Source organism: Hemiscyllium ocellatum, chromosome 45 (assembly GCF_020745735.1).
Source record: "Hemiscyllium ocellatum isolate sHemOce1 chromosome 45, sHemOce1.pat.X.cur, whole genome shotgun sequence".
Taxonomy (NCBI): domain Eukaryota; kingdom Metazoa; phylum Chordata; class Chondrichthyes; order Orectolobiformes; family Hemiscylliidae; genus Hemiscyllium; species Hemiscyllium ocellatum.
In genome coordinates, this window is record NC_083445.1 from 15,125,718 (window position 1) to 15,269,896 (window position 144,179).

General features: G+C 42.8%; 2 protein-coding genes across 2 annotated transcripts; both read left to right on the forward strand.

Annotated features, from left to right (window-relative positions):
• The first annotated feature begins 46,373 nt into the window (after positions 1–46,373).
• LOC132835871 (adhesion G protein-coupled receptor E2-like) lies at positions 46,374–74,986 on the forward strand. The gene is made up of 9 exons (XM_060854969.1): positions 46,374–46,444; positions 49,076–49,156; positions 54,815–54,949; positions 59,134–59,265; positions 60,223–60,278; positions 62,318–62,416; positions 68,125–68,302; positions 70,958–71,074; positions 74,640–74,986. The coding sequence occupies exons 1-9, from the start codon at positions 46,414–46,416 to the stop codon at positions 74,984–74,986; spliced, it is 1,176 nt and encodes a 391-aa protein (XP_060710952.1). The 5' UTR covers positions 46,374–46,413.
• Positions 74,987–75,480: 494 nt separating this feature from the next.
• LOC132836025 (adhesion G protein-coupled receptor E1-like) lies at positions 75,481–99,335 on the forward strand. Its single transcript, XM_060855223.1, has 8 exons — positions 75,481–75,519; positions 84,291–84,482; positions 88,735–88,970; positions 91,160–91,226; positions 92,618–92,709; positions 94,336–94,504; positions 96,087–96,173; positions 98,741–99,335. Exons 1-8 carry the CDS (start codon positions 75,499–75,501, stop codon positions 98,753–98,755), a joined length of 879 nt encoding a protein of 292 aa, XP_060711206.1. The 5' UTR covers positions 75,481–75,498; the 3' UTR covers positions 98,756–99,335.
• The last annotated feature ends 44,844 nt before the right edge of the window (positions 99,336–144,179 follow it).

Genomic DNA, 144,179 nt, shown 5'->3' on the forward strand with positions numbered 1-144,179 from the left:
CTGAGAAGTGTGAGGTGATGCATTAGGGAGGGTAAACAAAGCAAGGGAATAGGTAATAACTGGGAGGGAGAGCACTGAGAGGAGTAAAGGAAGTGAGAGACCCTGAGTTTATGTCTCCAGGTTCCTCAGGGAAGCAGGATGGAGATAAGGTGGTAGAAAAGGGGAGGTTTTCCTTCTTTGAGCAAGATATTGACACAAGAGCAGGGATATAATGTTGGAACTGATTCAGTTACAGCTAAATGACACTGGTTAGATCACAGCTGGGGTTTGTGTACACTTCAGGCCACTGCTTTACAGGGAGGATGCGGTTGCTCGATAGAATATAGTTACAAGATTGTTACCAGGATTTGAAAATTGTAACTGTGAAGAAAGATTGAATAGGCTAAAGTTGCTTTCCTTTTTGAGCAAACTCGACACAGACACAATTACCCAAGACTGGAATCAAACCTGGGTCCCTGGTGCTGTGAGTCAGCAGTGCTAACCAGTTGACTCTTAATTGACCTCTGAAAGGGACCTATCAATCCACTTAGTTCAAGGGTAATCAGGGATGTATAATATATGCTGGGCTGAGCCAGTGACACCCACATCCATAAAAGAACAAAAAAAATGCTGTGCTCCAGTTAGAATCTGACCAGAATCTTCTTAGATCCGTATTTCCATCCTATGATTTACTTGCAAAAGCAGGAGTGTCAGTTAATTACTTTTATGAAAACATGGCATTGCTTTGACCAATTTCATTGAATCACAGGTTAACCTTCTCACACCTGGGATGGATTTCTATGCAATCTATCCACAAAACCTGAAGTCCCTCACCCTTTGCGCCACCCTACAAAATCTCTGCACCCTTTCAAAGGCATTCTTCTCAAAGAATGGTGCCCAGGGTGATATACTGTATTAAACAGTGTCGAGGCATAAATTTCTTGCTTCTCTCTGTAAAGCCTATTTTCGAAAAGGAAGGCCTAATTTTAACTCTTGACTTCGACAGCACATCCTTTATGCATATCATCAGATGTCTCTGTTCCTGCTTCCCTCTAAAGTATAACCATTTCATTCAAATCGTCTCCCTTCATTCTTAATTAATCATTTCCCACTTCTGAGAACGAAATTGCACAATGCACTTCACAAGTCTGTCTCTGACCTTCTGAAGTCTTTTTTGAGGTCAGCCACATAGATGGCATAGAATTTGAATTCACTGATTGCAGTCTAAGGGGTTCTGTTTATTCACGGAGCCGTCTGTGAGCTAGCTCTGTCAGTGTCATGTATTATGCACATGCAAATAAAGGGTGACTTGGTGATGAGATACCTGCCTTGTGGAGTTATTTCAGTGGCAGTGAGAGAAAAACACACCCCTGAAGAGATTTCCTTGCAACAGTTGTCTTTGAGTTGCAGTCAGTATTTCTGGCATCATGCCACTATTTGGAAAGCTTGACACAGCCATTCCTACAGATGAAAACAGTGCCCAGTATGTGGAATTAATGCGTTATTTATTCTGGACAAATGACATAGGGATAGATGAAAAACAATGAGTAATTCTTCTGGCAGCTTGTGGACCTGCAGGTTTTTCGGTTATTCGAAGCCTAACTTTCCCTGAGACACCAGATGCTAAAACCTTTCAAAAGTTGATGGATTTAATTAAGAAATATCACAAGCCCAAGTCTCCTCTAATTCTGAGATGCTACCAGGTTTAGGAAGATAAGAGCGTTACTGGCTGGGCCAACATTTATTGCCCATCCCCAACTGCCCAGAAAACAGTTAAGAGTCAACCAAATTGCACTGAGTCTCGAGTCGCATGTGGGCCAGAACAGATAAGGATGGCAGTTTCCTCCCCTAAAGGACATCAGTGAATCAAATAGATTCTTCTTGACAGTCAGCAAAAGTTTCATTGGTCATTAGAACTCTTAATTAGAGACTTTTTATTGATTTCCAATTCCATGATCTGCACTATTATCCCAAGCGTGATCTGTTGCTGACATATCTGTCCTCAGCATGTTGCAGTGCTCCAGTGAATCACAGTGCATACTGGAGGGACAACATCTGATCTTCAGATCCAGCATATTACAGCCTTCTGGGCTGAATATTGAGTTAAATATCTTCAGATTGTGAACCAACTCCCATTCCTTGCCTTTCTTTTAGCTTTACCTGTTATATTCTCACGTTTCTTCTTTAGAAGGTGCACAAAGAAAGCTCCGTACTCAGCAGCTTGAAGGAAGAAGATGGCTCGGTAACGTCATCTCAGGCTGACGTCATGAGGATCAGCAAATCCTTCAATGCTAATCTGTATGACTCAAAGCCAACCGACAGCATGGCTTCCCAATCGTTCCTGTCCTCTATCACGGAGGTCTTAGATGACAGAACACGGGAGAGGCTGGACCAGCTGTTATCTCTGGATGAGCTGACCAAGGCCCTCAAGTCCTTCAAAAAGAATAAAACTCCCAGAAGTGACGGCTTACCGGTCGAGCTCTATTCTGCTCTTTGGGACTTGATTGGCCAGGACCTGCTGGAGATGTATGTCAGTATGCTTCTGGCAGGTACCATGAGGAAAGGCATCATCAGCCTCATCTACAAGCAGAAGGGGGAGAGGGAGGAAATTAGAAATTGGAGACCAATTTCACTATTAAAGACAGATTACAAAATCTCATCAAAGGTCATCGCCAACCGGATCAGATCTGCTCTGGGTGATTCAACCTGACCAAACCTGTGCTGTACCAGGCAGTAAGGTCACTGAGAGTCTCGCACTCCTCAGGGATACGATTGCCTATGTGCAGTACAGGGGGGTGGACACCTGCCTCATCAGCCTGGACCAGGAGAAAGACTTTGACAGGATATCGCATACATATATGAGGGATGTTCTCTCCAAAATGGGCTTTGTGGAGGGAATCTGTTCAAAGTTTGTGAGAAGATTTGTAGCTCGGGTGCTCATTGTTGTGGTTCTGTTCGCTGAGCTGGGAGTTTTTGTTGCAAACGTTTCGTCCCCTTTCTAGGTGACATCTTCAGTGCTTGGGAGCCTCCTGTGAAGCGCTTCTGTGCTGATTCCTCCGGCATTTATACTGGTTTGAATCTGCCGCTTCTGGTTGTCAGTTGCTGTCCGCTGCACCTATACAAGGTATTCACCAAGAATGGATACCCGCGCAATTTCATCAACAGATGCCTTAAGGAAAGACAACGAAATGAGGACATGCCACAACCCAAAGGACTGGCCACACTCCCATACATCAGGAGAATTTCTGAACTGACAGCCAGACTGCTGCGACCACTAGGACTCATAACAGCACATAAACCAACAGCCACCCTCAGACAACAACTCACCAGGACAAAGGACCCGATACCCAGCATGAGCAAAACTAACGTCGTGTACAAAATCCCATGCAAGGACTGCACAAAACACTACATAGGACAAACAGGAAGACAGCTAACAACCCACATCCATGAACACCAACTAGCCACGAAACGACACGACCAGCTATCCCTAGTAGCCATACACTCAGATGACAAACAACACGAATTCGATTAGGACAACACCACTATTATAGGGCAGGCCGAACAGAGAACAGCCAGGAAATTCCGAGAGGCATGGCACTCATCCACAAATTCTATCAACAGACACATCGACCTAGACCCAATATACCGGCCACTGCAGCGGACAGCAACTGACAACCGGAAGCGGCAGATTCAAACCACTATAAATGTCGGAGGAATCAGCACAGAAGCGCTTCACAGGAGGCTCCCAAGCACTGAAGATGTCACCTGGAAAGGGGATGAAATGTTTGCAACAAAAACTCCCAGCTCGGCGAACAGAACCACAACAGGGAATCTGTAATTGGATCATCACCAACATTGTCAGTGCAGTCTCAATCAATGGGTGGGATCAGATAGCTCCCCAGTCAGACCTGGAGTCAGGCAGGGCTGTCCTCTCTCTCCTGCCTTGTTTGTGTGCTGCATACAGCCATTTGCCAAGTCCATAAGAAGGATGTGAGCCTGAGAGGGGTGACTATTCCTAGCAGTTTGAATTCCAGCCTTGGGCGACTGTCTGTGTGGAGTTTGCATGTTCTTCCGTGTCTGTGTGTGTTTTCGCCGGGTGCACCAGTTTCCTCCCGCAGTCCAAAGATGCGCAGGTTAGGTGAATTGGCCATGCTAATTTGCTCATAGTGTGGGTCTATGAGTCAGGGGTAAATGTAGGGGAATGAGTCTGGGTGGGTTACTCTTCAGAGGGTTCAGTGTGGACCTGTTGGGCCGAAGGGCCTGTTTCCACACTGTAGGGATTCTAATAAGTCTAATAAAATAACGGCACTTTAAAAAGGAAGACAGACAAAGGGCAGTGATTCAAACTGAGAAAGAAAACTACACTGCTGTCTGATCCAACAGTGAATCTGCACAAGTGCAGCCGTTGCTGTTTGTTTTCAAGCATTTGTGGACATCAGAGTTCATTCAAGGAAAAATGAACAAACAGCGAAATTCACAGCTGACCTTGGAGAAACCTGTGTGTAGGAACTCATAGCAGAAGACCAGCTAAGTGGCTTTTTAAAGTGTAACCTTAGTGGTTTTCTTTTGTAAATCTACAATAATGAGTATAGTGGGTTTTTTATTGTAGTTGTTATTGAAATCTGTCTCTTAAGTAAACTTTAAAATATAAAAACAAAGGTACTAAATTAGTCCAGAGCAATGATTTAGAGCAGTAAGTCTATGCTATTTTCTGGGTCTATAGATTGTTAAAGTGCAAAGACGACTTTTAGTAGACTGTCGTGCTGTTCCTGTTGGATGTGGAAGATTAGGGAGAGTTTCCATGTTATTGATGATTATGTCTGCAGGAAGTGTGTTTGGTTGCAAATCCTATTGGATCACATGGATCTGTTAGAGCCACAGTTAGTGGCAATGAGGAATTTACAGGAACAAGAGGGTGTGATGGATAGCAGTTGCAGCGAGAGAGATAAACCAAAGATGTAGTCTGGTAAATAGGTGACCTGAAGGAGAAGGGGGCAGGTCATACCGGAGTCTCGTGTGGCTATCCCCATCTGAAACAAGTATGCTGTTTTGGAAAATGTAGGAGGTGATGGACTTTCAGGGATATGTAGAACTGACAGCCAGGTTTTTAATGTAATGAAAGGTATGCCAGGTTGCAAATGATCGATTGTGATAGGGGACCCTCTAATTACAGGCACAGATATACTATTCTGCAGCTAACAGTGATTCATCAGAATGGTGTGTTGCCTCCCTGGAGCCAGAACCAAAGGTATCTTAGAGAGGGAGCAGAATGTTGTCCAAGGGGAGTGGGATCAGCAGGAGGTCGTTGTACACATTGGAACTAATGATATCTGATGTGAAAAGGGCGAGTTTCTGAGGAGAGAATATTGGAAGTTAGGCAGGAATTTAAAAAGTAGGTCCTTGAGGGCAGTAACATCTGAATTACTCCCAGTGCCACAAGCTAATGAGAGAAGGAATAAGAAAATAGAGCAAATGAATGTGTGGCTGAGGAGTTTGTACGGGGAGAAGGATTCAAATTTTTGGATCATTGGAATGTCTTCTGGATTAGAAGTGACCTGTATAAGACCTATATAAGGATGGATTGCACCTGAGTTAGAAGGAGACTAATGTACTAGTGGAGAGATTTGCTGAAACTAGTAAGGGGAGGCTGGGACCCAGGGAGATAGAGAAGAAATTGATCAGTCTGAGTCAGGAAAAGAGTAAGTCAAACAGGGCAGAAAGAATCAAGTAGAAAACAGGGTAGGACTCATAAATTAAATTGCATTTATTTCAATGCAAGAGGCCTAACAGATAAGGCTGGTAAATAGGAACTGAAATTAGGCCATTCAGCCCATTAAGCTGCTCCGCCATTCAATCAAGGCTGATAAGTTTCTCAATCTCATTCTCCCGCTTTCTCCCTGTAACCCTTTATCTTCTTGATACTCAAGAGCATGCTTATCTCAGTTATAAATATGCCCAATGACCTGGCCTCCACAGCCTTCTGTGACAAGGAATTCCATAGATGCACCACTGTCTGGCTGAAGATGTTTCTCCTTATCTCCAATCTAAAAGGTTGTCCCTTTACTGTAAGACTGTGCCCTTAAGTCCCAATCTCTCCAACCAATGAAAACATCTTCCTAACATCTACTCTGTCCAGGCCATTCAGTATTCTGTATGTTTCAATTAGGTCCCCCCTCATCCTCCTATACTCCATTGAGTATAGATCCAGAGTCCTCAAATGTACCTCATATGTTAAGCTTTTCATTCTTGGGACCATTCCTGTGAATCTCTTCTGAACTTGCTCTAGGGCCAGTACACCCTTCCTGAGAAATGAAGCTCAAACCTGTGCACAGTATACCAAATGTGGTCTGACCAATGCCTTATGGAGCCTCAAAAGTATATCTCCACTTTTATATTCAAGTCATCTCAAAATAAATGCCATCAATGTATTTGCCTTCCTAACTACTGACTCTACCTGCAAGGTTACCTTGAGAGGATCCTGGACTAAAACTCCCAAGTCTCTTTGCACTTCAGACTTCAGAATTTTCTCCCCATTTAGAAATAGTCCATGCGTCTATTCTTGCTAACAAAGTGTATGATGTTGCACTTTCCCACATTGTGCTCCATCTGACACTTCTTTGCCTACTCTCCTAATCTGTCCAAATCTTTCTACAGTCTCCCTATAAAAGAGACCTAAGGGACAACTTTTTCACGCAGAGAGTGGTGCGTGTATGGAATGAGCTGCCAAAGGAAGTGGCATTTAAAACATTTGCAACATTTATAAGGCATTTGGATGGGTATATGAATAAGAAGGGTTTGGAGGGAAATGGGCTGGGTACTGGCAGGTGGGACTACATTGGGTTGGAATATCTGGTCGGCATGAACGAGCTGGACCGAAGGGTCTGCTTCTGTGCTGTACATCTCTATGACTCCTCTTCAATGCTATCTGCCCCTCTACCTATCCTTGTATCATCTGGAAACAGTCAGAATGCCCTCGAATCATTCATCTAGATCATTAATAAATAAAGTGAAAAGTTGTGGCCCCGACACTGAGCCTTGCAGAACACCACTTGTCACCTGCTGCCTTCCTGAGAAGGACACTTTTATTGTTGAAAATGTGTTGCTGGTTAAAGCACAGCGGGTTAGGCAGCATCCAAGGAATAGGAAATTCGACGTTTCGGGCACAAGCCCTTCATCAGGAATGAGGAGAGGGTGCCAGGCAGGCTAAGATAAAAGGTTGGGAGGAGGGACTGGGGGGAGGGGCGATGGAGATGTGATAGGTGGATAACCGACTGAGACATCCCTTAGATGAACTCAGATTTCTCCAGTTTCCTCATTTCCCCTCCCCCCACCTTGTCTCAGTTGGTTCCCTCAACTCAGCACCACCCTCCTAACCTGCAATCTTCTTCCTAACCTCTCCGCCCCCACCCCACTCTGGCCTATCACCCTCACCTTGACCTCCTTCCACCTATCACATCTCCATCGCCCCTCCCCCAAGTCCCTCCTCCCTACCTTTTATCTTAGCCTCATTCTCCTCATTCCTGATGAAGGGCTTGTGCTCGAAACGTCGAATTTCCTATTCCTTGGATGCTGCCTAACCCGCTGTGCTTTAACCAGCAACACATTTTCAACTGTGATCTCCAGCATCTGCAAACCTCATTTTTTACCCGAAGGACACTTTTACCCCCACTCTCTGCTTTCTGCCATGCTAGCACCTTGCCTCTAACACCATGGGCCCTTACCTTACTCAGTAGTCTTCTGTGCAACACCTTGTCAAAGGCCTTCTTGAAGTCCAGGTAGATAACATCCGTTGGCTCTCCGTGGTCTAACCTCAGAGAATTGTAGCTGATTTGTCAGGCACGACCTCCCCTTGGTGAAACCATGCTGACTCTGCCCAATTTTACCATACGCTTCCACATATTGAGAAATCTCATCCTTCACAATGAATTCCAGGATCTTACCCACAATCGAGGTGAAGCTAATCGGTCTGTAATTTTCCATCTTTTGCCTTGTATGCAGGAGTGTCATGTTAGTGATTTTCCAGTCCTCTGAGACCCTCACTGATTCTAGCAATTCCTGAAAGTTCACCCAAAGCCTCCACTATCTCTTCAGTTATATCTCTTCGAACTCTGGGGTGTAGTCCACCTGGTCCAGGTGATTTATCCAACTTCAGGCCATTCAGTTTTACTAGCACCTTCTCCTTGGTGATGGCCACCATATTCAGCTCTGCCCCTTCACGTTCTTGAATATTTGAGATATTACTCGTGTCTTCCACTGTGAAGACTCTCGTGAAGTAAATATTCAGTTCCTTCACCATTTCCTTGTTCCCCACTACTATCTCTCCAGCATCATTTTCCAGTGGTCCAATGTCCACTTTTGCCTCTCTTTTGTCATTTTATATATAAAGAAACTTTTACAGTCTTCCTTTATATTACTGGCTAGCTTACGCTCATATCTAATCTTTACCCTCTTTATTTCTTTTCTTTGTTGCCCTCTGTTGGTCTTTTTAAGCTTCCTAATCTACTGGTTTATCACTACCCTTCGCCACATTATATGCTTTCTCTTTTGCTTTTGTGCTATCCCTGACTTTCCTTGTCAGCCATGGTTGCCTCATCCTCCCTGTACCATGTTTCATTTTGCTTGGGATGAATTTCTGCTGTGTCTCCTGAGTTGACTCCCAGAAACTCCTGCCATTGCTGTTCCACTGTCTTTTCTGCTAGGTTCCTCTCCCAGTCAATTCTACCTAGCTCCTCCCTCATGCCTCTGTAGTTGCCTTTATTCAGCTGTAATACCATTACCTCTGATTCTATCTTCCCCCTATTAAATTGCAGATTAAATTCAATCATATTATGATCATTGCCTCCTTAGGGTCCTTCACCTTAAGCTTCCTTATCAAGTCTGCCTCATTGCACAACACTAAATCCAGTATTGTTCCCTAGTGGGCTCCACCATAAGCTGCTCCAAAAAGCCATCTTGTAGAAATTCCACAAATTCCTTTTCTTGTAATCCACTGCCAATCTCACTTTCCCAGTCCACCTGCATATTGAAATTCCCTATATCACTTTAACATTGCCTTTCCTACACATCTTTTCTATGTTCTGGTGTATTTTGTGCCCCAGCTCCTGCCTACTGTTTGGAGTCCTGTACATAACTATAACAATGTTTATTTCCCTCGGCAGTTCCTCAATTCTACCCACAAATTCTACTCTATCTGACCCGTCTTTGTTTCTTACTTCTGATTTAATTTCATTTCTTATTAAGAAGGCAACCCACCACCTTTGCCCGCCTACCTTTCTTTTCAATCGGATGCATATCCTTGAATATACAGCTCCGAGCCCTGAGCCCTTTGCAGCCATGTCTCTAAAATGCCCACCATGTCATATTTGCCAATTTCGTTCTGCGCCACAAGCTCATTTACCTTATTCCTATATTGTGTGTATTTAGATATAACACCTTCAGTCCTGTATTAACCATCCCTCTTCTCATTGTCATTTGTTCGTCCAGTGGGCTTGAAGTTTGATTGCTAAACCTTTTCATACACTGTGTCTTATTTATGCTGGAGATTTTAATAATCTCTCCTGAGTTCTGTACTCTTTCCTGTGCCTTTAATTCAGGGTGTTTTCTAATTTCCCCTATAACTAAATCCCCCCCCTCCCACCACATTAAGTTTAAAGCCCTGTCTATAGCCCCAGTTATGCAATTCGCCAGCATGATCCAGATGAAAACTGGCCAATCGGACTCCTTCTTACCCAGTCCTGGTGTCAATGCCCCATGAATTCAAACCCATTTCTCCCACACCAATCTTTGAGCCACAATTTACCTGCTTAATCTTATTGACCCTCTGCCAATTACCTAGTGGATCAGGTTGTAATCCAGAGATCATTACCATTTTTGGTTCTGCTTTTTAATTTAGCTCCTAGCTGTTCATACTCCCTTAGCGGAACCTCTGCCCTAGTTTTATCAGTGTCATCGGTACCTAGCTGGACCATGGCCACTGGATCTTTACCTTCCCACTCCAAGTTCCTCTGCAGCCCAGGAGAGATATCCTGAACCCGAGCACCAGGCAGGGAACACAACCTTCGGAACTTTCAATCCCAGTCACAAAGAACAGTGTCTATGCCTCTAACTATTCTATCCCCACTTACAACAACATTTCTCTTCTCTCCCCCACTTGAATGGCTCCCTGCACCACAGTTGTGCGGTCAGTCGGCTCATCCTCCCTGCTCCCTAAAAGGAGCAAAACTCTTGGACCTGTTGGACAAGGACAGGACCTGAGGCTCCTGCAACTCTACCTCCTGGATCCCTCTACCTGCCCCGCTTTCACTCACATTCTCCCTGAAGAAGGGCTTATGTCCAAAACATTGATTCTCCTGCTCCTCGGATGCTGCCTGGCCTGCTGCGCTTTTCCAGCACCACACTTTCCAACCACTTTCATTCACAGCCACACCCTCCTGTTTCTGACCACTGCCTGAATTTGAGTTAGTTAGTCTGAGGGGTATGACTGTCACCTGCACAGCATCCAGGTAACTTTCCATGACCCTCATGGGCAATGTTTGAAGCACTGCTTGAAGCTCAGACTCTAGCTCATCGACTCTGAGTGGAGTTTTTCCAGCAACCAAAATTTACTACAGACATGGTCACTGGGAACCACAATGGGGTCCACCAGCTCCCACATCATGCAGGAACATCACATCACCTGAACCTCCAGCCTTATTTAATTAGTTTTGAATTTGTTATTTAACTGTTTTTGTATCTGTGCTTATGCAAGTTGTAACAAATAAATTAACAAGATTCAATTTAACACAGATTCAAGTTTAGCAGACCCCCTTGTTAGCCAATCAAATCGCAGCCCTCCTCTGACGTCAGTTTTCAGTTTCCCCCTCAGAATCAGAAACTCCTAGCTTCCCAGGCAGCTTTCTGTTTGCTGTCATTCAATTCTGGTCTCAAAGTGAAGGCCCCAAATCCCCCGAGGTAAGTATTCATATCTCTTATCTTCCTAGACTGCTCTCTGTTTGCTCCCAATCAGCTCCAGTCCCAAACCTAGGGTATGGTTGGCAACATAGGATTGGGATAGCATAGCAATTACAGAAGGTGTGGATCAGGGATGGTCAGGACTGGCAGCTTTATGTTCTAAGGTATAGATGCTGCAGGAAGAATCGAACGGGGAGCAAGAGAAGAGAGGGGCTGAAGCTTTTGATTAAGGATAACATTATGTCTGTATTTAGGGAGAATATTTCTAGGAATACATCCAGGGAAGTTATTTGGATGGCACTGAGAAATAAGAAAGGGATGATCACCTTGACCTACTGTTGAGAAATAAGACAGGGCAGGTGACTGAGGTGTCAGTGGGGAAGCACGTTGGGGCCAGTGATCATAATTCAATTAGTTTTCGAATAGTGATGGAAAAGGAGAGACCGGACATAAAAGTTAAAGCTCTACACTGGATAAAGGCTAAATTTGACAGCATGAGTTAGAACTTTCAAAAGTTGACTGGGGACAGATATTTGCAGGTAAAGGGATGGCTGGAAAATAGGAGGCCTTCGAAAATGAGAGAATGAGAGTCCACAGGCAGTATGTACCTGTGAGGGTGAAGGGTAAGGCTGGTAGGTGTAGAGAATGCTGGATGACCAGAGAATTTGAGATTTTGGTCAAGAATAAGGAGGATGCATATGGCAAGTATGAACAGCAGAGATCGAATGAATCCCAAGAAGAGTATAAAAACAGCAGGAGTATACTTAAGAGGAAAATCAGGAGGGCATGGAGGGGACATGAAATAACCTGGGCAAATAGGATTAAGGAGATTCCAAAGGAATTCTACAAATAAATTAAGGAGGAAAGGGTAACTCGGGAGAGAATGGGGCCCTTATAAATCAGCAAGGCCACCTATGTTTGGAACTGTAGAAGATAGGAGGTATTTTGTACCAGTGTTTGCTGTGGAGAAGGACGTGGAAGATATAGAATGTGTGGAAATAGATGGTAACGTTTTGAAAAATGTCCATATTACAGAGCAGGAGATGTTGGATGTCTTGAAATGCATGAAAGTGGATAAATCCCAGGACCTGATCAGGTATACCTCAGAACTCTGCTCATAGGTAGGGAAGATTTCGCTGGGCCCCTTGCTAAGATATTTATATCATCGATAGCCAAGGGCAAGGTGCTGGAGCATTGGGATTGGCTAACATGGTGCCACCATTTAAGAAAGGTGGTAAGAAAAAAACCAGGGAACTATTGACCGTACAAATTAGTCTGACATCTGTGGTAGATACGTTGTTGGAGGGAATCCTGAGGGACAGGATTTCCATGTATTTGGAAAGATAAGGACTGATTAAGAACAATCAACATGGCTTTGCGTTTGGGAAATTGCCTCTCATAAACTTGATTTGAGTTGTTTGAAGAAGTAACAAAGAGGATTGATGAGGGCAGAGCGGTGGACGTGATCTATATGGACTTCAGTAAGGTATTCAACAAGGTTCCTCAAGAAAGACTGGTTAGCAAGGTTAGCTCACACAGAATAGAGGGAGAACTGGCCATTTGGATACAGAAATAGCTTGAAGATAGAAGACAGAGGATAGCTTTTCAGACTGGAGGCCTGTGACCTGCAGCGTGCCACATAAATCTGTGTTGGGTTCACACTTTTCATCATTCTTATAAATGATTTGGATATGAACAGAGGAGGTATGGTTAGTAAGTTTGTAGATAACACTAAAATTGGAGATGTAGTGAATAGCAAAGAAATTTACCTCGGAGTACAATAGGATCTTGAACAAATGGGCCAAGGAATGATCGATGAAGTTTGATTTAGATAAGTGTGAGATGCTGCATTTTGGCAAGGGCAATCAGGGCAGAACTTATATATTTAATGGTAAGGTCCTGGGACTGTTGCTAAACAAAGAGACCTTGGAGTGAATGTTCATAGTTCTTGAATGTGGAATCACAGGTAGATAAGATAGTGAAGAAAGCGTTTGGTTTGCTTGCCTTTATTGGTCCCTGAGGCCCCTGAGGCTCCCAGTCTCATTCCTGAAGAAGGGCTTATGCCCGAAACATCGATTCTCCTGCTCCTTGGATGCTGCCTGACTTGCTGCGCTTTTCCAGCAACACATTTTTCAGCTTTATTGGTCAATACATTGAATATTGGAGCTGGGAAGTCATGTTGTGGCTATACAGGATATTGGTGAGGCCACTATTTGAATACTGCATGTAATTCTCATCTCCCTGCTATAGGTAGGATGTTATGAAACTTGAAAGGGTTCAGAAAAGAGTTACAAGGATGTTATCAGGGTTGGAGGGTTTGAGGTATATGGAGAGGCTGAACAGGCTAGGACTATTTTCCCTGGAGCGTCAGAACTGAGGAGTGACCTTATAGAGGTTTATAAAATCATGAGGGGCATGTATAGGATGAATAGACAAGGTAGGCAGAAGTGGGTACTGCAGATGCTGGAGATTAGAGTCAAGATTAGAGTGGTGCTGGAAAAGCATCCGAGGAACAAGAAAATCGACATTTCGGGCAAAAGCCCTTCATCAGGAATGAGACTGGGAGCCTCAGGGGTGGAGAGATAAATGGGAGGGTGGTGGGGCTATGGAAAAGGTAGCTGAGAGTGCAGTAGGTGGATGGAGGTGGGAGTAAAGGTCATAGGTCAGAGTGGAGAGTGGAGCAGATAGACGGGAAGGAAGATTAACAGGTGGGACAGGTCATGAGGACGGTGCTGAGCTGGAAGGTTGGAACTGGGGTAAGGTGGGGGGAGGAGAAATGTGGAAACTGGTGAAGTCCACATTGATGCCTGGGATTGAAGGGTCCTGAGGCAGAAGATGAGGCATTCTTCCTCCAGTTGTCAGGTGATAAGGGAATGGTGGTGGAGGAGGCTGAGGACCCGCATATCCTTGGCAGAGTGGGAGGGGGAGTTGAAATGTTTGGCCACGGGGCAGTGGGGTGATTAATGCAGGTGTCCCGGAGAACGTCTTTTTCTCAGGATGGGGGAGTTCAAAACCAGAGGGCATAGGTTTAAGATGAGAGAGGAAAGATTTAAAAGGAATCTACATGAGATGGACTGCAAGAATTCAAGGAAAAAGTTCAGGGCAATTAGGTATGGGCAATGAATAATAAACACTGGCCTAATCAGTGACACCCATTCCCCATTAACAGATAAATCTTTTAAAAATTAGTTGTAAAGCATTTTTAAATGTCCAAAGGGAATGAAAGGTGCGATATAATTTTCAGTCTTTATTTCTTTCTTCAGGAGGTAATTGTCTACACATCCCATACCAACAAGGTGCCATGAAACTGATGCCGTGAACTCCAGAGAAATAGAACCAGATGTCACTGTCGTAGAAATTAAATCAACCCGACTCAAATGCTAGCACGAGCAAAGAAAAATTTTACTACAGGCTTTTGCATAGGGACTCTCTGCACTTGGCAAAATGCTTTATGCAAGAGGTACTTGAGCATAATTCAGATACTTGTCTTATACTGTTTCTTATCACACTCTCAAGGGCAAAGACTGGGAAAATTCAAGTTGTTATTCTCTCATCCCCTGGTCTTGGACATAACAGTTCTTCAGCTTTCGCTGAATTCGACTGTCGCAAAGTCAAGTTGAATATTTACAAAGTTCAAACAGAAATTAACTGTCTGCAAACCCTCATCAAAGTATTGTTTACAAAGCTCAGCATAGCATTACATTTTAGAAAAGCATTCTCTTTCAAATTTCACAGTAACTGTAAAATTTGATAATTTTCCATTACATTTTCCTCCTTTTTGTCATGACAACAAAGACAACAACCAAAAAAAAAGCCAGATTTTAAAAAAATACAGAGCCAGATAAGTAAAATTCAGCGATCTTAACAGCTGTCTGTGTTGTGAGGTGCACTTGAAATGGTCCTAGCCACCCCTTCGCCTTCCAGTTTTTCCTCCTGAAGTCTTTCACCACTATCCAGTCTCCAGGTTCTAGATCGTGCAGCTTCCCTCCTGCTGGTTGGGGTAGTGCTGCTTTCACATGATTCTGCATTTGAGATAAAGGTGTAGAGAGTTTTATACAACATCTCATCCTCACAGCGGACTGTTATTTTTCTTACCTTAGGTCTTGGGCCAATTCCTGTGTTGGGCGGCCTACCAAACAAAATCTGAAACGGGCTAAGATTAGCTCTTCCTCTCCTCCTAGATCTCATATACATCAGCACAATTGGAAGTGCCTTTGTCCATGCCACCCCTAGTTCCTCCCAACATGTTGTCAATTTAAATTTTTTTTAGGGTAGCAATTTTCTCTTTCCACTGCCCCACCGCTCGCTGGATTGTAGGCATGTTTATTCCCAAATAATCACTGATCTGCTGTAGGACATTATTGACAAATGGTGTCCCGTTGTCGCTACTGAGCCTTTCAGGGATGCCCCATCTCGGGATTATTTCAGTTAGCAGAGCCTTGGCTACTGCACTGGCACCCTGTTTAGATGTGGGGAACACTTCAATCTATTTGGAAAACATATCAACTATTACCAGACAATACCTTTTCCCTTCGCTGTGTGTTAGTTCAAGAAAATACATCTGTAAATGTTCAAAGGGCTTTGGGGTTGGGAGTGTGGTGCCTGACTCATCTGTATTCCCCACATTATTAGTGGCACAGATAACACATCGTTCACAACACTTCTGGGAGTAACAAGTAAATCCCTTAGTGTACCTCCTTTTGATACATGGTCCTTACCATGTGTCAGTTTGGCATAGAATGGAAATAATAAATGGAAATAAACCCTGTAGTATACAGGGTTTACCATTGGGGCCACACCGTACTCCTTCCCTCACACTGGATCCTGCTTTTGTCCATTCACGCATATCTTCCGGTGTGGCATGTGACTGTAATTCCCGTACATCTGCTGATGGGGTACAAATGTTTGTCATACACGTCAATCTGATCACTTGACGGCTGCTGGGCTGCCGTTCTTGCTGCTGAGTCTGCCCTTGCATTAGAATCATTTTTTGTGTGGGCTTCACATTTACACACAGAAATTGATTTGGGCAATAGGACCGCTTCCAGGAGATCAGAAATCAGGCCACGGTGTGTGATGGGCTTTCCGGAGGAGGTCAAGAAGCCCCTGTGTTTCCACAGAGTTCCAAAATCACGTACAACCCTGAATGCATATCTGCTACAGGTGTAAGTATTCACTGTCTTTCCCTTAGCCAATGTACATGCTTCAGTCAAGGCAACCAGCTCCTCTGCTTGCGCTGACAGATGAGAAGGGAGTGATCTCATTTTGACTACCTCATAGGTAGTCACTACAGCTTATTCAACACAGTTCTGGCCTGTCTCCTTGCTCCTGAATGCTGACCCATCCACAAAAAACTCCATATCCGGATTCTGAAGTGGTGAATCCTGCAAATCTGGTCTGGGGCTGCAAATTTCATTAGTTACTGCGACACAATCATGTGAGTGTCCGTCTCCTTCTGTGAGGAGAAGGCTAGCAGGGTTAAGGATGTTATATCGCTGTATTATAATGTTAGACATCTCCAAAAACACGGTATTGTATCTCAGCCAACATGCTGCTGTGTTGTCTTTTGCTCGGGAAGCAGTAAGAATACTGCAGAAGCGCTGATCCCGAGGTTAAAACAAGAGTCTCCAGACTCCTGGGTAAAGCCTCATTATATATGGTGGGGGACTCACTGTAACCTTGACAAAGTCGCGTGAAGGCATATGATTTCCCTTTGAATGAAAAAGTGATCCAGAATTGAATATCTGGGTGTACCAGTACACTAAAGAAGGCATTTGCTAAATCCACAACAGTGAACCATTTACTGTCTGATGGAATTTGAGCTAATATAATATAGGGGTTCAGAACATTTGGGGCTTGCGGGACAACAGTGCTACTGACTGCCTGCAGATCTTGAACAAACCTCCATTCCTCCGGTTCACCTGGAATGCTTGTTTTTTTGACTGGAAAAATGGGGGTTCTCACAGGGGATTATCACTCCAGCCTTTAGAAGGAATTCAAAGACTAGAGTAATTCCTTTTATAGCCTCGGGTTTTAACAGGTATTGTGCTCTACAAGGACACAGTAAATCTCTCTCGTAGGATGACTCCTGATGCACCCATTGAGTTCAGGAACATTCCACTCATCTTGATTGACATTGACTCTCTGAACTGGCCTAATTTAAGGACTGAATATGTTGCCCCTGTATCTACCATAAAGGTAACAGGTGAACCTTCCACATATAACATAGAGGTAGGCATCGACTTATACGCATCGTTGTTATATTGGACATATTGTCCACACTTCGCAATCTCAGCGCTCAAAATAGAGGTGGGACATGTCTCAGTGCCTGTAAGGTTAGTAGAAGAGATTAGCATAAGTGAGTCTTAGTTGCCAAGCATAAAGGAAAGAGGCTTTCCTGTACCTCGTGGGCTGCCCACTTCCACCTCAGCCTTCCCCTGTCAGTCACCCTGCTGTACAGCCTCCAGGGTCAGTTCAGGCTCTCTGTGTGGGCACTGTCTCGCCCAGTGGTTCATTGCTCCACAAACAAAGCACCCGCCAGATCTACCTCTGCCAACGCCTCTTCCTCTCTCTTTCTCCGCAGCACCTCCCTCCAACTGCTGGGTGACCATCTGCATGCGAGTAAGCTGAGCTTATGTGCTTGCTGTTCCATCTTTAGTTTCCACTTTTCCTTCTTTTGGGTAAGCAATTTTTCAGCATGTTTCAGATGCTGTTGTATCAAATTCAGCTTCCCCCTGTCCCAGATGACACATGTATCTTTTACCTTTTTCGCTATTTCATCCTTCATTCCATTGATGAAGCTGTTCCTCAGGTGTGCTTCATATGGCGTGATTTCTGCTGCCGTTTTGTCGTCAGGTGGTCTCAGTCCACTCTGGGCGTTATGGGCTTCAGTGAGGCATGTAAGGTACTGGGACACTGTCTCACCTTGTTGTTTACACATTGTGATTTTGGTTGTACAGGCCGTCGCCAGCGCTGCAATAAAAGCATTAAAGTCTCCGTTCCCTTCCACTTGTGGACTGGCTGCTCTGGCATGGACGTTTGCGGCTGCCCATTTATACTTGATTTTGTTGACATTGGCACCCAGTTTTCGTCACAGGACTCGTCTCATCTCATGTGACGTGGGACGATCTCTATACAGAACTTTGTCACTTCTTCAGCGGTGCTGGGTCCTCTACTTTTTGCTATTTACATAAATTATTTGGATGCGAGCATAAAAGGTACAGTTAGTAGGTTTGTAGATGATTGGAGATGTAATGGACAGCGAAGAGGGTTACCTCAGATTGCAACAGGATTTTGATCAGATGGGCCAATGGGCTGAGAAGTGGCAGATGGAATTTAATTCAAATAAATGCGAGGAGCTGAATTTTGGGAAAGCAAATCTTAGCAGGACTTGTACACTTAATGGTAAGGTCCTAGGGAGTGTTGCTGAACAAAGAGACCTTGGAGTACAGGTTCATAGCTCCTTGAAAGTGGAGTGGCAGGTAGATAGGATAGTGAAGAAAGCTTTTGGTATGCTCTCTTTTATTGGTCAGAGTATTGAGTACAGAAGTTGAGAGGTAAGGTTGCGGCTGTACAGGACGTTGGTTAGGCCTCTGTTAGAATATTGTGTGCAATTCTGGTCTCCTTCCTATCGGAAAGATGTTGTGAAACTTGAAAGGGTTCAGAAAAGATTTACAAGGATGTTGCCAGGGTTGGAGGATTTGAGCTGTAGGGAGAGGCTGAAAACAGTCTGGGGCTGTTTTCCCTGGAGCGTCGGAGGCTGAGGGGTGTCCTTACAGAGGTTTACAAAATTATAAGTGGCATGGATAGGGTAAATAGGCAAAGTCTTTTCCCTGGGGTCAGGGAGTCCAGAACTAGAGAGCATAGATTTAGGGTGAGAGGGGAAAGAAATAAAAAAGTCCTAAGGGGCAATGTTTTCATACCAAGGGTGGTAAGGGTATGGAATGAGCTGCTAGAGGAAGTGGTGGAAGCTGGTACAATTACAACATTTAAGAGGCATTTGGATGGGTATATGAATAAGAAGGGTTTGGAGGGATATGGGCCGGGTATTGGCAGATGGGACTAGATTGGTTGGGATATCTGGTCGGCATGGACGGGTTGGACCGAAGGGTTTGTTTCCATGCTGTATATCTCAATGACTCTATGACTCAACATGTGAAGCTGGTGTAAAGGCGACCATTTGTAAAGGTAGGAGCATTCAAAAAGAGACTGTAGATTGGGCAGGATCTGAGTGATGTGAGCCAGTGGTAAAACAGTATGGGCTACATGTGACTGCGGACCCACAGCAATGGGACTGATGCTGAGCTGCATTCTGGAAAGGGCTTGGGTAGCCACTCAGTTCAAAGGCAAGAAATGCTGGTAATTTGCAATGAGGACAAGGCAAGAGATTGGCACCAGGAAACAGAACTTGTATGGGCAGAATGGGCTGAATGTTCTCTTTGGCACTGTCAAAATTCTGTGATTCTGTGAAAATGCTTATTTTGCTTTTTTTTAAATTTCAAAGTTTATTTTTGTGAATTGCAGTTCACTGCCATTGTAATATGCTTCACCAAATAGTAAGAGAGGGCTATTAACCTGATTTGTTGGAGTAGATAATTCGCATCACAGGCAGGGGAGTGGGGATGGGGGTGGAGGGTGAAAATAGGGAAGGGGGAATAAGGGAGAGGAAAAAAAGATTCTAAGACAATCTCAATGACGGGGGTGTCGGAAAAGGAGGTTAGAAAACAAAGAATTCGAGGCGGAAAGAGGTGGTTCAGAGAGAAAAAAAATGAGAGAAAATGAATATAAGAAGGGAAAGAAAATAGACCCGTTAGTTCAAGAAGCCATTTCTTTTCCTATCACTAGAACATCACAAACTTTACAAATGGTCTCCTCAATAGGAATTCACGACGACAAAACAAGACCAACAGTCAGTAGTTAAATGTAGCAGTGACCATCTTGAATCTCTTGGAGAATACGGCAATGGCTGTTGCTTTGAGTTTGCCCAGTGGAGGAACAAAGTCAATCTCAGAAGACTCTTTCGGTAAAGTATTACTCAGTACAAATGCTAACCCTTTCAATGTCAAGTTGACACAGAGGGAGTCTTTTAATCAAAGGTAAGGTTTATTTCCAGATTTATGGTCTCTAGTTTCTGAGCCAATTGGTTCTTTAATTAAAGCAGTGTATCAGTTAAAATGGTGACATCTGATTAAAAATTTCAAAACAATATTTCCTAGAATTGTTCTAACGAATATGCAGAAACATTATTGTCAATAATACTGTGTCATAGAGCTGAGGAAGTTCTGAGATCACATTTGATTATCACATTTCTACAGAAACAGGGCTAAGGAATTTGATATCATTCTGGCTTCCTGCCTCTGTACAAAAGGCCAGAATATAAAGGAACAGAATTAAGCCATTTCTGCCTTCTCCCTGTAACCTTTGAACTCCTGACTATTTAAGAATCTACCTGTCTCTGACTTAAAAACACTCAATGACTCACGTTCCATTCTGTGGCAATGAGTTCCACAATCAGCAGCTTCTGGCTGAAGAAATGTTTCCACATTTCAGTTCTAAAACATCTTTTCACTGCAAGGCTGTGCCCTTGGGTCCCAGTCTACCTACTAGTGTAAATGTCATCTCCATATCCACTCTCAGTATTCTGTAAGTTTCAATGAGTTCCTCCCTCATCCTTCCAAATTCAAAAGTATCTGCTGTTGGAAAGTGATTGTGTGTGAATATTGATTGAGAACAAGTTTCTACTTCCTATTCTGTGACTCAACATTTGCACTGTCTCCTTTCAGCCTCAGTAAGTTATTTTAATGCCTGTCAGGCAAAAGATTGGGGCTCATGTCTCACTGCAGAGGCTTCAAGCACAAGATCAAGGCAGACAATCCCACTGCAGTCCTGAGGAAGCATACACTGCCAGAGAGTTTGTCTTTCACATCAGACATGAAGTTAAGATTCCTCAGTACTGTTAAGCAACTGCTGCCCAATTGCAGAATAACCTAGATCAGCAGGTGTTCTGGTCAGCTTTTGCATATGAAGGTTGGATGGATGGGGTCTATATTTGGCCTGTTATAATCAATGGAAGGAAGATGCTAAAGAAGTTGCTGGAATAACTCAGCAGGTCTGGCAGTATCTGTGAAGAGAAATCAGTTAGCATTTCAGGTTTGGTGATCCTTCCTCAGAACAACATGCTGAGCTTTTTCAGCAACTTCTGTTTTGTTTCTGATTTAGAGCATCCTCAGTTCTTTCAGTTTATATTTAGGAAGGAACATCCTGTTTGATTCAATCAGATACTTGCTGGGATTTGTTGGCCAAATACCAGGTTCTGCACTCACACTGAAATTCATACATAACATTGTTTAATTGTCTGCTGTATGGACTGCCTGGGTGTGCTAGTAGGTATGCTAACAACCATTGTAAGATAATCAGTTGTGCTTGCAACATGACTGATTTACTCTCACAGGAAGCAACAGTTATGGACCAGGTCAGACCCCCCTCAAAACATTTCAAAAAGGTAGCCCAGGCCCTAACATTTTGAGTTGCGTTAAATAGGTATAAGTGGATATTCTCAGAGTTACGCAGCTGACTCAACCACTCGGTTTTAAACAAAACAGAGTTTATTTACAGACTACAGAATGAAAGACGAATAAGAAAAGAACCAAATTTACAAAAGCAAGCTATCTGAAAACCCAGTTGACTCTATCACAACTTGATGGTGCTGTTCCAAATACCTGCAAAATACCATAAACGCCCCCTTGGCAGAAAGAAGTGAAATCAAACACAAGTTCTTAAAGGAGAGATGTCAGAGAGAGAGCAAGGATCAGCATGGAATGACTTCTTTGGATCCCCAACAGCTGCTCTGGGTTCCAAGCTAAAACTTGACCAGGAGCTGCAAACAAAACAGCTTGCTAAAACCAAACCAAACCAAACCCTGAACTGAGAGAACTGGCCACACCCCTTTTCATTGGACAAGTGTTTAAAAAAACACCTAAAAGCTTTTTCAGGTTGATATTTCCAGACATATCAGAACCTCTGCCTTAACAATCCCTCTGAATAAAGAACCAAAGACAACATAACCTTGTTGAAGGAGCAGCATCATCACACCTCCCCATTAAACAAAGTGAACCATCAATATCCAAAGATGGCTTCATTTTAAAACCTCTTACTCTTACACTACAAGACATATATATATTTTGTTGACTATAAACATTCAAACATTTTGTTTCAGTCCATTTACTCCTGCCACAAAATGCCTCCCTTTCTCACTCAAGTCTCGACAATGCATCAGAAAACACATTTTCTCGTCCTGCCACATGGACAATTTTCAAATTGAATATCTGTAACAAGCTCCAGTTAAAGAGTCTGTCATTTTTGTTCTTAAATTTCTCCACAAATTTCAATGGTTATGATCAGTGTATATGATTGTCTCAGAGACATTATTGGCAACATAAGCTTTGAAATGTGTAACGCCAACACCAAGCTCAAAGTCTCCTTCTCAGCTGTCGAATATTTCTGCCAATGAATGTTTGATTTCCTGGAGAAATACCGATAGGTCTTTCTATCTTCTCATCATCTTCCTTTAAGAGCACAGCACCGATACCTACATCACTCACATCAATAGCTACCTTGAATGACTTGAGTAATTAGGTGTGGCTAATACTGGGACAGTGGTTAACACAGCTTTCAGGCTGTCAAATGCCTTCTGACAGTTCACTATCCACTGAAACTTCTCGCCTTTGTTTCGCAGTTCAGTGAGTGGAACAACCATACTGCTAAAATTTGGTATGAATTTCTGATAGAATCCACTCATTCTAAGGAATTGTAATACTGCTCTTTTTGTCGATTGGTGTGGGAAACTCCCCAGTTACCTTTGTTTTGACATCCTGTGGGGCCATTTGTCCATGTCCTATAACATGGCCCAGGAAGGTGACTTGGGCTTTGGTAAAATCACTTTTCACCAGGTTTATCACTGAGCCTGCCTCCCGACGTCGATGGAACAATCTTGATAAACGTTCCTTCCATGTGTGACTAAAAATCATCAGGTCATCAATATATCATCATCCAGCAATTACCTTATTGGTTAGTCTTTGAAATGTGGCTGATGCATTTTTCATACCAAACGGCATGTCTTTAAATTGATACAGTCCATTCGGCATTACGAAAGCCAAAATTGACTTCCTTCTTTCGGTCAAAGATACCTGCCCAGTATTGTCTGAATAAGTCCAGTTTAGAAATATAAGTTGCTTGTCCCATCTGAATAGAATAGACTAGAATCCATACTTGTGCAAATAGGCCATTTGGCCCAACAAGTCCACACTGACTGTCTGAAGAGTATCCCACCCAGACCCATGTCCCTACTCTATTACTCTTACATTTCCCCTAACTAACACATCCTTGAACACTACAGGCAATTTGGCATGGCCAGTTCACCTAACCTGCACATCTTTGGACTGTAGGAGAAAACCCAGGAAGGCACAGGGAGAATGTGCAAACTCTACGCAAGCAGTCACCGAAGGCTGGAATTGAACCTGGGTCCCTGGCGCTGTGAGGGCATAGTGCTAATCACTGAGCCACTATGCCACCCTCTGTTCTATACAGTTTTCCAAACATGGAATTGGATATGCATCAGTCTTTGTAACTGTATTTATTTTGCAATAGTCCACACATAACCATTAGTTACTATCTAGTTTTGGCACTGTTATTATGTGTGAGCTCTAGTCACTGTAATTCACTTCGATTATGTCGTCTTGGAGCATGCGTTCAATTTCCTTTTGAACCTGTGCCACCTTTAGAGGGTTGTGCCCATAAGGGTGTTGCTTATCTACATTATGCATTATTAGGTTAATACTTCTCAGCTTATTTCCACATATTTCCCCATGCGATATCGATAACTCTTTCAGGTCATTTCGATTTTCCTCTGGAAGGTAACTTAATAATTTATCCCAATTTTTGACAACTTCTTCATTGTCCAGTTTAATTTGATCAATGTCTAATTCAGAATACTCGGGGGTGTTGTAACCTGTAATACAGTCTCCTTTGGCTTTCCTTCCCTATCAAAATATCTTGTGAGCATATTCACATGACACACTCTTGAGATTTCTTGCTGTCTTGAGTCCTTATCAAATAGTTCACCTCACTCAATCTCCTTTCAACTTGATAAGGTCCACTAAACCTTGCTTTTAAAGGTTCACCTATCACTGGAAGTAACGCTGACTCCTCATTTCCGATAGCAAAATTGCGAAGTTTTGATTTCCTGTCTGCTTCCTATTTCATTGTATGCTCTGATACGTTTAAATGCTTTTGAGCCTGCTCCCTCACTCTATTTAACCATTCCCTAAAATTTGACACATATATCAAATATGTAATCTCTGAATTCTGACTCGCCAACTTCCCCTTAAACACTTCGAGTGGTCCTCTCACTTCATGCCCAAAAACTAATTCAAATGGACTGAATTTGGTTGATTCATTTGGTGCATCTCTGATTGCAAAAGTATGAACAGAATTCCTTTATCACAATCATCATGATAGTCTTGAGTATAAGCTCTCAGCATGGTCTTCAATGTCTAATGTCATGTTTGTAGCACTCCCTGTGACTCTGGATGGTACACAGTAGATTTGAATTGTTTTATTCCTAAGCTGTCCATAAGTTCCTTGAATACTTTTGACGTGAAGTCTGACCCTTGATCTGCTTGTACCTCTGTGGATAGTCCATATCTAGTGAAAAATTTGAGTATCTTCTCTACAATCCTGCTATCTGTGATATTGTGTAATGGAATGGCCTCTGGAAATCTAGTGGACACATCCATTTATTGTTAACAAATACTGATTCCCACTTCTTGTTTTACATAGGGGTCCTATGCAATCAATACAACTCTTGTAAAAAGTTTTTAAAAATCACAGAACACCAGGTTATAGACCTACAGGTTTATTTGGAAGCACTAGCTTTCAGACTGCTGCTCATTCATCAGGTGAAATATTAGACCGTAAAACACAGAATTTGTAGCAAAAGTTTACAGTGTGGTGTAACTGAAATTACATATTAAAAAAGACCTGGATTTTTTGTTTAGTCTCTCGTCTTTTAGAATGAACATATTGGTTTCAGTTGCCTAAGCAACCCTTAACCGCTGGATGACAGCAGATCAAGAAGACATATCACCACCACTTTCTCAGGGCAAGAAGGGATGGGCAACAAGTGCAGGCCTTACTGGCTGTGCCCACCTCCCAGTAATGAACAACCATTAAGTACAAGGAGAAGGATTGGAAGACAAATAATTGGGATTGCTAGACAGACAGCATTCTGTGCAGAGACTTTCGGAAAATATCATTCTACAAGGTTTGTGAAGATTTGTAGCTCAGGTTGAGGTTTAGGGTGTAGGTTTGCTCACTGAGCTGTAGGTTTGATATCCAGACGTTTCATGACCTGGCTAGGTAACATCATCAGTAGCTACCTCCAAGTGAAGCGAAGCTGTTGTCTCCTGCTTTCTATTTATATGACTTTGCTTAGCCTGTCCCAGGATAGATGTGTTGTCCCACCTAACCACCTTACCATACATCAAAGAAGTTTCAGAAATGACAGCCAGACTACTAAGACCCCTCGGAATCCTAGTAGCATACAAACCCACCAACACTCTCAAACAAAAACTAACAAACTTAAAAGACCCAGTACAACCCATGGACAAAACCAACGTCATCTACAAAATTCCATGCAAGGACTGCCACAAACACTACATAGCACAAACAGGAAGAAAGTTAGCCACCAGGATACACGAACACCAGCTAGCCATAAAAAGACACGACCTTCTCTCCCTCGTAGCCCTGCATGGATGAAAAAAAAACACCATTTCGACTGGGACAACACATCTATCCTGGGACAGGCTAAGCAAAGACATGCCAGAGAATTCCTAGAGGCCTGGCATTCCAACCACAATGCCATAAACAAACACATAGATCTATGTGTTTCCAACATGTTTCCAACATCACATGTTTCCAACATCACAAAAGTGCCAACATTGCAAATGCTTTTCACTGGCTGCTATGCTCTTGCGGCATCCTGACGTAGTGACAGACCATGTACAAATGGGTGCCTTTTTCTTCATTATGATGAGATGGATTGACATGAATATACTTTTGTTTTGCGCCTATTGGACAGGAGCCTGACCCTTAAGGCAACTGCATGGTTGTTTGTCCAGGGATGCACTTGGATCTTTGGGATATTTAATATCAACAAGAGCACTGTCTTCCTTTCCTACCTATTCACTGTCATCAGCACTCTCTATAGCCTCTTTATTTTTGTGATCTACTGTGTTTCCAGTTGCCAGGTAAGACTGTCTCCATTACAGCTGGAGGTACCAGAGGTTCTCCAACTCATGCTATATTTGTGAAACAGGAAAGGATAAGTTTGGGTGTGAGTCAGATATTAGCTGTGTGACAAAGTGACTGTCCTATAATTCCCACTGCCAACAGTCTGATGAATATTTAAACAAAGCTTGCAACCTGAACCCATTTAATTTCAGTAAAAGACACAAAGATCCATCATGTCACGTAAAATTAAATATAAAGTTCTGTGCAGATACAGACCATTTCACCCAGCTAGTCTCGACTGATATTTATGCTCCAACTATCTCTGTTCATCATAGGTCATCGTCTCATACACATATAGCACAGAAGGAGCCTTCCAACCCATTGTGTCCACCCAGTCAACACAGTTCTGACTACGTTAATCCCATTTTCCAGTGCTTGGCCCAATGCCCTTGTGGTAACAACGATGCAAGTGAATATTAAATACTACTTCAATGTTACAGGAGTTTTAACTTAACCACCCTTTCAGGCAGTAAGTTCTGGATGCCCAACAACCTCTGAGTAAAAAACATTGCTCCTCAACTCTTCTCTTAGCCTTCTAAATCTATGCCCACTGGTAACTGACCTCTCTACTAATGGGAAAAAAGCACCTTTCTATCCACCTTACCTATGCCTCACATAATCTGATGCACCTCTATCAGGTCATCTCTCAACCTTTGCTGCTCCAAGGAAAACAAGCCCAGCCTCTCCAGTCCTCCCTCAAAGTTCAGACCCTCCAGATGAGGTCACATCGTTGAGAGTCTCCTTCCCACTGTCTCCCAAGTAATTACATCCTTCCTGCAATGTGAAAACCAGAACCACATGTAGTACTGTATTTGTGGCCTAACCAGCATGGTATACAGTCACAATTTGACCTCTTTGGTCTTGTGTGCTGTCGTGGGTAATAAAGGGATATGACCCACATGCCTTCTTAGCCACCTTATCTACTTGCCCTGCTATCTTCAGAGACCTGTGATACTCAAAACAAGGTCTGCTGTGCTTTTTCCTTTCAAACTTCAGCACCTTCCAGGATCTGACTGTTTATAATCGCGTGCCTTGTTAGTCTCTCCCAATTGTATTGCCTTACAACTTTCTGGATTAAAGTCCTTTTGCCACAGGTCTGCCCCGCTGTCCAGTTCATTGATATACTCCTGCAATTTATAGCTAGCCTCCTCATTACTTACCATAATCACCAATTTTTATGTCATCTTCAAATTTAATCATGCCTTTTCTGTTTAAGTCCAAATCAATAATGCATACTAAAATAGTAAGAGCCTTGTGGAATCTCACTGGAGACAGATTTTCAGCCACAGAAATAAATCTCTTGTATCTCCATCTGCTTTCTATGTCTATGTTCCATGTCGTGATTGCCAATTGTTACAACGTGGGGTAGACCCTTCTGCTAATTTAAACCCGACACACAGAGAAGTTCACCCCACGCTGTAATCTGTTAAATTTCAGAGGCAAAGAACTATCCCCAGAAGTCACTATTTAAAGTAAAAATTAACAATTTTATTCATTAAGTCCAAAAAAATTAAACAAGTATATAAAACTTCTTTCTCTTCAACCTTTTACTCCCCACTCTACAATACTGGTCTGAGAAAAACCCCGATTAAGATGTACAAAAAATATTCAAATTCTAAAACCAGCAAGCTGTTCAATCTTCTCTTTGTATCTTCCTCTGTATATTTTCCTCTGTCATCTTTTCTTCAGTATTATGCTTCATAGGTCTTTCATATGAACAAGTACCTTTCAGAGAGCTATTCAGCTAGCAGTCTATACTTGATTAGATTAGATTTCCTACAGTGTGGAAACAGGCCCTATAGCCCAACCAGTTCACATCGACCCTCCGAAGAGTAACCCACCCAGAACCATTTCTCTCTGACCAATGCACCTAACACTATGGGCAATTTAGCATGACCAATTCACCTGACCTGCACATCTTTGGACTGTGGGAGGAAACCAGAGCACCCGGAGGAAACCCACGCAGACATGGGGAGAGTCTGCAAACTCCCACAGTTGCCTGAGGCTGGAATCGAACCTGGACCCTGGCACTGTAAGGCAGCAGTGCTAACTACTGAGTCACCCTACTTGTTGGTTTTCTTGGCAATTCTCCCCCTAACTGTTCAAAATGTTTGGTTTTATACCCCAAAACAACAGATCATTTCATTGGTTTGATGTTGTCAAAATAGTAAATTCAAATTTGATTGGATTTTGGTATCTGGGGCATAATTTAAACTGATTGGCCAAATTTGAATTTGATTGGTGCTGTGAGGCAGCAGTGCTAACCACTGAGCTACTGTGCTACCCTACTTGTTGGTTTTCTTGGCAATTCTCCCCCTAACAGTTCAAAATGTTTGGTTTTATACCCCAAAATAACAGATCATTTCACTGGTTTGATGTTCTCAAAATACTAAATTCAAATTTGATTGGATTTTGGTATCTGGGGCTTAATTTAAACTGATTGGCCAAATCTGATTGGATTTTGGTATCTGGGCTTAATTTAAACTGATTAGCCAAATTTTAATTTGTTTTTTTTGTATCATGGCATCTCATCTGCACTATTGGTTTCACAGTCAAATGTTACATTTTAAATTATTTCAGCACACTCTCTGCCTCTCTAAGTTAGTGCCAACTTCTTGTCTTTCTTAAAGATAACGCCTACACCTTCAATAACACCGAAGCTTGAATGAGAAACAGGTATTCGGCGGCAGGAGCAAAACAGACTGAAACAGAATGTGGTTGTGTTGTGCATGTTTGCATGTTTGTAGTCAATGTAATGTATATGTATGTTGTAGAATACTAACAATTTCGGATGAAGAGTTTTTTAAATGAAGCCATCTTTGGATATTGGTTTTTTTGTAAGCGGGGAGGTATGACAATGCTGCTCCTTTAACAATGTTATGTTGTCCTCGGCTTTTTTTCAGAGAGGTTGTAACAGACCTCTGGGTTTGGATTGGTTTTACGGCCAACTTGATAGTAGCTAACAGATACTGCCTCAGGCAAAAGGCTTTTAAGTTTAAAAAAACACTTGTACAATGAAAGGGGAGTGACCGGTTGTCCCAGCTCACCTTTACTCTGGTTTGGTTTGCTTTGGTTTTAGTTGAAAAAACAGTAGAGTTGAAAAAAGCTGCTGGACTCCAAAGACACAGGTCCAGGCTGATCTTCCTCTCTCCCTGGCTTCTCTCCTGGGTTTGATGTTACCTTTTGTGCCAGGGGGTATTGATGGGGATTTTGCAAGTATTGGGAACAGCATCATTAGATTGGGATAAACTGTGGGTTTTTGGATAGGTTAAGTCATCCAGTATCCTGTTCTCTTTTGTTTGTGTTTCATTCAGCAATCTTGTAAATAAATTCTGTTTTGTTTACAACTGAGTGGTTTGACCAGCTGCATCTCTCCTGGAATATCCACTGTACATCTGCTTAAAACAACTCACAAAATTAGGGTCTGGGATACTTCGTTGAAATGCTTTGAAGGAGTCTGGCCTGGTCCATAACAGCTCCCTTTTAAATCTTTACCCCCTCACCTTAAACCTATGCCATCCAGTTTTGGAATCCCCTACCCTGCAGAAAAGACCTTGAATGTTCACAATATCCATGCTTTTCCTGATTTTGTAAACCTCTATAATGTCGCCCCTTAGCCTCTTATGCTCCAGAGAAAATAGCCCCAACCTATTCAACCTCTCCCTATAGCTCAAACCCTCCAAACCTGGTGATATCCTTGTCAGTCTTTTCTGAATCTTGACCAGAATTGAACACAGTATTCCAAAAGTGTCTACAACCACAGCAGAACCTCCCAACTCCTATACTCAATGTTCTGACCAATATCCTTCCATATTGTTCTCAACAGTAAATACTGATGAAAAATACTCATTTAGTATCTCACCCATTTCCTGCGGTTCCACACATAGATGGTATTGATGACCTTTAATGGCCCCATTCTTTCCCTAGTTACCCTTAATATATTTATTCAAATCCTTTGGATTCTCCTTCACTCTATTTCTCCAACCTATCTGATGTCCCCTTTATTCCCTCCTGATTTCCCTCTTACATATACTTCTAATGCCCTTCTACTCCTCTATGGATTCACTCAATCCCAGCTGTCTGTACATGACATATGCTTCTTCTTGACCACAACCTCAATTTGTCTAGTCATCCAGCATTCCTACGTCTTCCAGCCTTGTCCTTCAGCCTAATGGGCACATACTTCCGTTGAACTCTTGTTATCTCATTTATGAAGGCTTCCCTCTTTCCAACCATCCCAGGGTTTCTGGATAATCCAAGATGGAGGATGGGAGAAACTTGTGTTTGTAAAAGCTGCTCCAGTTTTGAGATTTTTTTCACTGTTGGAGCTGATTTCCTCAAATTCTTGGAGCAGTGATTACTGTTTTATAAGCTGTTACATTCATCAAATCATAAAGTCAGGAAGATGTACAGCACAGAAACAGACCCTTTGGTCCAATTCGTCCATGCTGACCAGATATCCCAATTAAATCTAATCTCATTTGCCAACATTTGACTCAAATCCCTCTAAATCCTTCCTATTCACAGACCCACCCAGAGGCCTTTTAAATGTTGTAATTGTACCATCCTCCAACATTTTCTCTGGCAGCTCCTTTCATATAGGCACCGCCTTCTGCGTGAAAATGTTGCCCCTTAGATCTCTTTAAAATCTTTCCCCTCTCACCTTAAAGTTATGCCCTCTAGTTATGGACTCCCCCACTCTGAGGAAAAGACCTTGTCACTTTACCGTATCCATGCCCTTTATGGTTTTATAAACCTCTATAAGGTCACCCCTCAGCCTCTGACACTCCAAGGAATAGGCCCCAACATATTCAACCTCTCCCTATAGCTCAAACCCTCCAATCCTGGCAACATCCATGTAAATCCTTTCTAAACCCTTTCAAGTTTCACAACATTCTTCCTATTGCAGGGAGTACAGAATTTCACGCATTATTCCAAAAGTGGCCTAACCAATGTCCTGTACAGCCGTAACATGACCTTCCAACTCCTGTACTGAATGTATTGACAAATAAAGGCAAGCATACTTATCTTAGCAGGACTTATACACTTAATGGTAAGCTCCTAGGGACGTTACGATTAAGTATATAAGTCCTGCCCTGATTTGGTTTTCCAAAACGCAGCACCTCACATTTATCTAAATTAAACTCTGCCACTCCTCAGCCCATTGGCCCATCTGATCACGATCCTCATTGTATTCTGAGGTAACCTTCTTCGCTGTCCACTGCATTTCTAATTTTGGTGTTAGCTGCAAATGTACTAACCATACCTCCTGTGTTCACATCCAAATTATTCTTTTGGAACTTGGGGAAAAAAAAATCAAAACCACGGTACAATAAAACAAGAGAGGGAACAGGGACCACATGGGAGGTAAAAAAGAAAGGAGTAGTGAACCTGCACAGCTGATTGATTAGGCAGGAGCTTTCACAGCTGACTGTCTATGCTGTTTAGTTTCAAGTATCTGTGGACATCAGAGTTCAGTCTGGAAAAAACAATGGACTGTCCAACTTCACTTTACATAATGGAAGAGTGCTCTTTTTACCATGAATTCCACATATTACCATCGTTTCTGGCAATACTCCTTTTGAATTACATCAGCTTTCACTATTAAAAATTGACTTGTTCTCACATTGCTTAGAATGTTAATTTCTTTACTCGCTCCTCCTGGCATACATGTTTAAAGAGATGAGGCACTTTCTTCTCAACCAACCCCTGATCAGGTTGTACATTCTTTTGCAGCTTTTTAGCTTCTTTTAGCACCTTATCAAAACTCACTGGTTTATCTTGTTTAATTGACTGTCTTCCCAGTGCTTTCTCTAAACCACCAACACAGATTTTTTATGGCCAACTTTATTGCAGTGAATACACCTTGGCAGTGAATACGCCTTTGTTTTCCCCCCAAGGGTTTCCTTTTTACCCTGTGCTAGGCTATCTTCACTTTCTTCAATGAGATCTCATTTTCCCTCACACCTGAGGATTCATCTCTTCCTCGATTTCTGTCCCACACAGATTGAAATTGATGTTGGAAACCAAATTTTGATTTATGATTCAAATTCTTAATCACCTGCCATTTCAGCTGCTAATTTTGCATTCTTAACTCTCTGCTCTTCCACATGAGTTCTCACGACGTCAGGAAATGAATTTTTGAACTCTTCCAAAATAATCATCTCCCTGAAAGCATCATATGTTTGATCTATTTTCAATCACTGTATCCACTTATCAAAATTACTTTAATCTTTTCAAACTCAGTGTGTGTTTAACCAGATTCTGTCCTTAGATTCCTGAAATGTTTTCTGTAGGTTTCTGGTATTAGCTATATGCACTTTAGATGGCTTTTGTTAACCCTATCGTACTCCCCAACTACCTCCCCTGCTGGTGATGGAAATACCTCACTAGTTCTACCTGCCAACTTTGTTTGGATCAGCAATACGCATGTCGTCACCGGCCATTTCATTTGTTTAACCACTTTCTCAAAAGGAATTAAAAAGGCTTCTACATAATTTTCGTCAAACTTGGGCAATACTTGGACATATTTAAACAGATCCCCACCAGGACCTTGGCTACAATGGGATTGCTCCCCATCACTTTCCTCATCACTATTCCTACTTTTCATCTCTACCTCCACCATTTTAAGTTGATTTTGAGAGTTCATTTCCAACCTCTGAAGTTCAATACCTCTCTCTTTCTCCCTTTCTTCAGCTAAGGTTTTCCACTCCTTTTCTTTCTCCCCTCCACTTTTAATTGTAAGTCCAACTGTTTCATTTCCTTTCCATGTTCAAGCTGCTTCATTTTAGCCATTTCCAAGGATACGGATGGTATTTCTGGCAATTGTAAATTCTGAACAATTGCCACAATTTTCTCCCATTTCCTCACAGTCACAGGCAACACCAACTTCAGCTTATTTACTAATTTAAAAAGCTTTATCTTACTTACTTTCTGTAAAATTCCTGAAGATACTGCTTCCACTGTCAGGAAGCTCTTAGTGACTGAAGGAGGCAATACTACACTAGGCACACCTTGTTTAAACCAACCAAATTTAATTCAGCACCCAAACTAAAAAAAAATACCATTCACCATCCACTGGCTTTAACACCAACAATCCAAAACCCAAACCTGAATTAGAAATTTTGATCCTGATGAGAGCCCTAAATTTGTTATGGACCAGACCAAATCCCCTCAAAATATATTCAGAAGATAGACTTGACCCTAACTTTTTCTTATTTTCGAGGTCAGTGCAAGGTGTTGCATTCCAGACTGTAATTCGATTAGTCAAACTACTCGACGTTAAGCAAAACACTCTTAATTCATACACTGTAGATAAAATACAACAAAAGACAGAAGAAAATGGAATAACAACTCCACTGGCAATCTTCACAGAATTACAGATTATTTAACTACAGAAGAGTAACTGTTCCAATGTAATAAATTCCATAAACATACCTTTGACAAAGGCAAAGTCAGAAAAAACAGATTGTCTCACATGCAACTCCAACAGCAAGAAGAGAACTCCCAGCTTTTAGCTGTCACTGAAATAGGAATAAAAAAGCTACTACATCTAACTTCAAGACCTCAGTAACTGCTAATACTGAAAATTAAAACCAAAAATCCTGGTCCTGTTGCAAGTTTGTCCCACCCATTCAGGCTGCTTCTGTTCTCATTTTAAAAAAAGACCCCACGACCTCACAAGCTGTTTCCATTATGTGCTTTCAATAGATAGTTCAGTTCCTCTCTTCAAACCAAAAAAGGACAAAATACACCCCTTAAAGCCATAGTATCATCACATAACAAATTAAGATAGTATTGCTGGATTAGGCAACATGTTGTAACTGCATGATGCTGAAGTTGGTGGACCCCTTTGCGATTAATCATGACCACATCTGAAGCAGGTGTTGGTTCCTTGAGGAACTCCAAGCTCAGAGTCACTGATGAGCTACAGTCAGAGTTTTGAATGCTGTGACACATCAGGAAGGGGGAGAATTATCTGCTTGTTGTGTTTCAGGATGTAGTAACACCCTTTAGATTAACTAACTTAAATTTGGTCCTTAGGGACTGGAATGAATGACTATGAGGAAGACAGGTAAAGAAATCCAGGAGGTAGAGCTGAAAAAGCCTCAGCCTAACATGTTTGTCAAATAGGTTTGAAATTCTTACTCTGTGTGAATGAGTGGGGACTGCAGTGAGGATAAGCAAAGAAATGTGGTTGCAATCAAGGGAATAGATCCTGTTCTCTGTGGCCATGATTGAGGGTCCTGAATGTTATGTTGATTGCCTGGTGCCGGGTTCTCTGTGGACAGGATTGAGAGTCCTGAAAGTTGTGTTGACTGCTTGCTGCCTGTGTTCAGGATGTCTTAAATTGTCAGATATGTCCAGAAGGGCTTCTGACTCAATATATCGATAAGACAGCTAGAGGGGAGGCCATATTGGATTTGGTGCTTAGCAACGAACTAGGACATGTGTCAGATCTCTCGGTGGGAGAGCATTTTCGTTATAGTGATCACAACTCCATGACCTTTACTGTGGTCGTGGACATGGATAGGAACAGATGTTTTGGGAAAGTATTTAACTGGGGGCAGGGGGAATTATAATGCTACTTGACAGGAACTGTGGAGCATAAATTGGGAACAGACATTCTCAGGGAAATTGCAGGACAGAAATGTGGAGGTTGTTTCGGAAGCACTTGCTGTGAGTGCTAGATAGGTTAGTCCCACTGAGGCAAGGAAGGCATGGCAGGATGAAGTCATGCAGAACATCTTGTCAAGATGAAGAAGGAAGCTTACCTTAAGAATAAGGAAGCAAGGGTCAGACCGGGTTTGAGAGGGTTATAAGGCAACTAGGAAGAAACTGAAGAATGGACTTCGAAGAGTGAGAAAGGGGCATGAAAAAACCTTGGTGTGTAGGATTAATGAAAACCCCAAGACGTTCTACACTAATGTGAGGAACAAGAGGATATAGGGCCAATCAGTGGAGGGAACTTGTGCCTAGAGTTGGAGGAGGTTGGGGGAGGTCCTTAATGAATACTTTGCTTCAGTATTCAGGACTGAGAGGGACCTTGTTGTTTGTGAGGACAAGAAGGAGGATGTTCTGGCAATTTTGAAAAACATGAAGATAGGTAAGTCCCCTGGGCCAGACGGGATATACCCAAGGTTTGTACGGGAAGCAAGGGAAGAGATTGCTGTGCCTTTGGTGATAATCTTTGCATTCTCACTGTCTGCTGGAGTAATACCAGATGATTGGAAGATGGCAAATATTATTTTCTGTTCAAGCAAGGGAATAGGGATAATTCAGGGAATTACATAAATCAGTCTTACATCGGTGGTAGGCAAATTATTGGAGCGGATTCTGAGAGACAGGAATTATGATTATTTGAAAAAGCACAGTTTGATTTGAGATTGTTAGCATGACTTTGTGAGGGCCAGGTCATGTCTTACAAGCCTGATTGAATTCTTTGAGGATGTGACAAAACACATTGATGCAAGTCGAGCAGTGGATGTGGGGGACATGGATTTTAGCAAGGTGTTTGATAATATTCCTCATGGTAAGTTCATTCAAAAAGTAAGGAAGCATGGGATACAGGGAAATTTGGATGTCCGGAAACTGGATTAACTGCCTCAAAAAAGAAAGGATAATAGTAGGTGGAAAGTATTCAGCCTCGAGCTTGGTGAGCAGTATTGTTCTGCAGGGATCTGTTCTGGGACTGCTTCTCTTTGTGATTTTTATATATGATTTGGATGAGGAAGTGGAAGGATGGGTTTGTTAGTTTGCCGATGATACAACGGTTGGTGGAGTGGTGGATTATGTGGAGGGCAGTTGTAGGTTGCAACAGGACATTAACAGAATGCAGAGCTGGGCTGAGAAGTGGCAGATGAAATTCAACCTTGAAAAATGTGAAGTGATTAATTTTGGAAGGTTGAATTTGAATGCAGATTACAGAGTTTAAAGGGAGGATTCTTGGCAGTGTGAAGGAACAGGGGGATCTTGTCCATAGATCCCTCAAAGTTGCCACCCAAATTGATAGGGTTGTGAAGAAGGTGAATGGTGTATTGGCTTCCTTGAGCAGGGGGATTGAGTTTAAGAGCCGCGAGGTTATACTGCAGCTCTATAAAACCCTGGTTAGACCACACTTGGAATATTGTGTTCAGTTCTGGTCACCTCATAATAGGAAGGATGTGGAAGTTTTAGAGAGGGTGCAGAGTAGATTTACCAGGATGCTGCCTGGACTGAAGGTCATGTCTTTTGAAGAAAGGTTGAAGGAACTAGGGCTTTTCTCATTGGAGCGAAGAAGGATGACAAGTGATTTCATAGAGGTGTATAAGATGATGAGAGGCTGAGATAGAGTGGATAGCCAGAAACTTTTTCCCTGGGTGGAAATGGCTATCACAAGGGGCATAATTTTGAGGTGATTGGAGGATGGTTTAGGGGAGATGTCAGAGGTAGGTTCTTTAGACAGGGAGTGGTGGGTGTATGTAATGCACTGCCAGCAATGGTAGTAGAGTCAGATACATTAGTGACAACTAAACGACTCTTGGATATGCACATGGATGATAGTAAAATAAAGGGTATGAAGGTTAGTTTGATTTTAGATTAAGATAAAAGGTCGGCACAACGTCGAGGGATGAAGCGCCTCTACTGCTCTATGTTCTGTGTTCTAAAACAGATATTGCTGGAGAAATTCAGCAGGGGATTGTGGTGAGTTGGATCCAAAATTGGCTCAGTGTCGGGAAACAAAGAAGAATGGTACATAGAACATTGAACATTACATTACAATGGAAAACAGGCCCTTCAGCACTCGAAGTTGCGCCGACCTGTGAAACCAATCTGAAGCCCACTTAACCTACACTATTCCATTCTCGTCCATATGCCTGTCCAATGACCATTTAAATGCACTTAGATTTGGCGGGTCTACTGCTGTTGCAGGCAGTGTATTCCACACCCCTACTACTTTCTGAGTAAAGAAACTACCTCTGACATCTGTCGTATATCTATCATCCCTTAATTTAAAGCTATGTCCCTCATGCTAGCCATCACCATCCAAGGAAAAAGACTCTCACTGTCCAACCTATCTAACCCTCTGATTATCTTGTATGTCTCAATTAAGTCACCTGTCAGTCTTCTTCTCTCTAACAAAAACAGCCTCAAGTCCCTCAGCCTTTCCTCATACGACCTTCCCTCCATACCAGGCAACATTCCAGTAAATCTCCTCTGAACCTTTTCCAAAGCTTCCACATCCTACCTATAATGTGGTGACCAGAATTGTACACAATATTCCAAGTGCATCTGCACCAGGGTTTTGTGTTGCAGCATGACCTCATGGTTCCAAACTCAATCTCTCTACCAATAAAAGCTGACACACCATATGCTTTCTTAACAACCCTATCAACCTGGGTGGTAACTTGCAAGGATCTATGTATCTGCACACCGAGATCTCTCTGCTCATCTACACTGCCCAAGAAGCTTAGCATTTGCTCAGTACTCTGCATTCCTGTTACTCCTTCCAAAGTGAATCACCTCACACTTCTCCTCATTAAACTCCATTTTCCACCTCTCAGCCCAGTTCTGCGACTTATCTATGTCCCTCTGTAACCTACAACATCCTTCAGCACTATCTACAAGTCTACTGAACTTCGTGTCATCCTCAAATTTTGTAATCCACACGCCCTCATCCAGGTCATTTATAAAAATGACAAACAGCAGTGGACCCAAAACAGATCCTTGTGGTACACCACTGGTAACTGAACTCCAAGATGAATTTTTCCCATCAACCACTATCCTCTGTCTTCTTTCAGCCAGCCAATTTCTGATCCAAACCACTGAATCACCATCAATCTCGTGCCTCTGTATTCTGTGCAATCGCCTATTGTGGAGAACCTTATCAAACGCCTTACTGAAAAAACGCCTTACATATACACCACATCAACCAGGGGACTTACCTATTTTCATTCTTCCCAAAATTGCTAACACCTCCACATTGTGAACCTCAATCCCATCTAGTCTAGTAGCCTGTATTTCAATATTCTCCTCGACAACATTGTCTTTCTCCAGTGTGAATACTGATGAAAAGTATTCATTTAGCGCTTCCCCATCTCCTCTGACTTGCGGAAAGGTTAACTCTTTGTGATCTGGTTTGAATGCATGTTTACTTGTTGGTGATTGAATAGTTTGTGTTTTGTTCCCTGGGGCACAAGATCCAGGACAGTTTTGAATTTGCTTTGCATTTTGGGAATTTAAGGTGATTTCTTTTAAGGTTCAGGAACCATCAGTGATAATGAAATGAAATATTAACCACCGCCCCCCCCCCCCCCCCCTTTGTTCTTCTTACAAACCATGACTGCCCTACTGTCAATTTCTAACTAATCAATTTTTATGCTAACATGAAATTCAGATCAGTTTAATATGGAGGAAGACAGCATTATATTTTTTTAAAAGTCTTCTCCTTAGATTCAGCACTATTTGACATCAGTATAAACATGCTCTCAATTATCCATAATTTCATGCCACTGCCAAAGATCAGTTTCACTCCTTTCACCCCTACGTGTTGGACTAATGAAAGAATGAACGAAAGGCAGTAAAAGCAGGAACACTGAATCCTGGCCTCAGGTGCAGAATCATGCTGTTCCAGAATGAGAGTAGGTCTCTGCTCAATTTTTAATTATAGTCTAAACCTGACATGAGAAAATCATCTCAGACTGTAACATTTGCTCATTGAGTGGAGGAATTGCATGAACTTTATTTAATTTACTTAAATATTGTTAAACTGGAAGTGTAAAGATTGATCCAAAATATCCCAAACCTTTTCAGTAAAAGATACTGGAAGATTTAATTTTTTGTTTCAGACACATTTGCTTCCACTTAATTTTCAGACCGCTGCATCTGATTGGTGATTATGGAGTGACAGTCGTAGTTGTATTCTATGTCAATTTCCCTTCCTCACTGACAATTGAAGTTTCAGTTCAACATTATGTTGTGGAAAAATCCTGTAACAAAAATTAATATCCTATGGTTAATATCTGTGTCTTTGGATCCGGCCATTACTCGTGCATTAGAAATATTTTGTGAGTAGACAAGACCTTTTATGCAGCTGCAGTCATTTCACAGCCTATAGCATTGTAAATGAGCAATGACTGGTCAGGACTACTGAAGGAACCTAATCTGGGATTTTAATTAAGGGACTAGGACCTGGTAATTATAATAGATCTGAGTTGGAAATTGTGTACATTTTACATTTATTTTTAAATTAAAATTAAATTAAAATTCCCCCTCCCACTCTGCCGAGAACATGCAGGTCCTGGGCCTCCTACATCGCACTCCCTCACCACCCGACGCCTGGAGGAAGAACGCCTTATGTTCCACCTCGGGACCCTTCAGCCCCAGGGCATCAACGTGGACTTCACCAGTTTCCTCATTTCTTCTCCCCCAACCTTACTCCAGTTCCAACCTTCCAGCTCAGCTCTGTCCTCATGACGTGTCCCATCTATCAATCTTCCTTCCCACCTCTCTGCTCCACCCTCCTATCTGACCTATCACCTTTACCCCCACCTCCATCCACTTATCGCACTCTTAGTTACCTTCCCCAGCCCTCCCATTTATCTCTGCACCCCAAGGCTCCCACTCTCATTCCTGATGAAGAGTTCTGGCCTGAAACGTCAATTCTCCTGCACCTTGGATGCTGCCTGACCTGCTGTGCTTTTCCAGCAACACATTCTCAACTCTGATCTCCAGCATCTGCAAACCCCACTTTCACCTAGATGGAAAAGCCTGTTCCTCGTCCTGCTGGTCACCTGTTCAGCAGTGTAAGTCAAGGAGTGGCCACGTGGACACACGTGACACAATGCAAGAGACCCAGTAAGAGACACATCTTCAGCCTTCATCCATGAATGACCCAGCCTGATCGTTCTGCTTTTCACTACACTCTTTCTCATCTTTCTTTCACTATATTTGACTGGGACACAATGGATAGCCTAATAGCCTGTAACAAATAGGAAGTACACTTCACCACTTTTCTTTACATGACTTACCTTTATGCACAGAAGATCAACCACTCTAGCTACTGGGTTTGTGCCCATATTCCTATCCACTCCAAGAGAGGGATCTCCTAGAGACCCATACCATTTAATGAATCTGACACTACTGAATGGTGGCTGCATCAGGGTCATTCTGCTGCTGTGACGACTTTTCGCATACCTTTTGGTTTCCTTAAATGGCTGGGCACCGCACAGTCTTACAAGGATAGTACACGCCTCCGCTGGCAATCAGCAACACATACAGTGGATAGATTTAAAAATTGGTTCCAGCCTCAATGCAATCTCTCACACACACACCCCTCCCTGTTCCTTACCAATCTCACAACTACAACTACACCTCTAGGAACTATTTGCATTAAAAGCAAGCATCCCTTGGATGGCAGGCTGGTTTCAGTACGTGCCTTCACTCCATCCTCCTTACTTCAATTGCTTACCAGTTCACTGCAGACAAGAGCATACTTAACCTCAGAGTTTCCGACAATCAAAGTGTCATAGAGATGTACAGCATGGAAACAGACCTTTCGGTCCAACCCATCCATGCTGACCAGGTATCCCAACACAATCTAGCCCCACCTGCCAGCACCCAGCCCATATCCCTCCAAACCCTTCCTATTCATATACCCATCCAAATGCCTCTTAAATGTTGCAATTGTACCAGCCTCCACCACATCCTCTGGCAGCTCATTCCATACACATACCACCCTCTGCATGAAAAAGTTGCCCTTTAGATCTCTTTTATATCTTTCCCCTCTCACCGTAAATCTATGCCCTCTAGTTCTGGACTCCCCCCAGGGAAAAGACTTTGCCTATTTATCCTATCTATGCCCCTCATAATTTTGTAAACCTCTATAAGGTCACCCCTCAGCTTCCGACACTCCAGGGAAAACAGCCCCAGCCTCTCCCTGTAGCTCAGATCCGCCAACCCTGGCAACATCCTTGTAAATCTTTTCTGAACCCTTTCAAGTTTCATAACATCTTTCCGATAGGACATCAATTCCTGATTTTCCACCATTTGGACTGGAACCCAACGCAACCATTTGTTGGCATTCTTCGGCACTTATTTCAATTGAGGCCAGAAGGCCTACCCCTGGCTGCCTACCTCCTGGACTGGGAGCTGTTATTTAGGTTATGTTGTCCTTTTCCTTTACCACTCCCGCACTTTGCCTTTCGAGACCTCTGACTTCTTGCATCAAGAGAACGCTCACAATTTTTCAACGTCTTTTATCATCTTCTCCCCTCCCCATCCATGCAACCCTCCAGCTTGAGGTTGAGGTTAAGATGAATTACTACCACTCTGGAAGAGATTGCCAGTACCACATAGAGTCATAGAGATGTGCAGCACTGAAACAGACCTTTCGGTCCAATTTGTTCATGCTGGCCAGATATCCCACCCCAATCTCATCCCACCTGCCAACACCTGGCCCATATCCCTCCAAACCCTTCCTATTCATATACCAATCCAGATGCCTTTTAAATGTTGCAATTGTACTAGCCTCCACCACTTCCTATGGCAGCTCATTCCACACATGCTTTATCCTCTGTGTGAAAATGTTGCCCCTTAAGTCTCTTTTATATCTTTCCCCTCTCAGACTCCCCCATCCCAGGGAAAAGACCTTGTCTATTCACCCTATCCATGTCCCTCATGATTTTATAAATCTCTATGAGGTCACCCCTCAGCCTCTGACGCTTAAGGGAAATAACTCCAGCCTATTCAACCTTTCCCTATCGCTCAAATCCTCCAACCCTGGCAACATCTTTGTAAATCTTTTCCGAACCCTTTCAAGTTTCACAACATCCTTCCAATAGGAAGGAGACCAGAATTGCACGCAGTATTCCAAAAGTGGCCTAACCAATGTCCTGTAGAGCTGCAACATGACCTCCCAACTCCTGTACTCAACATTCTGACCAATAAAGGAAAGCATACCAAACGCATTCTTCACTATTCTACCTACCTGCGACTCTACTTTCAAGGAGCTATGAACCTGCACTGTAAGGCCTCTTTGTTCAGCAACACTCCCTTGGTCCTTACAATTAAGTGTATAAGTCTTGCTAAAACTTGCTTTCCCAAAATGCAGCACCCTGCATTTATTATCTTTGACTTTTGACCAGCTCAGTGCAGAGATGGTTGCTATCCATACTGTTGCTCTGCAAAATCGAATGTCCCTCGAATACCTGTTAGCTTAGAAAGGAGACACTTGTGCCCTTATCAGCTCTGACTGTTGTACCTACATCCCTGATTCCAGGGAGAACTTTACCAACATTGCAGCCCAAATCTGCAAGATGGCCTCCTTCCTCATGACGCTACTCCATGTTGGGACCTTTGGACCCGGATGCATGGGTGGCTTGACTCTTGGGCTTCCGCTCTCCTCCAGGGCCTTGTGGTTCTTGTTGCTGCTTTTGTTCAGCTTGCACCTATCATCATTTTTTTGAAACAATGTTGTGCCCCTTTCAGCACCCTTATGATGCCAATTATCCCAACCTCTTCCCAACTTGTTCGGAATCCCGTTTCTGACATTCCCCACCATTGAATGATTCCTCTGAATCTTACCCTCTTGAGCGTGGTAACCCTGATTCTGACAGTTATCTGGGCGACTCTAAGCCCCCACCACCCGACAATGCCCCTCAGTCTGGCTATGTTCCTCCTTTTGCTGGTTCCTCTGAACTGCCCTCCTGATTTGGTGAATTGAAAAAAGGAAGAAATTATGGGATAATTGTTAAATTTGGGGCAGCCACTTTGTTACATATTAAACGCCTGGAAAGCATTTTGAATCTCATCTGAGTGTCTGCTCATTAAAAGCCTGTGTTTCCCATGCCCAGCGAAGACAGTTGGCCTTGTAGCTGTACTGATGCCTGATAAACAAATTCTCTCCTTGCAAGGTGCTATTCTTCTTTTTGGAAAGACCTATCGTATACTAGCACCTGCTTATCAGCTTCTAACCGATACTGTCCAGCCATTACATGCCTGCAACTAATGACTGGGCAAGGTGCCTAGCTTGCTCATTATCCTGCAATTAACAGTTTGCTAATTATTAAACGATTGTAACCTATATAATCACACAACTCTCTGTCGCTTGTCAAGAGTGACATGTGACCATTTGGTCGACTTGCCTCTCCCTGTGAGCTCATGAATATTGCCCTGTGAGCTCATGAATAAACCAGTCAATAACTCAAGGTTTTTGTGGCCCGAATACTTACCTAAATTGGACTGCTACAAGCGAGTCACCCACTTCATAATGTATTTCCATCCCCAACAGTATGCTTCCCGGACTTTGGCTGATGCCAAATGAAGGTACATGCAGATAGAGAAGGAAAGTTGAAGAACGAAATGGTAGTTATCTATGGTGTGAGAAAGTTTCACCAATACCTGTACGGATGTAAGCTTGTGATAGACCACAAATCCCTACTCAGGCTACTTAAAAAGAACATGGCTATGCTGCCCACGGCTTCAGGTTGAAATCAGTGCTGAACTCTACCATTACAAGTTGGAATACTGCCTGGGAGGCAAGTGGGAAATGTGGATGCCAAGAGCCGCTTCCCACTGGCAGATACACCACCAGTGGTGCTGCCATTCGGAGAATCAGTTCTGGTTTTAAACGTTTTGAACACCTTCAGATCACCACTGACAATATCAGACTGTGGACACAAAAAGATTCCATCCTGGAAAAACTCAAGGAGCCGGTGGTGATGGGGGAAGCAAAAGGGCCATCACAACCAGAAACTGAAACTTTTCTTGACCCGTGAGAGTAGATCAACATAGAGGATGGCACATTATTATGGGGAGCAAGAGTGCTTGTCCCGAGCAAAGGGACTCCACTAAGGTCATCCAGGGGTTTCCAAGATGAAACTGTTAGCTTCCCAGCTATCTTCCCCCCACCTCCACCCCACTCTCACCCCCACACTCCCATTTATCTCTCAGCTCCCTTCTCTGCTTCACCCCATGCCTCCCATTTTTCCACTGAAGGGCTTATACCCAAAATGTTGATTCACCTTTCCAGCATCAGACTCTCAACTCTGACACTCTAGCATCTGCAGTCCTCACTTTCTCCTGCCAACTTACATGCACATCAGTCCATTAGTTTCACATAGGACTCTGTCAGATAGTCACGGAATTTAAATCTGCAGGTTTTCTGTAGCTGGCATCCTCCGACAAACAATATATTTTGGAATTACAAGTAAGAAATGTTTATAAATGTTCAGGGTTCTGATCATCATTAAAACACCATGTGATGAGCAACTCAACTCATCTCCTCTTGTTGTCGGAGACGGACAAAACTCTATCTCGTAGTATCTGGTATTAGATCCATCTCAGGAATAACTGCAGGCTAGGTACAGAGTAAATCTCCTTGACGCTATCACACTCTGTCATCTCATTCAGTTTGATGTTTAATGTAGGCATTGGTCTCATTATGAAAAAAATATTTTTCTGACTCGGGTGAGATTGATGTTAATTCACCCGATTGTTGTATCTCATCACCAAGTGCTGGGCGAAGCAATTACAGTCTTAATGATTTCCCAATTAGAACTAATTTTCTAACAGCTGGATGACAACATTGAACCTTAATGTTGTTTAATTACAGACTGAAAGACTGAATAGGTTAGAGCTCTTCCCTCCAAGATGGAGGAAGCAGAGCTTGATAGTCACCTATTGTAACATGAGATTTGAATACATGGCCAGTCACAAGATCATTAAACAATGATCCTTTATTCCACTGGCATTAAGTCTTCATAATCATTAAGGGAAAATTAAGGTTAAACAAAGAGATATTTATAATTGGGTTCAGGAAGCTTTTGACTGTCTGCTCCTTTTCCCATTGAGAAATCCTTCTCCCAGAAACATTCTTTTTTCCAGAAAGGGTCCGACCAACTGTTCCAGTGGCTCTGCCTGACCATCATCACACGTTACATACTTCCCTGCTTGAAAGTTGCCAATCCAGCAAGTACAAAGTGCCTGTCTGCAAAGTAGTTGCGTGCTTAGCAGGATCAGTTGTGTGCAATTGCAATTGCTCGAATGTTCAAATCTATTCTGCCTTCTCCTCAGAGACACCCTTTTTTTTGACTGCTCCAGCTGCTCTCCCTCACCATCGCCATCTGCTGCTGGAGGTTTCATTACGCTTTATTTTATCATGATGTGAAGGTGCCAGTGTTGGACTGGAGTGTACAAAGCTAAAAATCACACAGCACCAGGTTATAGTCCAACAGGTTTATTTGGAAGGACTAGCTTTTGGAGCGCTGCGAAAGCTAGTGCTTCCAAATAAACCTGTTGGATATAACCTGGTGTTGTGTGATTTTTAACTTTTTTTTTCATCAAGTGGACTCTGCAAAAATCAACTGAAGGGACATAAATACAAATGACCACAAATAAATGCAGTTGAGATTTCAAGAGAAATGGCTTGTTGAGAAAGTGAAACTTGCAACCATAAGGAATAGTTAAATATAGCTGTATTTAAGAGGAAGCTGGATTAACGTAAAATAGTTCAGTGATTAGTTCAATGGCTTCTCTGGTCAGGGTTATGCCATAATTCCAGGAGCTCTCACCAGAACTACCTCAATACCTTTCATGACAGAATATCAGTTCTGCAATATCAAGGTTAGCGATAAAAATGCTCTATTAAGATTTTCAGGACTTTTATTCAAATCTTATGCTGAAGGTGCATTAACGTCCAATTGGAGCCTGTTGGGGTTCGTGAAAGTAGTGTCCCTCAGTTTGGATGAAATTTAACCATTGATTTATGATGTCTTAGTTGAGGTTGCTAATACCAAGGGAATCGTTATTATGACTAGGGCAGTGCTGCAGTTAATGTGGTCTCTAGAAAATTGTGGCTGCTAATGTAGCTCCTAATCCCGGGGCAGGATATTCATTCCTGAAGCCCCAAACCTTGAGAAAAGGTCCTGTTTTTGTTGGTCCTGATACGGCCTCTGTTGAAATGACTACAGTCAGATTACTTCAATAAAAATGAGTTTTCTTTTTCTGGTCTTGACCAGGGCCACCAGGAAATTATTTAACTTCCTCCTTCTGCTGATTAGATCATCACAAATGAAAAATAATACAGAGACCGTATTTCTCATTCGGTGCCAATACAGTGCAGCAATTACAGCACCTGAGGAAAACAGTACTGTTGACATGAAAATCAGCTCTGGCTTGCCGTTTCTGGGTAAAAAGTTTTATTAATTATTTTTCTGATTGCTCTTCTCCCCTCTTATCATCTTTCATCTTCCATTCTTTCTCATCCCATGTCTGTCTCCTCTTTCTTCTGCCTTCCCTCCTGCTCACCCTTTGCAAACCTATCCTCTCTCGTCCCCTCGAACATTTGTGGGCGGCATGGTGGCACAGTGGTTAGCACTGCTGCCTCACAGCGCTTGAGACCCGGGTTCAATTCCCAACTCAGGCGACAGTCTGTGTGGAGTTTGCACGTTCTCCCCGTGTCTGCGTGAGTTTCCTCCGGGTGCTCCGGTTTCCTCCCACAATCCAAAGGTGTGCGGGTCAGGTGAATTGGCCATGCTAAATTGCCCGTAGTGTTAGGTAAGGGGTAAATGTAGGGGTATGGGTGGGTTGCGCTTCGGCGGGTCAGTGTGGACTTGTTGGGCCGAAGGGCCTGTTTCCACACTGTAAGTAATCTAATCTAAGTAATCTAATCTAATCTCTTCCTGACCCTGACTTCTCTGTCCTCACTATCCTTCCTCTGCATTCTCCCTGTTTCTCTCCTGTTCTCACTCCCAATTCTATCTTCTGACATTACATCTTCCCTCTCTTCACTGTGCTCTCTCTTCACGTCCAATCCAAACCGATATCTTCCTTTGCTCTATCATCTCTAATAACCCGTTCCCCTGCGCCTCTCTCCCATCCTGGTCTCCTTTCTCTGTTGAAAACAGACCAACTGACTGCATTTTCACCGATGCCACCTCCTGCTCTTCCGTTTTCTGTCACGACACTCCCCTACTTGAACCCTCTGTAATCCATGATTACCTGTATTTGCCACAGGAACAAAAGTCTGGATCATTTTTTTTTGTCATTAGCGCAGACAATTCTTTCATTATGCTTTTACAATACTGCTTTCAGATTCTGATCAGCAAGGCAGGAAACATAAGAATTCGCAGAACAAACTTATCTTCCTCATTTTGAGAAATGTTATTGATTCTGCATAGTCACTGTAAACAGGCCGGTAGACAGCGATAAACAGACAAGACGTATGGATGAGCAATGTCACAGTCATAGAGTCATATAGATGTACAGCATGGAATCAGACCCTTCAGTCCAACTTGTCCATGCTGACCAGATTCCCTTCGTCGCCTGGTGCGTTCACTAAAGATAACCTTCAAGGGACATTATCATTTAGATCAAAGGGATAAAACACTGATTAAGCCTCAGCTAGATTATCATGTACAGCTTTAGGAGGTCAGTTAGCTCAGTTGGTGAGACAGCTGATTTGTGCTGCAGAGTGATGTCAGCAGCATGGGTTCAATTTCCACACTGGCTGAGGTTACCACAAAGGATGTTTCCTCTCTCCTTACCTGAGGTGACTCTCAGGTTAAACCACCACCAGTCATCTCTGTCTAATGAGAGAGCAGCTCTCTGGTAAGGTAATGGTAACTTTAACTTTCTAAGGACTCTGCAAGTAGTTCCAAGATGTATCACACTGTGAGAAAAGAAATTGCTCCTCACACCAGTCTTAAATTGGTGCTCCATTATTCTGAGATTCTGCCCTCTGATCCTAGACTCTCCCATCAGGGGAGACATCCTCTCAGTATTTACCCTGTCAAGTCCCTTATGATTCAATGAGATCACCTCTCATTTGTCTAAACTGCAGTAAGGCTAACCTGTTTAACCTTTGCTCATAAGACAATCCAATTAGAATGAAGGTGACCAATAAATCTTTGCAACCACAGGGTGATGAAGATCTGGAGCTCACTGGCTGCAGCAGGAACAGAAACCCTTGTCATATTGTTTAAATAGAAGATATACACACTTCACATGATTAATCACAATTAGAGTTCAGTCCCCAATGCAGGAAAGAGCCAGAGAAGGAGTTAGGTGACTCGAATTTTGAAAATCCATCTCCGGTCCATCATTTAGCGCCTTTTAAAACTTGATCCCACAGGGCAGCAGATCACAAGGTCTCCAGCTACTTTATATTTACGCTGCAACACGGCACCAGTGATGTCAGTACATTGCAACTGTGTCTTAAGCAGCTCCCTCTTTGTTATTGGTGGGAACTTTGTCCACACTCTGAATTGCCACTGTTATTATTACATCGCCCAGCAACACAATGGATAGGAGGTTGATATTTAAAGAATTACTCACCTGACTCTTCCCTACCCAATGGTAGAGGTGGGTTGGAGTGGGTGTTAATTCAAATCGAGGCCAATGGATTTTATCAGTCAGGTCACTTGGAGGAATCAAATCTTGTAAATGGGGAAACTGACCTCATTATGACTCTTAATTTGACATTTAGCTTCAGGTAAGTTGTCCACATGGAAGTATTTGGATTGTTGTAGAGGATCAACTGGTTTCACAGTGGTGTTCAGGGAAAGTGACAGGCCAACTGTACCCAGTCTGGGTCCATATGCACATGTATTAAACTCAGACAATGTAGTGGGACCTCAGTCGTGGGACCTCATCGTTTCAACCAAACCCAGTTCCATCCCAATCACTGCTGGTTGAAAAGTTGATGGGCCTGTGCATGGGGAATGGGTGAAGGATTGGAGAATAAGTAAACTCTTTCAGGGCAGGGAACAAAGACAACTGAGGAACAAAATTTTAAAATACTTCATTTTTTTTCTCCTAGTGGTGTACTGCATTCAGAGACTATGCCAGACTCAGCCTTGTTCGCCAGGTTATTTATATCACAAACAACATCACTGCGTGGGTAAGTGTTAAGCAAAGTCAGAAGACTGTTGCATGATTGAAGACAATTATCAGGTCATTCCCCATTGGTTTCCAAGACTCTCAAACAGACTAACAGGGGGCTGCAGTATTTGTATCTTGCAGCATGGTTGAATATCAAACACCGATGTCCCACATCCATGCCTCACATCCTTTCCCTACATCCATGCCATTCTCACATGGCGCACAGCCATACCTCATATCTATATCCCACACCAATTTCTTACACTTATTCCCCACAGTCTTACCCGCACGAATGCCCTGCAGCAATGAGTGTCACAATCGTGAACAATGATGGGCTGTCTGCACAAGCCTTCATTTTTTATATTTTAAAGTAAAAGAAAGTGGCCTTTATGACAAGTGGAATGGAGTATAAAAGTAAGGCATCCTGCAAGAGATATACAGGGCCTGAGAGAGAGCACATCTAGTTTTCTGTATGCAGGTTATTAGAGGATATATTTAGAATTGGAAGCGATTGGAGGAACATTCATGAGGCTCATTCCTGGGATGAAGGAATTATCTCATGAGGATTCTGTGGGACTATATCCACAGGCAGAACAAAAGGAGAGGAGGGGGAGTTTTATAAAGGTCTGGGCCAGATTGGCTGTAGTGAGCTATGTGGCAGCATTGGACATGGGGTTGGGCGATGTGTATTTTGATGTCAGGACCATGTGTTTGCCACGCTGCGAGACGAGTTTCCCACTCAGGCAGAATGGATTGAGAATGAAGAGGGATTGTAGCTGGTTAACAGCATTACTCACCTCATCAATATTCAGCTTCCTATTAGACCAAATGCACCAAACAAGCTTGATGTCAGGAATGCTCGATACAGAAGTCAGAACAGGGCCTGGTGACTACAGCTCGCCACTGAATGTGAAGGACCCCTCTATCGGCCACCAGGCACCAATATCTTACTAGCTAAATGCACCTCACATTCATGTACAAACCTAAAAATCACACAAGTTTTTTTTTATTTCAAAAATATACTTTATTCATAAAATACTTTGATGATCTATACAAGTGGACATGCTATACATATGTAAACATTCCATTTCTTTGCCTACCGAAACAGAGTAATCATTCCTATTTACAGGTCTGTACAATTACATTTTTTTAGTTGAGGCATCAGCAGAGCCCAAATGACTGCATGGGCCCCCTGTCCTTCTTTAGGCAGGCAGATGTTACACGGTGGTCTTTCCCCACCGTGCCTTGGCGGCAGTTGCCCCAAGCTTCAGCGCATCCCTCAACACGTAGTACTGGACCTTGGAATGTGCCAGTCTGCAACACTCAATCGAGGTCAACTCTTCAGCTGGAAGATCAACATGTTTCGGACCACCCAGAGAGCATCCTTCACCGAGTTGATGATCCTCCAGGCACAGTTGATGTTTGTCTCGGTGTGCGTCCCGGGGAACAGGCCGTAGAGCACGAAGTCCTGCGCCACGGCGCTGCTCGGGACAAACCTCGACAAACACTACTGCATTCCTCTCCAGACTTCCTCTGCATAGGCACATTCCAGAAGGAGATGTGTGACAGTCTCGCCCCCCCCCCAACCCCCGCAGCCACTTCGAGGGCAGCAAGGTGCGGCTGAGAGTCCGGGCGTGCATAAAGGATCTCATAGGCAGAGCCCTTTTCACCACCCGCCAAGCCATGTCTTGGTGCTTGTTGGAAAGTTCTGGCAATGAGGCATTCTGCCAAGTGGCTTTGACAGTCTGCTCAGGGAACCACTCGATAGCATCCGCCCTCTTCTTTTCCCGAAGGGTCTCGAGGACACTACGTGCTGACCACTTCCTGATGGACATGTGGTCAAAGGTGTTTTTCTTCATAAACTTCTCCACGAAGGACAGGTGATACGGAACAGTCCAACTACTCGGAGCGTTCCGCGGCAGCGAGGCCAGGCCCACCCTTCGCAACACCGGGGTCAGGTAGAACCTCAGTACGTAGTGACACTTGGTGTTTGCGTACCGAGGATCCACGCACAGCTTGATGTAGCCACACACAAGGGTGGCCATCAGGGTGAGGGTGGCATTGGGTGTATTTTTTCCCCCGTTGCCCAGATCTTTGTACAGCGAGTCCCTTCGGACCCAGTCTATCTTTGATCTCCATATAAACTGGAAGATGGCCCGGGTGACTGCAGCGGCACAGGTTCTGGGAATAGGCCAGACCTATGCCACGTATAATAGCAATGACAGTGGCTCACACCTGATGACCAGGTTTTATCCCGCAATGGAGAGCGACCGTAGCTTCCATCTGCCCAGTTTCTGCCTCACTTTGCTGATACGCTCCTCCCAAGACTTGGCGCATGCCCCAGCCCCCCCAAACAAAATACCTAGCACCTTCAAGTGGTCGGTCCTGACGGTGAAGGGGATCGAGGATTGGTCGGCCCAGTTCCCGAAGAGCATGGCCTCGCTCTTGCCTCGGTTTACCTTGGCCCCCGAGGCCTTCGAACTGGTCACAGATGCACATGAGTCTGCGCACGGACAGTGGATCCGAGCAGAAAACGGTGACGTCATCCATGTACAGGGAGGCCTTAACCTGCAGCCTCCCGCTGCCAGGAATAGTCAGCCCTCTCAGGCTTGCATCCTTCCTGATGGACTCAGCAAATGGCTCTATGCAGCACACAAATAAGGCAGAAGAGAGAGGGCAGCCCTGCCTGATTCCAGATCTGACTGGGAAGCTATCTGATTCCCACCCATTGATTGAGACTGCACTGACAATGTTGGTGTAGAGCAGTCTGATCCAATTGCAGATTCCCTCCCCAAAGCCTATTTTGGAAAGAACATCTCTCATATACCTGTGTGATATCCTGTCAATGGCTTTCTCCTGATCCAGGCTGATCAGGCAGGCGTCCAACCCTTTGTCCTGCACGAAGGCGATCTTATCCCTGAGGAGTGCGAGACTCTCAGCAATCTTCCTGCCCGGCACAGCACAGGTTTGGTCAGGGTGAATCACCCACCCCAGAGCAGACCTGACCCGGTTGACGATTACCTTTGACAGAATTTTGTAATCCGCATTCAACTGTGAGATTGGTCTTCAATTTTTGAGTTCCTCCCTCTTCTCCCTTCCGCTTGTAGGTGAGGGTGATGATGCCTTTCCTCTTGGATTCACTCATGGTACCTGCCCGAAGCATACTGACATACACCTCCAGCAGGTCCTGGCCAATCAAGTCCCACAGAGTGGAATAGAGCTCGACCGGTAAGCTGTGGCTTCCGAGAGTTTTATTCTTTTGGAAGGACTCGAGTGCCTTGGTTAGCTCGTCCAGAGACAGCGGTTGGTCCAGCCTCTCACGCGTTCTGCCATCTAAGACCTCCGTGATAGAGGACAGGAATGACTGGGAGGCCGCGCTGTTGGTCAGCTTCGCGTCATATAGGCTGGCATAGAAGGATTTACTGATTGTCATGACGTCAGCCTGAGATGACGTTATCAAGCCATCTTCTTCCTTCAGGCTGCTGAGCACAGAGCTCTCTTTGTCCATCTTCTGGAAGAAGAAACGTGAGCACATTTCATCCTGCTCCACCAAGCAGACCCTGGACACAACACCAGGTTATTCCAACAGATTTATTTGGAAGTACTAGTTTTTAGAATGCTGCTCCTTCACAGGTTTAGCTTACAGGTGTGCTCTTTGGTCGGATTGGCTGGTAGTTGCTTGTGGTGTTCCTTGTTGTCCAGTTGTCGGTACACTTCCTTGCAGCTATCTGTTCTGTTCTGAATGACGATGGCTCCTCCTTTGTCTGCTGGTTTGATGACAATGTTGTGATTGGCTTTGAGAGCATGGATGGCATTGCGTTGTGATTGGGTGATGTTTTGCTCTACCTTGTGGGTGCGGCTGATGGTAAAGGATGAAATTGTCACCAAGGGATTCCCTTTTTTAGAAGTAGAATCAGTCTGAACATTGGGACACAGACAGCCTCACACAGGGCACCTCAGACCTTCAGTGCATTATCTGGGCTGACATGGCACCTATTGTTAAAGTTCACTTGAGAATGTAACTTTAAAAAAGTTCTGGGATATACATATGGAAGAACTGAAACCAACATGATCATTCTAAAACACAAGAAGACTTAACAAACAATCCAGGTCTCTTTCAAAATATAATTTCAGATACATCATATTGTAAACTTTTGCTATAAATTCTGTGTCTTAGGATCTTATACACCATAACCACCTGATGGAGGAGCAGCGCTCCCAAAGCTAATGCTTCCAAATAAATTTGTTGGACTAAAACCTATTGTTGTGTGATTTTTAATTTTTTACACCCCAGTCCAACACCGGCACCACCAAATCATTACATCCATGTACATTGACAGCCAACATGCACAAACCTCGAAGAACTCCTTTGAACCTCTCTGATCCACTTACTTCTGCATTTCAGAAATGTTCCAGCACACATCAATGTAATGCCACAGCAAGGACACTCAAGGGTGTTCAGGGACACATGGACTGCACCAGGATGTTTGCTCACTGTTATACTGCACATTTACTGCGAGCTTTATCGAGATGCCCACAGTATCCCTGCGTTACAGTACCTTGGCTTTTTGTACTTTTTCCTATCAGTCCCACACACCAGCCTCATGATTCATCTGAGGAAGAGGCATGTTAGACTTGAAATGTTAATTTGCTTTCTCTCTTCACAGATGCTGACAGAATTTCTCCAGCACTTTCTGACTTCCTTTCAAATTTCCAGCATCAACAGTATTTTGCTCATGTTACTTCTGCTGGGTTTGCTATTCAGCATAGACTGAAAGAAATGAACCTTGTCATGGTTGTCAGCAGGCCACAGTCATCATTGAAGCATGGAGCAGGAATAGGCCATTTGGCCCTTCAAGCCTGTGTCTAGATTTACTAAGATCATGGCTGATCATCCGACTTAGTAGCATATTCCTGCTTTTCCTCCATATCCCTTGTTCTGGATGTAGGTTTGCTCACTGAGCTGGAAGGTTCATTTCCAGATGTTTCGTCACCCTACTAGGTAACATCTTCACCTGGAGGCCGACTGAAGATGATACCTAGTATAGTGGTGAAACGTCTGGAAGTGAACCTTCCAGCTCAGCGAGCAAACCTACATCCAGAACCTCAACCTGAGCTACAAATCTTCTCAAACCTCACTAATATCCTTTGTTCTCTTTCGTCCCACATGCTATATCCAGCTCCTTTCTGAAATCCTACATTGTTTTGGCCTTGACTGGTTTCTGTGGTGGCAAATTCCACAGACTCCCCACTCTCTGGGTGAAGAGAATTCTCCTCATCTCAGTCCTAAATAGCTTACCCCATATCCTGCATGGCATGCCCTCTAAGTTTCTTAATGGCTGCATGGCTCTGCATGCCCTGTGTAGAGAAGCCAGTTGGATGATTAGCCATGATTATATGGAATGATACAGCATGCTTGAATGGCTGAATGGCCTACTCCTGCTTCAATTCTGTGTTTCTCATTTCAAGGTGCATGCGGTAGATTTTTGATCAGCAAAATAATTGACAAGGATTATGAGGACCTGTCAGGAAAGTGGAGTCAAGGCCACAATTGGGTCACCTATTGAATGGTGGAGCGGGATTGATGGGCCGAGTGCCCTGCTCATGTTCCTGTATCTTAGGTTGTAATTTGAGAAAATGGTGATCCAGCCATTAATGAACATCACTGTTTACACAGATATTAATGAGTGTACATGGCCACAATGTGATCCATCTGCAATATGTCGCAACACAATTGGGAGCTATGAGTGTTACTGTGGTAAAGGGTTTATCCGCAATCCTGGGACCTCCAGCATTGCAACAACTTGTAAAGGTAAGGAGAATAATCTTACGAGTGTCATAGAGTCATAGAGATGTACAGCAGGGAAACAGACCCTTCGGTCCAACCTGTCCATGCTGACCCAATATCCCAACCCAATCTAGTCCCACCTGCCAGCACCTGGCCCATATTCCTCCAAACCCTTCCTATTCATATACCCATCCAAATGCCTCTTAAATGTTGTAATTGTACCAGCCTCCACCACTTCCTCTGGCAGCTCATTCCATACAAGTACCACCCTCTGTGAGAAAGTTGCTCCTTAGGTCTCTTTTATAGCTTTCCCCTCTCACCCTATACCTATGCCCTCTAGTTCTGGACTCCCCGATCAGGGAAAAAGCTTTGTCTATTTATCCTATCCATGTCTCTCATAAATTTGTAAACCTCTATAAGGTCACCCCTCAGCCTCTGACGCTCCAGGGAAAACAGCCCCAGCCTGTTTAGCCTCTCCCAATAGCTCAAATCCTCCAACCCTAGCAACATCCTTGTAAATCTTTTCTGAACCCTTTCAAGTTTCACAACATCTTTCCGATAGGAAGGAGACCAGAATTGCATGCAATATTCCAACAGTGGCCTAACCAATGTCCTGTACAGCTACAACATGACCTCCCAATTCCTGTACACAACACTCTGACCAATAAAGGAAAGCATACCAAACACCTTCTTCACTATCCTATCTACCTGCGACTCCACTTTCAAGGAGCTATGGACCTGCACTCCAAGGCCTTTTTGTTTAGCAACACTCCCTAAGACCTTACAATTAAGTGTATAAGTCCTTCTAAGATTTGCTTTCCCAAAATGCAGCACCTTGCATTTATCTGAATTAAACTCCATCTGCCATTTCTCAGCCCATTGGCCCATCTAGTCAAGATCCTGTTGTAATCTGAGGTATCCCTCTTCACTGTCCACGACACCTCCAATTTTGGTGTCATCTACAAACCTACTAACTGTACCTTTTATGCTCGCATCCAAATCATTTATGTAAATAGCAAAAAGTAGAGGACCCAGCACCAATCCTTGTGGCACTCCACTGGTCACAGGTCTCCACTCTGATAAACAACCCTCCACCACCACCCTCTGTCTTCTACTTTGAGCCAGTTCTGTATCCAAATGGCTTGTATTCCATGAGACCTAACCTTGCTAATCAGTCTCCCATGGGGAACCTTATCGAACGCCTTACTGAAGACCATGTAGACCCACTCTGCCCTCATCAATCCTCTTTTTTACTTCTTCAAAAAACTCTGTCAAGTTTGTGAGACATGGTTGCTCACGCACAAAGCCATGTTGACTATCCCTAATCAGTCTGTGCCTTTCCAAATACATGTACACCCTGTCCCTCAGGGTTCCCTCCAACAACTTGCCCACCACCGATGTCAGGCTCACTGGGGTCTATAGTTCCCTGGCTTATCCTTACCACCCTTCGTAAACGGTGGCACCACGTTAGTCAACCTCCAGTCTTCCGGCATCTCACCTGTGACTATCGATGATACAAATATTTCAGCAAGAGGCCCAGCAATCACTTCTTTAGCTTCCCACAGAGTTCTAGGGTACACCTGATCAGGTCCTGGGAATTTATCCACCTTTATGCGTTTCAAGACTTCCTCCTCTGTAATGTGGACATTTTGCAAGGTGTCACCATCTATTACCCTACAGTCTATATCTTCCATATCCTTTTCCCTACAAATGCTGATGCAAAATACTCATTTAGTATCTCCCCCATTTTCTGATACTCCACACAAAGGCCGCCTTGCTGATCTTTGAGGGGCCCTATTCTCTCTCTAGTTACCCTTTTGTCCTTAATGTATTTGGAAAAACCTTTTGGACTCTCCTTAATTTTATTTGCCAAAGCTATCTCATGTCCTCTTTTTGCCCTCTCTGTTTCCCTCCTAAGTATACTCCTCCTGTCTTTATATTCTTCTAAGGATTCACTCGATTCTCATTATCTCATTTCTGAAGGCTTCCCATTTTTCAGCCATCCCTTTACCAACGAACATCTGGCCCCAATCAGAAAGTTCAAATACCGCCAAAATTGGCCTTTCTCCAATTTAGGACTTCAACTTTTATATCTAGTCTATCCTTTTCCATCACTATTTTAAATCTCATAGAATTATGGTCACTGGCATCAAAGTGCTCCCCCACTGACACCTCAGTCACCTGCCCTGCCTTATTTCCTAAGATTCGGTCCAGTTTTGCACCTTCTCCAGTAGGTACACCCACATATTGAATCAGAAAATGTTCTTGTACACAGTTAACAAGTTCCTCTCCATCTAAACCCTTAATATTATAGCAGTCCCAGTCTATGTTTAGAAAGTTAAAATCCCTTACCATAACGACCTTATTGTTCTTACAGATAGCTGAGATCTCCTTACAAGTTTGTTTTTTAATTTCCCTCTGACTATTAGGAGGTCTATAATACAATCCCAATAAGGCGATCATCCCTATCTTATTTCTCAGTCCCACCCAAATAACTTCCCTGGATGTATTTCCAGGAATATCCTCCCTCAGCACAGCTGCAATGCTATCCCTTATCAAAAACACCACTCCCCCTCTTCTCTTGCCTCCCATTCTATCCTTCCTGTAGCATTTGTATTCTGGAACATTAAGTTGCCAGTCCTGCCCATCCCTGAGCCATGTTTCTGTAATTGCTGTGATATCCTAACCATGTCTTGAACTCATCTGCCTTCCCGGAGCACGCATCTCTTGTTTGTGATAAGGTTGTCAGTTCTCAAGGATGGTCCTGGATTCAAAAGAAATTAGAGACTAATGTCCAAATCATGTCCGAGTGAAAAGTTGGAGGAATACTGAAGAAAATAAAGAATAAAGAATAATACAGTGCAGGAATAGGTGCTATGGCCCACCAAGACTGTGCGATACATGGTGTGTTTCAAAACAAAACGCTTCTTGCTATTCTCTTCATTCAGTGAGATCATGGTTCATCTGCATCTGAACTCCAGCTACCTCTCTTCCGTCTCCTTTAATAGCCATATCTAATGGTTTTGGTGTCCTTTGTAATGTACTTGCCTTAGAGACTCCACTGGAATTTCACTGAGTGCCTACTGAGAGTAGGGGTTGATCTATGATGAGAAGCTCAGTAATTTGTGCCTACATATTGAAGTTGGGAAGCTCATAATCAGCTTGCTACTCCTTTCAAACCTTCCCAGTTATTCCCTAAAGGGGAGGATGTGTGCATGAAACAAAGTGAAAATAAGTCATCAAGACAGAAGGCACTCTTTTACAGCTGATCCAGTGTTCTATTAGAACACCATAGCATAGTGCAGTACCTAATGCTTTGGTTATCAATCGCACAGATAAAATCTTAAGTATTCATGCATCCACCATTGGTCCACCGTCAGTACCATGTGCAGTATCTACAAAGTGCAGCACCACAGCTCAACAAAACATCATGCACACATCTCCAGTACCCAGACGCACAAGAATATGAGACCATTGCACTTACAAATGCAATTTTCCAGAAAGATAAGTGTTTGAATGTAGAACTGAAGCCAATATTTGCACACTTTAAAGGCATTTATTTACAGAGACACACTTTACAAACATGCACCTGTTAACGTAACAAACAGTCCACTCTTCTACACTGTTCTTTTATGAAATGACACAAGGGAATCCCAGATAATGTCCACAATCTGCGTACAAGGAAATACAATGAAACTAAAGTCTACCATCTGGAATGTACCCTCTGAGCTGAACCCCATCCTGATTTAGAAACATATTGGCACTCCTTCAGTGTTGCTGGGTCAGAATCCAGCTTAGGATGGGGGTCAGTTCAAACAAAGAGAATATATATATTTAATAGTTACTAATAAACCCAGTGAAGAGTTGAGGAGAAATTGTGTTTCCCAAAACATTGTTAAAATGTGGAGCTTGCTATGGTATGGAATAGTTGAGCATGAATGCGTGAGGTAGATGAGTACACGGGGGAGAAAGGAATAGAAAGCTGTGTTGATAGTGTGAGACAGTGTTGAAGGAGGCTCTTAGATGGAGCATCAAGACCACCATTCATCTAATGGACCGACGTCCTGTTTTTGTGCTGGAAATTTTATGTAGTGTAGATTATTAACACCAAATTACCAGGTTTTGTTCCAGTGGGAGTCCCTATAGTACAAGTCTGTTCAGTCCAGTTTAGGAGCAGTTGCTGTAACATCTTTTTGTCTTCACTGCAGATGTGGATGAGTGTGAGAATGAAGATGTGTGTGGCAAGAACGCAATCTGCTATAACTCCTTGGGGAGTTACCGCTGTATCTGTCCGGCAGGATTTCAGCCAGTGTCAGAACAAACACAAGGGACCTGTACAGGTGAAGGCAATGATTGACACAGAGAGCTGCATGGAAATGATTATTGATACTGGAGATTAGGGTGGGTGTGCTTATGGAGGGTTAATGCTGCACATTTGTGGGAGAAATTAATTTGGACTCATTACGAGGCCTTGATTCCTGATGCACAGGTTGCTTCCTGATGGACCATAGATGCCTGAAACATGGGAACTTGAGCCAGAGGCCTCACCTTTGGGGCCTTGTCTGAGGAATTTCAGCCAACTGGCAATGACTGTGAGGTCAGTTCTGGGGAGGAGGGGGTCAGAACGGGCAATGGTGGGAGTTTTAGGATATTAGGAAGGTTGTGGAGCTGAAATCAAATTAAATTCATTTCTAGTTGCTGTTTGCCAAGAATCACAAGTCTGACCCTGTAAAGCAAATTTTATTTACAGGGTCTTCCCACATGTACTAAGTCCTGCTTTGACAGAATTACAGGAGTTAATGTATGTCTAAAAACTGATCTTCATTAATCTATAATTCGGACTAATATGTCAGCAGGCTTGTTACTATCGTATATGCCAGTTTGGCTCATTTATTACCACTCAGGGTCAGAAGGGCGTTGGTATGAAATACCATGCCAGGAATTGAGAGTGTAATCCAATCTGATGCTCTTTCCCTGCCAAGCCTCAGTGTTGTGCTGAGAGAGTGCTGTCCTACTGGAGGAGCATCCTTTAGCTGAGATATCAAAACTGGGCTCTATCTGCCCAGTGAGACGGGCATCCAAAATCCATAATAGAAAGATGACAAAGATTTGAACTGTGTTAGAGACAAAAAAAACTGTTGATGCTGGAATCCAAGGGAGACAGGCAGGAGCCTGGAAGAACACAGCAAGCCAGGCAGCATCAGGAGGCGCAGTAGTCGACATTTCAGGTGTAACTATCCTGATGAAAAGTTTTGAACAAATGTTGAAGCATCTCTTAACTACTTTAATTTTTACAGTGCAACCTCTCAACTGTCCCAACCCAGAAAAGCCAAACAATTCCACCCTTGAACAGGTACGTGACCCATATTGTTCCATTCTCAAGCTGACTCACTGAAAAGGTCCATCTGCTTAATGGGGTCCATTTCTTTGTACCCATGATTTTTGATTGAACATGAGCATGTATTTGAAATAGCTACAGGATGATTATAATGGTCACAGATTGTAGATTTAAAAGGTTGAGCGAAAGAAAATAACATTTTCAGCAGGTACTTTTACAGCAAACTAGCACTTCACTGTTACCTCGCGTCAGAATGTTCAAATTAAAAGAGACTTCATTTGGAAGCTTATACCCAGCTCTGATAAGGGCAACTCAACCACTAAATAATTATCAAATTTATGCTCGCCTCCCACCCCCCAACAGCCCCCCAACTTGATCCCCCACTTCATTAGTTGGTAAGCTAATCTTCCCCAGGCTGGTTCAAATTTTCTTGACCATTGGTTCAACTTTCAAATGAGATGTTAAACCCATATCTCATGTGCATCCTCAGGTCGAACCAATATCACAGTGATGTAGAGCTGCCAGTGTTTGGCTAGTAGAACAAAGTTAAAAATCACACAACACCAAGTTATAGTCCAACAGGTTTGTTTGGAAGTACTGGCTTTCGGAGCGCTAAGCTAGTATTCCAAATCAACCTGTTGGGACAATAACTTGCAGTTGTGTGATTTTTAACCAAGATCTCAGCGGTGCTTCTGTGGAGAAAGCATATGGGAGTTCCAGTCATGTCTACATCAAGATGTAGCCCTCAATTGAAACATTAAACAGTTTATCATTATCTGATTATTTGGTGTTGTTGTTTTTGGGAACTTCCTCTGTGAACATTGGCTGCCATATTTCCTAGGAGAAAGTGAGGACTACAGATACTGGAGATCAGAGTCACAAAGTGTGTCACTGGGAAAGCACAGCCAGGCAGACAGCATCCAAAGAGCAGGAGAGTCCATTTTTCAATCATAAGCTCTTCATCAGGAATGTGGGCGGGTGCCGAAAGGGGCTGAGAGATAAAGAAAAGGAGGCTGGGGATAAGACCATTCAGAAGAGAGCAGCCTTTGTTTTGGCTCTCCATCCAGCACCTTCAATATTCTCTTCCTCCACCAGTGATACACAGTGGGAGGATCGTGTACTATTAACAAGGTACACTGCAGAACTCACCAAGGATCCAACAGCAGCACCTTGGAAAATTGTCACCCCTGAGACAGGGGCAGCTGACAGCTGGAAACATCACACACCGTCCTGACATGGAATTACATTGCAGTTCCCTTGCTGTAACTGAGTCCAAATACTGGAACACACTGCACTCCTTCCCCATGAACAGCACTCCAGGTGCCTCCTACATTAGATGGACTGCAAGAATTCAAGAAAGAAGTTCACTATCACCTTCTAGAGGCAATTAGGTATGGGGAATGAATAAGAAATACTACTCTAATCAGTGACACCTACTTCGCACAAACAGATAAATTTTAAACAATTAGTTGTAAAATGTTTTTAAATGTCTGAAGGGAATTAAGGATACGACATATTTTCTGTGTTTGTTTCTTTCTTCAAAAGGTACTTGTTCACACATCCCATATCAACAAGGTACCCCAACACTGATGCCATGGACTCCCTTGGGATAGAGTTGAAGAGTGTGGCACTGGTAAAGCACAGCCAGTCAGGCAGCATCTGACGAGCAGGAGAGGTGATGTTTCAGGCATCAGCCCTTCATCAGCCCTTTCCTGATGAATGGCTTATGCCAGAAACGTCAATTCTCCTGCTCCTTGGATGCTGTCTGACTCGCTGAGCTATTGCAGCACCACACCCTCCACTATGATCTCCAGCATCTACAGTCCTCACTTTCTCCTCTGGGATAGAACCATACGTCACTATCTGGTACAATCCCAACGTTACCACTAGCAACACAAGCAATGCCACATCCCCTATTTCCAGACAATACAAAGTTGATTCTCCAGGCTTTTGCTCTTCGGACTGTTGGTTTATGGATTTCTAGGTTGACTTGTTCAGTGATGGTTATCAATAAGAGTGGGGATTTTAAACTCTTGTCTCATTCCACTGTCTAGCCAAACTGTGTGGGTGATGAGTCTCGCCTCGTAATGGAATCAGCTCGCCACTTACTTGATAAAGTCTGTCAGAATTTCAGCATCACAGACGATATCCAGGTAAGGTTTTATAGGCTCAGTGTTTTTATTTTCTCCAAACGTGACATGCTTCTGGTACTGTGTTCTATTGTACAAAGCCAGTCAGTGAAGAATGAGACTGGAGCAAATCTTAACATAGACCTACATTTATACACAGAGTGAAACAGTACAAGCATGCAGCTACAAGCTCAACCATCTATAGTTTCAGTAAATCCCTTTAATTTTTAATTCTCTTTTTTAGAATTGACCTAGTTTTCCCAATTATCTAATTAAGAGATGTTATTATGCATCTTTGGAGAAAGTGGAACTTGAGCAGAGGTCTACTGAATTTTATGTCTGCAATAAATGTTGGTTGTGAATCCTATCAGATCGAATGGATCAGTTGGAGCAACAGTTGGAGGTAATGAGGAATTTACAGGAGTTGGGGGTGTTGTGGATGGCAGTTATAGGAAGGGAGAAAAGCTGCAGATACAGTCAGGTAGATTTGTTAACTCCAAGAAAGATAGAAGAGGTAGGCGGGTAGTACAGGAGTCTTCGGTAGCTATCCCCATTTCAAACAAGTATGCTGTTTGGAAAATGTAGGGGGTGATCAACATTCAGGGGAATGGAGCATGAACAGCCAAGTTTCTGGTATCAAGAATGGCTCTAATGCAATGAGGGATACATCAGGTTCCAAGTGATCAATTGTGTTAGGGGACTCTCTAGTTCGGGGCACAGACAGATGTTTCTGCGGCTAGCAGTGAAAAATCAGAATGGTGTGTTGCCTACATGGTGCCAGGATCAAGGATGTCTCAGAGAGGGTGCAGAATGTTCTCAAAGGGGAGAGGGCCCAGCAGGAGGTCATTGTATACATTGGAACCAACAACAAGGAAGAGAAAGGGATGAGATTCTGAAGGGATTAGATTAGATTAGATTACATACAGTGTGGAAACAGGCCATTCGGCCCAACAAGTCCACACCGACCCGCCGAAGCGCAACCCACCCATACCCCTACATATACCCCTTACCTAACACTAGGGGCAATTTAGCATGGCCAATTCACCTGACCCGCACATCTTTGGACTGTGAGAGGAAACCGGAGCACCGGAGGAAACCCACGCAGACACGGGGAGAATGTGCAAACTCCACACAGTCAGTCACCTGAGGCGGGAATTGAACCCAGGTCCCTGGCGCTGTGAGGCAGCAGTGCTAACCACTGTGCCACCGTGCCGCCCTATAAAGAGAGAGAATAAAGAATGTTCAGCAGGAATTTAGAATTTAGAAAAGATGTCCTCGATGATAGTAATATCTGGTATACTCCCGGTGCTGGTATATGGGAGAATGATTCACATTTTTGGATCAGTGGAATCTATACAAGAAGTATGAATTGCACCTGAATTGGAAGGGAACTAATATATTGGCAGGGAGATTTGCTAGAGCTGCTCTGGAAGATTTAAACTAGTAGGGAGGCGAGATGGGATCCAGGGAGATACTGAGGAAAGAGATCAATCTGAGACTGGTACAGTTGAGAAAAGAAGCAAGTCACTCAGTCAGAGCAGGCAGGAACAAACCAGAGAACAAGATAGGACTGATAAATTAAACTGCATTTACTTAAATGCAAGAGGCCTAACAGGGAAGGCAGATGAGCTCAGGGCATGATCAGGAACATGGGACTGGGATATCATAGCAATAACAGGAACGTGGCTCAGAGATGGGCAGGACTGGCAGCTTGTTCGAGGATACAAATGCTACAGGAAGGATAGAAAGGGAAGCAAGCGAGGAGGAGGAGTATTTGATAAGAGACCGCATTACAGCTGTACTTAGGGAGTATATTCCTGGAAATGCATCCAGGGAAGGTATTTGGGGGTGAGCTAAGAAATAAGAAAGGGATGATCACCTCATTGGGATTGTAATATAGATCCCCTAATAGCTAACAGGGAATTGAGAAACAAATTTGTGAAGAGATTTCAGTTATCTCTAAAAATAACAGGGTGGTTATAGTAGGGGGTTTTAACTTTCCAAACATAGACTGCGACTGCCATAGTGTTCAGAATTTAGATGGAGAGGAATTTGTTAAGGGTGTACGAGAAAATGTTCTGAGTCAGTATGTGGATGTACCTATTAGAGAAGGTGCAAAACTTGACCTACTCTTGGGAAATAAGGCAGGGCAGGTGACTGAGGTGTCAGTGAGGGAGCAGTTTGGGGCCAGCGACCATAATTCTATTAGTTTCAACATTGTGTTGGAAAAGGATAAATCAGATATATAAGTTGAAGTTCTAAATTGGAGGAAGGCTAATTTTGACGGTATTAGGCAAGAACTTTCAAAAGCTGATTGGAGGCACATGTTCGCACATAAAAAGGATGGCTGGAAAATGGGAAGCCTTCAGAAATGAGATAAGAGAGCCCAGAGACCGTATGTGCCTGTTCAGGTGAAAGTAAAGGCTGGTAGGCATTGGAAATGCTGAATGACTAGAGAAATTGGGGGTTTGGTTAAGAAAAAGAAGGAAGCATATGTCAGGTATAGACAGGAAAAATCGAGTGAGTCCTTGGAAGAGTATAAAGGCAGTTGGAATATACTTAAGAGGGAAATCAGGAGGGCAAAAAAGGGACATGAGATAGCTTTGGCACAAAGGGTTAAGGAGAATCCAAAGGGTTTTTACAAATACATTAAGGATAAAAGGGTAAGTAGAGAGCGAACAGGGCCCTTCAAAGATCAGCAAAGCAGCCTTTGTGTGGAGCCACAGGAGATGGGGAGATAGTAAATGAGTAATTTGCATCAGTGTTTACTGTGGAGAAGAACATGGAAGATATTGAATGTAGGAAAATAGATGGTGATATCTTGAAAAATGTCCAGATTACAGAGGACAAAGTGCTAGATATCTTGAAATGGATAAAGGTGGATAACTCCCCAGGACCTGATCAGGTGTACCCTCGAACTCTGTGGGAAGCAAAGGAAGTGATTGCTGGGCCGCTTACTGAGATATTTGAACCATTGATAGACACAGATGAGGTGCCAGATGACTAGAGGTTGGCTAATGTGGTACCATTATTTAAGAAAGGTGATAAGGAAAATCCAGGGAACTATAGGCTGGTGAGCATGACGCCGGTAGTGGGCAAGTTGTTGGAAGGAATCCTGAGGGACAGGATTTACATGTATTTGGAAAGTCAAGGACTGGTTAGGTATAGTCAACATGGCTTTGTGTGTGGGAAATCATGTTTCACAAACTTGATTGAGTTTTTGAAAAAGTAATAAAGAGGATTGATGAGAGCAGAGCAGTTGACATGATCTATATTCAGTAAGGCATTCGACAAGGTTCACCATGGGAGGTTGGTTAGCAAGGTTAGATCTCGTGGAATGCAGGGAGAACTAGCCATTTGGATATAGAACCGGCTTGGAGGTAGAAGACAGAGGATGGTGGTGGAGGGTTGCTTTTCAGACTGGTGGCCTGTGACCATTGGAGTGTTACTAGGATTGATGCTGGATCCACTACGTTTCATCATTTATAAAAGTGATTTGCATATGAACATAGGAGGTATAGTTAAGTTTGTAGATGACACCAAAATTGGAGGTGTAGTGGGAAGCGAAGAAGGTTACCTCAGATTACAATGAGATCTTGATCAGATGGGCCAATGGGCTGAGGAGTGGCAGATGGAGTTTAATTTAGATAAATGCGAGGTGCTGCATTTTGGGAAAGTAAATCTTAGCGGGACTTATACGCTTAATGGTAAGTGTATATGGGAGTGTTGCTGAACAAAGAGACCTTGGTGTGCAGGTTCATAGCTCCTACAAAGTGGAATCACAAGTAAATAGGATCGTGAAGAAGGCATTTGGTATGCTTTCCTTTATTGGTCAGAGCATTGAGTACAGGGGTTGGGAATCTTCTTGCTCATGTAACATGACATTCGAAGATGGTCCAAAGATCTTGAGACATTAATTCTTTATTCCATTGCCATCAAGTCACAACAAAAGTGAAGGGAAATTAAGGTTAATTGAGGAAGTATTTACATGGAATGAAGCCTATGGTTTACAATGAGTTGAGAAATACTTTGTCTGACTGCTCCTTCTCATTCAGCCTCCTTTCCCCAAAGAGACTTCTTTTTTCCAGAGAGGGTCTGTTTGACTACTCCAGATACCAATCTTACTTTTGCCTCCAGCCTTGGCACAAATGGCATCGCTTCCTTGCTCAGCGCCCTCCCTCCAAATCGCCACCTTCCATTACAATAACTTTGTATGATTCATGTACAAGGGGATTGAGATCACTTTGTACTGCAACATCATATGATACTTCTGTATTCAAATGATGTTCTGAATTTTTATTCTTTCTGCCAAAGTGGGCAATCAGATGTTTTCCCACATTGGTCTCCATCTGCCAATTGTTTTGCCAATTTCCTTTACCGATCTGTATCCCTTTGCAGACTCTTTGCATCCTCTTCAACTTGCTTTCCTATGTATATTTTACTCTTTCATGGAGGGTGGGCATTGTTGACGAGATCAGTAATGATTTCTCTTCCTCAATTGCCTTGAAACTGAGGCCATATTTTGAGGTGGTACAGACTAGATGGGCTGAAAAGCCTCTTCCATACTGTAGGATTCCATGGTTCGGGGGCAGTTAAGAGTCAACTACATGGCTGTGGGTCTGGAATCACGTAGGCCAGACTGGGTGAAGGTGGCATGTCTCCTTCCTGAAAGGACATTGATGAACGTGCTTGGTCTTTACAACAGTCGGTATCATTTCATGGTACCTTTGTCTCACAAGCCATTTTGGCAACAATGAATTTCATTCCCCACTTTAAAACACAACTTAAACTCTATTTCTTTGATCAAGCTTGAAGTAACAATGTGATTAATGTGAACTGGTATCATAATCCTCTGTTTGTGATGATCTATATGCTTTGGGGAAAGAAGCCTAAACTTTATGCTAGGCTGATGGCCCCTTCACAAACTCCACCCTTCTGAAGGGAGAGTGGATCTTTTAATATGAATATGGGTTTGATATTCCATGGGATGTTCATATTTAATGGATATGTCATGTACGTTCATTGCATAGCCCATAAGAACCTCCAGGCATAGTGGACGAACCAATGTGGAAAGCTGGTATAAAGAGGACCATTGTAAAGGCAGAAGCATTCAAATTACAGATTGAAAGTTAGGCAGGATCTGGGTGATGTGTGCCAATGGTAGAACAGTGTGGGCTCCATATGATTGCAGGCCCACATCAGTGGGATTGATGCTGAGCTGCATTCTGGAATGGGCTTAGGAAGCCTTTCAGTTGAAAGGTAATAAATAACGGCAATTTGCAATACGGTCAAGACAGGAGATTGGCTCCAGGTAATAGAAGTGCTGCTAAATGGGCTGAATTTCCTCCTTTGGCATTGTCAAAGTTCTGTGATTCTATGAAAATGTTTACTGTGGCTGTTTCTTTTATTTCAAATTGCCACTCACTGCTGTTTTGATATCTTTCAGCAAATAGTAAGAGAAAGGAGCGTTACTCTAATTTATTGAGGCAGATAATTGAAAGTTACAGGCAGAAGGGGGTGGAAGCTAGAAACAGGGAGCAAGCGAGAGGAAAGGAAGGTTCCAAGACAATCACAGTGAAGGGAGTGTGGGAGACGGAAGACAGAAAACAAAAGAAATTGAGGAGGAAGGAGGAGAAGATGGTTCAGAGAGAAAGGGAATGAGAGAAAATGAAAATAAGAAGAGAAAACAACAGACCCATTAGTTCAAGAAGCCTTTTTCTTTCTATCTTTAGGCCATCGCAAACTTTACAAATGGTCTCCTCAGTAGGAATTCACGGCTACAGAACATGACGACCACTCAACGGTTAAATGTAGCAGCAACCATCTTGGATCTCTTAGAGAATATGGCAATGGCTGTTGCATTGACTTTGTCCAGAGGGGAAACAAAGTCAATCTCAGAAGACTCTTTCGGTAAAATATTACTCAGTATAAATGCTAACCCTTGAGATGTCAAATTGACACAGAGGGCATCTTTTAGTAAAAGGAAAGGTTGTTTATTTCTGGTTTTATGGTCAGCACTATCTAAGCCAATTGGCACTTTACTAAAAGAAATGTGTCAATTAAAATGGCGACATCTGATTAAAAATTTCAAACAATATTTCATAAAATTGTTTTGACAAACATGTAGAAACATTATTGTCCATGATGCTGTGCCATAGGGTTGAGCAAGTTCCTAAATTATATTTGATAATTACATTTCCACAGAATGAGGGCTAAGAAAATTGATATCAATCTAGGTTCCTGTTTCTGTGCATGAGGCCAGAGGATATAGAAACAGAATTAAGCCATTCCTGCCTTCTTCCTGTAACCTTTTGTTACAGACCAGACCAGACCCCCTTCAAACATTTCAAGAAAGCAGCCTGGAGCGAAACTTTGCTCGTTGTTTTAAGCAGGTGTAATGCGGATATTCCAGGAGTGATGCAGATGGCCCAACCGCTTAGTTTTAAACAAGCAGAGTTAATTTGCAAGATTACCAAATGAAACATAAACAAAAGAGAACGGAATATAGAATAACTTAACCAATCTGAAAACCCAACAGACTATTCCAACTTAATGATGCTATTCCAACTATTTGCAACAATCTCCGTTAACACCCCTTGGCACAAAAAGTAAAATCAGATGCAGGGTCTTACAGGAGAGAGAGAAATGGCAGAGAGATTCAGAATGGAACACCTTCTTCCATCTATCAGTTTCTTGGACCAACAGCCTCAAAACTGACTGACTGCTTTCCCCAGAACAGCCAGACTGCTAAAACCCAAACTAAACCAAACTGGCTACTCCCCTTTCATTGTACAAGTGGGTTTTTAAATTTGAAAGTTTTTTGCCTGTGGCAGTATCTATTCGGTATAATCAAATTGGCCCTAAAACCCATCGAAGCCAAACTTCTCAGCAACTCTGCATTTATGACAGCTCTGAGAAAAAAAAGGACAACATAGCCTTGTTAAAGGGACAGCATCATCACATTTTGATCTCCTTACTATTCTGGAATCTATTTATTTCTGACTTAAAGATACTCAATGACTTAGCCTCCATAGCCATCTGTGTCAGTGAGTTGAGCAGATTCACCACTCTCTGGCTGAAGAAATTCCTCCTCATTTCAGTTCTAAAAGGTCATCCCTTCAGTCCGAGGCTGCGTGCTCGGGTCCAAGTCTCTCTGACTGGTAAAAATACCTTCTCCACACCGCTCCATAGAATCATATACATATAACCCCTTCAGTGTGGAAACAGGCCAGTCAGCCCAACAATTCCACACCACTCCTCTGTTCGGCACCAACATCGAAGGCCGAAGGGCCTGTTCTGCGCTGTATTGTTCTATGTTCTAAGAACATCTGAACTAGATTCAACCCTTACCCTTTCCCTGTAACCCTGCATTCTCCATGACTAATATACCTGATCTACACATCCCTAAAGACTACAGGCCAATTCACTTAACCTGCACACCTTTGGACTGTGGGAGGAAACCAAAGAACCCAATGGAAACTCACTTTCACCCGGGGAGAATGTGCATATTCCATATAGACAGTGCCCAAGGGTGGAATCAAATGCGTGTCCCTGGCGCTGCGAAGCAGCAATGCTAACCACTGAGCCACCATGCCACCCACTCTATCTCGTGCTCTCAGGATTCAGGAAGTTTCAATGATCTCACCCCTCATCCTTTCAAATTCAACAGTGTCAATTGTTGGGAAAGTGATGGTGTGTGAACATTGATTGAGAGCAGGTTTCTATCTCCTGTGCTGTGCTCAGCGTTTGCACTGTTCCTTCTGGGTCTCAGTGGGTAATTTTAATGCCTCATAGTCAGAAGATCAGGGTCATGTCTCACTGACACAGGATTGTGGAGGATGATTCCACAACAGTACTGAGGGAGCATTACACTGCCAAAGACTTTCATATAAAACATGAAGTCAAGATTCCTTGAGACTGTTAAGCAACTGCTGCCCAATTGCAGAATCACATTGAGCAATAGACTTTTTGTTTTGGGTTTTGCAAATGTAAGCTATTTGGGTGAGGTCTGTATCACCAATAGGAGGAACATCCTGTTTGATTCAATCAACTACTTGCTGAGATGTGTAGGCTATATGCCAAATTCTACACTGACATTGAAATTCAAACATAACATTGTTCAGTTGGCTGCTGGGTGAAATGTCCAGAATGTGCTAATAGTTATGCCAATAACCATTGTAAGATAGTGAGTAGGCCTTGCAACGTAGCTCATTTACTTGAGCGAGAAGCAACATACATTCGTGGACAGTGATACATTCCCCACAAACAAAGGGATATGTTCGACAACAAACACAGAGAGTGCTGGAGAAACTCAATAGGTTTTGTGAAGTGAGAAAGAGTTTATGCTTCGAATCGGATATGATTCTCTTTCAGAAATAATGAGCTTACTGTCTCAGGCTGAGGGGGCAAAGTGCAGAATGACAATGCAGGGAGGCTATGAGTATCTAGGTATGCTCAGAATGAATCATGAAATAACATCAAAGACATGTAAATCTGTGAGAGAGAAAGAGGCATGGGGTTTCCAAAGGCACTGCATCCTTCACAAGGACTTGTCTTTAATTTCAGCTGGCAAGATCCAGGTGTTTGGTAATCAAAATATGCCAGGTGACTTGGCAAGAATCGAGATCCAGAATAACACCATGGAGATAAACTGGAGAACGGTCATGGGAGCAAAGAACTCTGGTAAATGTTTAGTTTCTTTTGCAACCAAATTTGTATTTTCCAACACTGTGTGTTTAAAATAGTTTCTCCTCTCTTCCTTCTTTCCCTTCAGGGAGTTTGTCTCCTGAGGAGATAGATCAATCCTCATTGGAGCACAGAAGAATGAGCGGTAATAATTCTGAAACATGTAGGGACTTGACTGGACAGACCGATTCCCCTTGTAGGGAAATCGAGAACTAAAGATAATGTCATCATTGTCCTACCAGACCACAGGCTAACTGTCTTATTAGAGAGAAGTGACAGCTGCTGTTTGAAATTGTGAGTCATCACACCTTAGACAAGGGGAGAGATTGAGAAGGAATGACATTCGTGATAACCTCAGTTAATGCAGTAATTAAATCTACATTGTTGACATTACTCTGCATCCAACCAACTGTGGGATGCATTGGCCTGGTGGTATTATTGCTGGGTTGTTAATCCAGAGACCCAGGTAATGTTCTGTGGACCCGAGTTCAATCTTGCCCTGACAAATGGTGGAATTTGACTCCAACAAAGATTTGGAATTAAGAGTCTGATGGTGACCTGAATCTATTGTTGATTGTTGGGGAAAAACTCATTGTTGGTTGGTTCACTAATGTCCTACAAGGAAGAAAACTGCCCTCCTTCCCTGATCTGGTCTTCATGTTACTCCAGACACATAGCAACGTGTTTTTGACTCTTAAATGTCCTTGAGCAATGAGGGATAAGCAAAACATGAAGACCTAGACAATGACACCCTCATCCTGGGAATGAATAAAATAAACTGGGCAAACTAACCCCATTCATCTCGAACTAGGGGCCGCAGGTCTCCCATTGAGAAGGGAGTGGATGAGGTGTCTCTTCTCTCAGATGATCATTAGTTTTTAGATTTCCCTTCTCCAATGAAAAGTGGAGGTGGGTCATTACTTAAGGACAGAGGTTTGATTGTCAAAGGTCATTGGGGGATGAGGAGGAGACAGGCTGGAAAGTGGAGTTAAGGTCACAATTAGGTCAGCTGCAAATCTATTGACTGAGAGATATGCTTCAATGGGCTGAATGGTCTATTCCTGCTCAATAAGACGATGAGACGCGGGTACAGACATTAGGCCATTCAGCCCATTGATTCTGCTACGCCATTCCATCATGGCTGATAAGTTTCTCAACTGCTTTGATCCCCTTGATACTCAAGAATTTATCTATCTCAGTCTTAAATATATCAGTCCTGAAGAAGGGCTCATGCCCGAAACATCGATTCTCCTGCTCTTTGGATGCTGCCTGACCTGCTGCGCTTTTCCAGCAACACATTTTCAGCAGCAATCTTAAATATACTCAATGACCTGGACTCCACAGCTTTCTGTGGCAATAAATTCCATAGATTCTGGCCAAAGAAGTTTTTTGTGATCTCCTTCTAAAGGGACTTCCCTTTACTCTAAGGATATGCTGTAGGACACACTGTTGGTTTATCAGTGAGAGGTACAGGATTAAATATGTGTAATTTTTCTGTAAGTGTTGTATCTCCAGAAGTAGTCTCTCCTACCAATGGAAACTTCTTCCCAACATCTGTTTTGTCCATGCCATTCAGTATTCTGTAAGTTTTAATTAGATCACCCCTCATCCTTCTTAACTTTATCAAATATAAACCCAGAATTCCCAAACATTCCTCATGTGCTTTAAGTTGTGCATTTGGCTTCAAAATTGTATCTTGGTCTTGAGAAACGGTGAGAGTGGGAATTCTTCTGTGGAGGCCAGTTAGAGTCAACACCATTGCACTGTGGGTATTCCAGCTGTTTGACGGCTGAGATGGGGTGAGGACTAAAGAAGTGAAAGGTTATTAGTGGTCAGGGATTTGCTAGTAAGGGAGCACACAGACGCTTTTTGGCTGGAGACAAGATTCCAGATGACACATCTTCTCCTGAGTGCCTGGGTCAAGGATGTCATGAAATGGCTGAAAGGAATTCTGAAGGGAGGATGAACCGCCAGAGATCATAATCCACATCATGACCAATGGCATCGGAAGAAAAAAATGAGTCATGCAAACAGACTTTAGGGGTTAGGTAAGAAACTGAAAAGCAAGACTTCAAGATAGTAATCTCTGGGTTCTTCCCAATGGCACACAGTTACCCCGTGAGTATAAGAATTGAAGGATCAAGCAGATGATTGCATGGCTGGAGAACTGATGGAGGAGGGAGGGCTTTAGATTCCTGAGGCATGGAGACTGTTTCTGGGAGGGGTCTGCTAATGCTTTTAATGGTGAATTTAAATTAGATTGGCAAGGAGATGGGATCCTGACAAGCAGCTTTTGAACAAGGGGAGAGATAAGGGGATTAAAATATTATTGGGTGAGTCTGGAAGGTCGAGGAAACTGGCTGCTTAGGAAAGGACCCAGACAGCAACGAAAAGTGTTCAGCAACGCCAAGTGGAATATATTTTGATGCAAGGAGACTGAAGAATAAGACAGACAGATACATTGAGGGCACAGACAGGCAGGTGGGAGTTTGACATCATGCTATAATTTCACTGAAGGATGGACAGGATTGGCAGCTCAACGTTTCTGGTGATTAGGTATTTCGACAAGAGAGAGAAGGATAAAAGGGGAAGGGGATTGCAATGTTTATGAAGGAATCAGCGATATCAGTGGGGAGGGATTATATTGTGGAAGGATCATCAAATAAGGTATTTGGCTCGAAGTAAAAAGCACTACAAGGGTAAACACACTGTTAGTGTGTCAGTGAGAAGTACAGGATTAAATATGTTTAATTTAGCTGTTAGTATTGTATCTCCAGAAGTAGATCATCATTAGTCTGTGTCTCCCTCTATGTGGAAGCTCTGTGATGTTCAGAGAGAGAGAGAGAGCTCCTATTGTAAAGGCAGTTCCCAACTGGGGAGACATCCAGTTTCACTCACTATGAATGAAGTCTGTCCCTGAGTAATTTAATCTATATTTTTGTGCATAAAGTGCATAAAACTAGCAGTCACATCCAACACCCAAGTCGCATTTGTAATATTCTATAACTTGTCAGTAAGTGATAAGTTCATCACAGCATTAGTTTATCACATGAATTGATATTTACTGAATATAGGTTACCTGCTGATTATCTCATTGGTGTTTGTTGAAATTTCTGCATATATTGGCTGACGTGATTCCAATGACTGTACTTCAAAAGTATTTAATTGGCTGCAGAGTGTTTTTGGAAATCCTGATATAATGAAAGGTGCTGTCTAAATTAAAGTCCACATATATGCTTGTGAGCTCTTGTGGCAATAAATCAATGCTGGTAGAAACTTTCCCACCTCTTCCCATGCAGTACAAACTATTGTTTCCTCTGAGATTTGGTATTCTTGCAATTCTGTCCTGATGAATGCAAGGCATAAACCTCTGAATATTTCTACTTGTTCAGCCATATCCAGCTTCTGTGCTGCTAAGCAACTCATATGTTTTTTTTGCAATATTTAAAATTGCCTTGCTTTAACATTTGGATCAATTCTACAATCCATCATTGGAGTGGACACAATGAGCTGTGGAATTGGATTTATAGCTAGATCAACTGCTGTTGCCAAATTATTTCAGATGACTTGACACTCACCCAAAGTCCAAATCACTTTGCTCCCCCAGACTTTGCTGCAGTCTCCTTCTTTGTATTCAGCGACATGGAATCCATTTTGAACAGCGAGATCCATAAAGATGGCATCAAGCAGTTGGAAGCAACTGAAGGAACAGGCTGGTTAAACTCCAAAGTGGTAACAGCCAGAATCAGTAACAAAGCAGCCAGCCACAACCTGACAGAAATGGTCAATTTTACACTGAAACTCAACCAGGTTTGTAAGGGTGACTTTCAGGCTTGTCATGCAACAGGAACTGCAATGGTTCAAGATGAACGATTGGACAGCATAGAGAGCTCTTTTACCTATGTCTAACCCGGTGCTGTTGCTTTCCTGGGAGTCTTTGACTGGGACAGTATAGAGGGAGCGTTGCTCTGTATCTAATCCTGTATGTCCGTGTCCTGAGATGTTTTATGGGGCAGTGTGGAGAAAGACTTACTCTGTATCTAACCCTATACTGTCCTTATCTGGAAGGTTTTTGATGGGGACAGTGTAGAGGGAGATTTTGCTTCCATAATGGTATGAAACATGTTCTTACGTTTTAAGTTCCTGTCTCGAGGAGGTTACTGTGTCCTCATTGTCTGGTTGCTTTCTGTATGGCTGCAGTTCAGAGAGCTGGGGATATTTAAATCTGTGGTAGGTGCACGCTGTTTAACGAGGTTTGTTCCTTCATGCAGGATATCAAAGATCACGAGAAGGCCGACTGCGTTTATTTAAAGAGAACAGAAGAGGGAAGTTTCTGGTCGTCTGAGGGCTGCTTCCTGATTAGTTCCAATGGAAGCAACGTAATATGCCAATGTAACCATCTGACGAGCTTTGCTATTTTAATGTCTCCAGTTGAGATCGAGGTAAAACATTGTTCAAATTCCAGTCAAAGTGGGAAGTAAACCCAGAGACAGAGGAAACAGAAAAGCGTAACAGTCAGAAAGCAGAGAGCAAGAGAATCAGAGAGTCAGGAATCAGACACACAAGAATGAGATGAGATGAAGCCGGAGACTCAGAATAACACCCAAGGGTGCCAGAGAGCAGGAAAGCGACTCCATTAGGGACTACTGAGTGATCTAGTGAGTGAGTCCACAGAGTCCTGAAACAGCACAGAGTGAGTCAGACTGTGATTTCAGAGAGTGACTCAGACTAAGACCCAATATGACCCCAAAGAGTGACCACTGACACCCCAAAGTGATCTAGAGTCTGACCCCAAAGAGTGACCCCAGGGAATGGCCTGAGAAAGTGGCCCCTCGACAGCCAGCAGAACAACGAATTCAGATGTGAAAGATCACATGGTGTTATTTTGAAGGAAAACAGTGGAGTTAACCCAACATCAATATTTATCCCAAAAGCAACATCACTGGTTATTACTAGAATCACTGATAATTAATAGATGAACAAAGTGTGAAACAGGTTATGGTACAGTAGTAATGGCCCTGCCCTGAGTCAAGAGACCTAGTTTGAAATCTCACCTACCCCAGCGATGTATAATAACACCACTGAATTAAAATACTATGGATGCTGGATGTCTGAACTCAAAACAGAGATTGCTAGAGAAACTCAGCAGATCTGGTGAACTCTGGAGACACAGAAACAGAGTTAACATTTCAATTCCAGTATGACTCTTCTTTTAGAATTGATTGTCATTGTTTTACATGAGTGAAAGTTTCCAGAGGACCATGAAGTTATTTAAAAGAGAAGACTGGCAATGAGTGTAACCTGGGGATGACCATGTCCCAGGCATGGGGGAGCTTGAGGAGGCAGGTTCTTCATGGTGATCTCAGTGGTTCTGGCAATTGAACCTGTGTACCCCTGAAATTAATACCCTGACTGGCATTAGCTGCAGCTCACAGTGCCACCCAATCTGTCACAGTCCCTGGTACAAATCATGTGGCAGAGATCAGACTGAGCGACCATAAATATGATGTTGTTTTATGTTAAGATTCAATAGGAGGAGCTGGTTACTGTAAAATGTGCTTAGTGAAATATCTAATCCATTAGTTCTAATATTCAAAGATTGCTGTATTTGGGAAAGATCCATTTGAATTTAAGTTAAAAACTGTGGCGCTGGAAAGGCACGGCAAGTCAGGCAGCATCTAAGAAGCAGGAGAATTGATGTTTAAGGCATAAGGCCTTCATCAGGAATGTGGGGGAGGGGAAAGGGCCTGAGAGATAAATAGGAGGATGCAGCTGGGGCTGGGGGGAAGGCACCCTCCTATTTATCCCTCAGCACCCACCCCCTTACATTCCTGATGAAAGGCTTATGCACGAAATATTGATTGTCCTGCTCCTCGATGCTGCCTGACCAGCTATGCTTTTCCAGCACCACACTTTTTGACTCTGAACTCCAGTCTGCAGTCCTCACTTTCTCCCATTTCAATTTAACTCATGTAAAAGTAAAACACTGAAAAAATGGAAATATGAAACAAATGCAGAGAATGCTGGAGAAACTCAGCAAGTCTGGTAACATCTACAGAGAGAGAAACAGTTCAAGCTTTGAATCTGGTATGACTCCTCTTTAGCACAGTGAATATAACACCTTTATTCAAAACAAGAGGAAGGCAGAAAGTGGGAAACCGAAATCCAGTTAATGTAACATCTGTCCAAGGGAAGATATTAGCAGCTATTATTAGAGATGCTAGAGTAGGACTCAGAAAAATGCAAAATAATGGATATTGTGAAACGGAAATCATATTTAGACAATTTATTGGAATTGCTCGATAAAGTAATGCATGTCATGGTTGAAGTGGTAGATGTAGTGTACTTCGATTTCCATAGGCATTTGATAAGGTGTCACTTTCAAGGTTATTGCAGCAAATGAACTTTCATGGTGGAGGGGTTAATATGTTGGCATGGATAGAAGATTGACTGGCTAACAAGAGTTAACATAAAATGTGTTAGCAAAATGTCATATGTGGTGTTCCACAGGGATCAGTTGGCGCATCAGTTTTTAACAATTTATATTAAGGCTTATGAAAAGGTTGAAGATATGGGGTAGCTACATTTGCCAATGGCACAAAAAAAAGTAGAAATGTTAGTTACATCAGAATGTCGAAGTTCTGAATACATATAAATAAAGTGAACGGATGAGCATCTTGCAAATGGAGTATAATGTGGGAAAATGTGAAATTGTCTATTCTGTCAGGAAGAATTACAAATAAAATTATTATTTAAATGGTGAAAGGTTGCGTAGCTCCGAGATGTAGAGGGACTTGTGCATGAATCACAAAAGGCTGTTATGCAGCTACAGCTAGTATTAAGGAAAACTAATAGAATGTTATCATGTATTGTGAGGGAATTGAATACAAAGGTATAGAGGTTATGTTTTAGTTATACAAGACACCAGTGAGTTTACATAGAGTCATAGAGTCATACAGCACCAAAACAGACTCTTCAGTCCAAACACACTCCCAAATTAAACTAGCTCCAGCTGCCTGCTTCTGGCCCATATTCCTCCGACCTTTCCTATTCCTGAACATATTTAAGTGTCTTGTGACTGTGCCTATAGCCACCACTTCCTCAGAAAGTTCATTCCACATGCAAACCAACCTCTATGTCTATATAAATCTCTCACCTTAAAAATATGCCCCCTAGTCTTGAAATCCCCCCATCCTATGGAAGAGACAACTACTATTAATCCGACCTATATCCCTCTTTCAGATCACCGCTGAACCTCCTACACTCCAGTGAAAAATGTCACAGCCGATCCAGCCTTTCTTTAAACTCAAACTTTCCTATACCCAGCAACATCCCAGTAAATCTCATCATTACCCTTTCTTGCTGAATAATATCCTTCCTATAACTGGATGACCAGAACTGGAATCATACTCCAAAAGAGGTCTCACTAATTCCTTGTACAACCTCAATTTGACTTGCCAACTCCTATATCCAAAGGACAGAGCGATGAAGGCAAGCATGCTCAATCCTTTTTAACCACCATGTCTACCTGTGATGCGAACTTGAAGGAATTATGTACCTGAACCCTTGGGCCCTTCTGTTAGAACAGTATCCAAGGTCCAACCATTAATTATCCAAGGCCTGCCCTGTTTGTTGTGCCAAAACATTTATCCAAATTGATCTTCAACTGCCATTTGTCAGCCCATTAACCCACTTGATCAAGATTACTTTGTAAGCTGAGAAAACCTTCACTGCCTACTATATCACCATAGTAGGCACAAACTTACTAACCATGCCTTCTGCATTTTCATCCAAATCATTTATTTAAATGACAAACAAAAGAGGACCCAGAACCGATCCCTGTGAAACACGACTGGTGACAAGTCTCCTGTTGTAAAAACAAACCCATGCTGACTATCCCTCATCAATTTTTGCCTCTCTAATGTCTATCAATTCTATCTTTTAAAATCTCCTCCAACGTACTACCAACAACCAAAGTCAGATTCAAAGGTCTGTAGTTCCCCAGTTTCTCCTTACAACCTTTCTTCAACACAGGTGCAACTTTAGTCACCCTCCAGCCATCAGGCACCTCACCTCTAATTATGGATCATGCAAATATTTCTACAAGGGACCTCACAATTTCCTCCCTTACTTCCCACAGCATTCTGGGATACGTTAAATCAGGTCCTGGAGGTTGATCGACCTTCAAAATCTCTATGTCCTCCAGAACATCCTCTTCTGTAATGTGAACTGTTTTTAAAACATCATTATTTATTTCCCTGCGTTCTCTAGCCTCAATTTCTTTCTCCACAGTAAAAAGTGGCAGGATATATTCATTTTGTAGCTCTCCTATCACCTGGGGTTTAACACAAAGATGACCTCCTGAATCTTTAAGGAGCCCCTACCCTCTCTCTAGACACTCTCTTACTCTTAATGTACAAGTAAAACCTGTTTGGATTATCCTTAACCTTAAATGCCAATGCTATCTCATTTCTCCTCTTTGCTTTACTGATTTCCCTCTTCATACACCCTTTCTATTTATTAAAAGATTTATTTGAAACCAGTTGTCTATATTTAATATAAATATTTTTTTTTATTCTTGACTTGAACCTCAATATCTTTATACACCCATTGTTCGTTAATCTCACCAGCCTTATCCTTCGCAATGCCTCTGAACTTTCGTCATCACATCCTGGAAAGCCTCCCACTTGTCAGATGTCATTTTACCTGCAAACAGTGTATTCCAGTCAACTGTTGCATGTTCTTGTCTCACACCACATCTTGGTAAAGAAAATTTCCTTGAACACATTTGACAAATTCTTCACCATCCAAACCATTAACACCATGTTAGCCCCAGTCAATATTTGGAAAATTAAAATCCCCTTTATTGCAACATTATCAAGCTTCCATATGTCTGCAATTTCTCCACATATTTGTTTCTCAATTGCTCTCTGACTATGGGGGAGGGCCAGCAGTGTGAAGGGGGTGAGGTGGGTGGCGGGAGGAGGGTGGGAGTTGCATGTTGGTGCTACAGTACAATCCCATTAAAGTGATGTTTCCTTTCTTATTCCTAGTTTCTACTCATATGTTTTCACTGGACAATTTTTCAGAAATCCTCACTAGTTACAGTAGTAATGTTTTCTTTAATCAAAAACACCACTGCCACTCCTATCTTCCCTCCCTTCCTATGGCATCTAAAACCCCAAACATTGAGCCAGTCTCTCCCTCTGCTATGCTTCTGTAAAAGCTATGACATCCCAATCCCATATTCCTAAACATGCCCTGAGTTCATCAGCCTTATCTGTAAAGATCCTTGTAATGAAACAAATGCAATTTCATTTTTCAGAGTTACTACATTCTCTGACTTCCTTTTGTCTTTTGGTTCTGATTGATTTGCTCCTTTAACACTTAGAACCTTCCTCATCAATCTTTCTGTTTACAATGTGACTTAGAATCCCTCCATCCCTCTCTCTAGCAGTATAAAGTCTCTGTTAATGGAATTAGCAAATCTTCCTACTAAGATATTGGTCCTTTTCCAGTTTGGGTTAAATCCATCTGTTTTGAACAGGTCTTTTCTGCCCCAGAAAAGATGCCAGTTGTCCAAAAACGAATCCCTGAACAATAAACCACCTCTTCAACTAATGAATTATAGCCTTTATTCTTTTGTTCCTTCCCTTATTCGAGTTTGACATTGGGAGTAAACCAGAGATTACTATTTTTAAAGTTTTTTAATCTTCTACTAACCTCTTAAATTCACTGTGTAAAGTTTTAATCTTTTCCCTACCAATGTGTCCAATTTTCGGCCTCTCAATCTCCCATTTAACAATATGCTTGAAATGCTCAGAGGCATCCTTAAGTGTAGCACCAGGAAAGCAACACAGCATCTTTAATTTACACTCACTGCCACAGAATGTCCTTTCTGAGCCCTTGAGAGGAGCATCCCCTGTAACAATTCCTCATTTAAATTTTATCAAACACTGCCTGACATAATAATCAATACTAGTGTCCAATAACTGACTGCCTCTCCTATTTTCCTCAGAGAGGCTAGTCCTTTCAACAGTACCTGAGACTCAATATATATTTAATAGAGAAATAGCTTTCACTGTAACATAAATACAATGGAGACTTTCAAACTAAGGTTTTACCTTTCCTGACAGTCACCTATTTATCGGTCACTGATCTTGCTGTGTAATCATTTTTCTCAATTTTCTAGCCATCTGACACTGTACCTTTGATATGTCCTTAATAATGTTAAAAGGTAATAGCTTCATGGTATTATCACAGGACTGTTCATCCAGTTAATGATCTGGAGACCTGGGTTTGAATCCTGCCATGACAGGTTCTGGAATTTCAATTTAATTCAAAAATGTCTGGAATTAAGATTCAAATGATGACCATGAATCCATTTTGATTGTTGGAAAAAAAATGTTTCACTAATGTCCTTTAGAGAGGGAAACTGATGTCCTTGTCCTGTCTGGCCTTCATGAGATCCCAGAACCACAGCAATGTGGTTGACTCTGCCCTCTAGGCAATTAGGGATGGGCAATAAATGCTGCCCTAGCCTGCAACCCCCTCATCTTGTGAATGGGCAGCACAGTGGCCCAGTGGCTAGCACTGCTGCCTCACAGCACAGGGACCTGGGTTTGATTCCAGCCTAGGACAACTGTTTTTGTGGAGTTTGTGCATTCTCCCTGTGTCTGCGTTGGTTTCAGCCCACAATCCAAAGATGTGCAGGTTAGGTGAATTGGCCTGTAGTGTTCAGGGATATGTCGATGAGGTGCATCAGTTAGGGGTGAATGTAGAGTTATAGGGTAGGAGAATGAGTAGGGATGGGTTACTCTTCAGAGGGTTGGTGTGGACTTGTAAGGCCGAAGGACTTGTTTCCATGCTGTAGGGATTCTATGATTCTATGGAATGAAGAATAAAAAAAGTAATTTTGAATAATGTCTTACATGTAAAATAAACTACCTTTGATTGCCTTTAGAATGTAATGTTAAAATGCAAAAAAATGTATATCAAATATATAAATCTTAAATAAAATCAACCCCTTGGCTGATTAACTAAATTAGCTCCTCTTCAATAAATTCTTTGGGTAAAAAAGAAATTCTCCAGAACCAACCACGTGCAGGACCCCCCAAAATGAAAACAAACGCCATCCAAAAAGAAATTGTTCAGCTATTCAAAAAAAAACACTTGCAATGTTAAAAAATAGTCTGCTTAAAATGCATATAGATTTGTAATGCTTATAGACTTCAAATAAAAAAACTTGAGTCGTTCACTGATGACCTCCGAAAAGCTCACAAAAGTGATCCATTTTGGAAAAAAATGCTTACAAAATGAATAAAAAGCTTATAGTAATGAAATATAATAATTGTAATAAAATTACAATGAATCTTAAAGTAAATCTGTAGTCTCAGGAACATCCACACAATCCATGCTGCTCCCTCACAATGTCATCTGGAGAATTGTGGACAGTTTTGGTCTCCCTGACTAAGGAAGGAAGTAAATGTGTATGAATCAGTTTAGAGAAGGTTTACTGGGTGGCAAGACACTGGACTGGAGAACATTGATTTTGTTTTTCGCTCCACAGAAGCTGCCAGATCTGTTGAGTTTCTTTCGCAATTTCTATTTATTTGTTTCAGATCTCTAGCATCCACATTTCTTTGTTTTATTTTACCAGACTAATAGCTGGAATAGATGAATAGTTTCAGCAGGAAACATTAGACAGTTGAGGTTTGTGTCTGCTGGAGTTTAGAACAGTATGAGGTATCTTGATTGAAACATTTTATATCCTAAAGGCTCTTGACAAGATGATGTGGAGAGGATACCCCTTCTTGTATCTAGAATTAGGGGTCACTGCTTTAAAAAATGGGTTACCCATTTAAGTCAGAGATAAAAGCAAAGTCATAGATTAGAATCACAACATTGCAGAAAGAGGCCATTTGGCCCATCAAGTCTGCACCAACCCTCTGAAGAGCATCCCATCCACCCCATAATTCTGCATTCACCATGACAATTTGGAATTGAGCTCGGGTTCCTGACGCTATGAGGCTGTAGTGCTAACCACTGCCACCATGAAACCCAAGTCTTTTGTATCAGAGGCCCATAAGTCTGTTCCTCAAAAATGTGCAGAAGAAAAATTTTTTAATACTTTTCAGGCAGAGTTGAATAGATTCTTGATAAAATAAAAGGTGAAAGGTCACCAGAATGCAGAGTTCAGGTTACTATCAGATCTGCCGTGATCATATTAAAAAGCGAAAACGGCTTGAGGGGCCAAATGGCCTACTCCTGTTCCTTACTTGGGTTTTTATATGTCTGTATATTCGTGGTGTGGGGTTAGTTACCTTGGATGGCTTGTTTGTGATGCAGAGTGACACCAATAGAGTGGGTTTAATTCCTGCACTGGCAGAGATTACCGTGAAGGGCTGTCTTTCACACCCTCTCCCCTTACCTGAGGTGGATTGACCCTCAGGTTAAACCACCACCAGTCATTTCTCTATCATTCTCTCTCTCTCTTTAATGAGAGAGCAGCCCTGTGCTCTGGTAAGACCATGATGACTTAATTTCTTTATATTTATGGTCATGTGAGTGGATTCATTATCCAGAAGCCCGAGCTAATATTCTGCCTCCATGGGTTTAAATCTCACTGGGGCATCTGGTGTAATTTGAATATAATTAATAAAATCTGGAATTGAGAACTAGTCTCAGTGAAGGTGACCATTGCTGTAAAAAAATCCTGTCTGGTTCACTGATGTCCTTTGGGGAAGGAAATCTGCCAGCCTTGCCCAGTCTGTGATTCCAGACCCACAATCAATTTGGTTGACTTTTAACTGCCTCTAAAGGGCAATTATGGGTGGGCAACATCAGGTGAACATGTTAGTGATGCCCATATTCCCCTGAGCAATGCTGAGAAAGTGAGGAATTCAGGACAAGCCTCGTTATGGAGAGAATATTTAGAATATGAATCTCATTACCATGTAGAATGACTGAGGTGAATAGTGTTGATGCATTTCCGAGAAAGCTAGATGAACACGAGAGAGAAAGGAATAGAAGTTTCTCATGTTGATAGAATGAGATGTCAAGATATAGAGGCAGGTTTGGATAAAGCATGAACATCAGTGGTGGCTGGATGGGCTGAATGGCCTATTCCTGTGCTGTATACCTAATGTAATTCTGTGAGAGCATCCAAACAGCTGTCCCCCAGCATGTGATTCCCTCCTTGTCGTTGCTGCAGCAAGACTGGTCCTTGCTGCTGATCTCCACTATTGGGCTTACAGTATCCCTGCTGTGCCTTGCTGCATCCATCGTCGTGTTCACCAAGTGCCGCTCCATCCAAAAGGCCAGCATCATCGTGTACAAGCATCTGAGTATCAACCTCTTCCTAGCACAGCTCATCTTCCTGACAGGAATCCATGTGACAAACAAGGTGAGAAAGTCAACCCATAGACTACCGCCCTGAATCAGACATCCGTACCCAGGCTTCTCACCCACACCACAGGACTCATCTCTCTGAGCTGTTCACTTATCGCAATCAAAGATTCGTAGATGTCATACCAAGACCTTACTTTCAGTCCCTTCCAATTCAGTCTCCAATCTTCAGCTTTAACAGTTCAAAACACTCCAAATCTTCCCTCATACGCGGGGTGCTTCTTCGTAATCCTGCAGCACTAGTTAATTTATTAGACAGCTAATTGCACAGAAAAATTAACTATATTTCGCCTTGATCTCTCAGGCAGATATTTGTACATCACTGATTTCTCAAATGAACCACTGTCAATCCGGCCAAACTTACTATTCACTCTTCTTAATCTGGTCTTAACACTTGATCCCCACTTTTTTTTATTAGATCATAGGCTATGGCCATCCCTAGTTGCCCTGGAGAAGCTGGTGATGAGCTACCTTCATGAGCTACTGCAGTTTGTATGCTGTGAGAATATACACATTGTGCTGTTAGGGAGAATTTTGACTGAATATCAGTGAAGAAAACAGCAACATATTTCCAAGTCAGGATGGTGTGGTTGGTGTGACCTTTCAGGTGATAGTAGTGTTCCCTGGTATCTGCTGCCCTTGTCCTTCTAGATGGTTGCAGTCACAGGCTTGGAGAGTCTTACAGAAGGTCTGGATTAACATTCCTTCCGACCTTGCCTCCCCTGCCTTGTGAAAGAATTAAACCTGTGAGGAAAGAGAAGGGTTGCCCCAGTGCCCTGCCCTTGCTAATATTTTTAGACAGAGGAGTTGGGGAATGTGGTATTTTATTTCATTTAATATCCGTGGTGGGCTCCCAGTGGGTTTTTGGTCAGCCAAAAGAGGTGCTCATCGCTGCCTAGTTCCAAATTTCTTCCAGTTCTTTCTTTTCAGAAAAGAGAGTTGGAAATTTGAAAGAACACAGAAGTACCCTGAGGACTGGCTGTTCAGTTGATTCATCAGTTTTGGCACCGATCTTGTATGCCACAATGAATGGGGACCACAGAGGAGTCTCCATGGGAGGGTCCTCAACACTTACTCATGCATTGCCCCAGTATCCATTCCACAGTGACTCAAGAATTAGTTCTGATGAGATTCTGATGAATTTCTGGGAAGTGGAGCACAGCCCTAAATTCTTCACTACCAGATCTCAGTCTCAATCCTGCGCAACTCTAGATGGGATTGTGAACGGAATTCCATTTGCTGTGATCATCGAGATATGCAATAAGATTTGGACTAACACAGTTAGTGTCATAGGGATCCACAATGCAAAAAAAAAGCCCTTCGACTCATTGTGTCTATACCATTCCAAAGCAACTATCTAAAGATTCGAATCCTATTTTCCACCCCTTGGCTCAAAACCTTGTATGCGTTGGCATCACAAGTGCACATCGAAATACTTGTTGAATGTTATGAGAGTTTCTGTCTTTCCCAACGTCACAGGCAGTGAGCTCCAGATTCCCACTACCCTCTGGGTGAAAAAGGTTTTCCTCACAGCTCTTCTATACCTCCTGCCCCTTACCTTAAATCTGTGCTCCTTGGTCATTGATCCGTTCCACAAGGTGAAAAATTTCTTCCTGCCTACTCTATCTCTGCCTTAATAATATTAAAAATCACACAACACCAGGTTATAGTCCAACAGCTTTATTTGAAAGTGCAAGCTTTCAGAGTGCTGCTCCTTCATCAGATAATTAGTGGGGCAGGATCATAAGGCACACCCTGAACGTATTAAAACAGCCATCCCCTACAGACAAGTCCTACATATACACAGGATCTATTCAGATAAGGATGAACACGGCAGACACCTGAAGGTGCTGAAGGATGCCCTCATAAGAACAGGATATGATGCTCAAATAATTGATCGCAAATTCCAATGTGCCACAGCGAGAAACCATAATGACCTCCTCAGGAGACAGATATGGGAGACAGCTGATAGGCTGCCCTTTGTTGTCCAGTACTGTCTGGGAGCGGAAAATCTCTGCCATGTTCTTCACAGCCTGTAACACATTATCGATGAGGATGAGCACCTTGCCAAGACCTTCCCTGGGCTTCCACCTCTACCTTGAAACATCAACTGAACCTTAAACAGACCATTGTTCACACCAAACTGTCCAGCCTTCAGGACAACATTGTCCACAACACTGTACAACCCTGTCATGGCAAGATGTGTCAGAGTATCAACATGGATACTACCATTACACATGGGGAGACTACCCACCACATGAGCAGCAGATCCTCAAGTGACTTGGCCAGCGTCGTCTGTACACTGCAGGCAATGATGCTCCAAGGCAGGTAAATTGGCTGAATCAGGTAGACACTATGTCAAGAATGAATGGACACCACGCAACGATTACTAGACAAGAATGTTCCCTCCCAATGGTGGAACACTTCAGCAGTCAAGGACATTCAGCCTCATCTCTTTGGATGACCATCCTCCAAAGCGGGATTTGGGACACACAACAATGCAGAGTTGCCGAGCAGAGGCTGATAGCCAAGTTTGGTACCCATGAGGATTGCCTTAACTGGGATCTTGGGTTCATGTCATCCTACAGGTAACCCCACTACACTATCTACTCTCTCACACACACTCACACACAAGCACACAAACTCTTACACAAGATCACATTCACACAATCACGCAGATCCTCTCTCATGCACATGCTCTCTTTCATATACACTCACGTGCACACTCTCACAGGCATACACTCTACCACACTCGCACACATTCTATCAAACGTGCGCGCGCACACACACACACACACACACACACACACACACTTGCGCTCTCTCTCTCTCCCCAGCCCTCCCTCACATAGACACACATATGCTCGTAGACACATATAGAAGTCAATGCAGTGAATTTGTATTTGCATATTTGTATTTGCAGATGCATTCTACTGTGTTCAAAAGCAGATAATCTGTACGCAGTCAGTCCATGAGATGTTTTATAAATTCCCACTTTGAGAATAGAGCCAGTCTGATTCAGGGTTGGGATACAAGCAGACTCTAACCTCATACTTTTAATGCATTGTTTGAACTGAGATGTCACTTTTTTTAATACTGATAAAACATTAAGTTGTTGAGGGACTGTGACTTGAAAGAAGTTCTGCAATTTACGTATTAATCGAAACCCGCATCCCCATTTTAAGTGATTAAAGACTTAACAGCAATCTAGGTTTGTTCAATACATCAAATTAGTTGTGTGATATTTTGATCTTTTACTGTAAATTCTGTGCCCTATGATCCTGCCCCACTAATTATCTGACAAAGGGGCAGCGCTCCAAATGCTTGTACTTCAAATAAACCTGTTGGACTATACTGTGGTGTTGAGTGATTTTTAAATTTTTCCACCCCTGTCCAACACCGGCATTTCCACTTCATAATGTTAAACATCGCAATCGTGTCCCCTGTTAGTATCCTCTTCTCCAAGGAAAACATCAGTCTGTGGAATGTTTATTCATAACTGAAGCATCTGATCAGTCCATTTATTTCCTTCTGTAATGTAAGACTGTTCTCCTCACTATTTACTATTTTACCTCACCTCAGGACAGCACCTACCACTCACCAATATAACTTTCCATGACTCCATCTGCCTCTGTCTACTGGTAATTTATTAGGAGGTCTTTGCCATATCATTATAATTTAAATTACATCTCAAATCTTGTGGTGATAGATTATATAAATCCTTGCTTCTGACTGTGAATGTGTGTATTGTGTATTTGTATGTCTCTGCCTGTTTCTACAACTGTCTGTATTTGTGTCTCTGCCCATGTCTGTGTCTTTATCTCTATGTTTCTCTGAATTTATTATCTGTGTGTGTATCACTGTGTCTCTCTCTGACTGTATTATCTGTGTATTTATTTCTGTATGTTGCTGCCTGTGTTGTGTGTGTGTTTTACACAGTGTCTCTCCCTGCCTGTGGGTGTTATCTATGTGTGCCTCTGTCCAAGTGTCTCTGCCTGTGTGTCTCCTGTGTCTGTGTTTATCTCTCAGTGAGTCTGCCTGTATTTCTGTTTAGGTGATCTGTCTGTTATTCTGTATGTGTTTCTGTCTGTCTGTGTCTTTATATCTTTATGTTATGTCTGCCTTCAGAGTGTTAGCCTTTGTGTTTATCGTGTTTGTGTGTCTGCCTGTGTTTCTCTCTGTCTGTCTTTGTTGCTGTGTGTTTTTGTTCACTGCTGAAGCCTAACCAATTACTCTGATCTTCCCTCCAGGTGGTGTGTGCCCTGGTTGCAGGATGCCTACATTACTTCTTTCTAACTGTCTTTGCCTGGATGTTCCTGGATGCTTTGCAGGTTTTCATTGTGTGCAGACACCTCACAGTCACAAAGTTTACCCACACATACGTCATCAGACGGAGATACCTGTATCCCTCCGGCTATGCTGTGTCTGCACTGATTGTAATTATATCAGCAGCAATCCGTCCCTATGGCTACGGATCAGAAAAAGAGTGAGTAACTTTATGTTTAGTTGACATCACAGAATGAACAGCACCAAAGGAGTCACTTGCTGTGTCAAGCCACTGTATCTACTTTGACGGGCTGTTTCAGAATCTCGTATGTTTCAATGTTTCATTCTTCTGAATGTTTATTTTTAATGGGATGTGGACATTGCTGGCTCTGCCAGCATTTATTATCCATCTCTAACTGTCCGGAGGGCAGCTCAGAGTCACCGACATTGCTGTGGATCTGGAGTCATGTGTCGACCAGAATGTGTAAGGGGAACAGATTCCCCAAAGGTGCATCAGTGAACCAGGTGGGTTTTTATGGCAAAAGACAGTGGTTACATCCCGTGACTTTTCTTGGGCATTTTCTTGAAATACCCTTTTTTAAAATTTACTCCGCCTCATCAAAGGGGAACCCTGTCATCTCAGAAACTAATTCACAGAATCACAGTGCAGAAGGAGGCCATAGAGCATATAGTGACCACATTAGCTCCATTATCAATCGGCTTTTATTATCTAGTTCGGCTTTATTATCTAATCAGTGTTTATGATCCAGTCCAGAGGTATAAATAGAGTTGATGGTAATTGTCTTTTCTGAGCTGAAAGTGTGTTGCTGGAAAAACACAGCAGGTCAGGCAGCATCCAAGGAGCAGGAGAGTCAACGTTTCGGGCCTGAAGAAGGGTTCAGGCCCGAAACGTTGACTCTCCTGCTCCTTGGATGCTGCCTGACCTGTTGCGCTTTTCCAGCAACACACTTTCAGCTCTGATCTCCAGCATCTCCCGTCCTCACTTTCTCCTAGGTAATTGTCTTTTCCCTGACATGGGGAATGTTAATATTGGGGCACGTTTTTAAAGTGAGAGATTTAAAAAAGACATGAGGCAAATTTTTTACAAAGAGTGTGGTTCGACTGTGGAGTGAACTTCCAGAGGGAGTAGTGGATGCAGGTACAATTGCAAATGTCTAAAAGACACTTGAATGGATACATGAACAGGAAATGTTTGGAAGGATATGAGCCAGGAGCAGGGAGGTGGGACTAGTTTAGTTTGGGATTATGTTCGGCATGGACTGGTTAAATTGAAGGGTCTGTTACCATGCTGTGTGATGGTAGGACTCTATTACGTAATGTGCCTCTGTTGTTGAGTTTGATTCGCTTACCTAGTCCAGCTATTTTACCCCAACCCTAACTCTAATCTTCTGCCTTTTCCCTATATCCATTCACACCATTACATCCAAGCAAAATCATGGATGCTCGCTTGATTACCTCAACTGACCCCACCTCCAGGAATGCAGCCTTCTCCCATATTGCAGGGTGCCACTGTGTAAGCATGTTGTGCGCTTGAGATGCTGTGAGAAAATGTTTTTCTCTCACTTCACAAGATTTTGTTTGCACATCACCAGTTGCCAGACTGTCTCCTCAAACCTTCCTTAAGACGTCTGTGTTAGAGGACCTCAAGATCCGTCTGTGTGTAAAAATGTAATAATATCTCTGAGCAGGTTGAATAGACAATACACATTATTTCTTAAAGCGGCCAAAAAATACACAGGAGTGCTCTGGCTGTAGTCATGTTATAGCTTTGACTCCAAATCTTTTGAATTTCTGTTACTCAGATGTTTGAGGGCAGCATTATCAGCATAAAAAATCTCATTACTCCTCACTCTCTAGTGACCCCACTGATAAATAGGCCCTGACTGTCTGGAATGAATATAAAATAAGTAAGCAACTCCTACACATCTCTTTGATTTTATTTTCATTGACTTCTGATGACAGACTGGAGAAGGGGTGGGGAAGATCTCCCTAAAATCCTCAAGCTGGGATCTCCTCTGAACTAATCTCATTAAAACATTAAATCATTAATACCTGGGCATTGTTGTAACATTGTCAGTTGTTCCTACTTTATTCTTTATCTTGTTGTGTTGACAAATACCCACAGTGTCTACTTAGGCCACGTGCAAAAGATTAATATTTATGAATGTAACCAAAAATATCATGTGAGATCCTAACACTTCCTGAGATGATGTATACTGTGTCTCATTTACATATCATACAGTAAACCCTGTCACTATAAATACCACATGTGGGATCTTGCTGTGCACAAACTGGTTTCTGTCTTTTCTATATGACAATAGCGACAACACTGCAAAGGTACTTCAATGGCTGGACAACATGCGGTAATGATTTCTTTGTTTCTTACAGCTGCTGGCTGAGCCTAGAGTGGGGCTTTCGATGGAGTTTCCAAGGGCCAGTCTGCCTTGTGATTGTGGTACGTGTCTTTCTGGTGTTTCCACATCCCCTAATATTCACTAAGGTAACCATATGGACCTCTCCAGTCACAAGGCCTTGTTCAGGAGAGACAGAGAGAGACAGACAAAAAGACATCAGGATATCAGCCCAAATTTATGTACACAAGATACAGAGAAGAGAGGAATTTTAGACAACAGGAGGGAGAAAAGGAGGTGTAGGCAAAGCCATAGAGCAAAGAAGGTGTGAGAGGAACTAAAATTCAAATCTCAGCAAGGCAATTGGGGGACCTTAAATTAACCCAATTAGTAAATCTGGGATAAAATCAGTTCAGTAATAACGATCAGAAAATCGTATTGTCCTGTTCACAAATGTACATCAAGGCGGAGATCTGTCAAACTTATTGGTCTGGCCTACACTTGACTCTAGATACTGTGAATATTATCAATTCTTAACGACCTAAGCAAGACACTCAGTTATAAAGGTAAAGTTGTCATAGTTTTACCAGACCATAGAGCTGCTCTCTCATTAGAGAGAGAGAGAGAGAGAGAGAGACACCTGATGGAGGTGTGAAGATCACCAAACTTCAGATGAGGGAGGAAGAGTTTAATCTGATTGGACCTTCACAATAACCTTAGCTGATGTGGGAATTGACCCCATACTGTCTTTGAAATTCCCAGTGCACAGGATTCTGTCTGACCATTCCAATTGTTTGTCTTCCAATCTTTCTCCTTGCACTTAATGGTTGTTTGTTATAACTCTGTTCCACAAACCAGCTGCCCAGCCAACTGAACTACACCTTCCTAACATGCATTCAATGTATCAAATAGATAAAAAGCTCTTTCTCAGCAACAATCCAATGGAGAACTTGACTCGGTATAGATATTTTAATCAACGCCTAAGCATATTGTGATACACCCATGGGACTCTATTTTTAACGATAGTCAACACGATTTACTATCTACCTGAGTGGGATTTGACACCAAGCCACTTTCTGGGTCTCTGTATGTGACAATGCCACTATGCCATCACCTCCCCCTTCCCAGGCTGTATTGTAGAGATGAAGTTAGCAGTATGGTTTGAGTCACCGGTGTATCAGTTAAATTAAATCAGAAAGGTGTTTGGCTGGACTCTGTTATAGCAACTATTAATCTCTGATATTTAACACACCAGACAGATTATAGCGTTTCAAGAAGGTAGCTCACCACCGCCTTCTCGAGTGCAATTAGGGATGAGCAACAAGTGTTGACCGGGCCAGCCATGCCCGCTTCCCAACAACAAACAACCATTAAGCGCAAGGAGAAAGATTGGAAGACAAATAATTGGAATGGTTAGACAGAATTCTGTGCACTGGGAATTTCAAAGACATTATGCTGTCTTTGCTTCCCAAATTTTGTTTCTCTCCCTCTCCAGGTGAATATGGTGTTGTATGTCTGGACATTCTGTTTACTGAGGCATCATTTGTCCACACGTGATGTGAATGTGTCAAAGATTAAAGACACCACGTAAGTACCAAGCAGAAAATCCTTGGCCCACTGCCTGCAGATCATATCATGATTCAGTCTCACCCAGTGGTGGCTGCAACAATATTTCTCTGCATGCTCCATTCTACCTTCATATTGAAAGCTGGAATGTGCAGAGCTGCAGTTAGACACCAGTGCCGTGCAGATGGACTACTTCACTGTCAAAAATACCCACTTTCAGATAGGCATCGAATGAAGCCTAATCTGCTCTCTTGGCTGGATCTAAAAATCTCATCGTACAAACATATCCCTCGTGTCCTGGCCAATAATTATCTCTCAGATAACAGGACCAAATGAAGACTATCACAGTGCTACTGACAGAAGCTTCCTGCATGCAAACTGGCTGCCATGTTTCCCACATCACAACAGTGTCAACACTGCAAACATTTTTCATTGGCTGCTTTGCTCTTTGTTTGAGAAAAAACTACAGATGCTGGAATCTAAAGTAGTCAGGCAGGAGGCTGGAAGAACACAGCAAGCAAAGTAGTATTAGCAGCTAGAGAAATTGACATTTTGGGTGTAAATCTTCTTTAGGACTGAGGGCGGATGTGGGGGCAGCTGCAGATAAAGAGGTTTGTGGGGGCCGGGTGGTGAAGTGGGGATAGGTGAATACAGATAGAGGGTACGACCTGGTTGGTCAATGGGAGTAATGAATCCAGTTGGTGGCTGGGAGGAGTGGAAGGGATGGGGAGGGGCTGGGAAGGGAGTTGGAGAATGGGGCGGGAGGTTATTTGAAATTGAGGAACTCAGTGTTGAGTCCTCTGGATTGTAGGTTGACCAGACAGAAGATGAGGTGTTGTTCCTCCAATTTGTGGTGTGGTTCATTATGGCGATGAAGGAGGCCCAGAACGGTCGTGTCAGAAAGGGAGTGGTTAGGGGAATTGAAATGGGCGGTGACTGGGATGTCCAGTTGACTTGTGCAATGCTCAGCGAACCATTCCCTAAGTCTACGTAAACTTCGGGAACTCTACATCAGGGAGACTGAACGTAAACTTGGGAAATGGTTTGCCGAGCATCTCATCCGGGCCCACAGAAGCTGACCGGACCTCCCAGTCACCGCCCATTTCAACTCCCCTAACCTCGCCCTTCCTGACATGACCGTCCTTGGCCTCCTCCATTGCCATAATGAACCACACAGCAAACTGGAGAAACAGTACCTCATCTTTCACCTACAGCCCAGAGGACTCAACATTGAGTTCTTCAATTTCAAATAACCTCCCAGCCCATGCCCCAGTTCTCTTCCCAGTCCCTCCCCATCCATTCGACTGCCCCCTGCAACCAACCAGATTCATTCCTCCCAATGACCAACCAGGTTGTGCTCGCTACCAGGCTTCAACTATCCCCACTTCATCACCCTGCCCCTACCACCCCCTTTTATCTGCAGCTCCCCCCACACCCACCCCAGTCCTGAAGAATGTTACCCCGACATGTCAGCTTCTCCACCTCCTGTTGCTGCCTGACTTGCTGTGTTCTTCCAGCCTCCTGCCTGCCTATGCTCTTTGTAACAACCTGCAGTTGTGAAAGGTAGTGTACAAATGGGTGCCTTTTTCTACATTATGATGGGATGGATTAACATGAATAATCTTTTATTTTGTCCCTTTTCAACAGGACCCTGACTCTTAAGGCAACTGCACGTTTGTTTGTCCTGGGATGCACTTGGATCTTTGGGATATTTCATATCAACAAGAGCACTTTCTTCCTCTCCCACATATTCACTGTCATCAACACTCTCCAGGGCCTCTTTATTTTCGTAGTCTACTGTGTTTCCAATCGCCAGGTAAGACAGTCTCCATTACAGGTGGAGGCACCAGAGCCTCTCCAAACCATGTTATATTTGTGAAACAGGAACGGAGAAGTTGACCAGTGGAACTGGGTGTGGGTCAGATATTAGCTGTGTGACAAAGTGACTGTTCAGTAACTCTCACTGCCAGCGCTTGGCCCAATGCCCACAAGTGAATATTAAATACTGCTTCAATGTTATGAGAGTTTCTAACTCAACCATCATTTCAGGCAGTAAGTTCTGGAGTCCCATCATCCTCTAGGTAAAATAACATTCTCCCCAACTCTCCTCTTCACCTTCTAAATCTTTACTCCCTGGTAACTGACCACTCTACTAATGAGAGGAAGCACCTTCCTATCCACTGATCCATGCCCCACATAATCTGAGGCACCTCTTTCAGGTCCCCTCTCAGCCTTTGCTGCTCTGAGGAAAACAAGCCCAACCTTTTGAGCCTTTCCTCAAAGTTCAGACCTTCCATCTGAGGTCACATTCTCGTGAATCTCTGCTCCACCCTCTTTAGTGCAATCACAACCTTTCTGCAATGTGCAAACCAGAATGACATGCACTACGACTTTGTGATCTAACTAGTGCTTTATACAGCTCCAACATGACCTCCTTGGTCTTGTATTATGTCTTGGCTAATAAAGGCACATCTCCCATTTCCCTTCTTCACTATCTTGTCCACTTGCCCTGCTATCTTCAGAGACCCTGTGCTTACCTACAACAACGTCTCTCTCATCTTCTGAAGTTCTAAGGAAGAGTCAGACTGGACATTGAAACATTAACTCTCTTTCTTTCTTCACAGATGCAGCTGGACCTGTCAAGTTTCTCCAACATTTTCTGTGATTTTTTTCTCTTTGATTTTTTGCACCTCCCAGTGTCCTACTATTTATAATCCCTTATCTTAGTAGTCCTCTCCAAGTGTATTACATCACACCTTTCTGAGTTAAATTCCTTTTGAATTTTGCCCATTGTTATCCTCCTTCTGTTTACAGCTGCACATTACTAACCGCATCACCAATTTTCATGTCAGATCCAAATTTCTTGATTATGCCTCATTTATTTCAGTCCACATCAATAATGTACACTAAAACAGCAAGAGCCCTGTGGATCCTCACTGGAAACAGATTTGCAGTCATTGTCGTAAAATCAAGTTTGCAATCTTGTAAGTGAATATTAAAAGGCCTCAATAAAGATAAGTATATGCAAGAGAAGAGAGGAATCTTCCAGAACTTTACAGTCAGGTTCCAGTCCCATGACAATGACATAGCTCCTTGGGCACATGTTCTGTAGCTATTCCATGAATAAAAGTACAATTCCCTTGACTCAACAGTCACCCTTCATCCTCCCCTATTCTGGGGAAAACAGGCCCAACCTCTTCAATGTTTCCTCCTCAGCCCTCAGTTCTGATACCATCCAAATCAATCTTTATCTTTGCCCTTCACCCTGATTTGTGTGTTCCTTTGACACAGTGGAGACCAGAAATGTTCACAGCTGTGTGAGCTGGGTCCAACCAGCGTTCTCCACAGGCTTAACCCAATCTCTTGTGACTGACTTAATTGTCCTCATTTTGTTGAAGGTGAGGGATGAAGTTCGGAAATGGTTCATCAAGTCAAGCACAGACTCAACCAGCAACACCTCAAATGTTCAGATGAGTTCTCTCGAGGTAAGAAGTGAGGCTTCAAAAGACAATTGATGTGCAATGACATTGGCTCGTAAGAGAGGAGAGAAGTTCAATTTATGGAACACTATAGGCAGGGCAGAAAGATCCCATGGACCCCAGACACCTTACCCCTGGAATATTATACTTTGTCCCTCCCCACCCACCAATCCATTACCACCCACTTGTCTCTCTTAAAAAATCTGAATTAAAGGGAACGTAGAGAATGTATAAGTAGTTTTCTACTTTTTTTCCCTACTAAATGGAATTAATCTGTGTGCATTCAATATTTAATTAAATATCATATGTAAATTACTTCAGCCAGAAACAAAAGGACAGACATTATTCTTATGATAAATATTAATACCACAAGATAATATGTTTATTTTAAAATGCTCTAATCTTATGTTATAAGATCATCACAATCTTCAACATGAGTATAAGAGTGTACAGAAATAGGCTTCTCCATCCTCTGATCCTGCTCTGAACTCCACCTTTTAGCCGGTCCCCCATAATCATTGACCCCTTTGTCCATCAAAAATCAGTCAAATCCGGCCTTGGATGCTTTCCATGGCCCAGCCTCCTCTGGCCTCTGTGGGGAGAGAATTTCAAACAGTAATGATCCTCTGAAAGAAGAAACACCTTCTCATCTCTGTCTAAATTGGGAGACCTTTATTCTGAAACTCTGCTGCCTCATTCTAGGTGCTCCCATGAGGGAAATATCTTCACTGTGTTTACCCTGTCAAGACCCCCTCAGAGATTGTGTTTCAATGAGAGTGCAGACCTTTCTTTTCAACTCCAATTGTGCAGGTGCAACCTGCTCAATCCTTCCTCATAAGGCAGCCTTAATCTCTTAGAAACTAATATTTATCTTACATCTATATTCATCAAACCAAATCAACATGTATCGAGCTTTTAAAATTACATTGCTCAAAACTGAAGTAATATTTTTGTGTTATATAAATATAATACAAGTGAGCTAAATGGATTCCATTTACTTGAAAGTATCTGTTGAGTCTAATTCCTGTACTAATATACAAAACACAGGGTAATCCCAAGACATAGCCTGTGCCTTGAATGCTACAGTGTAGAAAGCCTGAGACCTGTGGCCATGTATTAACATCCCATTATTTGGCTCATTTCACACGGTGAACACTGAAAGAGACATCATTCCCAAAGTGACAATGACACATCATGTGTGTGGGAGCTCATTGGGTTATGCAATATCACATGCGACTGTTGGGGATAGGTTTGGATTTGTTCCCTCATTTGACCTTGCCCATGAAAATATGTGTTAGTGAATTGCATTTTGGACCACTCTGTGGTCTTTTCAAGATAGCACCTTTGCAGAAACATCAAATACCTTAGACTGTTTAATCCAAGTTCCCAGCTGTCTGTCTGAGCTCAGGACGTGTATGTATCCACAGGATATGTGCAGGTGGAGGACAGTGAGGTGATGGTTGTTCACCTTCTCTTGTGGAACGATGCTCAGATTCAGAACGACGTGCTTTCACTTTGCTTCCCAGTGTCCACAGGAGCATATCCTGGTTCCTCACCTGCCATTTACAGAGATGTCATGGTGGGATTGAAACCCTTGTCTGTGGAAAATTAGCCTCTGGGTCTAGTGGCATTCCCATGACCATCACTATCTCCACCAAACAATGTGGGAAAGGAGTGAAGTCAATATAATGAAGGGCAACAGAGTACGAACTGAATGCTGCTAACCCGTTGCCTGATCCTATCGAGTTAGGAACAAAATTCCTTGGGAGTTCCACTGAACTCCTGCGTAATCTCAGCTCAAAACCAATGGCTCCTGGGACTCCACTGTTTCCAAAAGTAGCAAGGGAAAGGTGGGCCCTGGAGGGAGTGTGGTCAGTTCAGTGTGGTGGGCAGGTGTGGGAAGGTTTGAGGGTGATATCTGAAAACTGGATCAATCTAGCTCCCTCTCATTCTCCATTCTTTCCTTGATTTTCTTACACTCAGCCCTTATCCCTTCATTGCAGTGTAGAGACTCCAATCTTTGATCTCCTGCTCCTAGACCAGCGTGGGGTGTCCCAGATTCAAAGTGGTGAACTGGTACCTTAGTAAGTGGGAGGGTTAGTGTCCACCACAAGAGTATTTATGCTTTGCCACACCTTCTTCGTCTCCCTCTCGTTCATGTAGTGAGCTACATGTTAATGCAAAATAAAATATTTGCTCAGGAGTTAGAGGGAAGCATGTTTGGTACAGAGGTCTTAAGCCCTTCAACTTTACATCTCAAGATGGCACAAACATTTCCAACAGGCTGGGCAGATGTGCATTGGTGCTCCCCTACTAAAACATGGCAGTGCCAATCCAACGTCTGCTGCTGTGATGTCCTTCTTGATGAGCCGAATGACCTACCTCTGTTCCCACATCTTATGATCTCCCATTGACCCTGCAAACCCCAGCAGGCATCATTGAGCACCATGCGCCCAGGCATAACAATCATCATTGCAACCCGAGGGGTTTCAGGCCAATTGTGTCTTTCTTAAATATCTGCTGAATTGAAGAGGGGCAAGTAATAAAAGATGCTCATTTATTTTCTCAACTAGACTAAAACAATGTAACCCTCCTGAGGACTCCAGAGGTGACAGCGATAAGACCATCCTTGGTTTGTGTGTCTGTGTCTCTATCTCTGTCTGTCTGTGAGTACAACGTGTGCATTGTTTAAAAACTTGGATTTGTGTTTTGTTGGCTTTTCTAGCTTTGCAAGGCAAGTTATTTTGTTTCATCATACAAGTTGTTACTTTTTCTTCATTCTTTCATGGGATATGGGCTTCAATGGTAAGCTCCCACAGACAGACACACACACACACACACACACACACACACACACACACACACACACACACACACACACACACACACTCACATACATATAACAAACCACATACACAGCCATCAGAGACATAGATATAACAGATACACACAAGACACTCACGTGTACATATTGATGGTATTGAGAATAATGTTCATGTTCCCACTCTACCTTGGTTGATTCAGTGCTAACAACAGCCACATTTGGTTTTCTGAATTGTTTGCTTTAGCTCCATGTTACTGACATGTATGCAAGCTGAATGACAACAATATGTGTTATAGCTACTGGTCTTACACACTGCTTTCTGGATTTGTTTAACATCGGAACATGTTTTTCTCAGATTAAAATTTGAAGTGGAAATGTTGATTAACAGGATTTAAAATTGCATTGAATTTGCAAAAGAACATGTTCGTGAAATTTCCTGGATAGTTTAATAGCTAATTATAATGCTTCACAAATTGTATTTTAATAAAGTTTATATTTACTGTTACAACTCTTCTAGGTGTATTGAGTAATGTTTGTGAGCAAATGAGATTTTATTTTATGCTCTATATGGACACACCATGAGATTGAGCTACAATGGAGATGATTGACAAAGTTGGTGTGAAATAGATTCTGTTTGCTGTCACACCTCGTGACATGTTTAAATAAACTGTTGTTAGACCCAACTTACAATGAAATTACTGCCTGACTCATTGGTGTCAGTTCACAGACTTCCTTATTCTCTGGCTTTGAAAATTAGTTTTGGAATGCAAATAAAGGAAACCGAGTGAGTTTGTAGTTTGGGATACTTGGAGGCACTGTGGGAATTCAGTGCAGAGGGGAAGAGGTGCTTTTTGCTTGCCTTTTTTGGCTCATAGTTTTGTGGGGTTTTTTAACAGAATAAATTAAAGCCCAGCATCAGGGGCCTTCTATCTATGATAAGTTACTTTCAGATTGAAGGTAAATCAGAAAACCATGTACAGGTACAAACCAAAAGAGCAGTATAAAATTTTTAAAACTAAGTACGAGGTAATTAAAATGGAGATGCTGGGTCAGGTGATGTGTTGTTACTGCATTATGTTGGAGTTGGTAGACAGCCATTGTGATTTATTGCGACCACATCTATCGCATGTTTCGAATACTTGAGGAACTCCGGCTCAATTGATGAACTCGAACCTGTGCTTTGAACGCTGTGACACATCTAAGAGGGGGACAGTTGCCTGTTTGCTGTGTTTCAGGAAAGAGTCACACCCTTAGAATAACTAACTCAAATTTGTTCACTAGTTGGGGAATGGAAGGTGTGAGCAATCCAGGAGATAATGCTGAAGAAGCCTCAGCCCCTGAGCTTGTCTAACAGGTTTGAGATGCTTGCCCCTTGTGGATGAGAATGGGGACTGTAGTGAGGATAAGCAAAATGACCACAGCACTGTGGTGCAGAGTGCCATTCAAGAGAAGAGAGAAAGTGACATGTGGTTATAACCGAGGATAGTGCAGACAGGGGAATAGATCCTGTTCTCTGTTGCCGGGAATGGAAGTCCTGAAGATTATGTTGCCTGCCTGGTGCTCGGGTTCAGGATGTCTCAAATTAAAACAGAAATTGTTGGAAAAATTCAGCTGAGGATTGAGGTGATTTGGTTCCGAAAATGGCTCAGTGATAGGAATGGTGAATGGATGTTTTTTTGTGAATGGATTTCAATGGTGTTCCACAGGGCTCAGTGTTAGGTCTCATGCTGCTTGTGGTATATGTTAATCATTTAGACTTAAATGTGGGAGGCATAATTGGGAAATTTGTAACTGGCTCAACAATTGGGAGGGCAGTTGATGGTGAAGAGAATGGCTATGACCTGCAGGATCGTATCAATGGTTTGGTTGAGGTGACAGAATCTTGGCAAATGGAATTCGATCCAGAGAACTGTGAGGTTGTGAATTTGGAGAAGGCAAACAAAGCAAGGGAATAGATAATAACTGGGGGGGAGGGCACTGAGAGGGATAAAGGAAGTGAGAGACCTTGAGTACATGTCCCCATGTTCTGGGTAATCTAAGATGGAGGAGAGGAGAAAATTACGATATTGAGGTATTTTCAGTGCTGGAGCTGATTTTCTCAAATCCAAGGAGCAGTAATTACAGTTTTATAAGCTGTTGAAATGTTTTGAAACTTTGGGGAAAAAAAATCAAACAACGACAGCATGGTGGCTCAGTGGTTCGCACTGCTGCCTCTCAGCACTAGGGACCTGGTTTCAATCCCAGCCTTGGGCGCCTGTTTGTGTGGAGTTTGCACTTTCTCCCCGTGTCTGTGTGGGTTTTCTCTGGGCCCACTGGTTTCCTCCCACAATCAAAGGTGTGCAGGTTAGCGAGTTTGGAGAAGATTTGTAGCTCAGGTTGAGGTTCTGGGTGTAGGTTTGCTCGCTGAGCTGGAAAGGTCATTTCCAGACCTTTCATTACCCTCCTGGGTAACCTCTTCAGTTGGCCTCCAGGCAAAGCACTGGTGCTGATTCCTGCTTTCTATTTATATGTTTGGGTTTCTTTGGGTTGGTGATGTCATTTCCTGTTCTTTTTCCCAGGGGGTGTAGATGGGGACAGGATTTCCATGTATTTGGAAAGGTAAGGACTGATTAGGAATAGTTAACATGGCTTTGTGTGTGGGCAATTGCGTCTCACAAACTTGATTCAGGTTTTTGAAGAAGTAACAAAGAGGATTGATGAGCGCAGAGCGGTGGATGTGATCTATATGGACTTCAGTAAGGCACTCAACAGGGATCCTCAAGGAAGACTGGTTAGCAAGGTTAGATCTCACGGAATAGAGGAAGAACTAGCCATTTGGATACAGAAATGGCTCAAAGATAGAAGACAGACAGTTCTGAGGAGGGTAGCTTTTTAGACTGGAGGCCTGTGACCCGCAGCGTGCCACAAGAATCGGTGCTAGGTTCACACTTTTTTCATAATTCATATAAATGATTTGGACATGAACGGAGGTGGTATGGTTAGTAAGTTTGCAGATGACACCAAATTTGGAGGTGTAGAGGATAGCAAAGAAAGTTACCTCAGGATCTTGATCTTGATCAAATGGGCCAAGGAGTGATCAATAAAGTTTAATTTAGATAAATGTGAGGTGCGGCCTTTTCTCAAGGACCAACAGAGCAGAACTTATACATTTAATGATAAGGCACTGGGAGGTGTTGCTGAACAAAGAGACCTTGAAGTGAACGCTCATAGTTCCTTGAAAGTGGAATCACAGGTAGATAAGATAGTGGAGAAAGCGTTTAGTTTGCTTGCCATTATTGGTCAGTGTATTGAATATTGGAGTTGGGAAGCCATGTTGAGGCTATACAGGATATTGGTGAGGCCAGTATTGGAATACTGCATGTAATTCTTGTCTCCCTGCTATAGGCAGGATGTTGTGAAACTTGAAAGGGTTCAGAAAAGATTTACAAGGAAGTTATCAGGGTTGGAGGGTTTGAGGTATATGGAGAGGCTGAATATTCTGTGGCTAACTTCCTTGGAGTGTCAGAACTGAGAGGTGACCTTGTAGAAGTTTATAAAATCACGAGGGGAATGGATAGGTTGAATAGACAAGGTAGGCGGAATTGGGTAGTGCAGATCCTGGAGATAAGAGTCAAGATTAGACTGGTGCAGTATCCGAGGAGCAATGTTTCGGGCAAAAGCCCTTCATCAGGAATGAAGCTGGGAGCCTCGGAGGTGGAGAGATAAATGGAAGAGGGTGTGGCTATGGAGAAGGTAGCTGAGAGTGGATTAGGTGGATGGAGGTGGGGGTAAAGGTCATAGGTCGAAGAGGAGAGTTGAGCGGATAGGTGGGAAGGAAGATTGACAGGACAGTTCTTGAGGACAGTGCTGAGGTGGAAGGTTGGAACTGGGGTAAGGTGGGGGGGAGGAGAAATGAGGAAACTGGTGAAGTCCACATTGATGCCCTGGGATTGAAGGGTCCCAAGGCGGAAGATGAGGCGTCCTTCCTCCAGGTGTCAACTGGTAAGGGAGTGGCGACGAAGCAGGCCCAGGACCTGCATGTCCTTGGCAGAGTGGGAGGGGGAGTTGAAATGTTCGGCCACGGGGCAGTGGGGTTGATTGGTGCAGGTGTCCCGAAGAAGGTCTTTTTCCCAGGATGGGGGAGTCCAAAACCAGAGGGCATAGGTTTAAGGTGAGAGAGGAAAGATTTAAGATGAACCTAAGAGGCAACATTTTCACAGAGGGTGGTATGTATATGGAATGAGCTGCCAGAGGAAGTGGTGGAGGTTGGTACAGTTACAAAATTTAAAAGGTTGCAGGATGCATATATGCGTAGGAAGGGTTTAGATGGACATGGGCCACATGCTGGCAAATGAAACTATATTAAATGTGGATATTTGGTTGGCATGGACGAGTTGGACCAAATGGTGTACATCTGTATGACTGAATAGGTTAGAGCTCTTCCCTCCAGGGTCAAGGAAGCAGGGGGCTTGCCTAACAGTAGCCTGTTATGGCATGAGATTTGAATACATGGACAGCCCAAAGACCATGAAGCAAGGATCCTGTACTCCACTGGCATCAAGTCATTATAATCATGAAGATAAAATTAAACAAGGAGACATTTACAAGAAATGAAGCCTGGGATTTACATCAGGTCCAGGAAGCTTTTGTCTGTCTGCTCCTTTTTCATTTGAGACTCCTCCCAGAGAGGGTACGATCAACTGCACCTGTAGTTCTCCTTCATCACCTTCACGTGCTTCTGAAGGATCTGTTACACACTTCCCTGCTTGAAAGTTACCTTCCCAGCAACTACACAGTGCCTGTTTGCTCAGCAGTTTTGTGCTTTGCAGGATCAATCGTGTTACAATTGCTAGAATGTTGGAGTCCACATCAGTGGCAGCATTCCCTTGTCTTCGATCTGAGCAAGTGACACAAGTTGGGATGATGTCCAGCATTTACTTGAGAAGAACATCTCAGCTTACTATCAAGACTGGTACCTTCCAAAGGATCCAGCTTTTAGCATATAAGTACATTGGAATCCATTCCTGTACCATTCATCTTCATCACCTCCTGCTGCACCTGCATGCTTACTTTCAGCAACTTGTGTACAATGTCTCATTGCACCTCTCCATTTCCAAAACTATTACCATTTAGATAAGAATCCAATTTCCTGTTCTTGCTGCCAAAGTGGATAGCCTCACATTTATCCACATTATACTACATCAGTCATGCATTTGCCCACTCACTCTACTTGTCTAAACTACACAGAAGCATCTCTGGAACCTCCTCACAATTCACCCTCCAACTCAGCTCAGAATCATCAAAGTTCACAATCTCCCTGAGTTTCTTCCCCTTTTTTTCCACAGTGTTGAGAGTGAATCCCAGAATTACACCAAGTACACCAAGATGTGACACTTAGCAAAAGTCTGATGTCAACTTATTGGAGTTGAAGAACAGGCATGTAAAGAACAGCCTAGTCCCCTGTGAGGTAAGCAGCCCTAGGGTCCCGCACAGGCTAACACATCATGAGTGTATGGAGTAAAGTCAAAGACCCCTGTGTCCACTCTGTTGACTTTTTCATGTGCTGCCACCAACATAGATAATCTTCAAGGACGATCTGTCAATATGTTTGAACCCAGCTCCAAGGCTAGTCTCAACTTTCCTATTTCCCTAGGAGATTCGATTGGGTCACAACATACCAGAAACCTGAGGTTACGAAAGATGTGATTGAGGATAGATAGGGAGAGCTCGATGTAGCCATGGTAGGCAATGTCCAATCCTTGGGAAGCAGACACCCGGATAAAGGAATTGATGAGCTTACTTGCCTTAGCAAGGAAAAATTGATAGCTAATGTTTAACTCCTCTGCTCCTGCATCATTTTGGCATGATCCTTCTACTTTGCCAAAGTTCACATTCACGGAGCAATATAGAGAAGGGGACAATATTTGGCAAAAGGAGGGTAGACAGCAGCCCCACACTGTGTCAGCCAGAATGCTTCAGCAAAGCATTCAACAGGATTTGACACGGGGGACTGGTCAGAAAGGTTTGATCACAGGGAAGAGTTTGCCAATTGGATACAAAGTTGGCTTGAAGTTAGGAAACACACAGTGGTAGTAGAGGGCTGCTTTTCAAACTGGAGGCCTGTGACCAGCGGTTTGCCACAAGAATTGGTGCTGGATCCACAGCTTTTCATCATTTATATAAATGGCTTGGAGGTGAATTTAAAAGATAAGGTTATAAGTTTGCAGATGACACCAAACTAGATGAGTTAGTGCACAGTGAAGAGGATTATCTCAGAGCCCAACAGCATGTTGTTCAGGGCACAAGGAAATGATTTAATGTCCTGCCTGTGCTGATTGAATCATCACAAATGAAAAATAATGCAAAGAAAGTATTTGCTCATATTGGGTGCAAATATAATGCAACAATTACAGCATTTAAAGAAAACAGGACTGTTGACATGAAAATCAGCTGTGCCTTGCCATTTTTTGGGTAAAAAGTATTTAAAAAGTATTTTTCTGATTGCCCTCCTACCCTCTATCATCTTGTATCTTCCATTCTTTCTCAGCCCTCACCCATCTCCTCTTCCCTCCACCTTCCCTTTCCTCCTGCTCACTTTTTGCAAGCCCATCTTCCCTTCCACCTTACAACTCATCCTGACCCTAACGTTTCTGTTCCCACTACCTTAGCTTTGCATTCTCCCTCTTTCTCTCCTGTTCTCACTCCAACTCTGTGTCTACTGGCTCTTCATCTCCCCTCTCTTTACTCATGCTCTCCCGTCTCCTCTCCTCTCTTTCCATTACATCCACTTTCCTCCTTTGCTCTAACTCCCACCTCTTCTCGCCCCTTCCCCTGCATCTCTCTTCTATCCCGTTTTCCTTTCTCTGTTGAAAACAGACCAATGTCTGACCTCTTGCTCTTGTTGTTTTATCTCACAATACTCTCCTTCTTGAATCCTGTGTAATCCATGATTACCTGTATTTGCCACAGGAACAAAACTCTGGATCGATTATTTGCCATGAGCAGAGACAATTCCCCCATTGTTCTTTGAAAATACAGCTTTAAGATTTTAAACAGTGAGGCAGGAAACTTGAGCATTTGCAGAACTAACTTGTCTTCCCCATTCTGAGAAATGTTGCTGATTCTGCATAATCACTGAAAACAGTAATGTAGACAGAAATAAACAGACTACACCTTATTGGCAATGTCTTAGTTTCCTACTAAGTTCACTGAAGGTAACTTTCAAGAAACATTATCGATTGGGTCAGAAGGATAAAACTCTGATTAAGCCGCAGCTCAAGTATCATGTACAGCTGTGGGGAGGTCGGTTAGCTCAGTTGGTTAGAACGCTGATTTATGCTGCCGAGTGAAGCCAGCAGCGTGGGTTCCTTTTCCGTATCAGATGAGGTTACCATGAAGGACTTTTCCTTCTCAACCTCTCCCCTCACCTGAGATGCAGTGACCCTGCCAGTCCTGACTATCTAATAAGAGAGCAGCCCTATGGTCTGATATGGATGTAGCTGCTTTTACTTTGTAAGGAACCTGCAAGGAGTTCCAAAGACTTACAATGCTCTGAGAGAAAAAAATTGCTCCTCATCTCAGTCTTAAATTGGTGCCCCACAGTGGTGAGAATCAGCCCTCTGGTCCGAGACCCCTCTCCCCACGAGGGGAAACATCCTGTCAGCATTTACTCTGTTAAGGTCCCTCATGTTTCAATTAGATCACCTCATACTTCTAAACTCCAGTGAGCAGAGACCCGACCTGTTTAATCTTTGCTCATAAGACAATCCAATTACAGTGAAGTTGTCAGGTAAATCTTTACAACCACAGGGTGATGGGGATCAGGAGCTCACTGGCTGCAGCAGGGGTCGAAACTTCCATCACATTGTTTAAAATAGAAGATATAACCCTAGTATAGGAAGGATCTTGAATTTTGAAAGTCCACCTCCAGTCCATCATTTAACATCCTTTACAACCTGACCCCTCAGGGTAGCAGATCACATAGTCTCCAGCAAGTCTTCCATCAATGCTGCATCATGACACCAGTGATGTCATTACATTGCGACTGTGTCTTAAGCAGGTCCCTGTTTGCTATTAGTGGGAGCCTTGTCCACAGCCTGAATTGCCATTGTTAATATTACGTCACCTGGCAACACAATGGGTGGGAAGTCAATATTTAAAGAATTAATTCCTCACCTGACTCTTCCCTGCCCAATGGATGGTGGATTAAAATCAAAGCCAGTGATTTTTATCAACCGGGTCAGTTGGTGGAGTCAAACGTTGTAAGTTGTGAAACTGACCTCATTATGTCTCTTAATTTGATATTTAGCTTCAAGTAAAATATCCACATGGAAGTTTCCGGATTGTTGTACAAAACCAATTAGTTTCACAACGGCTTTCAGGGAAAGGGACAAGCCAACGTGCACATGTATCAAACTCAGACAATGTAGTGGGACCTCAGTTGTGTTTCCAACCGAACCCAGTTTCATCCTCAATCCCTGCTGGTTGAAAAGTTGATGGAGGATGTGCAAGGGGGATAGGTGAAAGGTTGGAGAATGAGTAAATTCTCTCAGGGCAGGAAGACAGGCTACTGAGGAACAAAATTTTAAAATGCCTCTTTTCTTTTTCTCTGAGTGGTCTGCTGCATTTGGAGGCTGTGCCAGACTCATTTTTGTCCACCAGGTTATTATAGTCATAGACGTCATGTGTGCATGGGTAAGTGTTCAGCAAGATCATGAGACAGCTACATGATTGAAGACAATGATCAGGTCTTTCCCCTTCAGTTTCTGACTCTCTCAGTGGGGCTAAGAGGAGGCTGCAATGTCTGTATCCTGCGGCATGGATGTATATCAAACATCTGTGCCTCACTCACAATGTCCCACTCCCATACCCTGCACACATATCCACATCCATGACTCACACCCATGCCTCAGACCAATTCTTACACCCCTGTCCAGCACTTGTGCCTCACACCCATGACTCACACCAATACCCACACGCATGCCTCATGTTCATGCCCTGAACCCATGCTGTAGACACATGCTTCACACCCATTCCCATGACAGTCACCACCATGTGCAATGGTGGCCTGTCTGCAAAAGCCATCTTTTCGCATTTTAAATTGAAGGAAAATTTCCTTTCTTGCAAGTGGAATGGAGCAGCAAAGCAAGGTGTCCTGTGATAGATAGCCGGGACTTTGGGAGAGCACACATATTTGGAATTGGAAGAACATTCAGGAGACTTATTCCTGGGATGAAGGCATTATCTCATGAAGACTTGGGTGAGTCTCTACCCACTGGAAGAATAAAAGGTGGGGAGGAATTTCATAAAGGTCTGGGCAAGATGGGCATGGTGAGCTGTGTTGCAGAATTGGGCCAGAATTCAGGGAAGGCGCATCTTGATGCCGGGAGCATCTTATGTTTTTGCCAAGCTATGAGGAGAGTTTCATACCAGTGCAGTGTGGGTTGCCAATGAAAGGGGATTATACCTTGTTAAACCATGTTAACAGCGAAACTCATCTCATCAGTATTCAGCTTCCAATCTGACAAAATTTACCAAACAAGCTTGATGTCAGGAATGCTCAATGTGGAAGTCAGAACAGGGACCTGGTGACTACAGCTCACCACTTACTCAGAAAGACCTCAAAATTGGACACTAGGCACCAACATCTTACTGGCCAATCATAGCTCATATCCACATACATTGACATCTAACATGTGTGAACCTTGATGCACCCTTTTGAACATTTCTGATCCACTTCTGCACTTCAACGCTGCTCCAACACAGATCATTGTCATGCTGCAGCAAGGACACTCAAGGGTGTTCAGGGACACACACCCAGCTCATGGACTGTACCAGGCTGTTTGTTCACTGTGGGCTTTACCGAGATACCCACAGTATCCCTGCCTTACGTTACCTTGGCTTTTAGTGCTTTCCCCTTCAGTCCCACACACTGGGCTCATACTACTTCTGAAGAAAAATAATATCAGAATTGAAGTGTTGACTCAGGTTTTCTTTCCGCAGGTGCTGCCAGAGGCTCTCCAGCACTTTCTGATTTTTTAATGTCAAATTTCTGGTATCAACAGTATTTTGCTCACATTATTTCTGCCTGGCCTTGCTATTCAGCACAGACTGAAAGAAAGGAACCGTGTCATTGTTGTCAGCAGGCCACAGTCAAGTCATTGACACACTGAGAACAGGAGCAGCAGTAGGTCATTCGGCCCTTTAACTATTTATTAAGATCTTCACTGATCATCCCACTTTTCCTCCATATCATAAAGTCGTAGAGATGTATAGCACGGAAACAGACCGTTTCGTCCAACTCATCCATGCCGACCAGTAATGCCAACCCAATCTAGTCCCACCTGCCAGCACCCGGCCCATATCCCTCCAAACTCTTCCTATTCATATACCCATCCAAATGCCTCTTAAATGTTGCAATTGTACCAGCCTCCACCACTTCCTCTGGCAGCTCATTCCATACACGTACCAGACTCTGCATGAAAAAGTTGCCCCGTAGGTTTTTTTTTATATCTTTCCCCTCTCACACTAAACCTATGCCCTCTAGTTCTGGGCTCCCCAACCCCAGGAAAAAGACTTTACCTATTTACCCTGTCCATGCCCCTCATAATTTTGTAAACCTCTATAAGGTTCACCCTCAGCCTCCGACACTCCAGGGAAAACAGACCTAGCCTGTTCAGCCACTCCCTATAGTTCAAATCCTCCAACCCTGGCAATGTCCTTGTAAATCTTTTCTTAAGGCCACATTCAGGTCAGCAATTGAATGATGGAGCTGGCTTGAGAGGCCAAGTGGCCTTGTCACGCTCGTGTATCTTAGGTACTAATTACACCAGAATAGTGATCTGGCCATGAACAAACATTACTGTTCTCACAGATTTCGATGAGTGTAAATCTTCACCGTGTGATCCATCTGCAATATGTTGCACCTTAACTGGGAGCTATGAGTGATACTATGGCAAAAGGTTTATCCCCATTCCTGGGAGCTCTGGCAATGTAACAATTTGTGAAGGTAAGGATGGTAATCTTACAAGCAATTAAACATCAAACACTAATCTCTTGATTGTGACAAGGTTGTCAGTTCACCAGGATGGTCGTGGACTCAAAAGGAATTAAAGACTGATGACCAAGTCAAATCAGGGAGAAAAATCAGAGGGATAATGAAGAAAACAAAGAATGAAGAATAGTACAGCACAGGAACAGGCCCTTTGGCCCACCAAGATTGTGCTAACATATGATGCTTTTTTAAACTAAAAACCTTTTCCTTTACATGATCAATATTCTTCTAATCCTTGCCTATTCATGTATCTGTCAAGATGCCTCTTAAACATTGCTATTGTTTCCTCCTCCATACCTCTTCTGGTAGTACATTCCAGGCACTTACCAACCTCTGTGTTAAAAAACAGAACGTGTATCTCACATCTCTTTTAAACTTGTCCCCTTTTTCCTTAAACCTGTGTCTGCTAGTGATTGTAGCCCGAGAGACAGACTGTCATTCTCCTTTCTGTTCAACCTTCTCAGTTTTCTTGACATATTCTAAACAGAAAAAGAAAAAAAATGTTGTTGAACCAGATGGGCCATTTTGAAATAGAGGTTGGGTGAGATCACTATTGTAGGATTCTGGATTCTGAAGTTTCCACAGGGCCCAAACCTATGCATGCAGCACCAGTAACATACTGGAGGACAAATCCAGGATCCAAATATGCCAAGACCCCATCTGAAGGTTCAGAGACCATTTCCAAACTTGGTGCACTCCTGGCCACAGTCTTCAAACCCTCATTAAAAACATTGTCCATTAGAATCAGGCAAACAGCTACTGCCCCCATTGGAATCTGAGTCTGGATCCAGGCCAAAATGCTGATCTCTGTAGCTTCTAAAGAGTAGGCTGCCTATAGGCAGAGAAGGAGACCATTCAGCCCCAGAAACATTACTGTCCTTCAGTGAGATCATCGTTGATCTTCTATCTGAACTCCAACTAGCTGCCTCTGTTCCATCTCCTTTAATAGCCATGCCTAATGGTTTTGGTGCCCTTTATGATGAAGGATGTACTTGCCTTGGAGACTCCACACTGGAATTTCACTGGGTGCCTCCTGAGTGGAGGTGTTAATCTATGATGAGAAGCTCAGTAATTTGGGCCTACACATTGAAGTTGGGAAGCTAATAGAAGCTAATAATCAGTTTGCTGTTCCTTTCAAACCTTCCCAATTATTTCCCAAAGGGGAGGGTGTGTGCATGAAGATAGGAAAAAATGAGTGATTAAGACAGAATGCACTCGCCTACAGGAAGTCCAATTGTTCCATAAGAACACCATAGCATGAGTGCAGGATCTAATGCTTTGGTTATCAATGTCACAGATAAAATCTTAAGTACTCATGCTTCCATTGTCAACCCACTGTCACTGCCTGTGTACTATCTACAAACTCAACTGCAGCAGCTCATTGAAATTCCTTCAATACATCTCCAATACCAAGAAGAACAAGAGCATGAGACCGTTGAAATTACTACTGCGATTGTGATTGAATATAAAACTGAAGCTAATATTTGCACACTTTAAAGACATTTATTTACAGAGATACACTTTACAAGCATGCACCTCCCGATCGAATAACTACTGATTAATGCCAAGTTACCAAGCATTGGCTCAAATTGGAGCTCAACTGTTTAGTTGAGCTCTGGAGCAGTTGATATGACCTCTTTTCCCCTTCACTACAGATGTGGACATGTGGATGAGTGTGGGGATGAGGATGTGTGTGGCAAGAACGCAATTTGTCATGATTTTTTGGGAATTACCGCTGTACCTATTGGGCAGGATTTCAGTCAGTGCCAGAACAAATACATGAGACCTGCACAGGTGATGGCAGCGCCTGACACAGAGAGCTGCATGGAAATGTTTATTGGCACGAGAGGTTTGGGTTTGTGGGCTTGTGGGGAGGGGTGGTCAGGCTACTCACATTGGGGAAGAAATTAATTTGGGCCCAAGACAAGACCTAGACTCCTGATACAGAGGTAGCTTCCTCATGGACCAGAGATGCCTGAGGCCTTAGAATTTGGGTCTGAGGCATCACCTTTGGGACCTTTGTGATGTCAATTCTGGGGAAAAGGGGTTAGAAAGGGCAATGGTGGGAGTTTTAGGATTTATCAGAAAGCTTGTGGAACTGAAATTAAATTGAATTCATCTTCAGTTGCTGGATGCCAAGAATCACGGGTTTAATCCTGTGGAGCAAATTGTACTTTCAGGGGCTTCCGACAGGTGCTAGGTCCCTCTTTGACAGATTTACAGGGCTTAATGGATGCCTAAAATCTGATCTGCATTAATCTGTAATTCATACTAATGTCTAAGCAGGCTTGTTGATATTGTGCATGTCAGTTTGGCTCAGTTATTACCACTCTGGGTCAGAAGGACACTGGTATGAAATGCCATGCGGGATTTCAGAGTGTAATCTAAGCTGATTTCCCCTGATAATGCCCCACAAAACCCCAGTGCTGTACTGAGGGAGTGTTGCACTGTTGGAGGAGCAACTTGAGGTGAGATTTCAAAACTCAGCCACATCTGCCCAATCAGGTGAGCATCAGAGATCAGTAATAGGAAGATGGCAGAGTTTTGAACTGGGCACTAATGTTGAAAGATCTCTTAAATACTCTAATTTTTGCCGGGCAACCTCTCAACTTTCCCAAACCAGTAAAGCCAAACAATTCCACCCTCGTACAGGGTGGTGGGAAGCATTCACAAACCCTTGAACAGGTATGTGACCCATGTTGTTCTATTCTCAAACTGACTGACTGAAGAAGTCCTTCTACTTAATGGGGTTCATTTGTTTGTACCCACAATTTTTGATTGAACATGAGCATAGATTTGAAATGGCTACAGGATGATCATAATGGTCACAGGTAATGATCGTTTGTAGTTTCAAATTTCTTGACCATAAGCTCGGCTTTCAAATGAGATGTTTTAAACCGAGATCCCATGAGCCTTCTTGGATAGAACCAACATCACAGTGACACTCTTGTGGAGAATGCACAGGGGAGCTTTCAGTGATATCAAGGTCAAGATTTAGTCCTGACTGCAAAACGTCAAACAGTCATTATCTAATTACTAGGCATTGCTGTTTGTGGGAACTTCCTGTGTGAAAGTTGGGTGACACTTTTCCTACGTTAGAATGTGACAAAATCAATATCATGGACAAAACAGTTACACTGCAGGGGTGAGATGAGTGTGACTGGCCTTCCATCAAGCTCACATTTAGGCTAAGTTTGACATCAAGGAGCTCATTCAATGTCGAGCATCATTCAGAAGTCCTCAGATATTGAACCAATCTGTGTCCATAAACAGCAAGACCTGAAAAACATTCAGACTTCAGTTGATAAGTAGCAAGTTGTATTCACACTACACAAGTACCAGGCAATGACTATCTTTAACAAGAGAAAGTCTGAACATGACGTTCAATGGCATGATCATCACTGAATCCCCCACTATCAATGTCCTGGGGGTTACCATTGACCAAAAATTGAACTGGATGCGCTGTAAAAGTACAGGGGCTACCAAAGCATGCAGTGAGTAAGTCATCATCTGACTCTCCAAATGCTGTAGATTATTTATAAAAAACAAGTCAGCTACATGGAAGAATACACTTCACTTGCCTGGATATGTGTCATTCCAACAACACTCCAGAAGTTGGTTACTGTTCTGGATAAAGCAGCCCGCCTGATTGGCACCCCATCCACCACTTTCAACATTCTCTTCCTCCACCAGTGACACACATTGGGAATACAGTCTGCTATCAACAAGATGCACTGCAGCAACTCACCAAGGCTCCTACAGTAGCACATCATAAAACTGTCACCCCGTAGGACTGAGGCAACTGACACTTGGGAATAGTATCATCTTCCAGGCCACACACCATCCTGACATGGAATGATATCGCTGTTCCTTTAATGTGACTGAGTCCAAAGACTGGAAACCCTGCACCCTTTCCTTATGAATAGCACTCCAGGTGCCCCCAACATTAGATGGACTACAAGAATTCTAGAAAAATGTTCACCATCACCATCTTTAGGTATGGGTAATGAATAATAAATAATGGCCTAATCAGTGACACCCATTTCCCATGAACATATAATTTTTTAAAAAAATTCATTGTGAAGCATTTTTAAATGTCCAAAGGGAATGCAGGATGCAATATAATTTTCAGTCTTTATTTATTTCTTCAGGAAGTACTTGCCTACACATCCCATACCAACAAGGTGCCCTTTATTTGGACTCAATTGTGACCCCAGTTAATGCCTTCCATTAGCTCATAATTAAACACACTTGTTAACAATGACCACAAAGGATGAGAATTTGGCAATCTGATACACCAGACTTGCAAGTGTACTAAAATATGGATAATATGAGTTAAGACCCCAGCTTTCTCTTTCTACTGGGATTGCACCTGACTTTAGTTTCACCCTGTAATAAGTAGGAGTGAGTGAATTGCTCGACCTGTCAGTCAAATAGTTCACTTTAGATGTTGCAAACTTCCTTACAAAGAGGTGTTTTTTCTCTGTAGTCTTTTGATGGTAGATGGTGCATGTTCCTTTATTTAGATATAATCTTTATATCAGAGGGAAAACAAGAGCATGTTTAAGAGGAACTGAGGGAGACATAATATCTCTGCAGCCTCCGTGGCCCAACCCTCCTAGATATCTTCTTGACCAAACCTTTTATCATGATGTGACTGTTGTGACTTGGTACATTACTTTTATAATCCTCATGTTGTGATGATCTACACTCAGTGGGAAAAGAAGCCTGTATTTTCTGTTCAGCTGATGGCCCATTAATGAAGTCTACCTTTTGAAAGGAGACGGAGTTCGGGTTTGATATCCAATAGGATGTTCTTATCTGATGGTTGCATTGTGTCCCATTATTGTGTCACTTGTTAGGGTCCATAACACTTCCCTGCAAAATTGATTAACCAATGCGTGAAGCAGGTGCAAAGATGATCATTTGTAAAGGTAGGAGCGTTCAAACACCGACTGTGGATTGGGCCGGATCTGAGTGATGTGTGCCAGTGGTAAAACAATGGGCTGCATATTACTGCAGACCCACTTCAATAGAATTGAAGCTGAGCTGCATTCAGGATCTGGCTTGGGAAGCTGCTCAGTTCAAAGGAAACAAGTGCTGGTAATTTGCAATGAGGACAAGGCAGGAGATTGGGGCCAGGAAACAAAGCTGGTATGGGCTGAATGTTCTCCTTTGGCACTGTCAAAGCTCTGTGAAAATGCTTATTTGGCTTTTTTTTTAAATTTCAAAGTTTATTTTTGTGAACCGCAGTTGTGATAGGTCACCAAATAGTAAGAGAGAGGCATTAACCTCATTTATTGAGGTAGATAATTGGCATCACAGGCAGAAGGGGTGGAGGGTGAAAACAGAGAAGGAGGAATAAGGGAGAGGAAAAAAAGATTCTCAGACAATCTCAGTGACAGGGTATTGGAAAAGGAGGTTAGAAAATGAAATTTGAGGAGGAAAGAGGTGGTTCAGAGAGAAAAGGAAGGAGAGAAAATTAATATAAAGGGAAAGAAAACAGACCCATTAGTTCAAGAAGCCATTTCTTTTTCTATCACCAGATCATCACAGACTTTTCAAATGGTCTCCTCAATAAGAATTCACAGCTACAGAACATGACCAACAGGCAGCAGTTAAATGTAGCAGTGACCATCTTGGATCTCTTGAAGAATACGGCAAGGCTGTTGCTTTGACTTTGCCCAGTTGGGGAGCAAAGTCAATCTCAGAAGACTCTTTTGGTAAAGTATTACTCAGTACAAATGCTAATCCTTTCGATGTGGAGTTGACACAGAGGGAGTCTTTTAATCAAAGGAAAGGTTTTTTCCCAGATATTTGGTCTCTAATTCCTCAGCCAATTGGCTCTTTAATTAAAGCAGTGTATCAGTCTAAATGGTGACATCTGATTAAAAATTTCAAAACTATTTCCTCAAATTGTTCTAATGAATATACAGAAACACTGTCAATGATACTGTGTCATTGAGCTGAGGAAGTTCTGACATCATGATTATCACATTTCTACAGAAACAGGGCTGAGGAATTTGATATAATTCTGGCTTCCTGCCTCTGTACAAAAGACCAAAATATAAAGGAACAGAATTAGGCCATTTCTGCCTTCTCCCTGTAACCTTTGAACTCCTGACTATTTAAGAACCTACCTGTGTCTGACTTAAAAACACTCAATGACTCACGTTCCATCCTGTGGCAATGAGTTCCACAATCAGCAGCTTCTGGCTGAAGAAATGTTTCCACACCTCAGTTCTAAAACATCATCCTTTCACTGCAAGGCTGTGCCCTTGGGTCCCAGTCTATTTTTATGTTTGGGTTTCCATGGGTTGGTGATGTCATTTCAACAAACACATTAACTTGGATCCCATTTACCAGCTCCTGAGAAAAAGAACAGGAAATGACATCACCATAGGAAATGACACCACCACAGGAAATGACATCCTGTAACAACCCATCTGAAAACTCAACTGACTCTATCACACCTTAGTAATGCTGTTCCAAATATCTGAAACATCTCATCGATACCTCCTTGGCAGAAAGAGGTGAAAGGTTCTTGAAGGAGAGATATCAGAGAGAGTGAGAGAGAGAGATGATCAGCATGGAGCTGCTTCTTTGGATCCCCAGCAGCTTCTTTGGGTTCCCAGCTAAAACTTGACCAGCAGCTGCAAACAGAACAGCTTGCTAAAACCAAACCAAACCAACCTTGAACTGAGAGAACTGGCCACACCCCTTTTATTGTACAAGTGTTTTTAAAAAAAAAATACTTAAAAGCTTTATTAAGCTGATATTTCCAAACATATCAGAACCTCTGCCTTTACAATCCCTCTGAATAAAGAACTAAAGACAACATAACCTTGTTGAAGGAGCAGCATCATCCCTCTTGGGGGGAGGTTTGCTAGTGCTCTTTGGGAGGGTTTAAACTAACTCCGCCGGGGCATGGGAACCTGGACTGTAGCTTTAGGGTACAGGACCTTGAGTGTAGGGAGGTTATGAACAAGGCAGCAATCTCGAAGGAGGGTGCCTGTAAACAGAAGGGTGGCTTGAAGTGTGTATACTTCAATGCCAGAAGTATAAGAAATAAGGTAGGTGAACTTGCAGCGTGGGTTGGTACCTGGGACTTCGATGTTGTGGCCATTACAGAGACGTGGGTAGAACAGGGGCAGGAATGGCTGTTGCAGGTTCCAGGGTTTAAATGTTTTAGTAGGGTCAGACATGGGGGTAAAAGAGGGGGAGGTGTGGCATTACTTGTCAAGGATAGTCTTACAGCGGTGGAAAGGACGATGGAGGAAGACTTGCCATCTGAGGTAGTTTGGGCTGAGGTTAGAAATAGGAAAGGTGAGGTCACCCTGTTAGGTGTTTTCTACAGGCCTCCTAATAGTCCGAGAGAAGTAGAGGAAAGTATTGCGAGGATGATTCAGGAGAAGAGTGAAAGTAGCAGGGTGGTTGTTATGGGGGACTTTAACTTCCCAGATATTGACTGGGAAAGCTATAGCTCGAGGTCGTTAGATGGGTTGGTGTTTGTCCAATGTGTGCAGGAGGGTTTCCTGACACAATATGTAGACAGGCCAACAAGAGATGAGGCTATACTGGATTTGGTTCTAGGTAATGAACCAGGCCAGGTGTTAGACTTGGAGGTAGGTGAGCACTTCGGGGACAGTGACCACAACTTGGTGACTTTTACTTTAGTGATGGAGATGGATAAGTGTGCACTGCAGGGCAAGAGTTATAGCTGGGGGCAGGGAAATTATGATGCGGTGAGGCATGACTTAGGATGTGTGGATTGGAAAAACAGGCTTCAAGAGAAGAATACTAATGATATGTGGAGATTGTTCAAGGAACAGCTACTGAGTGTCCTTGATAAGTATGTACCAGTCAGGCATGGAGTTAAGGGTCTTGTGAGGGAGCCGTGGTTTAATAAGGAATTGGAATCCCTTGTGAAAGGGAAGAAGGCGGCATATGTAAAGATGAGGCGTGAAGGTTCAGTTGGGGCGATTGAGAGTTATAAGGTAGCCAGGAAGGATCTAAAGAGAGAGCTAAGAGCAGCGAGAAGGGGACATGAAAAGTCCTTACCTGGTAGGATTAGGGAAAATCCAAAGGCTTTCTATAGGTATGTCAGGAATAAAAGGATGACTAGGGTAGGTATCGGTCCAGTCAAGGATAGTAGTGGGAAGTTGTGCGTGGAGGCGGAGGAGATTGGAGAGACACTAAATCAATACTTTTCATCAGTATTCACTCAGGAACAGGACACTGTTGCTGGTGTGAATATTGAGTCACAAGTGATTAGAATGGATGGCATTGAAGTATGTAGGGAAGAGGTTTTGGGAATACTGGAAAGGATGAAAATAGATAAGTCTCCTGGGCCTGATGGCATTTATCCTAGGATCCTCTGGGAAGCTAGGGAGGAGATAGCAGAGCCATTGGCCTGGATTTTTATGTTGTCATTGTCAACGGGAATAGTACCAGAAGACTGGAGGATGGCGAATGTGGTCCCCTTGTTCAAGAAGGGGAGTAGGGATAGCCCGAGTAACTATAGGCCAGTGAGTCTGACTTCTGTGGTGGGCAAAGTCTTAGAGAGAATTGTAAGGGATAAGATTTATGAACATCTGGATAGGAATAACGTGATCAAGGATAGTCAGCATGGTTTTGTGAAGGGCAGGTCGTGCCTCACAAACCTTATTGAGTTCTTTGAGCAGGTGACTAAGGAGGTGGACGAGGGTAAAACAGTAGATGTTGTGTATATGGATTTTAGCAAGGCGTTCGATAAGGTACCCCATGGTAGGCTAATGCAAAAACTACGGAGGTATGGCATTGAGGGTGCATTAGAGGTTTGGATTAGAAATTGGCTGGCTGGAAGGAGACAGAGGGTAGTAGTTGATGGTATAGGTTCATCTTGGAGTGCAGTTACTAGCGGTGTACCTCAAGGATCTGTTTTGGGACCATTGCTTTTTGTTATCTTTATAAATGATCTAGAGGAGGGGCTTGAAAGCTGGGTGAGTAAGTTTGCGGATGACACAAAAGTCGGTGGAGTTGTGGATAGTGAGGAAGGATGTGGCAGGTTACAGCGGGATATAGACAAGTTGCAAAGCTGGGCAGAAAGGTGGCAAATGGAATTCAATGTAGCTAAGTGTGAAGTCATTCACTTTGGTAGGAGTAACAAGAAGATGGATTACTGGGCTAATGGTAGGCTACTTGGTAGTGTGGATGAGCAGAGGGATCTTGGTGTCCATGTACACAGATCTCTGAAAGTTGCCACCCAGGTAAATAGTGCTGTGAGGAAGGCATATGGTGTACTGGGCTTTATTGGCAGAGGAATTGAGTTCCGGAGTCCTGAGGTCATGTTGCAGTTGTATAAGACTCTGGTGCGGCCTCATCTGGAGTATTGTGTGCAGTTTTGGTCGCCATACTATAGGAAGGATGTGGAGGCATTGGAACGAGTGCAGAGGAGGTTTACCAGGATGTTGCCTGGTATGGTAGGAAAATCGTATGAGGAAAGACTGAGGCACTTGGGGCTGTTCTCATTGGAGAAAAGAAGGTTTAGGGGAGATTTGATAGAGGTGTACAAGATGATTAGGGGTTTAGATAGGGTAGACACTGAGAACCTTTTACCGCTAATGGAGTCAGCTGTTACTAGGGGACACAGCTTTAAATTAAGGGGTGGAAGGTATAGGACAAATGTTAGGGGTAGATTCTTTACACAGCGGGTTGTGAGTTCATGGAATGCCCTGCCAGTAGCAGTGGTGAACTCTCCCTCTTTATGGTCATTTAAGCGGGCATTGGATAAGCATATGGAGGTTATTGGGCTAGTGTAGGTTAGGTAGGATTCGGTCGGCGCAACATTGAGGGCCGAAGGGCCTGTACTGCGCTGTATTTTTCTATGTTCTATACCTCCCCCTTACACAAAGTGAACTATCAATATCCAAAGATGCTTCATTTTAAAACCCCTTAATCTTACACTGCAAGACATATATATATTACGTTGACTATAAACATGCAAACATGCACCACTACATTCTGTTTCAGTCCATTTACTCCTGCCACAAAATGCCTCTCTTTCTCACTCAAGTCTTAACAATGCGTCAGAAATCACATTTTCTCGTCTTGCCACATGCACAATTTCCAACTTGGATATCTGTAACAAGCACCATCTAAAGAGTCTGTCACTTTTGTCCTTAAATTTCTCCACAAATTTCAATGGTTATGATCAGTGTATATGATTGTCTCAGATACATTATTGGCAACATAGCTTTGAAATGTGTAACGCCGACACCAAGCTCAAAGTCTCCTTCTCAGCTGTCGAATATTTCTGCCGATGAATGTTTGATTTCCTGGAGAAATACCGATAGGTCTTTCTAACTTCTCTTCACTTATCTCTCCATCCTTCAGGCTCTCTGCCTGTATTCCTGATGAAGGGCTTTTGCCCGAAATGTCGATTTTACTGCTCCTCGGATGCTGCCTGAACTGCTGTGCTTTTCCAGTACCACTCTAATCTAGACTCTGGTTTCCAGCATCTGCAGTCATTGTTTTTACCTTTCTATCTTCTCATCGTCTTCTTGTAAGAGCTCAGTACTGATACCAGCATCACTCACATCAATAGCCACCTTGAATGGCTTTAGGTAATTAGGTGTAGCTAATACTGGGGCAGTGATTAACATGGCTTTCAGGCTGTCAAATGCCTTCTGACAGTCCACTGTCCCCTGAAATGTCTCGCCTTTGACTAGCAGTTCAGTGAGTGGAGCAGCGACACTGCTAAAATTTGGTGCAAATATCTGATAGAATCCACTCATTCTGAGGAATTGTACTTTTTGTCAATGGTATGGGAACCCCCCACCCCCCATTAGCTTTGTTTTGGCATCCCATGGAGCCATTTGTCCATGTCCAGTAACATGGTCCAGGAAGGTGACTTGGGCTTTGGCAGAATCACTTTTCATCAGGTTTATCACCAAGTCTGCCTCCTGAAGTCGATGGAGCAATTTTGACAAATGGTCCTTCCATGTGTGACTAAAAATCACAGTCTAGCTATCATCATTGTTGTTAACAGCTAACCCGAGAATGCAACTTTTAAAAAAAGGTTTTGTGATTTACACATGAAAGAAGTGAAACTATCACTCTATTCTAACAGATGAAAGGCTTAACAGACAATTAATTTTTCAATGTATAATTTCAGTTATATCACACTGTAAATGTTTGCTATAAATTCTGTGTTACGATCGAGCCCTCCACTATCACCTGATGAAGGAGCGTCGCTCCGAAAGCTAGTGTGCTTCCAATTAAACCTGTTGGAATATAACCTGGTGTTGTGTGATTTTTAACTTTGTACACCCCAGTCCAACACCAGCATCTCCAAATCATAAAAATCACAAGGTCATCAATATATATCATACAATTGGGTCATCTGGCAATTACCTTATTGGTTAGTCTTTGAAATGTGGCTGATGCATTTTTCATACCAAACGGCATGTCTTTAAATTGATACAGTCCATTCGGCATTACGAGAGCCAAAATTGGTTTGCTTCTTTCGATCAAAGAAGTTGAATAAGTTCAATTTAGAAATATAAGTTGCTTGTCCCATCTGAATAGAATAGAACAAATAGAATCCATACAGTGTGCAAACAGGCCATTTGGTCCAACAATTCCATACTGATCCTCCAAAGAGTATCTCACCCAGACCCATTCCCTTCCCTATTACTGTGGGCGGCACGGTGGCACAGTGGTTAGCACTGCTGCCTCACAGCGCCTGGAGACCCGGGTTCAATTCCCGACTCAGGCGACTGACTGTGTGGAGTTTGCACGTTCTCCCCGTGTCTGCGTGGGTTTCCTCCGGGTGCTCCGGTTTCCTCCCACAGTCCAAAGATGTGCGGGTCAGGTGAATTGGCCATTCTAAATTGCCCATAGTGGTAAGGGGTAAGGGGTAAATGTAGGGGTATGGGTGGGTTGCGCTTCGGCGGGTCGGTGTGGACTTGTTGGGCCGAAGGGCCTGTTTCCACACTGTAAGTAATCTAATCTAATCTACTCTAACATTTCCCCGAACTAACACATCAAGCTTACACTTTCGTGAACACTATAGGCAATTTGGTATGGCCAATTCACCTAACCTGTACATCTTTGGACTGTAGGCAAAGGGAGAATGTGCAATCTCTACGCAAGCAGTTCGCCCAAGTCTGGAATTGAACCTGGGTCCTTGGTGCTGTGAGGGAGCAGTGCTAACCATTGAGCCACCATGCCACCCTCTGTTCAATACAGTCTTCCAAACATGGACTCAGATATGCATCAGTCTTTGTAACTGTATTTACTTTGCGATAGTCCACATTTAACCATTGGATGCCATCTACATCTAGTTTTGGCACTGTTATTATGTGTGAGCTCTAGTCACTGTAATTCACTTCGATTATGTCGTCTTGGAGCATGCGTTGAATTCCTTTTGAACCTGTGCCACCTTTAGAGGGTAGTGCCCATAAGGGTGTTGCTTATCTACATCATGCATAATTAGGTTAATACTTCTCAGCTTATTTCCATATATTTCCCTATGCGATATTGATAACTCTTTCCGGTCATTTCGAACTTCCTCTGGAAGGTAACTTAATAATTTATCCCAATTTTTGACAACTTCTTCATTGTCCAGTTTAATTTGCTCAATGTCTAATTCAGAATCCTCTGAACTTGGTTCTTCACTCGGGGGTGTTGTAACCTGTAATACAGTCTCCTTTGGCTTTCCTTCCCTATCAAAATATCTTTTGAGCATATTCACATGACACACTCTTGAGATTTCTTGCTGTCTTGGTCCTTATCAAATAGTTCACCTCACTCAATCTCCTTTCGACTTGATAAGGTCCACTAAACCTTGTTTTTAAAGGTTCACCTATCACTGGAAGTAAGACTGACTCCTCATCTCTGATAGCAAAATTGCAAAGTTTTGATTTCCTGTCTGCTTCCTATTTCATTGGAAGCTCTGATACTTTTAAAAACTTTCGAGCCTACTCTCTCATTCTATTTAACCATTCCCTAAAATTTGACACATATATCAAATATGTGATCTCTGAATTCTGACTCACCAACTTCCCCTTAAACACTTTTAGTGGTCCACTCACTTCATGCCCAAAAACTAATTCAAATGGACTGAATTTGGTTGATTCATTTGGTGCATCTCTGATTGCAAAAGTATGAACAGAATTCCTTTATCACAATCATTATGATAGTCTTGAGTATAAGCTCTCAGCATGGTCTTCAATGTCTAATGTCATGTTTGTAGCACTCCCTGTGACTCTGGATGGTACACAGTAGATTTGAATTGTTTTATTCCTAAGCTGTTCATAAGTTCCTTGAATAACTTTGATGTGAAGTCTGACCCTTGATCTGCTTGTACCTCTGTGGATAGTCCGTATCTAGTCAAAAATTTGAGTAACTCCTCTCCAATCCTTTTAGCTGTGATATTGCATAATGGAATGGCCTTTGGAAATCTAGTGGACACATCCATTTATTGTTAACAAATACTGATTCCCACTTCTTGTTTTACATAGGGGTCCTACGCAATCAATTACAACTCTTGTAAAAAGTTTAAAATCAAACAACACCAGATTATAGTCCAAAAGGTTTATTTGGAAGCACTAGCTTTTGGAGCGCTGCTCCTTCATCAGGTGGTTGTGGAGTATATGATCTTAAGACCCAGATTTTATCGCAAAAGTTTACAGTGTGATGTAACTGAAATTATATATTTAAAAAGACCTAGATTGTTCATTTAGTCTCTCATCTTCTAGAATGAACATATTGGTTTCAGTTGCCTAATCAACCCTTAACCGCTGGATGACAGCAGATCAAGAAGACATGTCACCACCACTTTCATGGAGCAATAAGGGATGTGTCCACTTCCCAATAATGAACAAGGAGAAGGATTGGAAGACAAATAATTGGGATGGCTAGACAGACAGCATTCTGTGCACTAAGACTTTCGGAAAATATCATTCTACCTTTGCTTCCCAAATTCTGTTTCTCTTCCACTCCAGGTGAATATGGTGTTGTTTGTCTGGATACTCTGTTTACTGAGACATCACTTGTCCACTCATGATGTGAATGTGTCAAAGATCAAAGATGTTCTTCTCTCCAATGAAATGGGAGGATTGGGGAGGGGGTTGATTTGCCTGTTTGCTGATGGTAGAGGGGGAACAGAGGCACAACCACCATTTGCTTCCAGCCTGGAATGATCAGAAGCAGGGATGGCTTCTGAAAGCAATCCACTTGAGCCCCACTTTCCATAAATCCTACCTTGCAACCATTAAGAAAAAACACTTCTTCATTCGATCCTCTGAAGACTGGGTGTTGCCTGATGTCTTTATGACCTGGATGTTGCCAGGTTCCAGTGAGGTATGATTCTATTGTCAAGGTGTGTGACGGGTTAAGCAGTTCACTAGTTAGCTCTTAATGGGTTTATCTGCAATCTGACAGCTCTGTTGTGGGGCAGAAAGTCAGTTGCCACTGAAAATTCTCAGCTCTCTACTTTGATTCTTTCAATTGTAGTCTCAATCCATTTCTCGCTCAGCAATTTCTGCCTGACCTAATTGTTTCCACATCTTGATTTATTTCACATTTTTTGCATAACCTTTTAAAAAATCTGACTGTAATGTCAATCCTTTGACTACATCTTATTTCTAAAATTATTTAAAACACACTATAAAGTAATGCAACTACTTTTATTTTTATTCCTCTTTGAGATTTGTAGCTGAAATGGCGCCATAGGAGGCGACATTGTAAAACATTTGACGATACTCTTGCATGTCTGTACTAGAGTGCATGACAGTAAAGACACACACACACCTTTTCACTAACACCAGTATGATTCACTCTCACCCAGTAGCGGTGGGCTGAAGGGAGATGTCTCTGTGATGGTCCATTCTGCCTTCATATTGAGAACTGGATAGTGCAGGGCAGGGTTGAGACCTCAAAGCCACACAGAGGGCATGCTTCACTGTCAGACAAAACTTCTTTCTGATGAGACTTTCAAACTGAAACCGAATCTGCTATCTCAGCTAGATGTAAAAGATTCCATCGCACAATTATAACAAAACATTTCCCTTGTGTCCTGGCCAATAATTATCTCTCAAGTAACAACATCAGCTGTAGATTATTGCAGTGCTACTGACAGGAGCTTCCTGCATGTAAATTGGCCACCATGTTTCCAGGGTGTTTGTCCAGGGATGCATTTGGATCTTTAGGATATTTAATATCAACGAGAGCACTGTCTTCCTCTCCTACCTATTCACTGCCATCAACACTCTCCAGGGCCTCTTTATTTTCATTGTCTACTGTGTTTCCAATCTCCAGGTAAGACTGTCTCCATTACAGCTGGAGGTACCAGAGACTCTCCAACTCATGCTTTATTTGTGAAACAGGAAAGATAAGTTTGAGTGTGAGACAGATATTAGCTGTGTAACAAAGTGACTGTCCTGTAACTCCCACTGCCAACAGTCTGATGAATGTTTAAACAAAGCTTGCAACCTGAAGCCATTTAATTTCAATAAAAGACACAAAGATCCGCAAAATCCAATAGGAAGGAGACCAAAGTTGTATGCAATATTCCATTGGTTAGGCCACTGTTGGAATATTGCATGCAATTCTGGTCTCCTCCCTATCGGAAAAATATTTTGAAACTTGAAAGGGTTCAGAAAAGATTTACAAGGATGTTGCCAGGGTTGGAGGATTTGAGCTACAGGGAGAGGCTGAACAGGCTGGGACTGTTTTCTCTGGTGGGTCAGAGGCTGAGGGATGACCTTATAGAGGTTTACAAAATCATGAGGGGCATGGATAGGGTAAATAGACAAAGTCTTTTCCCTGGGTGGGGGAGTCCAGAACTAGAGGGCATAGGTTTAGAGTGAGAGGGGAAAGATATAAAAGAGACCTAAGGGGCAACTTTTTCACGCAGAATGTGGTACGTGTACGGAATGAGCTGCCAGAGGAAGTGATGGAGGCTGGTACAATTGCGACATTGGATGGCTTTTGGATGGGTATCTGAATAGGAAGGGTTTGGAGGGATATGAGCCAGATGCTGGCAGGTGGGACTAGATTGGGTTGTGATATTTGGTCGGCATGGACAGGTTGGACCGAAGGGTCTGTTTCCATTCTGTACATTTCTGTGACTCTATGACTCTCAGTCACATAGAATTGAATATAAAGTTCTGTGCAGATACAAATCATTTAGCCCAGCTAGTTTGTACTAATGTTTATGCCCATCTATCCATGTCCATCATAGCTCATAATCTCATAGACACATATAGCACAGAAGGAGCCTTCCAGCCCATCATGTTCACCCAGTCAATACAGTTCTGATTACGTTAATCCCATTTTCCTGTGTTTGGCCCAATGCCCTGGTGGCTACAGCAATTCAAGTGAACGTTAAATACTGCTTCAATGTTACAGGAGTTTCCGACTCAACCACCCTTTCAGGCAGTAAGTTCTGGATGCCCAACACCCTCTTCGTAAAAAACATTGCTGCTCAACCCTTCTCTTAGATTTCTAAATCATGCCCACTGGTAACTGACCTCTCTACTAATGGAAAAAAGCACCTTTCTATCCACCTTACCTATGCCTCACATAATCTGATGCACCTCTATCAGGTCACCTTTGCTGCTCCAAGGAAAACAAGCCCAGCCTCTCCAGTCTTCCCTCAAAGTTCAGGCCCTCCAGATGAGGTCACATCGTTGAGAGTCTCCTTCCCACTGTCTCCCAAGTAATTACATCCTTCCTGCAATGTGAAAACCAGAACCACATGTAGTACTGTATTTGTGGCCTAACCAGCATGGTATACAGTCACAATTTGACCTCTTTGGTCTTGTGTGCTGTCGTGGGTAATAAAGGGATATGACCCACATGCCTTCTTAGCCACCTTATCTACCTGCCCTGCTATCTTCAGAGACCTGTGATACTCAAAACAAGGTCTCTGTCATCTTTTGAATTTCTGAAGAAAAGTCAGACTGGAACATGAAGCATTAACTCTGCTTCTCTCTCCAAGATTTGTTGAACTTGTTGAGTTTCTCCAACGTTTTCTATTTTTTTTAATCATTTTGAACTTCAGCACTTTTCAGGGTCCAACTATTTATAAACCCTGAACACACAAGAAAAGAAAGCCCTAGAAAACCTCAAAAAAGACAAAAACATCGTCATATTACCTGCAGACAAGGGTCGGCTCACAGTCATCCTGAACAGAAGGGACTACATAGAGAAAGCCAATGCACTACTCACAGACACCAACACCTACCAACAGGTGATGCTAGACCCGACCTCACAACTAAGAAACAAAATTACATATCTCCTAAGAAAATTACACAGTTCCGGACAATTAAACAAGACGGAATTCCAAAAAATGCAACCAGACAGGACCAACACCCCATGAATCTACGGACTACCAAAAATCCATAAACCAGGAGCCCCCCTCAGACCCATAGTCTCACTACCCGGAATACCAACTTACAGACTGGCCAAAGAACTACACGCAAGACTGAAATTCCTAGTAGAAGAGTCACAGCACTCCATCCACGCCACCCAGGAATTCCTAAAAGTCATCAAAAACACCAAAATAGAGGAAGATCTAATGATCTAATTCGACGTAACAGCACTGTTCACCTCCATCAACATCAACCTGGCAAAGGAAGCACTTACCACACTTTTAGAAGAGACCATCACACACACACCAACCACCATCAATCACATTACCAACGAAAACATCATGAAGCTAGTGGACCTGTGCCTCACCACCCACTTCATCTTCAACAACATAATCTACAAACAAACCAACAGCACACCCATGGGATCTCTGCTATCAGGATTCATAGCAGAAGCAGTAATGTAAAGGCTAGAACAAACAGCCCTACCAACCATCAAACCAAAAATCTGGGTCCGCGACGTAGATGACACCTTTGTCATCACAAAACGAAACAAGATAGAAGAGACATTTAACATCATCAACAACACCCTCACAGACATAAGGTTCACCAAGGAGGAAGAAACCGACAACAAACTCGTATTCCTGGATGTCACAGTCGAAAGAAAGGACAACGGAGAACTACAAACTGCGTATACAGAAAACCGACAAACACTGACCAAATACTTAGCTACACCAGCAACCATCCCAACGAAGCTATATCAGAACACTATTCCCACGAGCCACTACACACTGCACCACGAACTTCAGAAAACAGAGGAAAATCATCTATACAACGTATTCAAGAAGAACGGATACTCAAAAAATACAGTGCATAGATTCCTCAGGAACAAACCACGACAAGCAGACCTAACACAGCCAGAAACCCTAACCACCTTACCATACATCAAAGAAGTCTCAGAAATGACAGCCAGACTACTAAGACCCCTCAGAATCCTAGGAGCACACAAACCCACCAACCCTCTCAAACAAAAACTAACAAACTTAAAAGACCCAATACAACCCATGGACAAAATTCCATGCAAGGACTGCCACAAACACTACATAAGACAAACAGGAGGAAAGTTAGCCACCAGGATACACGAACACCAGCTAGCCACAAAAAGACACGACCCCCTCTCCCTCGTAGCCCTACACACAGATGAAAAAAACCCACCATTTCAACTGGGACAACACATCTATCCGGGGACAGGCTAAGCAAAGACATGCCAGAGAATTCCTAGAGGCTTGGCACTCCAACCACAATGCCATAAACAAACACATAGATCTAGATACCATCTATCAACCCCTCAGAAAACGAACACCACCACAAACCCCAGGAACCCCACATCCAGGACAACATATAAATAGAAAGCAGGAGACAACAGCTTTGCTTCATTTGGAGGTCACCACTGATGATGTTACCTAGCCAGGTAATGAAACGTCTGGATATCAAACCTACAGCTCAGCGAGCAAACCTACACCCTAAATCTCAACCTGAGCTACAAACCTTCACAAACTTTGCAAAAATCTGCTTTCTATGTCTCAGCCAATTTTGGAACAACATGCCAGTTTGCCTTGGATCCCATGACGTCTTACTTTCTTCATCAGTTTGCCATGAGGGACTTTATTGAATGCCTTGTTCAAGTCTATGCAAACCACATCAAAAACCCTCATTAATACTCATGGTTAACTCCTCAAACAAATCAATCAACTTTGCCAAGCACAACCCTCCCTTAACAAATTCTTGCTGACTACCCCTGAATAATCTGAGTCTTCAAGTGTGGATATTTTCTTTACCTCAGAAGTCTTTCTAATAACTTCCCCAGCATGAAGGCTGGAATGCCCACCCTGTATTTTGACGTTGAGTTTGGATTATTATAAAATATAAACAAATAAATGAGGTCCTAAGTTGGGAGAGGGCAAATTATGTCAGTATTAGGGAGGAGGTAGGTAATAGTTGGGAGGAACTGTTATCAGGCAAGTTCACATTTGGGAATTGTTTAAAAACCTGCTGATGAGAGTTCAGGACCAGCATGTTCCAGTAAGGAGAAAAGGCAAGGATGGCAAGGTAAAAGACTCTTGGATAACAAGGGAGGTTATAAATTTCATCAAAAGGGAAAAAAGAAGCAAATATAAGATTTAGGAAGCTAAAATTGGACAGGACCCATGAGAAATATAAAGAAAACATCAAGGAACTCAAGCAGGAAATTAGGACAGCAAGAAGGGGTCATGAAATGACCTTGGCAATAGGGCGATAGAGAATCCCAAGGCGTTACATACATTAGAAATAAGAGGATAACCATGAAGAAGGTAGGAACACTGAAGATTAAAGGAGACAATTGTGATAGGTGGCAGAAGATGTGGGTGAGATACTAAATGAGTATTTTGCAACAGTATTCACCCAGGAGAAGGATATGGAGGATAGTGAAATTTGTATGGAGCGTGCCAATGGGATCCATGTTGGCACCAATGTTGTTTGTGAAATACACAAGTGATCTGGAAGAAGGTATAAGTGGTCTGATTAGTAAGTTTGCGGATGACGCTAACATTGGTGAAGTAGCAGATAGTGAAGGGGACTTTTAGAGAATGCAGCAGAATATAGAACTGGGCGGAGAAATGGCAGATGGAGTTCAATCCGGGCAAATGCGATGTGATGCACTTTGGAAAATCCAATTCAAGAGCAAACTCTACAGTAAATGGAAAAGTCATGGGGAAAATTGATGTACAGAGAGATCTGGGTGTTCAGGTCCATTATACCCTGAAGGCGGCAACACCGGCCGATGGAGTGATCAAGAAGGCATACAGCATGCTTTCCTTCATCAGATGAAGTATAGAGTACAAGAGTTGGTAGGTCATGTTACAGTTGTTTAGGACTTTGGTTCAGCCACATTTGGAATACAGTGCACAGTTCTGGTCACCACGTTACCAAAAGGATGTGAATGCTTTGGAGAGGGTGCAGAGGACGTTCATCAGGATTTTGCCTGGTATGGAGGACACTAGCTATGAAGAGAGGTTGAGTAGATTAGGATTGTTTTCATTAGAAAGACAGAGGTTGAGGGAAAACCTAATTGAGGTCTACAAAATCATGAGAGATACAGACAGGGTGGATAGCAAGAAGCTTTTTCCCAGAGCAGGGGACCCTGTGGGGGAGTCAGTTACTTGGGTCATGAGTTCAAGGTGAGAGGGGAAATGGTTAAGGGAGATATGTGTGGAAAGTTCTTTATGCAGAGGGTGGTGGGTGCTTGGAATGTGTTGCCAGAAGAGGTGTTAGAGGCTGGCACAATAGCATAATTTAAGATGTATCTAGACAGATACATGAATAGACAGGGAGCAGAGGGATATGGATCCTTAGAAAATAGGCAACAGGTTTAGGTAGAGGATCAGGATAAGCACAGGCGTTGAGGGCCAAAGAGCCTGTTCCTGTGATGTAATTTTCTTTGTCCTTTGTTCACACCTAATTATGCAAAGCCATTCAAGGTGTCTATTGGTGCAAATGATGAGGGTGTCGGTGCAAAAAGACGATGAGAAAATAGAAAGATCTATCAGGTATTTCTCCAGGAAGTTGGACATTCATCAGAAATATTTGACAGTTGAGAAGGATACTTTGACCGTGGTGTTGGTGTTACAATATTTCAATGTTTATGTTATCAGTCGCGGATCTGAGACACTGACCATAAACTATTGAGGTTTGTGGAGAAATTTAAGGGCAATAATGCCTGACGGTTTAGATGGAGCCTGTTGTTACATCCATTCAATTTGAAAATTGTGAATGTGGCAGGATGAGAAAATGTGATTGCCGATTGTTACAAAGCAGGATAAACACCTCTGCTAATTTAAACTCGACACACAGAGAAGCTCACCCCACACCGTAATCTGTTAAATTTCGAGAGGCAAAGAATTATCTCCAGAGGTCACTATTTAAATTAAAAATTAACAATTTTATTCATTAAGTCCAAAAGAGAACATTAAATAACTATGTACAACTCCTTTCTCTTCAACCTATCTCTTACCTCCCACTCTACAATACTGGCCTGAGAAAAACCCCAATTAAGATTTCCAAAAAAATTCAAATTACAAAACCAGCCAGTTGCTGAATCTTCTCTTTGTATCTTCCTCTGCAGATTTTTCTCTGTCATCTTTTCTTCAGTATTCTACTTCATAGGTTTTTTATATGAACAGGTACCTTTCAGAGAGCTATTCAGCTAGCAGTCTATACTTGTTGGTTTTCTTGGCAGTCCTCCCCCTAACTGTTCAAAATGTCTGGGTGTATACCCCAAAACAACAGATCATTTCATTGGTTTGAAGTTGCCAAAATATAAAATTCAAATTTGATTGGATTTTGGTATCTGGGGCATAATTTAAACTGATTGGCCAAATTTGAATTTGTTTTTCTATCATGGCATCTTAGCTGCACTATTGGTTCCATGGTCAAACATTACATTTTAAACTCTTTCAGCACACTCTGTGCCTCTCTAATTCTGTGCCAGCTTACAGTCTCTCTTACAGGTACACACCTACACACCTACACCAATGCATTGTCGAGCCTTAAATGCAAAAACAGGTGTTCGGTGGCAGGAGCAAAACAGACTGAAACAGAATGTAGTTGTGCATTTTTGCATGTTTGTATGATTGTAGTCAATGTAATGTATTGTTTATGTGTGTTGTACAATACTAACAATTTCGGATAAGGAGGTTTTAAAATGAAGGCATCTTTGGATATTGATTTTTTTAAGCAGGGAGGTGTGACAATGCTGCTCCTTTAACAATGTTATGTTGTCCTTGGCTTTTTTTCAGAGAGGTTGTAAAAGACACAGACTTCGAAAAGTCTAGATTTGGATTGGTTTTACAGCCAACTTGATAGTAGCTAACAGATACTGCCTCAGGAAAAAGGCTTTTAAGTTTTAACAAAAAACACTTATGCAAAGAAAGGGAGTGGCCAGTTCTCCAAGCTCAGCTTTACTCTGGTTTGGTTTGCTTTGGTTTTAGCACAGTAGAGTTGAAAAAAGCTGCTGGACCCAAAGAAGCGAGTCCAGGCTGATCTTCCTCTCTCCCTGGCTTCTCTCCTGGGTTTGATGTTACCTTTTGTGTCAGGGGGTATTGATGGGGATTTTGCAAGTATTGGGAACAGCATCATTAGATTGGGATAAACTGTTGGGTTGTCGGATAGGTTAAGTCATTCGGTATTCTGTTCTCTTTTGTTTGTGTTTCATTTGGTAATCTTGTAAATAAATTCTGTTTTGTTTACAACTGAGTGGTTTGACCAGCTGCATCTCTCCTGGAATATCCACTATACATCTGCTTAAAACAACTCACAAAATTAGGGTCTGGGATACTTCCTTGAAATGCTTTGAAGGAGTCTGGCCTGGTCCATAACAACTCCCTTTTAAATCTTTACCCCCTCACCTTAAACCTATGCCATCCAGTTTTGGAATCCCCTACCCTGCAGAAAAGACCTTGACTGTTCACAATATCCGTGCTTTTCCTGATTTTGTAAACCTCTATAATGTCGCCCTTCAACCTCCGATACTCCAGAGAAAATAGCCCCAACCTATTAGCCTCTCCCTATAGCTCAAACCCTCCAAACCTGGTGATATCCTTGTCAGTCTTTTTTGAATCCTGCCCAGAATTGAACACAGTATTCCAAAAGTGGCTTAACCAATGTTGTCTACAACCACAGCATAACCTCCCAACTCCTATACTCAATGTTCTGACCAATATCTCCAGCTTCCATATTGTTCTCAACAGTAAATACTGATGCAAAATACTCATCTTTTATCTCACCCATTTCCTGCGGTTCCACACATAGGCAGCATTGATAACCTTTAAAGGCTCTGTTCTTTCCCTAGTCACTGTTGTTGTGGTTCTGTTCGCCGAGCTGGGAAGTTGTGTTGCAAACGTTTCGTTCCCTGTCTAGGTGACATCCTCAGTGATTGGGAGCCTCCTGTGAAGCGCTTCTGTGATGTTTTCTCCAGCATTTATAGTGGTTTGTCTCTGCCGCTTCTGGTTGTCAGTTCCAGCTGTCCACTGCAGTGGCCGGTATATTGGGTCCAGGTCGATGTGTTTGTTGATAGAATCTGTGGATGAGTGCCATGCCTCTAGGAATTCCCTGGCTGTTTTCTGTTTGGCTTGCCCTATAATAGTAGTGTTGTCCCAGTCAAATTCATGTTGCTTGTCATCTGCGTGTGTGGCTACTAAGGATAGCTGGTCATGTCATTTCGTGGCTAGTTGGTGTTCATGGATACGGATCGTTAGCTGTCTTTGTCTTTGTCCTATGTAGTGTTTTGTGCAGTCCTTGCATGGGATTTTGTACACTACATTGGTTTTGCTCATGCTGGCTATCGGATCCTTGGTTCTGTTGAGTTGTTGTCTGAGAGTGGCTGTTGGTTTGTGTGCTGTTATGAGTCCTAGTGATCGCAGTAGTCTGGCTGTCAGTTCAGAAATGCTCCTGATTTATGGTAGTGTGGCTAGTCCTTTGGGTTGCGGCATGTACTCGTTCCATTGTCTTTCCCTTAGGCATCTGTTGATGAAATTGCGCGGGTATCCATTTTTGGCGAATACATTGTATAGGTGTTCTTCTTCCTCTTTTTGCAGTTCTGGTGTACTGCAGTGTGTTGTGGCCCTTTTGAACAGTGTATTGATGCAACTTCTTTTGTGTGTGTTGTGGTGGTTGCTTTCATAGTTCAGGACTTGATCTGTGTGTGTGGCTTTCCTGTATACCTTTGTGCTGAATTCTCCATTCGGTGTTCTCTGTACCATCACGTCTAGGAATGGGAGTTGGTTGTCCTTTGCTTCCTCTCTCGTGAATCGGATTCCTGTGAGTGTGGCATTGATGATCCGGTGTGTGTTCTCTCTTTCTGTGTTTTTAATGATTACAAAGGTGTCATCCACATATCTGACCCAGAGTTTGGGTTAAATTTGCGATAAGACTGTTTGTTCTAACCTTTGCATTACTGCTTCTGCTATGAGTCCAGAGATGGGTGTGCCGTTGATTTGTTCGTATGTCTGGTTGTTGAATGTGAAGTGTGTTGTGAGGCACAGGTCCAGTAGTTTAAGTATGCCGTCTTTGTTGATAGGTTCAACGTCCTGTTGTCTGTTCTGTATGTCCAGCAGGTTGGATATTGTTTCTCTGGCTAGGGTTTTATCGATAGAGGTGAACAGTGCCGTTACATCAAATGAGGCCATGGTTTCTTCCTTGTCTATGTGTATATTTCTGTTGATGTCCAAGAATTCCTGTGTTGATTGTATAGAGTGTCTGAATTCCACATATTACCATCGTTTCTGGCAATACTCCACAGCTTTCACCTTCAAAGATTGACTTGTTCCCATGTCGCTGAGAATGTTAATTTCTTTACCCGCTCCTCCTGGCATACATGTGTAAACCTTACTCAAGCAAGCAAGTTCTTTAAAGAGATGAAGCACTTTCTTCTCAACCAACCCCTGATCAGGTTGTACATTCTTTTGCAGCTTTTTTAAGGTTAGCACCTTAACAAAACTCACTGGCTTATCCTGTTTAATTGTCTGTCTTCCCAGTGCTTTCTCTAAACCACCAACACTGATTTTTTATGGCCGACTTTATTGCAGTGAATACACCTTGACAGTGTTTCCCCCCTCATGGGTTTCCTTTTTACCCTGTGCTAGGCTGTCTTCACTTTCTTCAATGAGATCCCATTTTCCCTCACACCTGAGGATTTCTTTCTTCATCGATTTCTGTCCCACACGGATTGAAATTGATGTTGGAAACCAAATTTTGATTTATGAATCAAACTCTTAATCACCTGCCATTTCAGCTGCTAATCTTGCATTCTTAACTCTCTGCTCTTCCACATGAGTTCTCACGACATCAGGAAGTGAATTTTTGAACTCTTCCAAAATAATCATCTCCCTGAAAGCATCATATGTTTGATCTATTTTCAATTGCTGTATCCACCTATCAAAATTACTTTAATCTTTTCAAACTCAGTGTGTGTTTAACCAGATTCTGTCCTTCGATTCCTGAAATGTTTTCTGTAGGTTTCTGGTATTAGCTATATGCACTTTAGATGGCTTTTGTTAACCCTATCGTACTCCCCAGCTACCTCCCGTGATGGTGATGGAAATACCTCACTAGTTCTACCTGCCAACTTTCTTTGGATCAACAATACGCATGTGGTCACCGGCCATTTCATTTGTTTAATCACTTTCTCAAATGAAATGAAAAAGGCTTCTACATTGCTTCTTGTCAAACTTGGACAATACTTGGACATATTTAAACAGATCCCCACCAGGCCTGAAAATGTGTTGCTGGAAAAGCGCAGTAGGTCAGGCAGCATCCAAGGAGCAGGAGAATCGACGTTTCGGGCATGAGCCCTCCTTCAGGAAATTCAACTTTAGGAAGCTGAGGAGGTATGTAATTCAGAAGGAGTATTGCCAGAAACGATGGTAATATGTGGAATTCATGGTAAAAAGAGCACTCTTCCATTATATAAAGTGAAGTTGGACAGTCCGTTGTTTTTTCCAGACTGAACTCTGATGTCCATAGATACTTGAAACTAAACAGCATAGACAGTCAGCTTTGAAAGTTCCTGCCTAATCAATCTTTCTTTTTTACCTCCCGTGTGGTCCCTGTTCTCTCTCTTGTTTATTGTACTGTGGTTTTGATCTTTCTTCCCTAAGTTCAGGCTCATGCCCGAAACGTTGATTCTCCTGCTTCTTGGATGCTGCCTGACCTGCTGCGCTTTTCCAGCAACACATTTTTAGCTCTGATCTCCAGCATCTGCAGTCCTCACTTTCTCCTAGAAGATCCCCACCAGGACCTTGGCTACAATGGGATTGCTCCCCATCACTTTCCTCATCACTATTCCTACTTTTCATCTCTACCTCTGCCATTTTACATTGATTTTGAGAGTTTGTTTCCAACCTCTGAAGTTCAATACCTCTCTCTTTCTCCCTTTCTTCAGCTAAGGTCTTCCACTCCTTTTCTTTCTCCCCTCCACTTTTAATTGTAAGTCCAACTGTTTCATTTCCTTTCCATGTTCAAGCTGCTTCATTTTAGCCATTTCCAAGGATACGGATGGTATTTCTGGCAATTGTAAATTCTGAACAATTGCCACAATTTTCTCCCATTTCCTCACAGTCACAGGCAACACCAACTTTAGCTTATTTACTAATTTAAAAAGCTTTATCTTACTTACTTTCTGTAAAATTCCTGAAGATACTGCTTCCACTGTCAGGAAGCTCTTAGTGACTGAAGGAGGCAATACTACACAAGGCACACCTTGTTTAAACCAACCAAATTTAATTCAGCACCCAAACTAAAAAACATTACCATTCACCACCCACTGGCTTTAACACCAACAATCCAAAACCCAAACCTGAATTAGTAATTTTGATCCTGATGAGAGCCCTGAATTTGTTATGGACCAGACTAAATCCCCTCAAAATATATTCAGAAGATAGTCTTGACCCTAACTTTTTTCTTATTTTTGAGTTCAGTGTAACGTTAATCAAAACACTTTTAATTCATACACTGTTGATAAAATACAATGAAAGACAGAAGAAATTGAAATAACAGCTCCATTGGCAACCTTCACAGAATAACAGATTATTTAACTCCAAAAGAGTAACTGTTCCAATGTAATAAATCCCATAAACTCACCTTTGACAAAGGCAAAGGCAGAATAAACAGATTGTCTCACATGCAATTCCAGCAACAGGAAGAGAACCCCCAGCTTCCTAATAGAGATAGGAATAAAAAAGCTTCTACATCTAACTTCAAGACCTCAGCAACTGCTAATACTGAAAATCTAGAACCAAAACTCCTGGTTCTGTTGCAAGTTTGTCCCACCCATTCAGGCTGCTTCTGTTGTCCTCATTTTAAGAAAAGACCCAAGACCTCACAAGCTGTTTCCATTATGTGATTTCAATAGACAGTTCAATTCCTCTCTTCAAAACCAAAAGGACAAAACATACCCCTTAAAGCAATAGTATCATCACATAACTAATTAAGACAGAGTTGCTGGGTCAGGCGACATGTTGTAACTGCACAATGTTGGAGTTGGTGGACCCCTTTGCAATTTATCGTGACCACATCTGAAGCAAGTGTTGGTTCCTTGAGGAATTCCGTGCTCAGAGTTACTGATGAGTTACAGTCAGAGCTTTGAATACATCAGCAAGGGAGAGAGTTACCTGCTTGTTGTGTTTCAGGAGGCAGTAACACCCTTTAAATTAACTAACTCAAATTTGGTCCTTAGTCAGGAACTGGAATGAATACCTATGAGCAAGACAAGTAAAGAAATCCAGGAGGTAGAGCTGAAGAAGCCTCAGCCTTACAGGTTTGTCAAACAGATTTGATATTCTTACTCTGCCTGAATGAGAGTGGGGAGTGCAGTGAGGAGAAGCAAATTGTCCATAGCTCTGTCAAACAGGGAGCCATTCAAGAAGGGGGAGAAAAAGAAATGTGGTTGCAATCAAGGGAATAGATCCTGTTCTCTGTGGCCAGGATTGAGAGTCCTAAAGGTTATGTTGACTGCCTGGTGCACGGTTTCAGGATGCTCAAATTGCCGGGTATGTCAATATGTAGATAAGCTCAATATGTAGATAAGCCAACTAGAAGGTAGGCCATATTGGATTTGGTGCTTAGCAATGAACTAGGTCAGGTGTCAGATCTCTCAGTGGGAGAGCATTTTCATGACAGTGATCACAACTCCCTGACCTTTACTATAGTCATGGAGAGAGATAGGAGCAGATGGTATGGGAAAGTATTTAATTGGGAGCGAGGGGATTTCCAATGCTATTTGGCAGGAACTATGAAGCATAAATTGGGAACAGGCATTCTCATGGAAATGCATGACAGAAATGTGGAGATTGTTTCAGAAGCACTTGGATAGATTTGTCCCACTGAGGCAACGAAGGGATGGTAGGGTGAAGGAACCTTCGACGACAAGATGTGGAACATCTAGTCAAGAGGAAGAAGGAAACTTACTTAAGTTTGAGGAGGCTAGGGTCAGACAGAGTCCTAGAGAATTACAAGGTAACTGGGAAGAAACTGAAGCATGGACTTAGGAGAGCTAGAAGGGGGCATGAAAGAGCTTTGGCCTGTAGAATTATGAAAAACCCCAAGGCGTTCTACACTTGTGTGAGGCACAAGAGGATGGCCAGAATGAAGGTAGGGCTGAGCAGGAATAGTGGAGGGTACTTGTGCTTGGATTCAGAAGAGGTTGGGGAGGTCCTTAATGAATACTTTGCTTCAGTATTCACTAGTGAGAGGGACTTTATTGTTTGTGAGGAACAATGTGAAACAAGCTGATATGCTCAAACAGGTTGATGTTAAGAAGGAGGATGTGCTGCAAATTTTGAAAAACATGAATATAGATAAGTCCCATGGGCTGAGCAGGGTATTCCCAAGGTTTATACGGGAAGTAAGAGAAGACATTGCTGCGTCTTTGGCAATGATCTTTACATGCTTACTGTCCACTGGAGTAGTACCAGATGATTGGAGGATGGCAAATATTATTTCCTAGTTCAAGAAGGGGTCTAGAGATAACTCAGGGAATTACAGATCAGTCAGTCTTACATCAGTGATAGGCAAACTATAAGAGCGGATTCTGAGAGAAAGGATGCCTCACAAGCCTGATTGAATTCTTTGAGGATGTGACAAAACACATTGATGAACATAAAGCAGTGGATATGGTGTACATGGATTTTAGCAAGCCATTTGATAAGGTTCGTCTTGGTAAGTTCATTCAGAAAGTAAGGAGGCATGGGATACAGGGAAATTTGGATATCTGGATACCAATTTCGCTGGCCCATAGAAGGCAGTAGATGGAGAGTACTCAGCCTGGAGCTCAGTGACCAGAGGTGTTCCGCAGGGAACTGTTCTGGGATCTCTGCTCTTTGTGATTTTTATAAATGACTTGGATGAGGAAGTGGAAGGGTGCTTTAGTAAGTTTGCCGATGATTCAAAGGTTGGTGGAGTGGTGGATTATGTGGAGGGCTGTTGTAGGTTGTAACAGGACATTAACAGAATGCAGAGTTGGGCTGAGAATTGGCAGATGGAGATCAACCTTGGAAAGTGTGAAGTGATTCATCTTGGAAGGTGAAATTTGAATTACAGGGTTAAAGGCAGGATTCTTGGAAGTTTGGAAGAACAGAGGAATCCCGGGGTTCATGTCCATAGATCCCTCAAAGTTGCCACCCAAGTTGATAGAGTTGTTATGAAGGTGTATTTTGTGTTGGCTTTCATGAGCAGGGGATTAAGTTTAAGAGTCGCGAGGTTATACTGCAGCTCTGTAAAACCCTGGTTAGACCACACTTGGAATATTGTGTTCAGTTCTGGTCACCTCATAATAGGAAGGATGTGGAAGTTTTAGAGAGGGTGCAGAGGAGATTTACCAGGATGCTGCCTGGACTGGAGGGCATGTCTTTTGAAAAAAGGTTGAGAGAGCTAGGGCTTTTCTCATTGGAGCGAAGAAGGGTGACAAGTGATTTCATAGAGGTGTATAAGATGATGAGAGGCTGAGATAGAGTGGATAGCCAGAAACTTTTTCCCTGGGTGGAAATGGCTATCACAAGGGGGCATAATTTTGAGGTGATTGGAGAATGGTTTAGGGCAGATATCAGAGGTAGGTTCTTTAGACAGGGAGTTGTAATGCACTGCCAGTAGTGCTAGTAGAGTCAGATATATTAGGGACATCTAAGTGACTCATGGATAGGCACATGGATGACAGCAAAATGAGGTGTATATAGGTTAGTTTGATCTTAGAGTAGGATTAAAGGTCAGCACAACATTGGGGGACAAAGGGTCCGTACTGTGCTGTACTGTTCTAAGTTTGGTGTTCTAAAACAGAAATTGATGGAAAAATTCAGCAGGGGATTGTGGTGAGTCAGATCCAAAATTACAGGAATCAAAGAGGACTGGTACACAGAACATTGAATATTACATTAATGTAGTGCAGTGCAGGCACTTCGGCCCTCAATGTTGTGTCGACCTGTGAAGCCAATCTGAAACCCATCTAACCCACACAATTCCATTCTCATCCATATGCCTATCCCGTGACCATTTAAATGCCCTTAAGTTTGGCAAGTCTGCTACTGTTGCAGGCAGTGTGTTCCACATCCCTACTACTCTCTAAGTAAAGAAACTATCTCTGATATCTGTCCTGTATCTATCACCCCTCAATTTAAAGCTATGTCCCTCGTGCTAGCCATTGCCATCTGAGGAAATCACCTGTCACCCTTCTTCGCTCCAATGAGAAAAGCCCTAGCTCTCTCAACCTTTTTTCAAAAGACATGCCCTCCAGTCCAGGCAGCATCCTGGTAAATCTCCTCTGCACCCTCTCTAAAACTTCCACATCCTTCCTATTATGAGGTGACCAGAACTGAACACAATATTCCAAGTGTGGTCTAACCAGGGTTTTATAGAGCTGCAGTATAACCTCGCGACTCTTAAACTTAATCCCCTGCTCATGAAAGCCAACACAAAATACACCTTCATAACAACTCTATCAACTTGGGTGGCAACTTTGAGGGATCTATGGACATGAACCCCGGGATTCCTCTGTTCTTCCAAACTTCCAAGAATCCTGCCTTTAACCCTGTAATTCAAATTTCACCTTCCAAGATGAATCACTTCACACTTTCCAAGGTTGATCTCCATCTGCCAATTCTCAGCCCAACTCTGCATTCTGTTAATGTCCTGTTACAACCTACAACAGCCCTCCACATAATCCACCACTCCACCAACCTTTGAATCATCGGCAAACTTACTAAAGCACCCTTCCACTTCCTCATCCAAGTCATTTATAAAAATCACAAAGAGCAGAGATCCCAGAACAGTTCCCTGCAGAACACCTCTGGTCACTGAGCTCCAGGCTGACATATCTAACCATCTAATTAAGTCACCTCTCAACCTTCTTCTCTCTAACAAAAACAGCCTCAAGTCCATCAGACTTTCCTCATAAGACCTTCCCTCCATCCCAGACAACATCCGAGTAACTCTCCTCTGAACCTTTTCGAAAGCTTCCACATCCTTCCTATAATGCGGTGACCAAAACTGTACGCAATACTCCCAAGTGCGGCCGCACCAGAGTTTTGTATAGCTGCAGCATGACCTCATGGCTCCGAAACTCAATCCCTCCATCAAGAAAAGCTAACACACCATATGCCTTCTTAACAACCCTATTAACCTGGGTGGCAACTTTCAAGGATCTATGTATCTGGACACTGAGATCGCTCTGCTCATCTACACTGCCAAGAACCTTACCATTCGCCCAGTACTCTGTATTCCCAATATTCCTTCCAAAGTGGATCATCTCACACTTTTCCACGTTAAATTCCATTTTCCACCTCTGAGCCCAGCTCTGCAGCTTATCTATGTCCCTCTGTAACCTACAATATCCTTCAGCACTATCCACAACTCTAGTGACCTTATTGTCATCCGCAAATTTACTAACCTATCCTTCTATGCCCTCATCCAGGTCTTTGATAAAATTGACAAATAGCAGTGGACCCAAAACAGATCCTTGTGGTGTACCACTGGTAACTGAATTCCCGGATGAATATTTCCCATCAACCACCACACTCTGTCCTCTTTCAGCCAGCCAATTTCTGATCCAAATTGCTAAATCACCCTCAATCCCATGCCTCTGTATTTTGTGCAATAGCCTACTGGGGGGAGGGGATCCTTATCAAATGTCTCACTGAAATCCATATACACCACATCAATGACTTTACCCTCATCCACCTGTTTGGTCACATTCTCAAAGAACTAATAAGTATTGTTTGTGAGGCACAACCTACCCTTCACAAAACCATGTTGATGATCCCTAATCAACTTATTCCTCTCTAGATGATTATAAATCCTATCTCTTATAACCCTTTCCAACACCTTATGCACAACCAAAGTATGGTTCACTGGTCTATAATTACCATGGTTGTCTCTACTTCCCTTCTTGAACAAGGGAAAAACATTTGCTATCCTGCAGTCTTCTGGCACTATTCCTATAGACAATGACAACATAGAGATCAAAGCCAAAGGCTTGGCAATCTCCTCCCGGTTTTCCCAAAGAATCCTAGGATAACTCCCATCTGGCACAGGGGACTTATCTATTTTCACTCTTTCCAGAATTGCTAACACCTCCTCCTTGTGAACCTCAATCCAATCTAGTCTAGTAGCCTGTATCTCAATATTCTCTTCAACAATATTGTCTTTCTCCAGTGTGAATACTGATGAAAAGTATTTATTTAGCACTTCCCCATCTCATCTGAGTCCACGCACAACTTTCCACTACTGTGCTTAATTGGCCCTAATCTTACTCTAGTCATTCTTTTATTCTTGATATACCTAGAGAAAGCCTTGGGATTTTCCTTGATCTCATCCGCCAGTGACTTCTCATGTCTTCTTAGCTCTTTCTTTAGGTCTTTCCTGGCTAACTTGTAACTCTCAATAGCACCTTAATTGCCTTTCCCCCAGCTATAACTCTTCCCCTGTGGTATATACCTATCCATTTCCAGCACTAAAGTAAACATAACAGAATTGTGGTCACTATCACCAAAGTGCTCACCTACTCTAAATCTAACACCTGGATGGGTTCATTAAACAGCACCAAATCTAATGTGGCATCGCCCTTTGTTGGTCTGTCTACATACTGTGTCAGGAAACCATCCTGCACACAATGGACAAAAACTGACCCATCTACAGTACTGACCTATCATACTTTAGTGAAGAGACTTTTTTTTGTGAATGGATTTCAGTGGTGTTCCACAGGGCTCAGTGTTAGATCTTATGCTGCTTGTGGTATATGTTAATCATTTAGACTTCAATAAAGGAGCCATGTGTGGGAAATTTGCAAATGGTACAACAATTCGCGGGGCAGTTGATAGGAGAATGGCTGTCATCTGCAGGATTGTACCAATGGTTTGTTGAGGTGACAGAATCATGGCAAATGGAATTTGATCCAGAGAAGTATGAGGTGATGCATTAGGTAGGGTAAACAAAGCAAGGGAACAAATAATAATCAGGAAGGAGGGCACTGAGAGAGCTAAAGGAAGAGAGAGACCCCGAGTGTGTGTCCCCAAGTCTCTGAAGTTGACAGGACTGGGAGATAAGTTGTTAAGGAAGGCATGGGGAGGCTTTCTTTCATATTTTTTGCAAGAGAACGGATGCAATGCTAGAACTGGTTAGGTTCCAGCTTTCTGACACTGGTTAGGCCAAAGGGTTTTGTGTGTAGTTCTGCCCACTACATTAGAGGGAGGACAGATTTGATGTTGAAAATACAGAGGAGATTTACAAGATTGTTACCAGTATTTGAAAATTGCAACTATGAGGAAAGATTGAATAGGCCAAGGTTGCTTTCCTTGTTGTGAAAACTCGACAGAGACCCAATCACCCAGGGGCAAGAATCAAACCTGTGTCCCTCTCGCTGTGAGGCAGCTATGCTAACCAATTGACACTTAACTGCTCTCTGAAATAGGCCTAGCGAGCGACTTAGTTCAAGGGGAATTCGGGACATACCATAAATGCTGGGCCTAACCTTCCACTCCTATGTCTTATGATCTTCCTGACAGAATGCCACCTCATGTCAGGGTAGTGGGGTTGATTGATGCATGTATCCCAGAGATGTTGTCTGAAACGTTTCACAAGTTGGCATCCTGTCTCCCCAGTGTAGCGGAGACCACATCAAGTTGCTCAGAGGTAAATGGGAAGGGCGTGGGGCTGGGGGAGTTGCTGCGAGAGAAATGGGATGGGGGGTGGGGTGGGGAGTTGGCGGGGGTGATTGTTCA

What these genes read in the sequence shown, in the direction of transcription:
- LOC132835871 (XM_060854969.1), top strand. Translation starts at nt 46,414, where the DNA reads ATGAAAATCAGCTCTGGCTTGCCGTTTCTGG. An exon ending in CATTGCAACAACTTGTAAAG is followed by an intron (nt 54,950 to 59,133) that starts GTAAGGAGAATA and finishes TCTTCACTGCAG; the next exon opens with ATGTGGATGAGTGTGAGAAT. An exon ending in AACACAAGGGACCTGTACAG is followed by an intron (nt 59,266 to 60,222) that starts GTGAAGGCAATG and finishes TAATTTTTACAG; the next exon opens with TGCAACCTCTCAACTGTCCC.
- LOC132836025 (XM_060855223.1), top strand. Translation starts at nt 75,499, where the DNA reads ATGTCTCCAGTTGAGATCGAG. An exon ending in CAGTCTGCCTTGTGATTGTG is followed by an intron (nt 91,227 to 92,617) that starts GTACGTGTCTTT and finishes CTCCCTCTCCAG; the next exon opens with GTGAATATGGTGTTGTATGT. An exon ending in TCAAAGATTAAAGACACCAC is followed by an intron (nt 92,710 to 94,335) that starts GTAAGTACCAAG and finishes CCTTTTCAACAG; the next exon opens with GACCCTGACTCTTAAGGCAA.